The 144,179-nt window shown below is 46.8% G+C and overlaps 1 protein-coding gene and 1 long non-coding RNA gene across 10 annotated transcripts; one reads left to right on the forward strand and one right to left on the reverse strand.

The window, feature by feature from the left end:
• Positions 1 to 9,097: 9,097 nt before the first annotated feature.
• TBX5 (T-box transcription factor 5) lies at positions 9,098 to 98,830 on the reverse strand. Of its 6 annotated transcripts, XM_017673561.3 has the most exons (10): positions 96,328 to 96,423; positions 95,862 to 95,996; positions 94,508 to 94,692; positions 92,810 to 92,904; positions 90,512 to 90,631; positions 89,554 to 89,701; positions 85,824 to 85,976; positions 79,007 to 79,098; positions 64,919 to 65,145; positions 54,144 to 56,096 (listed from the first exon to the last, which is right to left on the reverse strand). In XM_017673561.3, the coding sequence occupies exons 3-10, from the start codon at positions 94,652 to 94,654 to the stop codon at positions 55,519 to 55,521; spliced, it is 1,560 nt and encodes a 519-aa protein (XP_017529050.1). In that variant the 5' UTR covers positions 94,655 to 94,692; positions 95,862 to 95,996; positions 96,328 to 96,423; the 3' UTR covers positions 54,144 to 55,518. The 6 variants fall into 6 exon arrangements, with proteins under 6 accessions (XP_073078726.1, XP_017529050.1, XP_017529049.1 ...); XM_073222625.1 differs by lacking the exons at positions 54,144 to 56,096; positions 96,328 to 96,423 and adding an exon at positions 9,098 to 9,671 and having other exon boundaries at positions 95,862 to 96,321; XM_017673560.3 differs by lacking the exons at positions 95,862 to 95,996; positions 96,328 to 96,423 and adding an exon at positions 98,613 to 98,830.
• LOC108405398 (uncharacterized) lies at positions 96,623 to 109,295 on the forward strand. Of its 4 annotated transcripts, XR_001855168.3 has the most exons (4): positions 96,623 to 96,760; positions 98,826 to 98,964; positions 99,670 to 99,816; positions 102,667 to 103,474. It is a non-coding gene; the product is annotated as an uncharacterized lncRNA (long non-coding RNA). The 4 variants fall into 4 exon arrangements; XR_012125484.1 differs by lacking the exon at positions 98,826 to 98,964 and having other exon boundaries at positions 96,650 to 96,760; XR_001855167.3 differs by lacking the exons at positions 96,623 to 96,760; positions 98,826 to 98,964 and adding an exon at positions 98,971 to 99,462.
• The last annotated feature ends 34,884 nt before the right edge of the window (positions 109,296 to 144,179 follow it).

Here is a 144,179-nt window from a genome sequence, read left to right on the forward strand (position 1 = left end):
GTCTCGGAGATCAAAGTTAGAGGCACAGCCCCTGGGGACCCAGTGGAGAACTTCCAGAAAGATTCATTCACTTCCAGGAGGAACTTGCAGCGACCCCAACTCACACATGCGTCTCTTACTCTCAACAACAGCCAACAAGCACTTCGCAACAGAGCAGGAGAAAGCCCCCAGGCCTTCTTAATTTATTGCCCAAGGAGGCAGGGTTAGAACATCGGAGAGGATTTCTTGCACAAAGCCCATCCGAGAGTCTCAAAGTTCCGAGGAAGGGTCAAACGGCAGCCTTCACTCACAGGCCACTTTCCAAAGTGCGACACCCGATGTGTTTTCATCCTGGAAAGAAAAGAGGCACTGTAAGAAGCCTGCTTCTTTCTAGTGGATTGGTCTAACTGATGACAGGAAGGGATCCCAAAGTGTAGCTGTCACAATTAAATCCTGTCCAGATGAGGAAACTAGTCAGGGAAGAGTAGGTCTAACCTTGCATCTGGTAACTACTCAATTAGGTGGCCTCTCAAGAGTCAGGCATAAATCTTTTGCCAAGCATTTACATAGGACTTCCTGGTGGGATTTTTTTTCTCCCACTCTAAAGTTTTTATATTAGTGAGCATCTTTAACTTTGTTATGTGTTAATATCAAAATATCTGCGTGAATGCAATAGGCACATATCTGTGGGTTAATAGAAATTATAAAACAGAGAAACCCAAAGGATGTTCTCAACATGATCTGGTGTTCTTCAAAAAAATGAAGAAAGAACAAAGAAAAAGGAATAATGTTCATGGTCAATTGAGTTTGAGAAATGCTGCATTATGGCTCACAAAACACATTAGCATAATAAAGGCTCTGAGAAGTCCTGCAGAAAAAGACAACTGTTGCTCTTTGTTTTAACCCAACATTTTCCATGGAATATGACCATGGATATTATTAGCATCTCACAAAACCAGGTCAGTGGAACACACTTAGTAAATCTCATTTTAGAGCAATGCTTCCTGTGGTTTGTAAAAAGAATCAGCCCTCATCAGGATGAACTTGGTCATTTCAAAAGTGAGGAGACATGTTCCCACTTGTTCAGTCATCAGGGCCCATCTCTGTCTGGTGGCTCACATTTGCAAGAAGCCTGGCATCGACTTAGAAACTCAAAGTAGTCAAGGAAAAGAGGCAGACCAACAGGGTCAGAGGATGGCAGCATTACTCTGGCTTCACGACCATGTAGAGCTACCACTTCACTTGCATGGAATCACGTTCTGGCCATTTTCTGCCTGCAACCTCAAAGATCTGGAACTAAGCCACAAACAGACGTTCATCAGAATCACGCTGATGAATGGTATTGCAATGTCTTCCCAGACTCTAGTGGAGGAGAGAACCAAAGACCTTCTTTGCCTTGTTTACTGTTAAATTCCAGTGCCTGGTGCAAAAGAGATGCCCGAAGAATACCTGTTGAAGGAAAAGATGGCCCCTGAAATGCCAGTGTGCATGTCTTGGCAGAAAAGACTTTGTCATGCAGAGAAGGAAGACATCAAACATTCAGGAAAAAAGAGCTGAAATTCAACCTGCTGCAATTTAGGGCCAGTCAGCACAGGTTGTCCCCACCATCAGCCACTTTGAGTGCTGGTCATCCTTTTCCCTCTGAGCGCTGAGCATCAGCAGTATTTTGAAGTCTTGCATTCATGAAGCTTCTCTGCTTACCATCCACGTTCTGTGCCATGCATCCGTTTTACTGAGCTGGCAAGGTGAGTGATGCAGAGAAATGTGCATCTTTCCCTGCACAGGGAGGAGAATCAGCTTGAGGCTGAGATCTCCTGACCTCCCTCATCTAGCAATCAGGGATATTTCAGCTGCACTTCTCATAGGTTACTACCTACCTACGAGAGGCTATAAACATGGATTATCTTAAGATGACCTTGAGTGTGAGCCAAATCGGTGATAGCATCATAGCCCTCCCAGAGAGCTCCTGGATCACTGTCCTCAAATAATGATCTCTGAAGGGATCTTTGGAGGCAGCCAACCAGTAATTAATTAGTAATGATTAAAGTGCCTACTATGTGCTTGTCACTAAAGGGGAGTTCCGCTAGAAAGATAGGCGGTGCCAGGTGAGGTCCCAACCCAGAGGAAGCTCGCTCTTGGCCAAAGCACATGAGCTGGCTAGCAGTTATCCAGTAATGACAGACAATCAGACACACATACAGAGAGACAAGATGCCATGTGCATGTGTCTTTCATTCAGAAAAACATACAGTCCTTTGAAAAATCATCAAACTCACCAGGAAATCAAAGATCCCCAAATTTAAAAACTATGAGATTAGCAACAATTTTTTTAGAGGGAGTACTAAGCAATGGCGACATTGTGAAAGACTGTGACAACTTGATTTATGTTGGTCTCAGTGTAAAATGATGCAGCCTATCTGGAAAGCAACTATCCATGACCTTTGGAAGTCTTTAGAAGCAAACACAGCCAAATGCTCACACATCATCTGCTGGCAGGGATGTCACACATGGAGTCACACTATTGTCACCATTGCACTTTTTCTATGAACCAAAATTTACCCATAAGACATGAATTTCTTTTACAATCAGAAGAAAGAGCAATACATGTGTAGATAGATTAGATGATAAATAGATGATAGATAGATGATAGATAGATGATAGATAGATAGATAGATAGATAGATAGATAGATAGATAGATAGATGCTTACAGTCATTCATCTCAGAACCCATTCTAAGGAAATCATCTGAAGTGTCAAAGCAACTTTATACATAAAATGTTCATCTCTGGGCCACTTATATTACCAGAAAATTTAAAACCTCATGTATTCCCAAAAGCAAAAATGAACAAATAGTACTACATCTAGCTAAAAAGCTTCTGTACAGCAAAGGACACCATTAGCAGAACAAAAAGGCATCCTACAGTATGGGAGACTATATTTGTTAACGACATATCTGGCAAGGGGTTAACATCCAAAATAAATAAAGAATTCACATACCTCAACACCCAAAAAGCAAATAACCTGATTAGAAAATGGATAGAGGATATGAACAGACAATTCTCCAAAGAAGAAATTCAGATGGCCAACAGACACATGAAAAGATGCTCCACATCGCTAATTATCAGGGAAATGCAAATTAAAACCACAATGAGATATCACCTCACACCAGGTAGGATGGCCAACATCAAAAAGACAAGGAACAACAAGTGCTGGCGAGGATGCAGAGAAAGGGGAACCTACACTGCTGGTGGGAATGTAGACTAGTTCAACCATTGTGGAAAGCAATATGGAGGTTCCTCAAAAAACTAAAAATAGAAATACCATTTGACCCAGGAATTCCACTCCTAGCAATTTACCCAAAGAAAACAAGTTCTCAGATCCAAAAAGACATATGTACCCCTATGTTTATTGCAGCACTATTTATAATAGCCAAGATATGGAACCTAAGTGTCCATCATAGATGTATGGATAAAGAAGATGTGGTACATACATATACACAATGGAATACTATTCAGTCATAAAAAAGAAACAAATCCTACCATTTGCAACAACATGGATGGAGCTGGAGGATATTATGCTCAGTGAAATAAGTCAGGCAGAGAAAGACAAGTACCAAATGATTTCCCTCATTTGTGGAGTATAGCAATGAAGCAAAACTGAAGGAAAAAATAGCAGCTGACTCACAGACTGCAAGAAGGGACTAGTGGTTACCAAAGGGGAGGGGTGGGGGAAGGTGGGTAGGAAGGGCAGGAGAAGGGGACTGAGGGGTATTATGATTAGTACACATGGTGTGTGGGGATCACAGGGAAGACAGTGTAGCACAGAGAAGACAAGTAGTGACTCTGTGGCATCTTACCACACGGATGGACAGCAACTGTAATGGGGTATTGGGGGGACTCGATAATATGGGTGAATGTAGTGACCACATTGTTTTTCACGTGAAACCTTCATAAGATTGTATATCAATGATACCTTAATAAAAAAAATACCTCATGTATTCCCATGCAAGGGAATATTACTCAGTCATTTAAAAAGACAATGTTAGAGTTTTTAATGATGTAAAAATACCTATGGTATAATGCTAAGTCAAAAATCATGGTACAGAATGATGTATTTTTTCTCAGTTATATAAAAAAAAGTGTGCACTGAGAAAAAATAAGACAGTACAGAGTATTACTTGAGATTATCTCTAGAGAATTGAATTGTGATTGATTTCATGTTTTAGGTGTTCTATAGTAAGTACACATTTAGGGGGAAAAACAAATTTGCAACTTATACAGTTTACAGTTTCATTTAATAGGGAGAGGAAAATATATACACAAGCCAAAAAAAATTAATTATGCTAGAACATTATTGTTACCAAGAATTAAATTGTGATTGTCCTGAGAAGAGGGAGGTAAGGAGGCAAGGTATTCTTCAGAGGTCAGCTCCCAGTCTTCCCAAAATAACAGAAGATAGAGTTATCAGATTTAGCAAATAGAAATATAAAGATCCTCTAGTTATATGAGAATTTTAGATCAGTGATTTTTTTTTTTTTAGTATAACTATGTCCCATGAGATATTTGGGGTATACTACGAAAACTCTTGTTCAAATTCCCATTTGACTGCGCATTCTATTTCTTAGCTAGTGGCCTTAGGTGGGTGGGCACATGGCAACTCTTCAAGGAAAACATCCCAGGTGGGCACTCAGTGGATTTCGGTTCCTGCCTGTTCTATACGTTACAGAGTTGGGTATCAGCTGCATTAAATCAGCCAAGTACGTAGCTCCACCTGGGAAAGTAGGGCTTTTTGTGATTTTGTGATTCAGATCTTAGCCTCTTGTCCATGAATTCGATCAACAAACATTGCAGACCACCTATTCCGTGCTTGGCACAGTAATGGGTGCTGAGGAGGGAGCGTGGATGTGACAAATAGGTTGTCAGTGGTTGTGTTGAAGTGGATTTGACCATTTCAGGGGCAAGTCACCCTTTTGGTATGTTTATACCCCTGTCATATCGAAAGGCTGCCATAGTCCCATTCTCCCTGAGATGATCAGGAAGGAGAGGGACAACACCAGGGAACGCTTTCCTTCTCTGACCACACACACACACACACACACACACACACACACACACACACACCTAATTCTCATTTCCACCACCACACCTATTACCTTGTTGTGCCGTCCATCCCAAATGCTTCCGCATCTCTGTTCCAACCTGTGCCAATCCCTGGTTACCAAGTCATCTCTAAATTCCCAAGTCTCATACATACAAGCACATAAAACAGAATTACTAATATGGGATGCCTCCCCTTGAGCACCACTTCTGCCAGGTAACCCACTAGGTGCTTTATTCACATTATTTCAAATTTTCTAAGAAATCCTGCAATTTAGTCCCATCTTACAGGTGAGAGAGTTGTACCACAGAGACGTAAACTGTAGTATCATCAGGTTGTGCAGATGAACTGAGATGGTGTACTGAAAGCCTCAAGTGGTGCTTCGTATATAATAAGTACTCAATAACTGGTGGTACTCTTTTTCTAAGAGGCAGACACTTAGAGATGAAGATATAGGATGAACAAACATAATAATGACAACAATACCCAAAGTAACGGAGACAAAGTATCGTATCAGGCACCATCCTATTTTATGTTTTACAAATGTCAATTGATCCATTTAATTGTCCACTATTCTAACCTAAGTGGTGCCATCTTCCCTCTTTATAGATAAGGAAACTGAGGCACGCTGCTTTTTAGGTCTGGAGACAACTTTTGATGGGGCTGGAGCAGGAGTAAGGCTGAGGTCCCTGAACTTGAGCTTAGGAAGAATGTTAGAAGGAAGGTGGAAGATATCATGACAAATGTCTGCCACGTCACAGCTTTACTTAGAGTGTGTCCTGTGCTTGGCACTTTCTCCTCTAAGAACCAGGGATCGGGTCTCCTGTGGTTACATGGTCTGAGACCAGGGCTACCAGATGCTAAGCAATACTTCTGGCCTAACAGAGAAGCAGGAAGTAGAGAGGGTGACTTAGCATGGCTGTCATGGAGCTCTTGGGCCAGGACACGCTCCCAGCTAGAACACGACCCATCTACAAAGTGAATGGATTAGTGGCTCACTTTCAATCAGGCTGAGTTATGAGCTCAGCGATTTGTGGGACGTTTACATGAACCAGAAGATGTGTTATCTGATGCAAATTGCTTAATTTAATATCCTGGCTTGACAGGCAAAGAACTGTACCTCTCTGGGCGAATCTGCCAGGGTGGATGATTTTGGTTTTTTTCTTTTTCATCCCTGGAGATGTTTAATAGAGGCAACTGCTATCATCAACTTACTACCCATCAAGGAACAGAAAAACAGTTCTTGGGTCAAGTGGGCAATCTGCCATTGGATTGTGGACCCAGGAGGCCCCAGAATATCTGCTTTCATTGCATGACCCCCAAATAGCCATGTTTAGCCTATACCCTGGGAAGGGGAGCAGTCAGGTTTTGGGCTATTAGAGAGAAATCTGCTCAAGCACAACTCTTCTGGGCTAGAAGCCTGGGTGTTGATGAATTATGATTCAATGCAGGATTAAAATATTTTTAAAGATCATTGAAATAGAGGCCACCACAAGGGTACTGTGTTTCCATAAGTTTGTATTCATTAATTCAACACAAAGCTACTGAGGGTTTAACATGCCATTCTCAAATTTAGCACACACCGGAATCCCCAGGGAGGGTTTGTAAATTGCAGATTGCTGGTCCCCACCTCTGGAGTTTCTGACTCAGTAGGTTTGGGGTGAGTCATTTGCATTTCTAAGTAGCTTCCAAGTGCTGCAGCCACTGGCATAGCAAAACCACACTTTGAGAACCCCTGTGCCCGGCACTGGGAAGCAGAATCACCTGGGATCATCTTGCCTGAAAAGTTCTGTCCAAGCCCAGCTTGCAGCCTCCTTTCTATGCCTTATAGAAATCCAAGGCCCTGTCCAAGATGTCTGGGACTTGCAGGGCACTTGTGATCTCACTGTCATCCTTCACCTTGAATGTCAAGGCTGTTTAAATATGAATTGGCCCTTTTTCTTATTTCAAAGCAAGCAAAAAATAAAAGCAAAAACAGTCTCCTAAGATTTCTGGTTATGCTGAAGCTTTTACTTTAAGACTGAAAGATACCAAGAGAGGTTACATTGCAAAAAAATTTTTAGCTGAAATTAATAATAGAAAGCCTTGCTGTCCAAAGTCTCTGACCACCACCGCCGGTTGGGGGATTTGCCCAGTGGCCCATCACTGCATGAGGCAGCCTGTCCTCATGGCCTTTCCGGGATCCTCACTCCCTCTCTCTGTCACCTCCCATCTCTCCTCGCCCCTCTACACTCCACCTCCTGGAGCTCCAGGCTCTCCACACTCCAGGTAGTGGTGCCATTCCTCCTTCCCTCTACTCCCAGAGTCAGCGCTAGCTCCATTTCTGCATGTCCAGACTTGTGAAAGTTAAGCTAGCCGAGACGAAAGGCCTTTCCTTTCTTTAGCAGGAAGGCTGCAAGAGTCACATACAGGCCACCCTGACCCCACCCCTGAAGTGTATGGAGAAGAATAGTACGGGTCTCAGCCAGGCTGGCACTGTTGGTCATCTAGAGAGATGACATGTCACATTATTACACTATTAGTGTGTATCTTCAAGGACTGTAACCTAAGTAAATAATAATGGCTCTGAGACAAAGGCCAGAACTCTAGCTGTAGAAACTGGGAAGCTTCCTAGAGGGGGCAATGCTTAAGCTGAGTTTTACAGCATAACTGGAGTGCAACACTTGTATCAAGGGGAAAGATAGTCCTGGAAGAGGGAACAGCATGAAGAGAAAGACACAACAGTCTAATAGCCCTAGTGAAGGAAATTCTTGCACTCTGGTGTTTCCTCCACATTTGTCACCTTCTGTTGTGGGTGATAAGAACCAGTTTTAAGCCTCCTGTTGTCAGTCAAGAAATTAGGGTCCAGCCCCTTTGGTTCGACTGTGTGAGCCCTTAACAGGCATGATGATCCTCAGCTTTGAAGTTTGACTCCAATTCCAAGATAGGAAACGTCTTATGTGGATCCCATGACACTGGTGAGCAATCATAGAGCACCTGCTACTGTTTAAGAATCTGTGCAGGCTGAGCCCATAGGAAAGAGAGTTTTGGAGACTTAACAGCTACTCCAGGGGTCTGAGATGTAACTGAGGGGCCAAGACGCCTCCAGGCTCCATGGCCAGGGAGTACTATGTGAAACCATGGTGTCTTCACCCAGGCAACAGACCGCTGTACTACTGTCTTCTGTATCGTGGAGAGAGACTGCTTTGACATGGAAAAAACTGGAGAAAATGATAAGATGTCTATGTATTTATCAGGACTCTTTCAGTTGCACAACATCCCCCTCCCCAAAATATTGTCTCACACAACTATAGGCAGACATCAGGCATGTGTGGGTCAAGGTGATGATCTGATCCCTGAACAGTCAGCACCTAGACTCAGACTCTATTTTGAGTGTGTTTCCCTGTTTTAGTTTCATTCACAACGGAGCTTGTTCGTTTGATTACTCCAAAATGTTAACATTTACTTATGAGTGACCTCAACAAAACAGAGATTTTCTTTTTCCCTATAGCTCCATCAAAAGTCCCTGGTCCTGCTTGGACCATGTACCCACCTCTGAGACCAACCTGCATGGCCAGGGGAATGCCCGCTCCCCCCTCAGCCACGTCCAGAATACACACCTGCCCCCCTAGGAATGTGCAGTTGCAGTGGATTCCGTCTATACAACCTGGACTGAAATGGGGCTGGTGGGTAGGGTGAGGGAGATGGTCAACAAAGGAAGGGCATCAGACAAGCAAAACCAACCCGAATATGTAGAAAGTGAATGTTTAAAATCGAGCACAGCATGTCCTCATTAGTTCCAGAGTGAATTATAATCGAGTCGCTCCCACCAGAGTCCCTGCCAGGCAGTGTGGGGCAGTGGTTAGGGACATGGCCACTGACCTCAGACTCATGGGTTCATGTCTTAGCTCCCCCACTGAGCAGCTGAGCAACCTTGAGTAAATAAACATAATAATAGGATTTACCCCATGGGATTTAATAAGGATTAAATGAGTAAATTTAAGAATTTAGAAGGCCTGTGCTATTTCAAGTTTTACTCATTGTTATTATTGCAACTGCATGTTTTATGCATCCATGTATATACATTGTTTCCTGATTAAAAGATGCGTATCTTTTAAGGTCCAAAGGATTCGTGATGAAAAAAATAATGCATTGTCTTTTGACACACTGGCTCCCTAATTTGGACTGACTCGGACTCCGTAGATGAGGAGTTGTTTGCGTTCTGCCGGTCATCAGCAGCCCTCCTTTCTCCTACAGTTTTTGTAGGCCGGTAAAATGTCACGAAATTATTTGCAAAGCAGGCTTACAGCACAGACCCAAGTTTTGACATAGCCTTTAGGTGTTTCTCGGGGCTGTCTGGGCACCCATTTCACTTCAGTCTCCCTCGGTTGGTTAGTACAAGACTGATGTGTTGGGTCTTCAATTCCAGGGCTTAAGCAAGAGACTGGCTCCAGACCTCTGAAGAAACAGCTTTGCTGGGCATCAATCACTTTGTCAGATTCCTGGGAACATGCAGCACCAGAGCATACTTTGTGGTAGCCCACATTTGAGATCAGACTGTGTAGGCACACAGCTAAACAGGTCTTCAATTTCAATTAGACACCGCGTCCAGATAACCTGGGGAGAGGGAGGGAGAAGCAGGGCGATATTAGGTGGGCGTGTGGAGGCGGCAGCTCACGCAGCCACAGGATCTCTGCAATCTCCCCTGCTCTGCCCTTCGCCCTCCCATCCCTGCCTCCCCCATCTCTCTGACTTCCTCCCCCTGCCACCAGAGACCACCCCCTCCTACCACACGGTGGAGCAGAAGCTGGGGGAGGGAGAGCCCTTGAGCAGCAAAAGCGCTGAACTGGAGGCTTCCAAGGCAGGAAGTCAGCGGTGGGCAGGTGGGGAGCTCTCTTGATGCTGTCTGCTTTCAATCCAGGGCTTTACCAAGAATTACCAGAAGCACCCGGGTCCCTTTGGCCTGTGGGTAGAGTGCATCATTGTGTCCGGTTCTTCACTCCCAGATTTAGAATCATACAGCTGTGCCCTTTGTCACGGGATTTTCCAGGTCCCTGCTTTCTCCGCAGTGCTTAGAATTATGCCCTGCATGTAGTAGGTACACATTAAATATTTGCTGGATAAATGTTATACACCCTTTCCCCCGTAAGAGAGGAAATAGCATCATTGATTTACAGTCACACAGCTAGTATGCAGAGACAATCCAGGTCTGCCTGATTTCAAAATCCATCGTCTTCCTGATAGATCCCACAACCTCTTCTTTAAGCATATATATGTTATCAGAATCCTATCCCTCAAGCCAGGAGCCAACAAAATGAGGAACAGGGCATGTGTGATCAACTGAAATGCAGAAAGAAATTAATAAAACTTCTAGATCAGCTCATCTTTTAAAATGTCTATATATTTCTGTATATGTTTTACAATGTACAACATTCATTGCTACAGTGGTGCACATAATTTATATATAGTGCATGCTCAAAGATGCATCTTCTGATACGGTGCATGACTAAGGAAAGCATAGTTATTCATCAATAATAGAATGGATAAATACATTGCGATATATTCATAAAATGAAATGCCATGAAAATTCATAAATACTGCCACACTCTACAACATGGATGAATCTCAAGCATAATATAAAGTGAAAAGGACCAAACATAAAATGATTCCATTTATAGAAAGCACAAAAACAGGCCAAGTTATAATCTGGTGTTAAAAATCAGAATAATGGTTACCTTTGGGTAGGAGGGTGGATGGATATTGGTGAAGTGAGGCATGTTTGGGGTGCATCTGAGGTGCTGGTAAGGTTTTATTTCTTCATCTTGATGGCAAATGCATGGGTGTGTCCACTTTGTGATCACTCATTGAGCTGTACACTTGTGCCATGTGAACTTTTGTTTATATATGTATGTGTTACGCAGTGATACAGAGTTGATGTACCAGATGGAAGTTGGCTCCGGTATCCCTTTCACTGAATGAGGGGCTCTAGGTCCTCTCCCTTTGGCTGGCCTGAATGTGTCTCGAGTTTGGGTCTCCTGAGAAACAGATGGTGAGATGGAGTTAAGAGGGCAAGGGCTTTGTTGGGAGTGACAAAGCACCCCTGGAAGATGAAGGGAAAGCAAGCAGAGAAAGTGGACAGGCGCAGCCTTCCACTGTCAGGCAGATTGGACGAAGTCTTGGGCAACTCAAGGCGGAGTTCCAGAGCAAAGTCCTCTGATGAGAGGAGTCTGGCACTAGGGAGGAAGCCCTAGAGCCCCCACCACACTCAGTCATTGGCTGAAGGTCCCTCGGGCTGGAAGGCTGCAGTGGCTCCTTTAGGTGCTGCCATTGGAGGCTACAAGGGGAGACACATTCTCAGCTGAATGACACATTCTTTCTTGAAGGGAGTTCCCAGGAGCACATCTCCAGGGCTGCTAAACTTAGGACCTTGGCTGACCTGGGATTTTCAAGGCTGGGCCAAAAAATCCTTGTAGCTTCTGCCTGGGTGTCTTGGAACACGGGCTTTTGGAGAACTCAACCTTCATGTAAGAAGTCTGGCTACCCTGAGACTGCCATGCTATGAGGAAGCCCAAGTTAGCCACGTAGAGGGTCACAGGGAGAGAGAGAGAGATGCATGAGCAGCCCCATCTGTTCCAGGCATCCTCGCTTAGACACGTGATGTGAACAAGCCATCTTGGATTTTCTGGCCCCAGTAGACACCACATGGAGAAGAAACAGGAACCAAGCTGACGTCCAGAGCCAAGGCCCCAGACATACAGCTCCAGGCAAGCTCTTCTAGCCACTCCAGCTGTTTAAGCCACCTCAGCTGAGACCTAAGTCACTACAGAGCACAACTGAGTCTTCCTTACTCTGCCATGAACCAAGTATCCAACCCACAAAATGATGCAAATATGCAAATGGTTGTTTTACTTGACTAAAGTTAGGGGTGGTTTTTATGAAGCAATAGATGACTCGAACCATTTATTTAAAAGAAAAAGAGTTTGGGGACCTTGCTAGGCCAAGTAACGTGGGTACGTAACTGGAGGGAGAGAGGGCGTTCGCATTAGCTAATCAGAACCTTTAGTGCAAAATGTTTCAAAAGAATGCTTGTGATGTTGAATAACAGCAAAGCACAATAGTTGTGCTGTTTACCAGCTGTGTGGCCTTGAGCATGTGGCTTCATTTTGGGGGGCTTCCGTGAACTCATTAGTAAAATGGAAAGAATGAATGGGCATGAAGGAGACAGCGTCTGACGCACTTACTATGGTGCCTGGGACATAGGAAATGCTCAACACACGTTAGTCATCAGCATCATCATGATACCAGAATATATCATGATATATTGATATTTTGATGATATATCAAAATATTGTCATGATATCTGTTTTCTCATGTAATAAAAGGAAATACTAAAGCCTGTTCCACCACCTGTCAGAGTAGAAGGGATCCGGTGGGGTTCAGAACACACAGTCAGCCAGCCCCCCACAGCACCTGTGCTTCTGACTCAGAATGCCAGACTCTTGTCCTTCATCCCCCAGCCCCCAAGGTACTGGTCTAGGTGCCGTCCAAGAGAGGCTTGTGCTGAACCCCAGGCTTAAGAGAGGCAAAGAAGCAATTGAGGAAAGTCGGACACTGGGGGCAGGGCCTCCAGAGTTGGTACATTTTCCAAGCGGAGCCAGAGCGTCTTGGCTGCCAGAAATCTGCCTCCCCGTCTCCCCAGCCCCAGCACCCATCAGGACCCATTAGCACACCCTGAACCAGGGCGGGCGTGCTTGACTCCAAGCCGGGATGTTGATCAGGACCATGTCCCCACACACCAGCCACAGAGCTGGATTGGAGGGCCTCCAGGCCCAAGCTTCTCTGGCCAGATCACCCTTTCTGAAATCCTGAGCACACTTTCAAATGTGGCTTGTGGTGAAGACCCCCTGGTCTGGATCTCTCACTGTTGGGATCTGAGCGGGCAAAGGGAAAAAAACAAACCTGGCTAAAGACGTGGTGGTGAAAAATATGCTCCATATTTTTGAACTGCTTTCTAATCCTTCTTGCCAGTCTCCCCAATCAGGGGCACCACAAGGTTAAATACTGTATTTGGTTATTATTTATCTTGCCTTATTATTCTGGAATTGAAAGATAACTGTCCTAGTTTATCCTCTCTGCAGGAGGAAATGGGATTTGGAATGGCTGTCCATAGGTCATCACATGGCTTATAGATCAAGATGCATTATTCTCCTTGCCTTTAAATTTGCAGAGTAGGGAAGGGAAAATTAGTTCCCTTTGTTGAGGGTGGGGGAATAATAATAGTAATATTAATTACTGAAGCCAGCACTCATGAGGCCAGGCCATGCGTCAGGTGTTTCAACCTGTTCTCTCCCTTAATCCTTCCTACAACTCTGTGACATAGAAATTATCATGAATCTCGTCTTACAGATGAGGAAACTGGGGTTCAGAGAGGGGAAGCAGCTTGCCCACAGTCACACAGCAAGTGGTCAGTGGTCAGGGGATTCCATGATTATCATTACTACGCTGGGACTCAAATGAGTGGGAGCTTGGGGATTGGTTGTATGGCTACATCTGTACAAAATAACATTCAAGGCTGTCACTTATGAAATACCTACTGTGTCCCAGATACTAAGAATGCCACATGTGCTAACTCATTTAATCCTCTCAACCCCTCTCTGTGGTACTTATTACAACAACCCCATTTTACAAATGAGAAACTGAGGAACAGAGAAGCTAAGTTACTTGCCCAGGGCCACACAGCTAACAGGTGGTACCACTGCGAGTCAAACCCACATGATCTGGTTTTAGATGTGGCTCTTAAAAGCCATGTCCTGTTATGCTACTCTAAGCATGCCTGCTTCTTGCTCCAACTGGCTCCACAGCTTATTAATGACATGAATTCAGCAAGTGAGTTAATTTATCTGAGACTAAATGTCCCTGTCTGTGCAATAGGGATAATCATATTTCCCTCATGGAGTTATTGGAAGATGTTATGATATAATGCAGCACCCAACAGCGTTCAATAAATATCTGCTGTTATACTAATTAACTGCTTTATATTTATGCAACTGTTGACTTATAAGAATGTGTTACTTCAATAGAAAATTATTTTATATAAGGGTAGACTATAATTTTTAGTCACATTCTTATTTTGAGTCATCAAATTCCAATGCACACAATAGCTGTCCCCACTGGTGCCACCATTCTCAGGCTGACCCTGCCTCTGCCACTGGATGCCAGTGCTAGGGGCCCAGGCAAGATGGTGACATAAGTGCTTAGCCACTTTGGTCTGATACAGGACGACTGTGAGGTAGTGTTCACTCCAGAGCTGCTCGTCAAATTGGCTAAAGTTTGTCAGGCCTGCAATAAAAATCTTTCCCTCTGTCCAGCGCTGCTTCCACCCATTTTTACAGGTGTTGATCCAATAAACTTCTTGCATCCCAAACTCTGCCTCAGTGTCCACCTCCAGAAAAACCCCACCTGAGACACAGACACAAAGTTCTTCCAATCTCCAACCTACCCCACTTCCATCTACACCAACTCTTGACAAATGAGGTATCAGTATTTCTTTTGACATTAGTATGCATCCCCCATTGTTCACCTGGGAGCTCAATTCCATCTCGCACATGCAATGAAGATTGTCTTTGTCATAAGGCAGTCATCACTTCCTTGGGTCATTTTGGCTAAGAATAGAAATGCTAGCAAGTCCCTATTAATTCAGCACCTTGCATGCCCTATGTCATTTCACCCTCGCAGTTGCCTCCAGCAAGATGAGATTGTCCCCATCCTACAGAGGAAGAAACAGAGGCTCAGAGAAGTGGAATGAATTACCCTCAAGGATCCAAAGTCTAATTTTCTTCTTCCAAAGACTGAGCTGGGTAGCTTGGCTGTCCAACTACATTTCTTCCAGGTACTTCTTGGGGTAGAATCTTGGGAAAGTGAGGTCAGAGGAAGGCAGGGTGACTTAGTGGCCAAGAGCTCAGTATTGATACTAGATGGCCTGTGTTCAAAACCTATCTCTATCACACACAAGCTCTGTGACATTGCTCTGCAGTAAAACCTCTCTGAGCCTCCGTCGTCTCATCTGTAGAATGGGGATGATGGTAGTTCCCACTTCAGTGTACTGTTGTGAGGAGTAGTACATGGAAAGTGCTCAAAACAACGCCTGGTACACAGAAAGCCTTCAGTAAGTGTTGGATGCAGTGATTGGAGAATGATTCTAGGAAACTGACTACTGCTGCAGTTCTCAGCCTGAAGAGTGCTATGAGTCTTGGTTTATGCATCTGTGAAGAGGGACTCCTTACGGGATTCTTATAAAGGTTAAGAAACAGTAAGTGTAAAGGGTCTTAGTCAAAACGCTGCTCAATAAAGCATCAGGAGTATAATGAATGGAGTCCTTGGTCCCTCGTCTGTCTTAGAAAGTACCAAGATTGAGCCTCAATGTTCGTTCTGTATTTCCAGTGGATGAATGGAATTGTTCACTTACCAGTGGGGTCAAAAATGTGTTCATTTCACTTTTGACCAGAATGTTGACTATTGGTGCTGGAAATGTTATGGTCCCTAGATATGAGCAGGAAGAGACCCTCACCCAGGCCCCACACTTTGGTCTAATGTGTTGGAAATTGTCAGTCCCCTCTGATGCCTGGGCCAGGCCAGGGTGGGCTCTGCTGTCTGAGCAGAGCCTCTGAGTCTAGATGGGACTGACATGGGTCCTGATCCCTGTAACACCCCTTTGTGACTCACTCTGACCCTCCAAAGCATGCCTGAGCCCAACCAGATGCCTTGAGGAGCTCTAGGACCTGCACCTCTGGGGTGGTACCAAGCTTCCCCCACACAGCTGGCCCCAGTTCTAGGTGGGCAGCTTGGGGTACAGACCACTCCCACAGGTCTGTATGGTAAATTTTTCATGAAATCATGCCACTGAAAAGGTCCTGATGCTGATTGCAGATAACTCTGATTGTTTACCTAGATGGGGCCCTGCAAAAATATTTGCCCAGGGCCCCCTACGTTCTGGGTGCAGCCCTAGGCAGTCAGAATTTGTGATCATCAGTTGTATATTCTTTTTCATATAAAGATAATTATGTAGTTATCTTTTAATAACAGGGAAGAGAAATAGGTCTTTAAGGAACCTTGATTGCTCGAGAAATAAATTTCAAAACATGAAATAAACACAGCAGAAGTAAAAGAGAGGAAATTGACTTTGGTAGTGAGAAGGGTGGGAACTTCCAATCTGGTCCAGCCCTTCAGAGATGGGGAAACTGAGGCCTAGACTGCAGAGCTGAATTGCCCAGAGTTGCCCACAATTATCTGACCAGATTCTGTGCTTGTAGGATGCTTGAGACTTGCTGACAAGCACAAGTAATTGATTGATAATAAAACCAGTCACCCATGGCCTAAGACCCAGTTTACAACCCTGATGCTAATGGACCCCAGAGAGGCAAAGGGCGCTGGTAACCACTTTCCCCTCATCTCCTGGGGCTAATAGCTTTATGGAGGTCATAAACTACTGAGTATTTCAGTGATGAGAATGACCTCCCTTGGCCAAATGACCCACTCTGCCTTGATTGACACGCAGGCCTGGCATTCCTTAGAGCAGCAAGAACCAGCTTTCCTCTGGGCCTGTGGTCTGAACCACAAGACCCCAGACCCCCTGGGAATTTCCCAGGTGTCTTTGGGAGTTGTAAGCTCTTGCTTGCCCATCCTTATTGAAGGCAGGTATCTTCCAGACCAGCAGCTTCTACAACATATACACAGCTTAGTCCAAACCCAGTTCTCAGATAATTATCCCGTCTCTATGCAGAACCCCTTAGAACTCTAGTTTTGAAGCTATCATTCACTCACTCAATCATGTATTCAGCTCACTTTAATGAGTATGCTGGCCATCCTCCAAGGTGGTCCTCACTGTTCCCCACCACCTGGAATGAATGCCCTGTATAGGACCCTCCTATACCAAGTAGCTAACCTAGGTAATCAGTAAAATATTGTAGAGACAGCAGAGTGTGTCTTTGGAGTCTAGGTCATGAAAGACACTACAGTTTCCACCATGCCCCCTCTTTTGGATCACTTCTCTGGGGGAATCCAGCTACCATGTTGTGAGGACACTCCAGCAGCCTTGTAGGAAATCCATGTAGCAAAGAATGGAGGCCACCTGCCAAAAGCAAGTGTGACTTGCCAGGCCTGTGAGTGAAACACCTTGGGGACAGAGCCTCCAACCCCATCAAGCCTTCGGATGAGACTGCGGCCCTGGCAGACATCTGACCACAATTGCACAGGAGACCCTGAGCCTGAGCCAGCCATCTAAGCCACTTCTGCCTTCCAAACCTGCACAAATGATGTGGGATAATAAATGTTTATTGCTCTAAACTGCTCGATTTGGGGGTAATTTGTTACACGAAAATCAATGGTTAATACAACAGACAAACATTGTGTGCCAGGCCCTGAAACAGGCACAAGCATATAAAACAGGAACCAAGAAAGAACAGCCTCTGCTCACCTAGAGCTTATGGTTCAGAAGCAAATCTTACAAAGAGGGTGAGTTACTCTCGCAGGATCAAGATAAGATGGCAATCGGGATCAGGTATCAGTTCAGTAAAAATATGATCTCTTCTAGGAAGGAAAATTCAAGCAACAGCTTTCACTGTACTTTTCTGTACTGTTTGTCTTTTTACAAGCATATATTGCATTTAACGTAATTTCTATCATGGCATCTTCTCATAAATATTTCTAGTAAGAATTTAATTGATAAACCTTTTCAGAAGGGCTACTTGGCAATGTATATCACAACATCATAAAAGTACCTTTGACCTAGCAATTCCACTTACATGATTATGCAGAAATATATGAAAACAGGAACATACCAAGATGTTCACTGCACTGTTATTCATAAGTGGGAAAAATTGGAAATGGCCCAAATGTCAACAGCAGTAAGTTGGTTAAATTGCTATTTAATCACAGGCCATCCATACATTGGAATCTTATGTAACAATCCAGGATGATGATGTAGCTCTACATTTATTTTTGAGGAAATACGTCTTGACATAATGCTAAGTAAGAAAGGCAGGTCATACAATAGTGTGTATTGTATAACTCCATTTTAATAAAAAGCACATATATTTATGTATAAAACTATTGGAAAGCTAAACCACAACATATTAATGATGTTATGTCTAGGTAGAGGGATTATACATATATATTTTTTGTTTCTTTTGGCTTGTCTGTCCTCTTTCATTTTTATTTTTAAAAAATGCAGATTACTTCAGGAATGTATAGAGTTCCAAATATATGTTCCTTAAGGCCCCATGAATACCCATTAGTTATGATCACCTTTACTACTCTTAGGCTGTTCGTCTTTCCCTAGGCTGCCAGGACAGACCAGCCCTCAAGTCCTGACCGGCCTCTCTTCTCTCCCCTTGACCAACCACTGGAGACTGGAGATGCCCCTGGATCCTGGAACCCAATAAAGGAAACCAACCACCTCAGGGTGCCCCCAAACAACCCCCTCTGCTTTCTGCAAGGAAGGTCCACCTTTCCAGAGAGCCCTTGGCCTGTGGACTGTCTCTGGCAAGCAGCTGCTATCTCTGGCTCCAAGGGCGGAGGGAACCAAGGAGACTGATTTACTGTCCAGCAGGGACCTGTGCAGAAAGCAGACCAATAGCATTCTCCATTCAGGATGGCCCCTGATGGATTTGTGGTTCCAGCAGAGAGGCTTCAAATGACCACAAAGTGAGTTAAGGGATCAGGAATTTTGTCCTACTGAAATGAAAGTCAGAAGGAAGGAGGCTATACCTTCAAATTTGGCCAAGTTCCACCTCACAGTATCGGGAGTGTGATAGGCAGACGGCCTCCCACTGCTTACTTGAAGCAAGGGATGTCCACCTGGACCATTTCCATCTCTTGAGTTCACCAGCATGGTCCCAGGCTCTGGCTGAGATGGGCTTCTCCCTGTGCCCAGACTGGTATGACCCCAGCCAACATCTCAGAGGTTATTTCCATCTCTCCACTTCACCCTCTCCAGATGGATCCACTCATCCCTTCACCAGTAAAAGGTCTGCAGTCAGACACTGTATGTTTGGACTTTATTCTGAAGACCAGGAGGGGTTCATTAATTCCCTCCAGAGTATTGAGTGCTGACTATGGGATGGAGACAGGGCTTGCCCTGGATGCACCTCTGGGTGTAGAGCTGTGAACAGGCCCGCCTGGTCCTACGGTTGAGGAGTTCACCTTCTGGCAGGATGGAGATGCTAAACCAGTAAATGAATAAGGAAGACAATTTCTGATGGTGATAAATGGGAGGAAATAGACCTGTTGAAAATTAATTCAGTCTTTGATTCAATGGTAGGGAAGACCTTTCTGAAGAGTGACATTTGAACCAAGACCTTAATAGAGCTAGAAGCCCATAGACTGCAGAATCTTTTACAATTACCCCAGCTCAGTGGAAAACTTGTGCTGCTGCTGTTCAGCCCACCCAGGCACAGGATGTAGGGGCCTTTCCAGTCCACCATCATCACGGTGACATTTAGGACCCTGCCCTCCATCTCCATCACCCTCCATCGTACAAGTGTCTGGGACAATGAAAGGAGAAAGTCATACTGAGACCCCAGCAAAGTCTCAGGACCCTGTAGACTGGGTGTTCAACATGTGGCAGGCTGGCTGTGCCTGGAAGGAGGTCCCTGCCAGACACCACCAGGAAGTACAGCAAGTGTGGTCCCCAGCACTCTGTAAAGCCAAGAGTGGACAATTTCAAGCTACTCAGATCCTACATGGCTCATGGATACGCCCTCAGGAGGAGGCTGATCCAGCTCCATGTGCCTGTCCCGCCTCTTCAGACCGGGTCCTCTCCCCTTGACCGTCTTGTCTCCCTCCTCAAATTCTCTTCATCTTTTTCCCTCCCTTCTAGCTTCTAGCTTCTAGCCCAGGCATCCTTTTCGAACTCAGGGATGAAAGCTCACCCTTATTCAAAATAAAAACCAAATATATTGTCTACAACTTGAGGTCCCCATCAAAGGGTATACGGATTTCAAAGTTTAAAAACCAGGATAAGACCCCATTTTCCTTCATTTTTTGCTGTATCAACTTTCCCTGAGGCAATGAGCACTAAGAAACTTGCTCACATCAGGGCAGGGAGTGGCCAGAGGGGACAGCGGACACGCTCCAAAGCATAACAGTGTATATCAAAATACCAACAAGATAGTTCACCTCATGTTTTAAAAATAGTACCCCACCACAAACACAGAGCACCTACCAGGCACAGTGTTCCCGACTAGAAGCTCAACGGGATGTGGCCAAGGCCCTGGCCCCCGTGAGGCTAGGGAGAAAGACAAGGAGAGGAAGTAGAATGGCTTCCAGCTACAACTCCAATCGGACAGGGTCTCGGGCAACTCAGGGGACGCTCAGAGCAGAGATCGCTGGACAAAAATGGCCGGACTGTGGTACCTCAGTCATGCTCAGACGTCTGCTGGGCCTTTGTGGATGTGGCCTCAGCTGAAAACCAAGGTGGACCTGGAAGGTGCTGCAAGTGGAGGCGGTGGGCTAGTTCAATCTCACCTGTGCACAGCAAGCTTTGTCCCAAGGGAAATCTGAATGGGGTACCTGGGGACTCTCTCACGCCCTAATGAGGACAATTAAATTAATGGTGCTCAGCCAAACAGAAAAGGACTGAGTCACCTGGCTCTTGAGGCTGAGCACATCCCTGACCAGGAAAATCTAAATACAGACCTGAAGGCACCCGAGGAGTCAGACTAGCATATAGAGTAGTGGTTCCTTCAGATTATCCTACATGGGTTCAGATCAGCTCTGCTACCTACAAGCACAGTGGTATGGGACTTGAGCGCCTCTGAGAATGATGGGAGTAATCATCATACCAACCCTGTATGTATCTTTTTGGAGGGATGAGAGAAGTCACTATTTCAGAAAGAAGTTAATATTTTAGAAAGTGCTTAGAAAATACCTGGCCAGGAAACAGTATTAGATAAATGTTAATAAATGTCCAGGTTAAAAAAAAAATGAGGAGAAACAGTGCTCCAGGCAGAGGGCAGAGGCTGGGTACTAGCCCGGAGGAGAGGAACGTGATGGCACAGAATGTAACCCACATTAGTGGGCTGAATCCAGCCAAATGGCTGGTTAATCAAATTCAACTGAAGCAGTGTTTAATTTATTTTTCAGGCATGACTTTTAAGGAATAACATTCTTTGGTCTTGCCAAACAGCCCACCAAGGTGGACTGTGTGATTTTTCTCTAAAGTCCATCCAGATCTTACCCAGATGGACTCAAAGCCAAAAAACAACAAATGCCACCCTTCCCACATCTCTCTCTAAAGCTGCCATTTCTTCCCAAGCAACAGATGTTGACGCACATTCTTGCTGCCACCCATAAGAAAACTTGGGTGGACTCCTGCAATGCCCCCTCCTCGTGCAGGATTCAGGCCCTCTCTGTCTCTCCTGGTCCTTCCCGAGTGGAGGCTGGTCTGCCTGTCCAGGGCCGGCTGGTCATTCATCAACACACCCTCCCCTCATCCTCCCCGCAAGCCAAGCATTTTGTGGACCCCGCCTGCCCCTCCCTGCCCCAATCGCCAACCCATACGGAATGAGTTGCTCCTTTTTTACCCCTTACCAGAGATGGAAATAGTTCCCCCTCATCTTGGTGGAGTTCTGCATTTGTGAACTGGATGGGTGCTTAAATCTTACAGTTCCAAAGCACTGCTGGGCTTCTGGCTCTCAAACCAAAATCGCTGGGTTCAGAATTGTCAAATCACAACGTGCAAGGGAACATTGGAGGGAGGGGTAGGTTGAGAGGAATTGTTCAAGCACACAAAATTCATGCTGAGAAGAATTCAGTTATCCTTCTGTAACTTTGGAACAAGGTCATTGAAGTAACTTCTCTTCCTTTTTATTAGCCTTGAACCTACCCCTCTAGGATAACACTGATAATAACCAGCACACCTTGGGTGCTTGCTGTAGGCACATTTAATGATTCCAGCAAACCAGTGAAATACATGTCATTATTGTCTCATTTTGCAGATGAAGCTCAGAGAGGTAAAGTAACTTGCCCAAGGCTACACAGCCAATAAGTGGCAGAAATGGTCCATGTGACCAGAGTTCATGCAGCACACTCTAAGCCTGCAGGGGAACATAAGTGACCATGCCCCTGCCTGTCTCTCCAGTGTCATCTCCTCCCTCGGCCTTACTCACTTTGCTCCAACCCACTGCCTTTCATGCCACTATTCAAAACACAACAATTGCATTCCTACCTCAGGGCCTTTGCACTTGCTGTTCCCTCTGCATAGGACATGCCTCCCCCATATCTTCCCATGAATGGTTCTTCTCAGCATTTATGTCTTAGCTCAAACAATGACCATTTCTAGACTAGCATCCTGCCTTTGCTTTGTACCATATTACTCTAGTGTACAATGTGCTTATGGTCTGCTCTTCCCCTGAACCAGAACATAAGCTCCATGAGAACAGAGATGCTCTCTGTACTGTTCATCACTGAATCCCCAGAGCCGAGACCAATGCCTGGCATATAGTAGGACCATAATGTATTTGTTGAAAGCAATAACAGATGAAGGATTAAGAGCTCCTTGAAAATTCTTGTCCTTTGGATCCAAAGAGCACAAAACAGTGCCTAGCACCCAGTCAGTGCCAAATTAGGGCACATTTTCCCCTTTATGGGAACAAAATGAAACAAACACAGATCACTCCAGCTCACAGCCCCCATTAGCCAAGCCAGGACTTAGTCACATGGACACATATAACTGCAAAGGAGTCTGGAAAATGTATTTTTTATGTTGGGTATCACTATCTGTCCAGCTAAAGATTCTATTACTATCATGAAATGAAGAAATTACATAATTAAGACTGTCTGCTATGAGGAGCAATAACCTTTAAAACAATACTTTTAATGATAATAATAGCTAACACATATATAGTTTTTTCATTCTCATAATCCTTTGTGATAGATACCATTCTTATCCCCATTCTACAGAAAAGGAAACTGAGGCTCAGAGAAGTACCTGTGACTCACCTACATTTGCACAGCTGGGAAATGGTGAAATCGGGATTGCACTGATTTGGTAAAGAAGAAAAGCCCAGCTGTTTTTAGGCCCACGATGGAATGCTATCACCCTCTAAGCACTGGGGAACCAATGAAGACTGGTTCTAAACTAGAACTAGACAAACTCTGAATAGTAGTCCCTGAGCTAAGGGTTTTATGTGCATTCTCTCATTTCAACCTTGGTGCTACTTATATCCCGTCTGGGCCATGTCTGTTTTCCTCACTGCTGTATTTCCAGTACCCAGAATGGTGTTTAGCACAAAGAGATGCTCCAAAGACATTTGTTGATTTGCAATTAAATTACTGCATGTATCATTATGGTTTAACGTCTGTCTCCCTCACTAGACTGCAAATCCCATTTAGGAATTCCATTTAGGGCAGGGCATGCATCACACCCATGCTGTATACTGTTTCCCCAGTTATAGCTCAGTGTCTGGACACAGTGAACACTCATTACATGTCTGTTGAATGAATGAGTGATCATCCTTGTCAGGGGAATGGAGAGGTAGAGAAGAACCTCCTCTAAGTATTTTCCAGGGACCAATCCTTCTTTCAGATTGGAAACAAAATTAAAAATGAAGACTACAGCTGCCAACAATTGCCAGGGCTCCTAACTGCTGGGCTCCAAGCTCATTCTGGATTCTGTTCAGAACTGCTGGTACCGCCCTGGCTGGTGAGGCCACAGAGATTGTGATTGGGGATCAGATGATGTGTGGAGTTTGAAAGCAAACAAATCTATTTTGATGAGTCGGGTTCAAATGAGCCTGAATTAAACCAGTTAAAATCCTCTGGAACATGAAATGGCTCTGGAATGAAGGACTCAGTTGGAATAGCTGCTGTGTCCTTGGAATAAATCATTTTTTTAACTACTGTAAGGCATGTTCTCCAGCTCAGCCAGCACTTCAGCCTGCCCTGACAGCAGGCACTTTTTGGTGACCAGTTCAGATAGGTTTTTGGCAACATGCAGTAGGCCACAGGACAGCCTCTTACCATCTGAAAAAGCCTCTTGGATAACTGACATTCCGGTGCAGTCACAATTAAGCAAACAGTCTAGATCACCAAAGCTTTGAGAACAAAACCCCATGAAGACAAGTCAAACCCACTGAGCCAGGAAGGCAAAACTCTGCACTTGGCAAAATAACGTTTTAAAGTGGGTTTCATGACTTTGTCAGGCTGGGAAATTATCACTTCTTGATAGGAATAATGGAAATCAGTAGCGTGACCACTGTCATCAATGGTTAGCCATTCATACCCCATCCCCATGTTATTCTAGATACAAGAATTATTTGCGATAAAATACTCCAGAAATTCCATGCTTCTTCCTTTAGCTCCAAATAAATAGAAAATAAAGAACAGCTGGAGAGTCTTCCTCATGCACAACTACTTCTACATATGCTGTTCCCATCACATTTGCTTCTTGTGTTTCTTTGAAGCCAGGCAATTCTTTCTAGCTCTGAACTCTTAGCATCCACTGTTCCCTCTACCACCAATGCTTTTCACGCCAGTCTTGCACAAGACCTGGGAGTCCTTCAAGTATCCACCCAGAGGCCACTTCCTCTGGGGAGTACCTCTCTCTATCCCTTCCCTCCTCTACTCTGATGTTTTCCAGCATAACATTCACCAATATTTGTAATGCTGCATTTGTCCTTTTTCCCTGTTTACCATCTCACTCTCTCACTTGTCAATAAGCTCCTTGGGGAGTGGGTTTGTGTGTTTTGGTGTTTTTTTCATCACTTTAGACCACTCTACCTCATCCACTCACCTTTCATTAGAAGCCCAGACTCTGCGGGCCTTTGGAGGAAGATACAGAGACCCAGCCAGTGCTAGCAGAGTCACGAGCCATCCATCACTCCCTCATCCATGAAAGCTGGATGGCTTAATAATCCTGGCTGCCCTGAAACTAACTGGTCAACACACTGACTTTCCCTCTGCTTATGAATTACTGTGGTGACACAGACTGTAGTTTGTCTTCTCATCCTTCAAGCCCCACTCAAACCCCACCTGCTCCAACATACCCCTCCTGTCCCCAGGACAAAGTATTTGCTCCCACCTCAAGTTTCCCAACTTGAGCCCTGTCTATTCCCTACATTTGGCAATGAATCGTGTATGGGCTTGTAGCGACCCTTCCAATCTTGTCTTGAACTCTTCCTCAGATCTTTTTTAACTTTCAATATCCATTTATCCTTTTATCTTCTTCTTAGAAGGTACTCATTCTCTGACCGATACAGGGTTAATAGATGTAAAGAATAATGATCTTGTCTTGCTCACCACCACAGTCTGTTCTCCACACAGCAGCCAGTGATCTGATCGAAAACAAACCTGGTCCCATTCCTCTTCTACTCAAAACCCCCAAGGGCTCCCAGCACACTCAGAGTAAACCCCAGAGTCCCAGCCATGTCCCTCAGCCTGTACAGGAACACTTGGCTCCTTCACTCCACTCCAGGAATGCTGGGCACTGCTGCTCCTCCAACATGCAAATCATGCTCCTACCCCAGGGCCTTTGCATTTGCTGTTTGCTCTGCCTGGTACACTCTGCTCCAGATATCTGCATGGCTCATTCACTTAATTCATTCAAGACTTTGCTCAAAGTCACCCTCTTAGAAAGACTGCCCTTGAAGGCTCCTTGTCACTCTCTACATCCTTACCCTGCTCCTTTTCTCTCTACTCTAGATAAATATTGATTTCTTGTAGACTTGCTTGTTTCCTTACTGTGGAAGAAGAAGAGAACAGACACTGGAGGTAAACCAGCAGTCTAACCACAGATTTTATCCAACCAAGGTGTTGCTATCTGAAGTTGGTAGGCATCCAAATCAACAGTCTACTAAAAGCACCTACCGTGTTCAAGGTACTCTGCAGAGGTTTGTAGTTTCATGTAGGGACCTCCCCTCCTTAGTAAATTGATTAATGGAGCTGCTATGGATGAAATATGTCCCCTCAAAATTACACTGTTTCCTAACTAGTACACACTCCTGTGTCAGTTAGCAGTTTTGGTGGGACTGTCAATCAAGATGCCCCATGCTTTCTGGTCGTAAGACCCATAGGCCACTGGGTCAGTGGTCATAGGACCCAAGGTAAGACCATTAGTGCCTCTCTCTTCTAAGAAATGAATCATGAGCACCATGAAACATGTATGGAAAGCATTTGGAGCTGATTCATCTCAAAAGTTGTATCCTAAGGAGCTGCCTTCTTTGTTCTTGCTGCCTAGTTATTGGAAGCTTCCTGCTTCCTATTTGTTCTGGGTCTGTGGCTCAGGTTTTCTTTCAAACTACTGGAATAGCCTGTGTCTTTCTGAAAATTGTTTATGTTAGCCTGAGTCATCGACTGCTGGAGCATTCTCTAAACACTTACTTCATCTGATGTCATTCAAGCTGCTGCTGCCGAGTCTAAACACTTAACAGCCAATCTCTAGTCTGCATGACAAAGCCACCCAGTCAGGTAGTTCAAGAGAAAGGACTTACTACACGTCATTAGTTACAAAGGTGTTGGAAGAACTAAACAAGCAAACAGGGTATGGGAGACAAGTCAGGGAATAGCAGAAGCCAGAAGCCACCAGTCCTCTCAGAGAGGAGCAGCCAAGGGATGAAGTGGCGTTACTGGAGCTCAGGAACCTGGTGGGAGCTGGAGCCATGGGGGTACGCAGAGGTATACAAGCACTACAGCTACTGCTGGAGTCACCACTGTGCCCAGAAAGGCCCCTCAAATCAAAGAGTGTGGAGTCTGGGTAAAGGACCTTAGTATCTCTCACCATCCCACCCTCCAATGCCCCAGGAGGCTCCCGTTGGCTGAGCCCAACCAGAGGCAAGGGACACTGGGAATTGTAGTTTTCAGTAGGCAGCCATCTACTCTGCAGAGGAGAGCCCAGGAAGGGCAGGAAGTGGATTTGGAGGTAAAGGGATGAGAGGACCCTCTCTATAACTGTCTCCCTTAACACCCTTGTTGGCTTCCAACATGGTGGCCAAAGGGGCAAAATCGGGCAGAGAAAGAAGCAGGCACATGCTGCTGCTGTACTGCCCAGCACATCCAGCCCTCACCAGAGAGTCTCCATGTGTCCCTTTGACAGTCTTCAGTTTGGGCCATTGGCCTGGCCACTGCTCCCCTGTTCTCCCTTGCACACCCATAAAGTCCACTGGGCCTGCTGGTAACCTAAGGCCTGGCTTTGGCAGTGTCCCAAATAACTGGGGGAGACTCAACTCCGCTCAGAGCACTGGGCAGTGCCAGGGCAGCAGAAACCAAGCCCTTTTCCTGTCTAGAGTTTGATGAATTCTCTAACAGTTACTTCTACCCTCAGAATTAAAAATAATGTTTGTGCAACCTGGCCCATTAGCATGTTTCCCTGGTGACAGAGCCCCTCCACCTCTCTGCCACAAGCCTGCCTCCCCAAGGTCCAGCCAGAGCCCTTTGCTAATATGTTCACTGAAAGTCATTTTTGGACCCGAAATGAGGAAGGTAGGCCAAAGCTCACTTTGTGGAAAGATTTTATTTCCATCTGAGTCCACTTCAAGAAGCAGGGAGGGATTCGTTTTGTTAGCTTTTTTACCTCCAAAAAAATTGCAGGGACTTTCCGAAGCAGATTTATGGAATTGCTCGGCAATCACGTTTCAAACGACGGAGGCTAGGAGCCCTTTCTTTGGCAATGTCTCCAAATTGGCTGGCACCACTACATATAGGGAAAATGAAAAACATTCAGCAAGCTTGGCTTGGGGCGGTCTATTCCAAGGCAGGTTTACAGAACTTGGTGCAATGCCACAGACGTCCAGCTAATTCCCCGCATGCTGGTCGAACTGAAGACAGTAAGAGGAACTCATTCAAGCAGTAAGGAGAAGGTACAAGACAGATAAAGAAACTGAGAATTGAGGGTTTCTCCCAATTATGTTCTGGAGACCAGTGGCTCCCAAACTTCATAGTGGGCTCAATCCCCTGGGGATCCTGGGGAACTAGAGATTCTGACTCGGCAGGCCTGGGGTGTGGTCTGACATTCTGCATTTCTAACAAGCTCCAAGGGATGTGGGTGCTACTCATCCAGGAACCACAGTTTGAATAACAAGGACCTAGACTCGGGTATAAAAAGAGGGGTGCATAGAATAATCCATTGGGATTCTAGGGGGAAATTCATTTTGTAGCTCATCCCTCTCATTTCTAAGTTTGCATATGAGTTATATTATTTATAATTTATTATAATAAATAAACCTGATGTTCATGAATATATGTATATGTATATATATGATATATATGTGTATGTATATATATATATACATATATAGTATATAGATATGTATGTATATGATCCATCCTTATTGATTTAGACTAATGGGAATGCATAATTTAAAAAGTTTAGAGACCTCTGACAAACTCCACCTAGAATGTATGTACTTCTTCAGATTTCCAGAGAAAATCTTCATGATGTAGAAAGATCTTCTCCAAGTTTTCTCTCTAATCCAAAACCACCTTTATATGAATGGGAACTAATCATTGACTGCCTATTATGTGCCAGACACTGTGCTAGGCATTTTCACCTTTACCCTGTCAGGTAAATAGTATTATGCCCATTTTATAGATGAAGACGCTGAAGTACAGATAGGGAAAGTAACTTACCTAAGTTCCTTCATCTAACCACCGTACAGTATCCAACCTAAGTTTGATGCAAACAGAGAAGGGCATATGTTGTGGACCCCAATTGACCATTGCTAAGAAACAAGGAGCTTTTAAATCGTGGTGGCTGAGCATTTACCCATTTACCTGTATCATTACAATTAAACAGCTGGTATGACCTGTCCTTTACACACCTGTGGCAGCTTCTCAGAGGCAAATTCACGGAATTCAAAAAGCAGCCTCGCTCTGAGATTTGCACACTTTCCTATTGGTATCTCACAGCCTGGGAAAGCATAAAGCAGTGTGCAGTCTGTGCTCAGGACTTTGAGTTTTTCCCCTTGTCTATTTTCTTTTAGAAAGAAATTCCCCCTTTTCCCTAAGAACTAACTATGGGGCCGACACTGGGCGTGACTTTCATGTGAATTATCTCTATTAATTCTCACAGAAGCCATAGATGTGATTACTATTCCCGTGAAATTGATCCGGAGATTGACACTTTACCTAGATGAGTGACATGCCTGGGCTGCCCAATTTTAGTGCTGGAGTTGCTTCTGGGTGGATCGGGCTCCAAAGCCCAGGTTTTGAAGCAGCATGCACTCTGTCTTGCCCATTGGATTCTCAGCCTTTCCTTAGCCCCACACGATGTTGTTGATGCTAATGGTTTATTACTCTGACACCAAACCAGTCTGAGAAAATAGAAATAACCTGTCACACCTTAACTCTGCTTACCTGGGACTTAGGCAGGTGCCAGCCAAGGCCTCAGACACAACGTTTCCAATGGGACATATTGAGGGATGTCTCCATTGGCCCCATAGTTGACAAAGCAGGTGTTCTGGCTTCCCAGGGCCCTGGTGAAGTTGTCAGTGGAACCCATCAGAGCATGAACCTTGGGGGTAACCAACAGAGCCAAGATGCCTAAAGCCAGTGGGTTTATTCTTAAGTCAAAAGCCAAAAAGAACCTTGAGCAGCAATGTTCTCACCTGCTGCAGAACTGTGCCTTTTTCTAAAAACCTTCCTGGGGCCCCTCAGTCATGGAGAGGTGTGTGTGTATGAATATGAGTGTGTGAGTGTATATGTGGGAGAGTGTGTGAATATGTGTGAGTGTGTAAGTGTGTGTATATATGAGTGTTTGTGCTTAAATGTGAGTGGGTTGGGGCATTAACATTCACAGTTTGGGGCAAAATAAGCACCAGGTCTCCTCTGCACACTTAGGAGATGTTATTGGTCTCCTTGCACGCTTGAACATCTGACCCCCTCCTCTGGGAATGTCCTATTGTATGCAAAGCTAACCACAACAACTATGGCCAGAGTTATATTTATATTCAAACCAGGGACAAGACAGAATCATGCTTAGCATTAACATCAGCATTAGAGTTGGTCAACCCTGGGTTCAAGCCCCAGCTATCCCACTGCCCCCGCTGTGTGGCCTTGGGCAAGTCACTTGGCCTGGGGGGACTTGCTTTCCTCATCTGTGAAATGGGCATAAGACCTACTTTACTGGAATTAAACAAGATAATGTACACAAAGTGCTTTATATGGTCCCTGGAATGTAGTAAATGCTCGATACATGGTGGTGTATTAAATAATAATCATGAATTTGGGCAGTGTATAGGAGTAGAAAAGGTTCAAGGACAATAGCGGAAGGGAACATAGAGAAGCAAGCATCTGGAGAGAGAAGCTGTGATAAAGAATGGAAAGACAAGTCCCAGCCAGGATGCGTCAAGAAACTGTATCAGTCAGGGTTCAAGTGACATTCCCAGGCATGAAATAGATGGCCGCTCCAATGGGATATCTGGGAGAGTCAGCAAAGTGAGCCCAAAGTAAGCCACCTGGCCAAGCTTGTAGGCACTGGGACAAGGAAGTGTATCCCTGACACAGGAAACCTTGGCAAGGGTAGAAAAGGAAGAAAGAATACTAAACAAAAAATACCATCTCCAACCATTGTCTAATGCCCTATCTCATTTAATTCTCATGACAGCTGTATGCAACACTCATACCATTTGACAGGTTAAACAACAATAAAAAGAAAAGAATTGAAGCTCAGAGCTTCAGCAACTTGTTGGAGGCCACACAGTCCTAAGTGTCAGACCTAGGACTCGAACTATCTGAATCCTGCACCCAGGCTCTTCACCTCTAGGCTAGTTATAGAAATCTCATTTTATTTTAATGTTCCTTAAGTTTACATTTCCTCCAGTTCTCCTGCCCCATGTACACTTATTTTCAGTGCCATGAAGTGTTTTATGATGCTTCAGCCCAGAAGCTCATCTATAAGCTTGCCGCATTTATGTAAATACTTTATTGTTAATGTTACATGAGCCCTGTTCCTAATTTACTACACAAAATCCAAGTTTGTCATCTGCAGAGCTGTTTCTCCCGTAAGTAGAAATCGCACTTGGCGCTGAAACAAGTACATGTGAATTTATGGGTGTAGTAGAGACCATGGGGAGCTCTCCCACATGTTCTCAGCACACACCCTTCCCACACATGCAGATGGCTTCCTAGTGCAGGCATCTGAAATTCTACCTGAGAGCTTCCCCTGGCCGTAGCTCAGGCCATAGCTCAGCTTGTCCCTCATGTGGGATGACACCATGGTATGTGGGCTATCATCTCTCAGAGGTCCCCAGCAGGACTGAGCCTCAGTTTCCCAAGGAGTAACCTGCTTATCAGCACATTCTGTGTTGGCTGTCTTCTTTCAAACCTTTCTACACCTTCACTAGCATTTCCTAGAATTACCAAGAAAAGCAAAACAAAAATTACAGTCACTCAGATCCTTGCCTCAGGGTCTACTTCTGGGGAAACGTGACCTAAGACAAGAGATGAATATTGTTCACAACAGTACAGGAAGTTGGCATTCCCTACCAGCTTGGTTACTGCTTGCATTTTTTTTCCCATTCATTTCTTCCAAAAAATCTTACTTCTGGAGAGATCACAGAGGCTCTGATACAAGCTACGGATACTCTCGGGAGAAAAAAGCACGTTCACACAAAATGCATCTTCCAGGGCTCTGTGGGCCCCAGGGTGATTTACTCAATAAGGAAAGGAAGAGCGAGGTCGCCACGGCAAGTCGGCCACAGGGACGAGCGCGCCCAGCGCGCCAAGGAAGGCTTGTGGATGGCTCTGCTTCGGGCTTAGCAGAGTTCGGGAACATCATCCTTCATAGCTCTAAAAACCAGACTAAGCAAAACCCAGGCGAGGACCCGCTGTCGGCAATTCCTCACCCTGCAACGGGGAAGGCCCTTACGGTTGTTTAGGTTGCTTATCTGCTGGCCCCGTGTTCACCTCTTCCACGGTTCCCTGACGCCTTTGCCTTCCACGGCGTCACCACTGACTTCAAAGGCTTCTCCACCCTTGGAATTGACTCGTGGGCGTGTGGGTGGTGGGAGGAGGGAGAGGCAAGCAATCCTCCAGGCTCTAGGCTCTTGGCAAGTAAGGAGGGCTATGGCAGGGGCCCGAGCTTGTCCGGCTAGCCAAGGACCAACACGTCAGGAGCAGTCAAACACGCACTGTCCCCCAGGCCTCCCTTTCCTTGGGGGAGATCTCTGTGCTCCACATTCATTATCCTGGCTTAGCAATTTGATAGCAGGGAAAAGAAACTGGCTGTGCAAGCAGCCAGCCAGGCTTCAATTGGAATCCGGGACTCAATAGACAATCATTTCACTTCCCCAGTCCTCATCTGCTCATCTGTAAAATAAGAAATTGCTCTCTTTCTTGCCAGGATTTTTAAGGATCGAATGGGAGAACTAAAATCAAGTACCAGGAGAGCATAGCACATAGTAGGTGCTCCGTAATTGCCAAGTTTATGTTGTCCATGTTATTACTACATCCACCAAAGACCCTTGGCTGATTTCCCTCACTAACCTTAATTCCATTTTTACATTTCCTCTCCTCTCCTTGCAAACCAGAGTAAGTAATTCATCTTACTCCCCTCCCAAATCCTTCCTCCCTTGAAATATTCTCCTGGGCTTTTCCATAGCCATGCTGCCACCTGGAATTCTCCCAGCAGCCTCTCTGTGAGGCAATCAGATCTTTCTTTATGAAAAAGACAGCCCCAGAAAAACACCAGAAGTGTGTTAGATGTGCCCTCTCGGTCCACCCAGAACAATACCCCTCTATTGAGGCTGCATCGTAAATATCTTACTTGCTTATCCTAGGCTAGGAAGTCGTTTCCAGGGCCAAGAGATTGCTTTCTTCCCATTTATTTATGGGGAAGACTTTTAAAATCCCACTCTTTGGGCCTGCAAAGCCCATTATTGGCCTGGAGGATGGGAGGGTTTGACGAGATCAAGTCACCTTATCACTTGGCGCCTCAGTTTTCTCAGCAGGGAATGTGGCATGACCTACTGTCACTAATCACAGGTACTAATAAGACTGTTGCTACCACCGATGATCATTCTATGAAGAGCAACAGCTCCCAGTTACTGAGGGTTTAGAATGTTCCAGGCATTGTGCCACGTGTATTGCTTCGGTCCCACCTCCTTTGAGATGCAGGTCATCACTATGGTCCCCACTTCTCAAATGAGAAAACCTAGGTTGAGGCAGCTTGCATAAACCTAATCAAGGGTAGATGGTAGTAAGAGGTGGAGCCAGGATTGGAACCTAGGCCAGTGGGACTCAAAACCTTAATCACGCCCTCAAACCGTCACTCAGAACTGTTCCCATAGTGATGGAGGAACCCGTAAGAAAAACCCGCATGGCCACTGGATGGGGAGGGTGGGGGTTTGTATTTTCCTTCTATTATTTTTATTATAGGATAGGGTTGCCCTAGTAACTACCAGCCCCCGCAACCCAAACAGGCAGTAACCAGGACTCGATGGTGTTATCATCAGCCTCACCCAAGGACAAATAATGCAGCATCTGTGCCTTTCCGTGACCTTCCAGTCCCTTGGAGCTATGAGCAAGCTCATTCCCCTATAAAAATGGAGAAGCCAAATTGGTTTTTAAGCAGCTGTCTTCATTATCTGGAGGCAAGGAAAAGCTTACGGTAGCCCTCCTGGGATCTGGCCTGGTTTAGCTGTCTCTCTCTGAGAGACCCCAGGGCAAGTGACTGGTGAGTTAATTCTCTCAGCCCTGGTGGAGGCTGGGCACGGGCTGCCTACAGCCTTGGCTCCAGAACTGATGTGTCCCCAAGGTCCTCTGGGAAGCTGGGCTGGCCTCTGGAAGAGTTCCCCAGTGCTCCTAATGGGCAGACCTGATGCTCTGTGCTCTTGGGCTGGTCATTAAAGTCTCTGCCCTTAGTCTGCTCAGCTTGAGGCTAGAGGCCTGATTCCTTTCTCTTTCCCTCTACAAGGAACACATGGCAAATGGGTGGTTCTGTAGCCAGCAGGCTCCACCAAACCTTCCCATAGGTATCTCCTTTTAAACCATCAAATCTCAATCCAGTTGTCACCTCCTCTGAGGAGCCTTCCCTGACCACCCAACCTAGAATAAACTCCACCAGGTATACTCTATTAAATCACCCAGTTTATTTCCTTTTCAATATGATAAATTACCTTCTTTGTTTATTTTTGAGTGGCTTTTTATTGCCAGTGTCCCCCCACTAGAATATAAGTCACAAGAGGGCAGATTCCTTTCCTCTCTTGTTTACCTCTGTTTCCAGAATCTAGAGCAATACTTGGCTTGTAAACAACACTTGTAAACAAGATCTGTTGAATGCACGAACTCAACAAATGAATAACGGAGCGAATGAGAGATGGAAGCTGAGTACTCACTGTCATTAAGCTGTTCGAGAAGAGGGAAGACTGGTGAATGCAAAGCCCAATAGACAAAGCCGGGCAATCCTGTGAGCAGCCAGAATGACCCCTGCTTTCTCACACCCCACCCCTGCCCTTTCCTCTGTCTTTACTGGGCAGGCAGTCTTCCAGACACCAAATTTCGGGAAAGAAGGCATCGTTGCATTTGTTTTTTATCCCCAAGGCCAGCACAGGGCTGGGTTTCTCATGGGGTAGAACAGGGCCAGACAGACCTTCTTGGTTTAAATCCCACTTAGGGGGGTATAGTCAGTAATATTGTAATAACTTGGTATGGCGATAGATGGCACCTACACTTCTCATGGTGAGCATATTGGAATGTATACAAACATCACATCACAATGCTGTACACCTGAAAGTATTATAATATTATATCAATTATTCTTCAATTTAAAAAAATTTCATTGACGTGTGTGATTTTTGATGATTTGCGCTCTCTAAAGCTCAGCTTCCTCATTATTAAACATGGATCATGATAGAACTTTCTAAATAGAATTAACATGAAGATTAAATGAGACAGCTGGGCATAGTCTAGGCCAAGTTCAGTAATTACTATTATCATGAAATGTTTTAACATCTTAGTGTTTTATTACCAGAAAATGATTTTCTGATCACTCTTCTCCGGGTTACTTCCCTGCCCCCCATTGTAGTGACTCCATGATGTGCCCTCATTTGTTTGTTTAGTTAAATGTCTCCCCCACTGACCTATGAAGATATACACGATGGAGATTTCCAGAGCAATGTTCTCCAAACAATAGAAACTAAATATGGATTTATTCAGGCTCAGTTCTCCAACTGGCTGCTAGGAGTTTGACCAAGATGTGCAAAGCCTGCTGTGAGTAGCTTTACAAAACCTTGTGGGGATCCTAGAACTTCCCTATCTGACCGAACTGGGCATGATTCCTGGCTATGTGATCAGTGGTAACAATTGCTTTTGTTTGTAAACACTTTCTTGTGCAGGCCCTTTATCCATCCTAATATTATTGTTATCAGTAGTCATTATCTCATGTCTCTCTTGTTGAGTTCATGCTGTGTGCCAGCCCCTAAAGTGTGCTCCTTAGCTATGTCATCATATTAATCCTTTATGACATTAAGAGGTAGTTATCACTTATTTTGACATTAAGAGGTAGTTATCACTTATTTCATTGGTGAGTAAGCTAAGAATGTCTTTCTGAGAAGTTAAGTAACTTGCTCAAGTCTCCACAGTTAGCAGGGAATGGAACCAGGGCTCTAACCCATGTCTGTTTGGCTCCAAAACCCCTGATCTTAAGCATTAAACTAATATTATGCTTGCATTCTTGCAAGTGAGGCAAGCAAAGAAGACCTTCTTATCCCCACATTACAGTTGGGAACCTCGGGTATAGACAGTTAACAGGAAATTCACAAAAAGCCACATGTCCAAAAGGGCACAAGGATCGGCTAAGATCCCCGAAGAGAATGTTCTTATTAATTCCGAAAAAAAAAAAAGAGTGAGTTTCCGAAGGCAGCAAGCCCAAGGAACACTCACTCTCCCAGAGATGTCTGAGTTCAGACACGTGTGTGAATTAAGCACTTGGCACCAAGTAGACACTGGATGGACGTGAGCTGAAGCTGAAGCGATGGACGCCAGCAAGTGCAGAGGGCTCCTGACAGATGTGATATTTCATGTGGGACCATTCATCCACATGATGAATGTGAGGTGGCAAGGCTGAGCCCTGGGTCCCACCAAGGCCTGCATCCCCGAGAGAAGTGCTCGGCATCCCGTGGCTCCCTCCGCACACGGATCTGGAGCCAGCTCTGTCTGGCCCTTCCTCCGCCTCCCTCCACAGTGAGTTCCACTATGGAGCTTTATCAAGTGTTTCCTGACCCAGCCCTAAGTGCCTACCATCGCCTGAACTCACCCTACCCACCCCCCGCCCCACGAACCTTGGCTACAATATCTCCTCCTCATAAATCACACAGCCATATTAACTGTCTCTCAATCAATCTCTTCCAGGTGTTGGCTCAGACAGTCTCTCAAGGCAAGTGTCTCTCCCCTTGAGGCTTAGGCGCTAAGAGCCCCCTCGTCTGGGAACAGTTTTAAGCTAGATACTTCTCTTCCTTCGTGGGGTCTCTTGGTTCAAATTTGAGACCCCCAGAATCCAGACTGCAAAGAAATTTGAGAAGTGCAGAAGAGGGTCAAACAGACCCTGGAGCATGTGACGATTATCTTCATCAATGCCCAAAGGTTGGTAAGTATGGCCCATCGATTTTTCCACCAGCAAATACTCCACATGGGGGATCTAAGCCCTAAAGCTGGGGCTTGAGGCTGAGCCTTCCAAACACAACTGTAAATATTAGTTAGTTTGACAGAGTTGTCATTCCACATTGTCTGCCCCACTTTTTGAACATATTGGTGGATGCGACAGAGATAAAGCTGTATGTCCATAAAATTCCATTTCAGTCCTTTACTTCCCAGGATCCTTTGTTAGGCTGAAGACATGTGACTTCCTGGCCAATGCATAGTAGATATAAATCCATTACTTCCACTTTAAGTCATGAGACTCCCTGCGCACCATCTACAACCTTCTGCTCTTTCCTTGATGACCCAGGAGGCTCTGTGTTTAAGATGGAAGGATACTTGATCCCTAAATCACCACTTGAAGAACAGTCAAAGATGGCTGTCCAACCCATATTAGACTGTGACAGAAGTGAGAATGTTAAGCCACTAAGTTTTCAGGGTTGGTTACTGCAGCATTACCCAGTCTATCCTAACTAATAAAATTAGATTCAGAAAAGTCTATCAGCTTGTGAGCTATGACTGCAACCCACTTACATTATCACCTTCAATAATTCATCTTTCTTTGTAAATGCCACCGCAGCTGTGATTAGCAATGTATCTGGCAGCCAGGAACATGAACCACTGGGTTTATACCTAGTTTATTGCAAATCCAGCTATCGGTTTGCCCCATATTAGACTTTAAATTCCATCAGGGAATCGTAAGGCAGTGGTTAAGCATAAACGCCCTGGAGTCAGGCGACTGGGGCTGGACTACGGCTTAATCCCATACTAATGTGTGGACTTGGGCAAGGCTTAGTTTTCACTTCCTCATCTGTAAATAGGGCTAATATTTGTAGCGGATTCTGTTGGCTGTGAAACACTGCTGTGGCTCCCAGGTCCCCAGTTCAGCACTGAAGGATGGACTCACCACCGAAAAGCTTCTCAGCTGATAGAAATTGCCACATCAGCAGAAAACCTCTTCATTCAAGGTCAAAACCCTTTCCTGGGTCAACCCACATCCAATGATGGGTCAACGGGAAGACATGAAGGCCAGAGCCCCGTGACCCAACTTGGAACAACTCTGAAAAGGGCCATCCCAGCTCAAGAGTTTGTGGTGGTAGGACTCTAAGGTGATCGCCAATTATCCCTGCCTGTAGATCTCATGTCCTTGTATAATCGCCTCCCCATGACAGTGGGTCCAACCCTTGACTTGCCTCTAACAATAGAACATGGCAAAAGTGACAGAGTGTCACTTCTCAATTGTAATGTCTGTCTTGCTAGCAGAATCTCTCCTTTGCTGCCTTTGATGAAGCAAGTGGCCATGTTGGGGAGGCCCACATGGCTAACAACCAAAGGTGGCCTCCTGCCAACAGCCGGCAAGAAATTGAGACCGTCAGTCCTACAACCCATAAGAAACCGAATTCTGCCAACAGCCACGTGGACTTAGAAATAGATCCTTTCCTCACTGAGCCATGAGATGAGACCCCAGCTCTGTCCAGCCCCTTGATAAAGCCATGTGAGAGACCCTAAAACAGAGGACAAGTGCCTGGACTCCTGACCCACTGAAACTGAGATGCTAAATGTGTGTATTTTAAGCTACAAGTGTGTAATTAACACCAGGTTCTCTGTGGGGTTGGCTAAAACCTTCCCTAAGACTGCATGACAGCCCAGCTCCTCTCTTGTCCATCCACTCCCTTTCTTTCCCTTCCACACTCACCGATCCCAAGAGCACTCCCCATTAAACCTCTTGCACACTAACCTCCATCTTGGGGTCCACTTCTTAGAGAACCCCAACTTATGACACTTATCCAGTACCCACTTGTTCCCTTTTCCACTTGGCTGACAAAACCCTGATTTTGTCAACTTGATCCTCCTCGAAGGGACACCGTGCTTCCCCACAGGCAGGCCCAGCCCCAGAGCTGAATTCTGGTCAGATTAAGACTATTACAAAGATCCCATTCTTCTTGCAGTGATCCTTTCAGGGAGAGGACCCTGAGCCAATTCAACCGAGCAGATTTGAGAAGATACATGTCTCACATTTGGGGAAATACCCGTCCCTCCGCAACCCCTGGACACTGTTAAATCTGACTGTAGGAACTGGAACTGTGGAAGTCAGTTGATACCCATGCAAAGCTAAACAGAAGGCTCAGGACAGCAGAGCAAGAAATTGGAAGGAGGCTGAATCCTTAGTTGGCATCATACAGTTAACCAGCCCTGGTACTGCTCTGCCTTGACACTGCTCTGGGACGCAGGCTTTCTTTAGGACAGCTGAATGCATTCTAACTGAATCAATTTAGGTTGCCACTCCATAGGGCAGATTGGAGAATTGAATGAAATAATACTGCGGTAGCCATGAAATGTACCTTGCAGACCCCCAACCAGAGGAGGGATAATTGACCAATGGCTCCACTTGCTGTGTTTTGAAACCCATGGCCAGATTCTCACCAAGGCTACACTTCTCTTGGGCTGCTTCTGCCAAGGACTTAGCACAGCAGGGATACTAAGGTAGGCATGTTCTGGGAGACATGGGATTCCTCTGATGGATAACTTTGACTCAAGGATTCCCTGTTGGCCTCGCTGAACCTTCCTTACAACTGCACTGCAGTCTGAGGCTCTTCCTAGCCAAACTTCCTTCACCCTCTTCTTCACAGGGGCCAGACAGATCTAACGGCTCTCCCAGCCTCCTCTGACTCCCTCCCATTTGGGCTTCAAGATGTTTCCCTCAGTAAAGCTCTTGAAGGTCCTGTCTCATCCTAAGGTCTTCTCAAAGCCAGAACTGAATCACATAGCCACTTCTTGCTGCAAAGGAACCTGGGAAAGCAAGTACTTGACCAAAAGAAGAATGGGATTGCCATGGGCATATTGCTATCTTGACTGGGGCAAGGAAAAGGGATATGTCTGTGAGGGAAGAAACTGACAATGTCTGCCCAAGAGGCTTCAAAGTGGGGATCCAGTCATTTGCATCCCAAACTACTTGGAGAGACAAGATGGCCATGCATGTAACAATTTGAGGCCACATGTGGGCACATAGCAGAAACCAGGGCCAAACAGAGCACATGAGTGCTGAGCAGGGAGGGATATTTAGGCTGCAGTTGGGGAATCTCAGAGGTGTCAACTAGGAGGATATGAACATGAAGACAAAGGGGATCCTGACCTCTCGCTTTCTCTTGAGTTGAGTCCCCTCCTTCTGTCCCCACCTTTGCATTTACTGTACCAAAATCCCCCATGCCCCTCCCATTGCAGCCAGAGTGAGCTTGTCACAATGCCCTCTTGCTGAAAATCTGCCATGGTTCTCTATGTTCTGAAGAGTAAAAACCAAATTTTTACCCCAGTCTCTATGGTCCCTGTGACCTGGGCCTTGCCAGTGTCTCTAGCCTTCTCATGTCCTGCCCTAGATCTTCTGTGCTCCAGCCATACTGACTTTTCCTTCCTCTTCCAAGAGTTGGTTAACCTCAGTCCAACCTCAGGACCTTTGCACGTGCTACTCCTAGAGAACCATTGCTCTCCTACTTTTGCTAGTTAACTTCTATTTACCTTTCAAATTGCAGCTTAAAGAATACTTCCTTGGAGCAGCCTTCACTAAGTCCCCACACCAAGACAAAATCAACCATATTTACAGGTTAATCTGAGTCTGTCCCTACTCCCCCACTTCCCAACAGACAAACACTTGCCTTTTAGCTCCAAGAGGGTAGGGATGGTGTCTGTGTTCCTTACAACAAGCATAATGGAGTAAGTGGAGGCAATAGAGACAAGCTGCATGGATTTAAATCTCCACTATGTGACATACTAGCTGAGTGGCTTTGAGCAAGTTCCTTAACCTCTCTGTGCCTCAATTTCTTCATGTGTATAGTGGTAAGAATAAAATCTACTTCCTAAGGTTGTTTTAAAGATGAAATGAATTAACATATATTAAAATATGCTTAGCACAATGCCTACAGAGTATGTGTTATGGAAGTATCTAATACACTACTATTACTAATAATAATACTGTTACTATTAATTAATGAATAATACTGTATTGTTATTATTGTTGTCTCCCCAACCCTGTACCTAGCAAATGCTGGCACATAGTAGGTACACAACAAATACTTGTGGAATAAAGGAATGAATGTCTATTTGTCTCACTGAAGGCAGAGATAATTCCATGCCTTTCATTTCTTTATCTTTGTCACTAGACACAGGGCCTGGCACATAGTTGGTGTGCAAAAAAATGGTGAATGGCTGAATGCATGAAGGTGGGAATGACTCTCTAGAGAGTCCCCTGCCCATCCTGCCTGAGCCGCCAGAACCCTCAGGGTTGCTGTCTGCTGCCAGCCTTACCCTTCTTCCTTCTTGAATCCAGGTGGGGTCTTCAATGCCTTGAGATGGGACAGCCTCCTGGGCCCCCTCTGTTCCCCACTCCCTGCCCAGATACACAGAATAATTTTGATCACTAACAGGAGGCTTCTTGGAAGAAAGAAAGAAAGAGAAATCTGGCAATGTAAGCTCCCTGGACATGACACTGATTAATAAAACAAGCATCTGTGAGCCTCTGCTCTGATCAGCTGTCCACTTGTTTGGGACACACATGGAGGCTCTGGAGGCCGCTACGCTGAGGGTGTGGTGGGGGAGTGAGTGAGAAGTTCCTGCCTCCCGATCTGAAATACATAAATAAGCCTGAGCCTCAGCTGAGAAAGTCCTGGTGTCCCTGGCAATGTCCAACCTCACTGGGTTTTAAGTGACTATATTCCCCATTACCTCTTGTTTTCCTACTGTAATTGCATTTTACTTATACAGTCATGAATACATTCTCCTTGCTTAAAAAATTTTACCTTGAAGACAAGGTCACAAAGCCCCCACCCCCATCTTGGTCTCTTCAGTACCATTTGAGAGCATTTTGAGATATTTGTATCTTCCCAGAACCCATTGTATGCTTGACATGCTCTGTACTCATACAATCGGTAGTCCAGTTTTGCATGTGTGTCTATTGGTATGTAGACTTTTCTAATGGGGTGGGTTGATTTGTTTTATTTCCAAATGGCACCACCTTAAACATATGATTCTGCAACTGGCTTCTTTCCTTCAATGATATGTCTGGGAGTGTTGCCCTATATGATGCATACAGAGCCACCTTGTTCTTTTCCACTGCTGAGTAGCATTCCTGAAGGTAGATAGAACCTAGGTTATGCAACTGGCTGCATATTAAAACACCAAGGTGTGTTTGTAGCAGGGGTGTCCTTTATAACCTTTATAAATATTGATGCCAGGGGCCCTCCCCAAATAAAATGAATGGGATCTCTGAGGGCAGAGCCTGGGTATCTGAATGTTATGATTCCTGGTGCACCCAGGGTCAAGACTTATCCATAGAGTCAGGCTCCCATTAATGCATATTTAAGCTGTTTCCAAGTCTTTACTATTCAAAAAATGTTTTTTCACTTACAGTGGAATTTAAAAAACAAAACAAACAAACAAACCAGAAACAGACCCATAAACACAGAGAAGAGACTGTTGGTTGCCATAGGGGAGAGGGGTGCAGGGGGCAGGTGAGGCAGGTAAAAGGATAAAGAGGCACAAACTTCAATTTATTTTAGAATTTGCCATGGGAATGGGAGTGCAGGACAGGGAATATAACCAATAACATTGTAATTTCTTTGTATGGTGACAGATGGTAACTACGCTTATGGCGGTGAGCATTTAGAAATGTATATAATTGTCAAATCACTGTTGTACATCAGACACCAATTTGATATTATATATTAACTATATTTCAATTAAAAATATTTACCTAATAAAGTCTGCTGAGTACAGCTCTGTACATTCTCCAGTGTGCGTGTGGGCTGGTATTTCTCTACGGGTGGGGCTCTCGACCTTGGCACTGTTGACTTTTGGGCTGGATAATTCCTGTCCCATGCCCTGCAGGAAGTTGAGCATCATCCCACTAGATGCCAGGAGCACCCTCCCCCACACACACACATCATGAAGACCAAAAATGTCTCTGGACATTGCTAAGTAACCCCTGGGGGGCAAAACCACCCCTTGGTTGAGAACAACTATTCTGGCGTAGGAACCCAGAGGGAAAGTGGCTGGATTACAGGGACGCACACTTTTTCTTGAAGTCAATAGCGCTCCAAAGTGTCTGCCCTGATTCAGTCCCTAATTTTCTAGGAATATCCTGCTAGCCTTCCTTTGTTCCTGCATTTCTGGGCCGGAAACCTGGGCGCCCCCACTTTTCACACTGTGCCCTGCAGCCCCAAAGCCCAGGAAAACTACCATGCTTTGCAACCCAATACCAGAATCTAGAAAGTGAGTCAGAGGTCTGGAGTCGAAGGGACACTCAAATAAAGATAGTATGTATCTATTGATATTTATAGTGTATTGATATTACTTAGAGCTGATTTCTTTCTTTTTTGTGGATTTCTTCTTTCTTTTTTTTTTTTTTTTCTGTCTTTTAGCAATTCTGCTGAGGGGACGGGGGCATACTTCCTTCATCCTGCCCCCACCTCAAATATTCAGAATCTACTCTCAGTAGGGCTACATTCTGTGCCCTGGCTGCTGTCTTGAGTTTTTTAAGTGATAAGAATTGTGGGCAATTCTGAGAAACAGAAAGAAGCTTCCCAGGGTCTGTGTGCATGTGGGCTTGCATGTGTGTGTGTGTGTGTGTGTGTGTATGTGTGTGTGTGAAAGAAAATTAAATTCACAGGCTGGGAAGGAAGAGGAGGGGGAGAAGCAACAGGCCCAGCCAGCCGTGTCTCTTTACGTAAGATAAGCCGCCTGTCCCATCCATCTCTTTGACACTATCGGCCTGTTGTCTAAAGTACTTACAGTTCCCTCCTCGAGAGGAGAGGGCCTGACATGGGGAGGCTGGGGGAGGGGAGGAAGCGAGGCATTTAGGACAGGGCACCCTGGCTGGCCTGCTTCCCCGAAGAGCCCCGGACGTTTGCAGAGCCCAGAGGTCACCCCCACCCTCCCCCGCACCCGGGGCTTGGCCTGTTTTTAGACCAGCCTTGAGTGCCGGGGAGATGGTCCTGCCCTGACGCTCTACCTGGGGCCCCGTTCCCAGGGGAACCACTTGAAACCAAAGCTTGTCGTTCTCAAGTGGCTGGGGGAGAGTGTGAAACCCAGGAAAGAGAGAGTGAGCGAAAGAGAAAAGCCTCTGCAGCTGCTCACACTGCCGTCAGCCCTGCACGTGACCCTTTAAAAACTCACCATTGTTCTTGCAATACTATATACTATGAAAAGAGTGCTACTATTTCTCCATCTTGGAGATAAGGAAGCCAGGCCCAGACAAGTTAAGTAACTCACCTACGGCCACACAGCTCATCAGAAACATCTGTGGGATTTGAATCTGGATTCCTCTCAATTCCAAAGCTCATTGATTTCTCACCTCTCTAACTGGGGTATTTCTTACACTCTTCGTGTTATGAGAAATTGTGTCCATAAAGGATTGTCTGAACTAATACAGCCATTTATTTTTATTCATTCAACAAATACCTTTGGAGCATTGCCTCTGTGCCAGGACCCGCTGTGTGGTGGTCATAAAGGCCTGGCCTCAGTTGCTTTCTGATTTCTATGCAACTGATTGAGCCAGACTTGCAGAGACCTTAGTAAGCAGATTTTATCATTTGGGTCTCTGGACTACTTGATTTTACCAAATTGTGATTTGGGGGTTTGTGGCACATGGAGGGAACCTGGGAGAAACAGTCCCATAAGATTTGTTATTGGGCTTACCATGGTGGTACCCTCAAGACCATCACCAAAAAATTACAGAGCAATACAGCCTCCTTTACAAGAACCCAAGGGAACATTCCCTCCTGGTTTTTAGCAAACAGTTACATTTGTTTGCCTTTTATGAAATCTTGTGCTATAGTAACTAACCATAATTCTTTCCTTGTTTCGGCAGAAAGGAAGGTCAGAGCCGAATATACTTCCAACCAGTACACAGGACATTCTAGTTCTGAAAGCTGAGAAGCAGAGAGTACCCTGAACTTAGTGGTGTAAAACAACCCTTTCTCATGCTCCTGGATTCTGGGGGGTCAGCAATTCAGGCAGGGACGGCAGGGTCAGTGGGTCTCGACACCACAATGTCAAGAACAGGAGGAGGCAGAAGGGTCTGAAGGGTCTTCATCCGCATGTCTAGACGCAGATGCCTGCTCTAGACCGGGGGCTTCAGCTGCCCTCCGGGTGAGTCTCTCCTCCTCGGCTCTCCCCGTGGGCTCCTTCCTCACAGCGTGACAGTTTCTGGAGTGGGTGTCCCCGGGCAAGTCAGCAGAAGTGGTATCACCTTTTATGACCAAGCCGTGGGAGGAGGTTTTCCAAGTGAGGAAGTCACTCCTGCCCCCCACCCTGGGCCTGGCCCTTACCTCAGCCCTTAGTGCTGGGGAGTATGCCTCCTGCCACATTCTCTTTGCCAGAACTGAGCCACGAGGTCCAACTCAGAATCAAGTGGAAAAGCAGACTCCACCTCCTGATGGGAGAAACATGGCAGTTCTAGAAGAGAACAAGCGACAAAAATAGTGCTGGGGCTCCTTTTGGAAAATATAGTCTGCCCCACAAGACCAAATGGAATGCATTGATTTGTGCTCATTATTCTCAGCTTTATTGTTTTAGTCACTGTCGTTTGTGGATCGCACGTATTTTTGCAGCCAAAGATTCTTTATGGAAATTGGCAGGAGAGAGACAATAACTTTAATCAATGCTTTTTCCAGAGTGTTCTGTGTTTGGCTCTGTGCAGATCCTTCTTTATGTTTTCACTGGTTTCATTCACAATCTTCTTATCAATATTTTATAAGGAAAGAAACTGGAGCCCAAGATGTTGACGTTTACCAGGTTTGGCATCACGGAGAAGTGAGAGCTATGGGGCTCCATTCCAGGCAGCCTGCTTCAGCTCTGTCACAGGCAGGGTCACCCCCCATGCCTCCCTCCTGGTCCTCAGAGCCTCGCTCCACACCAGCACCCTGACTCGAGACTGTGACCCTCAGGCTATACAAGATTTAGCCCTCTCTTCCCCCGAGATCTCTGAACCCCCCGTTCTTGAGTGCAACTTTCTCTGAGAAATAAGAGTATTCATTGACCCCTCCATACATATCAAGATTAACATTCTCTCCAACTTAGATCACCAGCCTGTCAGGAATTTGGGAATCTGGCAGAAAGTCTCTGAGCACCCACTTCCTGCCAGGCCCCTAGCTAACTCAGAAATCCAGACACAAGACATGTAATGTCATACTGGACTGAGGCCTCTCTGAGGGCAGGGAGCTTGCTGTTTTGGCTTTGTACTGGGGCACGCTGCAAGTGCCTAGCATCGTGGATGGAGAGAGTGACAGTGACAGTGTTTGTCTATTCCAGCAATGAAACCTCCGGCAAGTGATGACCCCTCTTAGCCTCCATTTGCTCACCTGTAAAATGAGGATTCGAATGGCTCCTGCCAAGCTCACAGGGCTGCATTGGGAATCTCGTAACTGAGTAGCTCTTCATTTTTGCATTTCCTTCTAAAAATCTCAAAGGCATGTTTGGGGCCTATGAATGATAATCTGTATAAAATGCTTAGCATATAATCCACCTCCAACAGACAGGGCTGTAGAAGCCCTGTGGGTCTTGGACTCCAAACTCCACCGAAGTTGGTGGCAAAAGAGAGGAAAAGAGTGACTAAGTCATGAGGCTTCTCCCTCCCCACCTCTGGAAGTGGCCACCTCGGTGCAAAGGGATGGAAGTCGGGGACCCTGGTGTTTCAAGACCAAATGGAAATCTTCTAAAACCTTTCCATGGAAACCCTTGATCCTCCAGAGCTTCTGGCAAGTGTCTGAGTCAGCGGACCTAACCAAATGCCGTCAGTGACCCTCAGACATTGCAGCTTCACTGGGGGTGCCTGGTTGAGGGGAGTTGGGTGAGAGGGGGCAGCAGAAGTCTGTTTGAAGAATATAAGAATTCGCTCAACTGACCAGGTGTTACTTTATCTCTCTTGGCCCAATTAGTGCCGACATCTATTTTTAATTCTGATGTAGGATGTGGCTGGTGAGTCAGAAAGGGGAGCTTCATTATTTGTGCTTTTCTAGCTCTTGGAAATATCAGGAATATTTGGCCCTCAAGACAAACCCCAGCTCCGGGCCTAAAAGCTAAGGTCCAGCTATGTTATATATTTATTCAAGGCAGCAATTGGCCAGGAAACGACTATAAAACACACATTTTGAATAAAAGAGGGAGATTTATGGTGCATTTGTGAATCTGAGTCATATCTCTCTGCCTCCCCCAGGCCAGGATCCCTTAATCACTAACATACCCCCGGCTTGTACACTCGGTGGGCACAGAATTGCTTCCTTCTGGTCCTGTCCAGCCAAAGATGTGATGGGGATTGTGCTACTTTATCTGACAGTCGGCAAATGAATTGCCAATTCATTCTGAGCATAGATGGGGGCTGTTTTTTCCTTGGGAAGGAAAAAAGTGGGGTCCTTTCATATGTATCTTTGATCAGTCGGGGTTTGACAAATTATTTTCCTAGGAATTCCTCCAGCCTTAATGCCACAGGGGAAAAAAAAGGATTTACTCTAAAAGAATAGCTTTTATGTTTCAAAAATTAGAGCAATGTAGAAGCTTTTCTTGTGTTCTTCTTTCTCTGTGTGTGTGTCTCTCTGCCCCTCTCTCTCTCTCCCCCTACCCCTTCTTTCCCTTCAACTGTATCTTTCCCTAGGAAAAGGAGGCAGGTAGCAGATACAGTTGGGAAAGGCCAGTGGCAATGGCTGGGCTTCTGTCTGGTCATTTCAAGAGTATAAAAGTAATGAGAAAATAAGGCTCACCCCCTATATATAAATGATATCCAGAAAGCAAAGTCAGATCTTCCCCCCCAAGTTGCCTTTGTGATAGCTGGATTTTTCTCCTCTGGATTTTTGCTTTAGGGATAAACTTTAACCTAAAGGATACCTGAATTGAGTTTCAGCAGGATTCAACTATACTGCAACTATCTCATGCCCATAATTTAGACATTCACTTATCTGGAGGGCTAGAACAGAAGATCTCTAAGTCATTTCTATATTAAGGTTTTCATCAACTATGGTACAACCTTACAGAAAAGAATGTATTTCATTAATCATCAGGGAAATGCAAATCAAAACCACAATGAGATATCACCTTGCATCAGTCAGAATGGCTAATAATAACAAGATAAGAAACAACAAATATTGGCAAGGATGTGGAGAAAAGGGAAGCCTTGTACACTGCTGGTGGGATTGTAGATTGGTGCAGCCACTATGGAATTGGTATAGAAGTTCCTCAAAAAACTAAAAATAGAAATACCGTGTGACCCAGCAATTCTACTTCGGGGAATTCACCTGAAGAAAACAAAATCACTAACCAAAAGATACATGCATGCCTATGTTTATTGCCATATTATTTACAATAGCCAAGATATGGAAACAACCTAAACATCCATCAATAGATGAATGGATAAAGAAGATGTGGTATATATACACAGTGGAATATTACTAAGTCATAAAAAGAATGAAATCTTGCCATTTCCAGCAACATGGATGGACCTAGAGGATATTATGCTCAGTGAAATAAGTCATACAGAGAAAGACAAATATCATATGATTTCACTTATATGCAGAATCTAAATAAAGCAAATGAATAAACAAACAAAACAGAAATAGACTTATAGACATAGAGAACAGACTGCTGGTTGCCATGGGGAGGACAGTAGAGGAATGGGTGAAATAGGTGAAGGGGGAAAAGAAAAAGAAAAAATTTGTGAAAATGTTTGCTATCTTGATCTGGATGATGGATACATGGATGTATACATGTATCAAAATTCATCAAGCTGTAGAGTAAGATAAATGCATTTTATTGTATGTACCTCCATATAAAAAATTAAAAAACAAATAATTGCCAAAATAAAAGAATGTATTGAAAGTATCAATGGTATAGGGCTGCCATGAACAGTTGGGCAGGCTGTGCACTGTACAACTCCAAGAGGCACCATTCAGATAGACTATGAATGTGAATGATATTCTCTGAGGATTGTACCATGCTCTACAACCTCTACAACTGTGCTTGGCAGCTTTGAGAGGGAACTCACAGAGGTGAAGGGATGACTAGAGAACCATAATTATAATAAATGGACAGTCTTAGGGATCTGGGTGGAAGGAACTTAAAAAGCATTTAATTGGGGATGAGCCTGAATGAGCACTAGCAGTTTCAGTCTGTTTATTTCTCCTCTCAAGATTCTCTCTTGGGAAGAGAGAGATAGACAAGAACATAACAGAGTCAATAAGCTTTTCTTGGGTCAAGTATTCCCACCCTTTTGTCATAGGCATGAAAAGTTTTGGATTAATAACTTCATTCTCTTAGTTTAAGTTTCTGTCAAAGCAGACCCTGAAACAAGGGCTTGGGTGCAGTGATTTCCATAGGTGAGGGGTTGAGGAATGAGACGAGAAACAGAAGGAAACCAGTGAGGGGTGTGGTCACCTCTGTAGGCCACTGGGACAGTCATTCAGTTTGTTCATTCATGCAGCCATTCAATCTGTCTGGGATCCCTCTAAGAGACTGTGTCAAACACACTCAAAATTGTCCAACCAAGAAGACAGGAAGATGGGGCATTTATAGCTACTGTCCCTCATTACTTAATTCCCTGGCCAATTATTTAACCTCTGAGGCCAGAGAAAGACTTAAAGCAGAAAGCCAGAGATGCTAGAAGTAGCAGGTCATTGGTATATGTGCAAACTACCACCAAAGCTGCAGGTGACCTGGAGGATGGACCCAGGAGATAAGACGTGGCATTGACAGTGTCTGCTGTACCCACAGAGGCCACACACAATGAGGGAAAGACAACTCTCCCCCACAAAAATCAGAGGGCCATCTCCAAAAGAAGGAGCAACGGATGCAGAGAAGTCACAAAATACCGAATACCCCTTATACCAGGAATCCAGGATAAATGCAGTTTCATCCAAACGCTTTGCCCATTCTGCCACGAAATAATCCATGGCCTTGAGCAAGTCATTGCCTTTACTTTAGAGGTATGGAGGTATCCATTTCCTCTTCTTGAAAATCTGTGGAGGATTAAGATCCAACATTCCCAAAGGCCTAGACCTCAGGGAGGGCGGGTAGAGGATACAAAGTCACGTGGGACAAAGCAAAGACATTCTAGACCAACCTGCCCGCAGCCGGGCCCAGCAGCTGGTCACCAGCACGTAAGTCTAGCCGAGACCAGCTGAGCTTAGCTATGATCAACAGAATCATCTGGCTGTTCGTAGCTATGATCAACAGAATCATCTGGCTGTTCGTTTTGCCCCTGAGCAAAAACAAGTGTTTATGAGCATGTGCGTCTGAGGCTTCATGGCTGATTGTTATGTGGCCCTTGCTGCGGCTCCTTGACGTGGCGTGCTGTCAGTATGCACCATCCCCTCTAACTACCTCTGAAATTTGAGGTGGGCAGCAAGGATGTGAGACAGGGTAGAACAGTCATCTGCCACAGAGTCCTCGTCCTACTTCTAGAGTCCTGTCCCCCAGTGAGCACATCTATTGAGTCATTTATTCATTCATTCATTCAGGCCGGAGTTGGAGAACAGCTTCTAAATGAAAACACAGGGAGACAAGACAGGAAGGCTCCTGCCCTCAGCAAGCTCTCCTCACCCTGGGAGAGAAGAGCTGCAGTTAACAAAGTAACAGGACTGGGGGGAGCGGTTAGGACAGAAGCTTCTCCCAGCAATTCTTGGGGACGGTGAAGCCCGCTGAGGTTGGTCAGGGTTGAGCTCAGATCTCTTGTAAGCTTCTGTTTGTTTCTGGGCCCTGCTGGACATACTCCCTCAGCTCTCTTGCTTAATCACTACCCCAGGCCTGCCAGGAAGATCTTATCACCCCATTTTATAGAGTGGGGAGCTGAGGCTTCGGGAAGTGAATAACTCGCTTACACTCTAGCAGGTTAGCTGGGCATCTGAGACCCGGAAACCCAAAGGCCTCACCCTTTTGAGGCAGTGAGCTTTCAGCCACAGTCACAAAACCTCCTTCACCTGTCCTGAGGCTGAAGGCCCCAGGGACATGCCATCTGAGGGCCCAAAGCCCTGCTTTGGCACACCCCAGTCCCCGTCTCCCTGCTCCTCCCTCCTCCCCTGGGCCCATGGGAAAGGGAGTCTGCCAGCATGCAACGGTCCTAAGCAGAATGACCCTGGGCACGTCCCCAGAACTCTCTGCTTCTGGGCTCCCTCTCCTGCACAATAGAGATCAGATTGGCCCCCACCTCCCAATGATGGGACCACATAGGCCTGCTGCTTAGTATACAGACCAGCAACTAATATATGATCAATACATGAAAGCTATTATTACTATTTCTGCTGCTAATATCAATAGTTGGGGGACATCAGTCAAACAGTAAAACTCTGCCAGGAATGAGTTCAATCTGCACTCCAGGCTATCTCCTGCCCTCAACATTCACAGTCCCAAGAACAGGGACCGAGTGTTCTTAAATTGATATATTCAGCAGAACTGACATGCATACCTGCTTTTTTAAAGGGCATAAGGATGCATTCTGAGGTCAGAAAAGGTGCTGGCTTATCACCTTTGGGGATGTAGAAACTTCTGCTCCTTCTTTGTTGCCATAGAGGACTCAGGGTTAATGGTCTCTTACAAAACTGGCTAATTAAATCATCTTCGAGATGGTGCCTGTGCAGGGAAGCTGTGTTTTAATGATTGTTGAAGGCGATGGTGATGGTGATGTTTTCCTAACCCCCACCAAACTTAAATCTCTTATAAAAATAATAGATCATAGGGGTGCATCTCCCAGAGAAGGAGGAAGAGAGGGGTTAATAATCCTAATCTTACTCCTAACCAATACACACCAATCTTTTTATTAGCTAACAGCTATTGAGTGTTTCCTCTGTACCAAACACTGTGCTCGGCACTTGATACTCAAGAGCTCATTGACTGCTCATTAGAATGACTCCCTGGGGTAAGTATTCTTAGTACCCTTATTTCATAGATGATTAAATGGAGGGTCAAAGAGGTTAAGTGACTTGCCCAAGGTCACAGAAGCAGTAAGCGGCAAAGTGAATTTTATAAGCCTAGTCTGTCAGAGGACAAAGATGAGAGTTTTAGAACTGCCTGATGCAACACGTGTGGGTGTGTATGTATGTGTGTTTGTTTGTATATGTGTAGATTGTATGTTTGTGTGTTTGCATATAAGTCTCTGTGTGTTTGCATATATGTATATTGTGCATGGGTAAATTTGTGTGTGTTTGTGTGTCTGTGTATATTACATGTATGTGTGTTTGTATATGTGTATATTGTTCGTGTATGTGTGTGTTATATTTATTAACAACAGAATAATGGTTTCCCCCAGGACAATAGCCTTATCTACTAAAAGGAACAAGACAGCAAGCAGCAATCCCAGAAAGTGGAGACAGAAAAGCACCCAGGTGTCTCCCTGTTTCTGAGGTAGAACATCTGTGTCAGCAGTCAGCTGACTGGTATTGGTACCCAGCTCTGTCACCAATCAGGCCAATGTCACTACTTACTGGAGCTCCATCCCTTCATCCTCAAAGTAGATGTAGGGTGCCCTACCTTCCTCACAATTTGATCAAGGACCAAAAAATAAACTAGATTTCTTTTTACTAATTCTATTCCTAAGTATAAAGATAAGGTTCCGGTGATCCTTCTGCCCCATAACTGAGTCCCACGCTCGAGTGTCCAGAGTTGGACCAGAAAGCCGAGAGAGTGCTGTGATGCTCCCCTCCCAAGTACAAAGGAGCCCACCAGCTCACAAATCCAGCTGGTCCTATACAGCTGCGGAAACTAACTGGAAAAGAGCCCAACACAATTAGGAGGTCTTCTGGAAGTAAGGGTGTCTACCACTCAGGGTGAGACCCTAACATAAGCTTGCTGAAAGAGATGAATGAATGCAGACTAGGTGATCACTCCCCATTCATGAACCTACATCTCATGCTCCACCACTCTTTCCGCCCTAGGAGGACCCTTGCACAAGCTCTTCTACCTAAAATGCTTCTCCCTCCAACTTTTTATTTGGTTAATTTCTGCTCATCATTCAGAGCTCAGGTTAAAAGTCACCTCCAGACCAGATTAGGACTTCTTGTCTTATCCATTTATGACATCATGCATGCTGCCTTCAGTGTTCTTCCCACCTATGTAACCATTGATTGTGCAGATGATTACCTAAGAGCTGTTTCTCTCACTTAACCATAGCTCCAGGAGGACACAACCTCTATCACCTTGTTCACTACTGTGTCCTCAGTACTTATCATATGTCCAGTTCACAAAAGCATCCACTAACTATATTTAGGACTATTGTGATTTGTGCTGGAGAACCCAAAGACTTTAACCTGCATCTGTTATGAAATGAAAGTGTCCTTTTCCTGATTTGTGAAACTTGCAAGGAATATGTTTTAATGATTTTCCAATGCTGGCAACCATTTGAGTGCTGCAGACAGGGGGTGTTAATTCAGTATTCTGGTGATGTTCTTATAAAAAATAAGACTGACTATCTTGTATAGTTGGTAAATTAGTTTAGGAGGTAATTTTTTTAAAGGCAACCATTCTTTTATTGAACTCATCAGAATAAATAGAGTACAGTCAAAATTTATTCAGTGAAACTTCACTAATTCATTCTCTGTGGGGACAGGAAGGTCATGGACTTAGATTCTCCATTGTACTTGAAAGAAGCTGAATTGTCATTTCTTTATAATTAATTTACACTTCTTGGGAGTTCTTTGCCTAAGAGAGGTTCCAGAGGGACCTGATTAAATGAATAATTTGTAATCAGCCAACTAGTTGTTCCTGTTTCAAGGGAATGTGGCATATTTGATGGTTCTTGATAATCTGAAAGGTGTGGGCACTGAAATTATAAAAAAAGAAAACAATTGCAGCACTAATTTACTCAGCAATTTGCTGCTCTGTTCTGCCCTATACGTGTTGTATAGGACAAACTCACAAATCCTAAAGTTAAGTATATATCCACTGAAGGTCTATAAATTTGCTTTGGGACCTCCAAAACACTTGGTTTCAGTAATTAATGCAAAGAAAGAGACCCTTCAGAAAACCAAGTAGTGGGTGTTACATATATTATGACTGATATTTTTTGATCAGTTGGAATACCAGATGATTTTTCTTTCCTGACATAAATTCAATTAAGTAAGTCCATTCCAGGGAGGTAATCCAGTGGGTAAACGTATTCAGCTCCATCACACTCAAGTACACAAGTCCAAATTCCCTGGAGACCAGCAGAAGAAAACAGGTGAGGTGAAAAATTCACTTGCAAGACAATTCCTTCCTATTTCCTCCACCTAATTGTGCCTCTATTCAGTCAGTAGAAAGAAAAGGGGAAAAAAGGGTGTTCAAGTCCCTTGTACTTTTTTAAGCACATGGTATTTATTAGGCATTAACTGGCACACAAATATACGGAATGAGTACTTAATTCTGCCCCCCACCCTTAGCAACATAAAAAGACATAATCGCATAAAGACAATCACATACAAATGCACTCACACACTCTCACGTACATGGACATACTCAGTCTCAGTATTACCCTGTTCTCTTTATTAGGGTCAGTTAAAAAACAATTTTTTTTTTAATCAAGAAAGCAAAGCACATTCGAAAGAAAAAAAATGCAAACTTGGTTTTGAGTATCAATAAAATTAAAAGCTCTTGGCCAGCTCCCATGCTGGATCTCATTTCATGTTATTACTTAATTAGAACTCCTATTTATAAATAAATAGTACCAGTAAAATATTACATCTGAAGAACCCTGCAGTAACGTTTTACTTACACATTTTTTTTTTAATACTGCTTTCTGCTTTCAATAACCACAGTTTTGTGCCAGCGTTGGGTGTCGTTGTGATTTCTTTGGAGAGAAATAATCGGTGAGCACGTCTTGTCTCCTCTTCACGGGTTGTGGATTTTGCTTTGCATCCAGATTGGGTCAGGTCAGCAGAGGAGGTTTGGAAGCTTGGGGCTGGCTTTGTTTTTTATCAAGACGAGTATTTATTTTGGCATTTTCATGACTCTTGTCAGCGCAGCGCTTGCTCCTCGCTTATCACAGTTCTGCCCGCATGTAAACCAGGGCTTTTTAAGTTTTTCAAAGCAAGCTTTCCGGACGGGAAGCTATAGGCCACATTTTAGCGACAGACGGCTGGAAAGACAGAGCTGGGAAGACGGCACTGAGGCAGATAGGACATCAGATGGAGCCTAGCGTCATCCTGACTCCCCTGGTAAGCAGAAAGCCCAACCGGCTCCATGACGATGGGGACAGTAGGACAAAAGCGGAGAAAAGCCGGGACACAGGGAACCTTTTCAGAAATATCACACGGCAGAGGTAGGTGATTTCATAGTCAAGGGGAGGGCGGTGAATTTAGGTTTCAGGGGTGGCGTATTTGAGGGGAACCCCACAAGTACATATTTTGAAACATACCTGCCTCAGACTTCCCCCCAAATAAGGGACTGGGTCCCGTTAAGAAAATCGGAAGAAAAAAATATATTATTATTTATTATATAACAATGTCAACATAAACACCAAGACAGGAAACGCCTCTGACTACACATTAGGATAAAACACTCAATGAGACAGAACTTTCTGGAGACCAAAAAAAGGGAATCCGGGAGGACGTCTGGAGGCAGGGTCAACGTGGCCAGCTGATGAGCATGGTGACCTTGGTGGCAGGGACTCATCTTTGCGTTTGCTTTTTAAGTTTGGAGACAAAACGACAAAGTCACATTTTCTGAATTGTCAAGCTGCTGATCTGATGGGTGTCCAGGGGTCTCAAGTGCAGATGTGAACACTGGCTGAAAAGAAAAATCTTGTCCGTGGGGTTCTCTCTGCTCCTGTCTCTCTCCGTCCCTCCTGTTTCTCTCTCTTCTCTCCCTGACAAACGTCTGTTACAAACCAGGCCTGCCTTTAGCTGTTCTCGCTCCACTCTGGCACCATGCCAACCCCATGCACAGAATGGTACTGGTGTGGAGACAGGGTCCTTGGCACGCCGTGAGAGTAGAGGAAGTCAGAGGCTTGCAGGCTGCCAGGGGACTGGAGGCCAGTCTGAGGCCCACACTGCCTGACCACAGGCTGGTGGGCCACTGAGGTCTGGTGCTGGAACATTCCCTCTCCAAGCTGTGGGGAGCCATGGTTGGCCATGCCAGCCAGCCGGGGGACCAGGGGCCCCGAGGTGAAATGAGCAGAGAAGTGCTGGTAGGGGAGCCTGTCCATGGGCTGCACAGTGGTTACGGTGCAGCTGCTGTAGGAAGGCATGCTGGGCCACGTGTTGCAGCTGATGTCCTCCAGGCTGGGCACAGGCTCACTGGGAGGTGCCGAGCTGGCATACATGCAGGCCTGCCGCTGGGCTGACTCTGTCCTGTAGGAGGCACTCAGGCCCTGCTGCTGGGGGTAGCCGGAGCGGTAGAAGGGGTCTTCTTCACTGGGCGATGTCTCCATGTAGGGCTTCTTATAGGGATGGTCTGTGGTGGAACATTCTTCATCTGCTAAGACAGGAGGAGAGAGACCAGTGAGGCCAGGACAGCCACCCTACAGCTAAAGGCAGACACAGCCCTTCGGCCAAAGGACGGAAGAATGAAGTCTGGGAGACCGTTAGCGCCAACCTCCATTCAGGTGTGCCATAATGGCCGTGACCTTGCGCTACGGTATTCTCAGCAAGCAGCTGGACCCTTTCTGAGCTCAGTTTCTTCATCTGTAAAGGGGAAAAGTAACAATAGCACTTTTCTACAAAGGGAAGTGTTGAGAATGAAACGGGAAAATGTAGATTAAGCTCTTAGTCTGGAGCTTGGTGCAAGGAACCACTCAGTAAATAATTATCATCATCATCATTATCATCTTCCCTTCTCCCTGCATGTCAATTTCACAAAGGCAGGACATTATCTGTATCACCCATCATTGCATTCCCAGACTCGGGTACATATCTAGTGACCAAAATAAGAGCAGCATCAACAATGACAGTAAGAAGAGACATAAATAGTGTTTACTCCACCTGGGCTATTCTAAGCACTCCATAAGGTGCCCACTTAATCTTCACAGCAGCGTATGACATGGGCTCTAGCATTATTCCCATTTTGCAGTGACAGGAAGGAGACACAGAGAGGTTAGGAAACTCACCCAAGGTCTTATATGGCTGATAAACACTGGAGCCAGGATTAGAAGCCAAGCCATCTAATGAGAAGGCCTCGGCTCCTCAGCATCATGCTGTGCAGAAAGGCATACACTACACATTCACACAGTGGATGCAAGGGTAGATGGACAAATGGACAAATGGATGGGAACTCGAGTGAATCGCCAAATCCTTTCCTGATGCCTTATATCAGTAAGCAAGTACCCAGTTAAGATCTGGTCTGTTTCCTTGCTGAGCAAGTCCTTCCCCTTCTCCTATTCTCTAGTGTAGGGCAGTGGGGATATTCTGCCTCTGAAAGAGCATCTTCTTTAACCACTTTGAGATCACTGACTCCTCTGGGAACTCCCGGAACTGCTGGGCTGTCTTCTAGAAAAATACACTGAAGCACAGAGTTTTGAAAATTGCACAGGCATACCGAAGTTCTGCACATAACTTCAGGGGGGTCAAGGACTCCCTGAAATACAGATCCATGTTAAGAAGTCTAGAGTGGTCCAAGTTTGAATCTGGCTCTTCTACTTAAGAGCTGTGTGACTACACCAGAGGGGCCTCTGCCAATTCAGAGACTCATCGTTATCATCTCGGAATCAGGGTTAGTAAGACCTACCCTAGAGGGCAATAAGGATTAAATAAAATGCAAGCATGTCAATCTCCTGATGGCCACCCTCAAAAGCAGCTCTTGCAAGGATACTACTACCGGTCAGTCTCCTGGCAGACCGAATCTACAATAACATGCTTCCAGGTGCTTCCTTCAGGGCAAGCAATACTTGGGAATTTCTACCAAGGTGTAAACCTCAACATAGATTAATTACTTGGCTGGATTTTTTCCTCCCAAACTGGAGATTTTCCTCATCTTTCCATCTCCTTCTAATCAATAACTGTTAAGAAATGTGTCTGTCATTCTGGGGTGAAGAAAAAGAAAATGCTAGGGCATCTGGCAACTCACTGTGATGGGCATGGTGTGAGGGCAGGATGTGGGGCTAAATAATGAGGGAAATAATAACTAGAATTAATTGAGCACCTACAAAGTGACCTTATAGTAATTCCTCAAGGTGGCTGCTCTCATTCCTGTCTCACAGAGGCAGAAAGAAGCTCAGAGAAGTTACCTGCCCCCAAGACACGTGGCTAGGAAGGAGCGAAGGCTGGCACTGAGTCCAGGTCTGACCTACTTTGCCCACCACACTTTGCTTCCAGCTCTCTTGATTTCTCGTATCCAGCACCACTCAGCAGTTATCCAACAGATAGCTAGTGAGTCCCGCACCAAGTGCCAGGTGCTGGAATACAGTGGTCAGTAGAGAGTCATGGACCTGCTGGGTGCACACCCTTGGCCCGCTCCATCCCACCTGATCAGTGAGGGCAGTGGGCCAAGATGCCTGAACATGAACCAGGCCTTGGATACCAAGCTCCCAGCCAGTCATTTGCCCACAGTGAGTCCTGTGGCTTTGCACCGGGTTATAAAAGGCTCCACAACCCAGGTACAGCTGGTGGGTTTGGGTTCCACCAAGCACTTCCCTTCGCGCCATGCTCTGATTGACAACCACAGGAGAAGAAAAAATCTTCCCATATCTTCTTTAGGGTCGTGCCCACCTTGAAGCAAGCTAACAAATTTATTTTTACTAGACTCTTTCTGGGACACATCTGGGCCACACAGGATGCCCAAACATTTGTCCAAAAACAGGCAAAACATGCAGTCCCTTTTCCAGGTGTTCTAGCCACATCGTGCCAACCACCCAGATGTCTGAAGACATCCAGATAAGCCAGTGGCCACATTTTTCACCTTGCAACTGGGTGTTGTTTGCAGCATCTTGAAGACATTGCTACACTCAACTTTGTTCGTCCCTGCCACCTCCTCCCTTGATTCCTTCCCTCCATGTTCCCTTCCACACCCCGGATGCATAAATCTGAATGTTTCCATTGTTGCTCTAATCATAAACTTTGGGTTTTCCATTTAGCCAGGGTGTTCCCCTTTTCAATAATAAAGAGTACAGCTGCAGGGTACCCTTGGCAAGAGAAAAAAAAAAAACAAGGAAATCTAACCATTCCCGAGTTTTTGATCTGCTTCCAGGTTTGTTACAAGTAAAAAAAAAGGAAGAATAATATGAAAAAGGCCGGAGCACATTTTGGAAAATCGTAAAATTATACATTCCAGTTTTTAATACCCCAAAGATCTGAAGCAGAATCCTAAGAAAAGTTCAGTGCTGGCTGATTCATGAAAGCAGGTCCTGAGCATTCTCAAATTCCTTTCAGACCACATCATATTGTAAAGAAATTCCAAAGCATGGATAGAAATTTCAGGTCGGTTGTGATAAATGCATTGGATGTAATCTCGGTGTTTATTTTGGTTAGGGTTTGGTGTCTTTCTTTTTATTGGGGGCCCCAATAACTCATCAATAGCAAAGACCTCTTTCCCAGCCAAGTCATGCTTTCCCTCCACAGTGGAGGAATGGGCTGTAGGCAGGTGTCCTGTCTGATGAGATGAGTCCACAGCTCCATTTCAGAAAGTTGTGTATGAAGAGTGGTCACTGATATTCCACCTGTCCTGAATCCACCTGAGTGCCTTGGATACAACTGAGCTCTTCTAGATTCTGACCACTGATCACTACCTCCCAATGTGAAAACCCCGTGCCTTTGCATTTTTTTAGTTGCTTTAGATTCTGGATAAGGTGGCTTTAATGATATCCAGAATACAGATTGGAGGGCACAGAGTTGTGTCTCTCACTCTCCCTGCTGAATGATTCCAGTCTCAGTTCCTGGCTGTATATGGGGATAATACCTAAATATCTTGTGGGAACTTAGATACTAATAAATGCAGTCTAGTGCCTCTCTTCCTTGCACTTAAGAAGTAAGTGTTCAAATGTTATCTATCGAGCAACACAGTCTGCTTTCTTCTCCCTCCTGGAAAACTGGATAGAAGGCTCTGTGAAGGTATCTGGGTGGATTCCAGAGCTGTTTAAATCACTCCTCCCATTGGGCAAATATTCCATTTTTGGTCACCATTCCAAATGGATCATTTTTCTGGCCTATTGAGTGCATTCAGATGAAAGACCACTGTGGTCATTATAGACAAGAGACCCTGGGGCAGAGAGGGGGGCAGCTGCTCCTTAGCTGAGTGACCTTCAGCAAGTGGAACTAGAATTCAGGCCTTCTGACTCACAAAACAGTGCTCTTTCTGATAGATGGTCCCAGCCTTTCAGCTTTCATGAAACTGGGTGCATTCAGAGAATATGCAAAGGTGGTAACCTTGACCCTTGTGAACGGAGGGATGGGTGGCTGGTTTGTGCGTGTGAGACCCCACGCTGTTAGCTCTTAGCTTGAAGTTGGGAGAACTGGGATGGTACTGTGGGAAGATCCTCATTTGGGAATCAAAAGACCCCAGTTCAACTCCCACTTAGCCACTACCTAAAAAAGTCATCCAGTTTATTTACTTTCTTATTATCTGTCTCCCCCAGTAAGAATACAAGCCTCATGAGAGCAGGGACCTTTGCCATCTTGCCCTCCCCAGATCCCATACCCCAAATACACCCAGGAGAGTGGTCAGTACAAAGCAAGTGCTCATTAATACTTATTTGATGGATGCCTCCCAGATCTGCAACTCACCAGTCACACAACCATAGAAATCTACCCCAATCTGTCAGCCCTGCTTCCCCCTGCAAAATGGAGATGGAAGGCACTTACTCAGATTCAAAGACCACAGAGAAGGAAATGATGCGAACCTGCTCTAAAGAGCACACAGCACAGAGAATGCACCCCTGCAGAGCCCATCCCTACATCCAGTTCCCCTTGTCTCCAGTGCTGACTTCCCTTTGAATGTCCAACACAGTACTTGGCTTGGCTGGAACTTGTTTGGGCTGCCTTTGGTTTCTAATGGGCTGGGTTGGAGTCGGCAGGGTGGGAGGGGGCAGGAAAGATAGACAAGTGCTCTCCCAGGCCCCGGGGCCCTGGATTTGATTGAGTAGCATTGATAAAAGACCTTCCCGGCTCTTTTGGCTCCATCCATCGGAAAGATAGTTTGGAGACAGCTGGGTCCAAACACAGGAGCCCTCTGGCCTGCCTGGCCCTTTGACATTTCATTGGGCCTGCCTCCTGGGCTTGTTGGAAAGGAGACAGACAATGAGGGGAAGTCAGATAGTGGGGCAGGCAGGGGCCAGGGGGAAAGCCACCCACGGAGTTATCACTTAACGGGAATCCCAAACTGGAAGGAAACCTCCGCTGATTCCTTATCACTTCACAATGGAGGCTGATGATGAATTGCTTTTTGTTGTCTCTGAGGCATGCAGGACACACAGAACTTGGTTGGAATGCTCCCTGTCCCTGGGAGCTCCCATTTAGGGGTGGAGGGAGGTGAGAAGGGCAGAGGGTTCTGGAAAGATGCGAGGAGCCCTGCAGGGTACACAGACGGTGCTGTGAATTTTGGACGGGGCCACTCACTAGCTGGGTGACCCTGGGCCAGTACCTCCATCTCTCTGAGCCTCAGTTGCCACACTGTGGAAAAGGGGAAATTTTTCACCGTACTATCTCCAGCCAGTCACTATGTCCTGATCCCACCCACATGTCCATCTCCCCTCCCAGCCCCTGGCTGAGCTGCCATCATTTCACACCCCTGCAGTAGCCCCTCAACAGTCCCCTTCTCGCACAGCAATGTGACCACTTCAAAACAAAAACCAGTCATGTCACTCACAGGTTTAAACCTCTCCGATATCTGTCCATCAGCATTAGGATAAATTCTGACATCCTTAAAATGGCTTATGAGGACTGGCTCCATGTGGGCCCCACTTTCTTTGTAGCCTTGTGCCCCACCACTTGCCTTACTCCAGGCTCCAGCCACACTGGCCTTTCGCGGGCTTGCAATGGGGGCAGGCTCCCCCTCTTCCGAGCAGCTGCACCTTGCATTTCTATCTGCCCGGACACCCACCCACTCATCTCCCTCCTCTCCTGCCCATCTACCAGTCTGAGGACCTCAGCTTCAGTGCCTCCCTGACCCCCGACTCTAGTCTGACACCCCTGTTTCATATTATCTCCTTTACGGCACTCGATCACCATTTTAATCGAACAATTGTATAACTAGAGGCATACCTTGGATACAGATATTTTGTGGGTTCGGGTTCCACCACCACAGTAAAGCAAGTCAAATGAATTGTTCAGTTTCCTGGTGCATATAAAAGCATCTTTACACTATACTGTAGTCTATTTTGTGTGCAACAGCCTTATGTCTAAAAACATACATTCCTTAATTTAAAAGTTTGTTGCTAAAAAAAATCATCTGAGCTTTCAGTGAGTTGTAATCGCTGATTACAGATCACCACAACAAATATAATAATAATGAAAAAGTTTGAGATATTGTGAGAATAAGCAAAATGCGACACAGAGATGTGAAGTGAACAAAAATACTGTTGGAAAAATGAGGCCAAAATAGACTTGCTCGATGCAGGTTTGCCACAAACCTTCAATTTGTAAGAAACACAATATCTGCGATGCACAGTACAATGAGGTATGTCTGTATATGCAGTTATACCTCCTGTCCTGATCTCAACAGTGTGGCTTCATAAGGAGAGAATGGTGGCTAGCAAAGGTTCAGTGAGCACCTGTATGCGTCAGGTACGCTTTACATGAATCATTTCATCTCACCTCCTATCCACCCGACAGTGTAGGTGTTATTGTTATCCCCATTATGCAGAAAAGGTAGTTTGAGGGTCAGAAAGCTGAAGCAACTTTCCCATGGCCACACTGCTGGGAAGTCCTGCAGTGGCACAGCCACCACCTCCAGCTTCCCTGGAGTTGACCTTGAGTTCAATCTCATATCCCTCCAAGCACCCTGTGCAGGTCCACTGCTCAGAGAATCTGAAGAGGTTCATCCGTCTTGCATTCAAAGCCTTCCCCCTCATCCTCCAGGAAAGCACAAAGATGCTCTTGTACATATTAAACCTGAAACAGCCTTGATTCTTTTTAACGTCTTCCTCTCCCTTCTTTTGGTCTGGCATTAATTTAATCAACAGAGCTCCCTAATTCAAACCTGGTGAGCTCTTAATCAGTCTTAAGACCCAGTCTCAAGAGCCAATCTCTACGAGAGAATCGAACTTTGAGATTGTAGCTGATAAGCAAGGGGAGGGCAGGCAGTATACATTGGTGGTTCAGTGTCCACAGTCTGTTGGGTTCAGATTCCACCAGCCCATGATTTGACCTTTCAGAGTCTCAGTTTCCCCATTTGTAAAGTGGGTGAACAATAGCACCTACTAAATAGTGTTCTTGAAAAAGCTGAGGTCTAGAACCTAAGCAGGGTGCCCTTAAATATAATATGAAACAGAATCTCCATGCAGGGACCCATGCTCTGTGGGACATGCTTAACCCTTGCTCGTGACGAGGCAGACATGTTTGCAGGCATCTGGTCTCCAGTCCACCCAGCAGTAGATGTGCTGGGAGTCGGGCCAGGGGACTTGTTGGGGGTGATATTGTTCAGGTCTCTGAGATCCAGGGAGCTTGGGTGGGCTTCAGGTAAGTCTGGAAATGTCAGCCTCATCCAGGTCAGTTCCCCAGTCCCAGGCTTGCACCTGTGACAGCTCTTCCCTCCTTCAAAACACGAGATTGGTAAATGTCAAATCGTCAGACTCATTAGTTTCCTCACTTAACCCCAGTGTCAAAGAAAGCTGCCAAAGCAACTGTTTCCATCAGTTCCTGTGAGTCAGCATTTTTGCAAGAAGGTCCAGAAGCTGGGCATTGGACTTCCAAGGGCATCGTATCAGTTACTGAGGCTGTGAGGTACAACAGGCCACTCTAAAAGCTAAGGTTCAAGCCTGCTGGAGCAAAATAATGATGGCTTATTGAGTCATCTCGGTGCTAAAAGATGACAAGCATGATTTCAAGACATCTTAATGCAAAGCCTATGAGACTGGTCCGATCATGAGCCCTAATCTGTAGATTTTTTTAAATGAGGCTTATGAGGGTTAAATAAATTGCCCTGTAGTCATAAAAATTCACGAATAGCAAAGGTAGGATTCATCCTAATGTCTGAGTCTGAAGACCACAGGCACACGCACTAGCCTACAAGGACTCCTTCATTTCCTAAAGCCTTACCCAGATGAGCAGCATTCTCTTCACTTCTTCCTGGGACTCTATTTCTGGAACAATACCTGTCCCTTCTGCAATCATAGCTACCACCTACTGGATGCTTAGCAAACATCAGTTTCTCTAGGGAACTTAGCCATGCTTACACAGTGGGAAACCGAGGCACAGAGAGGCCGGGACACCTGCCTGACATCACACAAGAAGCTGGTGGCAGAGTTGAGATTCAGACCTGTGTTTCTCTGGCCCTTCTGCCACCGTGCCTGTCCGTTGCTCACACCAATCAATTGTTCCAGTACACTGAACACTGCCCCCATATCGAACACTTCAATGGTGGCTCAAAAAATGTACCCCTGGGATTTCCTTTTTTAGTATAGCCCCTTTGGACTCAGATGACTTAGGAAAAAGCTATCCATTTCTCATTTGGCAAAGAAAACTATGGCATTTCTCAGACACCAGCCACCATAAGAGGGAATGCAAAGGAGAGAAAATCAGTTCTGGTTTTTTCTTTTCTTTCCTTTTCTTGGTTTGATTTTGATCTGGAAAGGAAAGAAGAGCTCAGAATCCCCCTGAGAGGAACTCTAGCACATAAACCAAAGCACATCCAATTATAAGGAGGTTCCCCACAGCCTAGCTTGTAATGCAACCAGGAACGCGGGAAGCAGCCTTCCTGCCCACGAGAGGGGTTGGCAAAAAAAAAACCCACTTCACCCTTTTGAGGCAATTCTTCCTCTTCAGCAGCTAAATAGAAAGAGCGGCTCTATGTTCATGAGAAGATACCTACAACATATTGTAGTTCAAAAAATGCAAGGTGCAAAATATGGACAGTATGATGAAAGCAAAAACAAACCTTTTTGTGTGTGGCCATGTGCACGGGTGTGAATGAACACAGTAGGTCTGGGCATTTCAGATAAGTTTTCCCAAGGTAGCGGGTAGGACCAGGGCAAGACCTGTCAAGGGGGCCTTTCAGTTTTACTCGTATGATTTGAATGTCTTACACACTCTATGTATTTTTGCATTGCTTACATTTTTTAGATAAATAAATGTAGCTGTGTATTCCTTTATCTTTCAAGGAAAGGAAGGAAAAAGTAGAGAAAGAGCAAGTTGGGCAGAAGCTGTCACACTCACCTTTCCTCTTGGTGCAATGGTAAATCTGGCTGTGCTCCTGGGGCAGTGGGTATGGGTTGGGCGGGGGCAGAAGGTCCTGGGAGGGGCCGGACACACCATTCTCACACTGGTACTGGGACCCCAAGTTGGATGAGGTGGAGAGAGCTCGAGGCTCACTGCTGAAAGGACTGTGGTTAGAGGCCACTTTTTGTCTCACGGTGCTTCTGGGAACCACAGGATATTCTTTACTGAAAGAGAGAAGATGGGACATACCATTGATCAGTGCCCTAGTACAGATCCCCCAACTGGCTGAACTCTGGGGTTAAAGAACCCACCAGAAAAGTCACAAAATAAGAGACAAAAGCAACTTTGATAAGCCAAGTAATCAAAATCACACTCGAGTGCTCAAATGCCATGGACATATATATTTGGGCACTAACTTTTCATGCCTTATATGTGAGGCGAGTAGGTTTGTGAATAGTTCTATGTGTACAGAGAAAGGTAGGAGAGCACCCCCGTTAAAAACCCATCTTAATGATCAATAAACACATAGAATTTTGAAATATTTCAGCCCATTGTATATGTCTTTGAATTCCCTAATTCAAAAGCAAGAAGACCCGAGCAGTCATTTAGACTTAACTTCTGGATTTCCATCTTTAAAATGGTGCTGAGGTCTTTGTCCAACGTAAGTTACAAATGGTATTCAATAATAATATGTATCGCTGTTGACAGAGAGTAACTACACTAGTTGGGGTGAGCATCTAATAATGTAGCTAACTGTTAAATCACTATGTTGTCTAGTTGAAACCGACATAATACTGCACATCAACTATACTTTGATTTTAAAAAAGAGTGGTAATTGACCATCTTAACAATTAGGTATGATCTTAGGTTACCCTAATCTGGGTAGCTTGCTGCTTGTGCCTTAGAATTTCCTTTTGAGCTGCCTTTTGTATTTGGTGTTACCAGCATAATATTTAACTTCTCCATGCCTTGCTTTTCCCATCTATAAAATAGGGATAATAAAAAAGCCCAGTTTAAGGGGTTGTTGAGAGAAGAAATGAGTTAGTACATGTGAATGACTGCATGGTACTTGGCACATAGTGAGTTGGTCAACAAATGGTGACCTTCAGCATCACTGTCATTGTTTTGGGGAAAGTAGAAGGAAAGAGACAGGAGAGGGAAAGAGGAAGGGAAGAGAAGCGAGAAGGAAGATCAAGGACAAGAAACAGAGACCAGAATGTGAGATCTAAGGTTAGGCAGATCCACATTCAGGTCCCATCTCCATCGTTTATGGGCCGGGTGTCCTTCTGAGCCAGAACCTCTGAGCCTCAGCTGTCACACAGAGAAGCCAAGCATAATAAAATTCAATGACATCGTGTGGACAGCATCCTGCAACTCAAAACCCGGTCCCTCACACTCTGAGGATGGGTCCTCCACATTCCTGCGCCTTCAGCTTTCATACCAGGGATTCCTATTTTCTTTCCTCATAGGAGCTCAGGAACGTCAACAGAAATCTCTCCTGAGGAGTGGTGCCAAAGCAGAGCCAGGAGCCCCAGAGGAACCCAGGCAGGTGGGGAGGGAACAGAGAGTTTTCAGAGTTGTTTAGAGGGGGGGCTGCTCCTAGATAAAAGGGAGAATTGAGAGAAACATGTAAGTGTGTAAGTAGAAAAAGGCCTGACCCATAACATTCCCACATTCATCAAAGGCAGGGGGCTGCCAGCATTTGGGATGGGGAGAGGAAATCGTGGACACACACACACAAACTATTCTAGTGCACAGGCTGATGGAAAGGTGATTTGGTCCATCCTGTCTGGAAGGCAATTTGATAGCATCCTATTTTTTTTAACATACAATAACTCAGCAATCCAATTACTATGAATTTTCCTAAGAAGCTGCTCAGGCCAGCGTGCAAAAACTTAAGGATGAGGGTTTTCTCTGCGACATTGTCTACAACAGAGAAAAAACTAGAGATGATGTAAATGTCCTCATTAATGGTTAAGCAAACTTCAATTAGAGCTAAACAATGAAATATTACGCAACCTTAAAAAAGAATGAAGAGGCTGTATATGCACAGATTCAGAAAGCCATGCAAGATCAATTAAGTTAGAAAAGGAGGATACAGAACATGGTCTAAATTGTGAAATGATTACTGGCAGTTCCCTCCAGGAACTGGGGTTATGCAAAAATGTTTAGGTCACTTCCTGCGTTGTGCCTGTCTGCGTTGCTTAGCCTCTTTTACAGTGAGCACTTATGCAGCTTGTACAGGTATTTCCATGTTGGGATAAAACTGGTAACAGTGGGGCAGGAGAACCAGGAGCTTGAGGAAATACACCCACAAATAAAGGAGTGCCATATGGCCCGTCCAGGGTAGTCATTCATCTTTCCGGTGTCCCCCACCCTCCACGCCACCTTGGATGGAAAAGAAAGCAGAAATGTTGCTGAAAGCCACAGGGAAAACCCTGCTTGGATGAAAAGCAAAATAAAAACGAAAAGGAAAGTACTCAAAGCAGCCCCCACCACAGTTCCCCAAGAGGAGGCCCCAGGGGAGGAAGGGACAGAACAGGATTTAGAATGTGACCCAAGTCTTCCATCTGCAGATCCAGAAAAGCTGCTACTTCTGGGGAAATGTCCATTTGTCATCAAATCTCCAGAAATGAGTCCTCCACCCCAACTGTGCCTGTAGCATACTCAACTCAGTGTCTTTGCTAACTCTGTGAACTCAGATAAGAAGATCGCCTAGCTGAGCCTTATTTTTTTCATCTGTGAAATGGGGAAAATACAGAGATGGTTTGGAGAAACCACAGCATACTGCCACGAGCCCCCAGACACCTTCCCTTCCTTGATTAACCCACTGGACTCTGATATCCACAAAGTATCTAAGAATCAGGGTATAGTAGAAAGAAAAAAGGTGTGAGTTAGACTTAGGGAGATGTATCTTCTATAAGAGATCTGCCATCTAATAGCTGTGTGACCTTGGGTGAGGCACTTAACCTCTCTGAGCCTCATGAGATTGTTCAAAATATACCACATGCTCTACAAAAGGCTTGGCATGTAGTAGAAAGTAGAAACTACTGTTATTCCTTTATAAAATGGCTCGTGATTTCAGCTCATAAAATTTCTTAGGAGGAAGTAGTTCTATAAGCCTGTCTCCTTAATTTGGAGGTCTTAATTTGGGTGGGGGGTTCAGGGATATAGACTAGGATTTTAATGTCTTTATTTTCACCAATCATGAGTTGAAATGTGGTATTCCTTTCTGTTATGGGTGTAGGCAAAAAGTCCCTGTTTTATTAATGGCCCTAGTGACTGTCATCAACAGAAATCAAAGTATTTCATATCCTCTACAGTATCCAGGTACAATTTATGCTCATCATGACTTCAAAATTACAGTTGTTTTAGACATGTTACTAGATCCTTCTACTTAGCCCATTTATAAAGAGCATATATTACTATAATTTTTTAAAGATTTTGATATGTATTTCAATATAATTGGTTTTCTTTGCAATCTATATATTTTATTTTATGCATTTAATCATATTATTCTGAGAAATTATCCATAGGCTTCACCAGGCTGCCAGCAGGCCCATGGCACCAGAGTAAGAACTCCTCCCTGAAGGAAATATGTATCAGTAAATCCTAAACTTAGGGTGTTGTGATTTTTGCCACTATTCTTTAACTTCTTATATTTTTAATTAATTTTGTATCCAATAAGTTTAGCCTCACTCTAGCAATAATATCTGTGAAATCATTAGCTTATGGTGTTATTTATCAACCCTTTAATGCTATTGAAATAAATACTTATTAAAGCCAAAGAGTACATCTGAAATCATCTCATGCACAAAGAACCCCACATCTAATACAGAATGCCGTATTAACCCATTTCATCCTTCCCATGACCCTATGAAATAGGTACTGCTTTTGTCCCCATTTTACAAATTTAAAAACTGAGGCCCAGGGAAATGAACCAACTTGCCCACAGTCACAGAGCCAGAAAGAGGTGTAACCACAATTCCAAGCCAACAAACCTTTGATTACTTCTAGACAGTCTCCTACTTCTTTCAGTTTTCAAAACACGATATGCTTTTAGCCGAGCAGGGGTTCAGGGTGCAAGAATCCTGTCCCATTCTCCCACCTCGTGACAAATTCATTTTTCATGGGAAGGCACGTCAGAGTAGCCAGGCAGGGGACACAAAGTGTCTGCCAAGTGTCTGGGAAGCTACAGAACCTTCCCAACACCCAGAGGTCCCCCAGCCAAGCTTTCCTGTGGCATATGCCATCCCACAACCAAAGCTGGAGCTGCCCTGAGCAGCCACATGCTTGGACTCTTCTCCGGGTTTAGCTGGGGCTCGGAGGCTGAAAGGAATGAAATTAGCTTTATATAGTTCTTGCTTTGTGGCTCAAGTTACGTAATGGAAAAAAAAAGAGAGAGAGAGAGAAAGAAAAATCATAAAAGGTATCCAATCTCACTGGCAAGTCTATGTAGCTCTGCTTAGCTCAAGTATTGGGCTGTCAGGGCTCCAATAGGACGGGGGAAATCTTTTTTTGGTTTTATATTCTTAATGGGGACGGTTATTTTCTTTTAATTAAAGATAATAACTCCCAAAAAATGTTGGCTGAGGGAATTTACAAGAGACTGTATCAATAGACTCTGTGGAATTCTCCCGTCCAGTACTGCCAAATTGCAAAATTACTCTCTGGAAGGTCAAATCCTGCTTTTGATTACTAGCACTCACACAAGTGGGAAAGCCATATTATCCCATAATCACTTGCCTCTCACAGCTTGTTTCTCTCCAAGAGCTTCAAACATCATCCCCACTGTCAATGATGAACACCTTTCTTGGTGCCTGAAGTACAGGTTCCCCAACCCCATCTGACAGGTGTCAAAATCGGGGCATGGAACAGTGAAGTGACTTCTTAGTCAGCACGGGATTAGAGAGACAGAGGGAAGAAATGTCCCAATCAAACATCGGGGTAATTTTCACTGGGCTCTTCAGTGACCAATCACAGGGACACAGCTAGCAGCAACATGACAGAAGTCTCTTAAGGCCTTGTGATGGGAAGATAAACAAACCATTTCCCTCTACAGCTTGAGAGCATCGTTGAGGCATCCAGGACAGGAGAGAAATTGAAAGTTGAAAAGTCCTTATGTGTCTGGGAAGAGGGGCAGCAATGAAGAGCTGCTTTATTGTCACCGTCACTGGCCACGGCCCTCCTTAGCACCCACGTGGTCCTGCACCTGCTTCCTCGTCTTCCAGGCACTGCGCTAGTTGACTTACATGCTTTCCCTCACTGATCCTGGCGATAACCCCACATCTGCGCTATGATTAGAGTTACTCTCAAAGTAAAGAAATTGAGGCTCAGAGAGGTTAAGCAACTTGCTCCAGATCACACAGCAAAAAGGAGGTAAAGCAGAGCTTCACCCCAGGTCGGGGCTCTCCCAAAGCTAACGTATACTTGATAATGCAGAATTGTTGCCTCCACACCAACTGCTTGAGTGACATAACCTTCCTGTTAAATAAAGCATCCTGGTGATTCCAGAGTTGGGTACTGGCTACACTAGGCAATGTCAAGTTCTACGGGCCAATCTAGCAATCCCGCAGTCTGAGAAACCTTTAGTTCGCCGAGTGTCAGATCCTGCTGCTTTCTGCTGTATCAACCGAGCTGTACCCACATCCTGCGGACATGCTCTGCTCAGCCTGGGCTCACCCGACTGAAGCAGGGGTCCTGGGTAACTCAGCTTACCCTGGGCATTGGCACCCGCAGACCAGGTTCTCCCTGGCTGGGCCCCTCTCACATGCTGTTCCATGTGAGCGAGTGCAATGAATGATCCCATTGTCACCGGGTTCTGGGTTGTAAAACATTACAAGGGAATATTGAAACCCACGGCCAAACTGCATTTGCCGCCCGCCGCCAGCTAACGAACGCCCCTGAGAACGTTTTCCACTGCAGCCGCCTGAATCGGCCTTTTCACGGAGCAGGTGGCAGCGGTGCTGGTGTGCTGGGGGGCTTCTTGTTGTTTTCCCCTGGTGATGCTTACTCAGTTCCTGGCAGCCTTTCTCCAATAGCTAAACAACCGCACCAGGGCAAGGCTGGGGACTGTAAATTCCCTGTGCTCGGGGAACAAATTCCTCCCCTCGCTAGCTCTTAACCTGTGATTAAAATTAAAAAGGGGGCCCCACAATCCTGAGAGAGCTTTCACAATTTATTAACTTTCCAGTACACTTGGGGAAGCTATTCTGATCTAACATGGACACACGAGAGGGTAGGGGTGGCTCACCCCAGACCAGGTTTAGCTGGGTACAAATAATAATCACTCTCTCCCTGGTGTCTACAAAGTGCTTTACAATCATTTTATTACTCAGGTCGCACCACACCAGAGAGCTGGAAGAGGGCATGGTGAATGCCGGCGGATCCATCTCGTGGGGCTCCCTTGTTAAAAATCTAGATAAATGAGAACCAGGGTGGTCATTCTGAGTTTGGGCTCTGAAATCAGGCTGTGTGAATGTGTCATATTTTAGGACCCAGCTGCTAACTTGGCCACTTGGTGCTGGCTAGGTTCTTCCTTTCTTTAAGCCTCTGTCTTTTGTCTGTGAAATGGGAATAATGACTCATTATGTCTTGGGGATATAAAATGATTCGCTGCATGGCATGTGTATTGTTCAATAAACACCAGCTTATAAATCACACATTATTATATTTTGAAGTAGAAGTTCTTACCTTGCAAGGGCTTTGAATGGTCTGTGAACCCTCCCCCCAAATGCCAGATATTTAAAACTTGTTAGTATTTCTAGGAAGAGGGAGGTACTTACATCAGCTACTCAAAAGGGGTCTGTGATTTGGAAAAAAAAAAAAAAAGATTTCAAGCAACTCTACAGAGGCAGCTCTGGAATCATGGGGAAAGTCCTGACCAATATAGACCATTCATGACATTTCTCCTTGCCTCAGTTTCTCCATTTGCAGAAAGAGAATAATAAAGCCCACGTCACCTGTCATAATTGCAGGCCTTCAAAGTAAAAGCTGGATGTGAAGCTCCAGATACGAGAGGCCAATGCAAACTAAACTTTTGATGGGCTCACAGTAACAGTAAGACAAACAGTGCTGCCAGCTATCTAGCACTGAATTAAAGAGCTTGCTGTTTTGGTTCAGTTGGTTAAAATTAACAGTTTTAACAAGACAAACTATGTCTTAGTCTTAGTAGGTTTTTTTGGGAGGGAGGGGTTGTTTTGTTTTATTGTTATGATTTTGGAGGGAGGGTGGAAAGGTGGAGAGAAGCTTTCTGAGGCTGGACCTTAGTCCTTCTGGAAGTCTGGAAGGGCCGGAACTCCCTGACCCTTCTCAAACTACTTCCCACACTCAGAGGGGTAGTCTTGAGGCCTTTGGTCTGAGGGGAATCACTTGCGGGCCCCTGGGTCCTGCAGAAGTAAGCTGAGGACGTCCTGGTCACCTTCAGGTCAAATGTTGGCCTTGGCAAAGTCAGCCTCAGACACCTGCTTGAGCATGTGCTCTATTTCCAAAAAATAAGGTCATGTAAATGTTCTGTGCAGTGGTATAAAAACGCCTCTCCCCCTAACCAAGACAAACAAATCAAAAACAAAACACCTATGGCGAATGTAAAGCAAATTTCAAATATGAGAACATCCCTAGGATGGGGTAATGGAGAGACAGGGTGGGGATGGGGAGGGAGGGGGCAATCTCTCTAGGGGCATGGAGCCAAACTTGGCTGCATACTGTAATTCCTCGGGGTGTTAAAGTCCTTGTGATGGGTTCCACAAGTTTGAGAAATGCTGCCTAAAAGTGTTTGAGTGAGTGATCTGCCCTGAGACCCTGTCCCTCAAGGGCAGGGGTGTGGGGAGACCGCTGATGAACAGGAAAATGGGAGGGCGACTATTCTGAGCATCTACATCCTTAGACACCCATGAGGCACCATGGGAGCTCCTTGGGACAACCCTCCATTTCACAACTTGACACCACCCCTCTTGTTTTACATAAAATCTCACTTCCCCGAGGCAGCCATGCAGCCAGCCAACAGCACAAGAAGAAGCAGGGAATTGATGCCACCTCCAGAATGTCCTCTTGGAAAGCATGCCTCATTCATTGAGCACTCTGATCACCTTTAACCACAAGCATGAGAATACAAGAGCATTAAATCATTTTTTAAAATGACTAATTGATGTTAGGAGCTAAACATCAATTTCAAATCAGGAAGCAAGGGCTGGAGACAGAGAGAAGGCTCCAGTGGAAGGATTTTAACCCTTCAGGGGCCCCAGACCCCCTGCATCCCTTGAAATTGTTTGAAGACATTTTTCTCTTTATATATTGTGACTTTTTAGAGTGTCCCTTGCTTTGCATTAATTGGATTTTCAAAAGGGGTCTTAGGAGCCCCACCCTAGAGGAAGAAGAGGGAGAGGGGGTTATAAGCACACAGAGCAGGTAAGACTGGTCAGTGTCCACCTGACTAGGACTGAGAAAATTAACCTGTTGGGTCTAGCTGGGACCTCCTGGGCTCTAAGCTTTCCTATCTATCTGCTCTGTGACTGGGGGTGCTCAAAATCCAGGCCAGCCAAAGCAGAGCCCGGCGTACCCCAGCTGTGGAGACCACATCCCACAGTGCACCAGCAGCCCAGTAAAAGACAAAGGAACAACCTAAAATCGATCCAGCATCACCTGAGCCAGATGCCGTGCCACACTCTTCCATGCGCACCTGGGCAGTGTTACAAAGTGCAGGCATGTTATTTGGCTCTCCTACCCAGAGGAGGGGTCCCTGCTCCTCCTCCTTAAATCTGGGCCCACCTTAGTGAGTCCTTTCCAACCAACAGAAAGCAGCAAAAGTGACACTACATACTTGCAAGGTGTGGAGAGCCAAGACCACATGGCGTCCACCTGGTCCTCTTGGGGCTGGCCAGCTAGCCATGGAAGGAGTCTGACTGCCGTGAGTCCACCACGCTGGGCAGACCACCTGCACGTGTGCCAGCGGACAGCCGGCTGCAAGTCATGGGGAGGTGCCCTCCTAGCCACCCGGCTTCTCTGTGCCTTCAGACGCCTGCTGCCCCCAACACCTGACTGCAGGCAAAAGATGCCCAAGTGAGTCCTTCCCAATCCTCCTACCCACAGTCATGAACAAAATAGAGGCTCTGCCCTCTCACCTCCTGCTTCACCTCCCTCATGGTGGCAGCAAGAAATGCCTGGTCCTTCCCACAGAGGTAATATTTGGGGGCATTGCTGAAGGCCAAGAACCCACTGGAAGAAGCCCGGAGCACTCTGATGGCCTCTGAGCTCTTCATGGAAGGACTGAGGCTGTCAATTTCCTTGTCTCTTTGTTGAGCTGTGGATGCATTGGGGTGCATGTGGTCCCTGAAACTGTGGCTGGCCTGGAATAACTGACACACAGATTGCTGATGGCATCACTCAAAGCCCAGGGCTTCCCAGCCGTCCAGGAGAAGTTTGGGAACACTTTGTTCCCCTTTTCAGTGACAATAATCAGCAGACATGAATTACCTTGTTTCATCCATGCAACAGCCCCAGAGGCAGGCTCTATAATTATCTCCCGTTTTACAGATAAGGAAATGGAGGCTCAGTGGAGCAGGGGAGAGTTGGAGCCACTGAGTGTGGTAGCTGGGTCTCCAACTCCAGAGATGGCTTTTCCATCTGTGAACCCTGATCCTGTGTGTGCTGATTCACCTTGCATCCCCGGCACTTGGCATATGGTAAGCACTTAATAAATGTGTGTTAGCTGAATAATAAATCAACAGATCAAAAACTGAATAAATAAATGAGTCTCTGGTCCTCAGTTTCCCCTTCCGCAAATGGGGGACAGCTGGCCCAGAAGCTGTCTCCCGTGGTCCTTCAGTCAACAAGTCCAGCCGGCTTTCAGGCCTTCAGTACCTGAGCCCTAGTATGTGTAGACCCTAATATAGGTAGGTCCTCATTCAGCAGGAAGAACCTATTCTTCCTACCAATCCCATTCTTCCTACGGGCCTAGCTCCCATGCGTTCTATGAAGGTGCCCCCCACCCCCACAGCCTGTGTCCCCCACACCCAGTAGCCCTAGTCTTGGCAGTGAAATTCCCACACCTTTCTTTTTAGGCTGAGCATTTAGGTGTACATTTGACTCTTGAACAACGCAGGGGCTAGGAGTGCCAGCCCCCTATGCAATAAAAAATGTATAGCTTTCAACTCCCCAAAAACTTTATTAATAGCCTACTGTTGCCCGAAAGCCTTCCCAATAACATAAGTTGCTGACTAACCTATATTCTGTATATTACATGTATTATACACTATACTCTTACAACATTCTAGAGAAAAGAAAATGTTAAGAAAATCACAAGGAAGAGAAAAATACACGTATAATACCATCAAATACACTTATTTATTGAAAAATTCCACAAATAGGTGGACCTATGCATGTTAAACCCATGTTGTTCAAGGGTCAACTGTACTTCCCAAACTGTTGTTTGCATATCACCTTGACAATGTTCACCACGTCTTTATACAAGCTCTACTGTTATTTAGTTAATATTGTTTCCTTAAATAATCAGCCTTAACTCCCCTCCCTCCCTTCCTTCTTGCCTTTCTTCCTTTCCTTCCTTCCTTAGAACCCAGACCAATTCTAAGTCTGAAATCCATCTGATGTGCCTGGGTGTCTGTGCACCCTCTAAAAGCATCTCACTTACCACCAGGGGAGGGATACTACCATTTGGGAAATATTGGTTTTTAGGACAAGATGTTTTGTAAACCTCAGATTAACCTTTCAAAACAACCTTAGCACACAGTTCCATCAGTCTGCAAGAGACAGGATTTTTAAATGAATTTTTGTCTACTTCGTGCTTTCGCATAGCTCCCCCATTTGTACAATGAGCACCTATTGCTTCTATAACTAAAAACCATAAATTAATGTTGAAAAATAATGAAGACACCAGTTGCATTTTCCAAAGAGAGATGGGTGAAGAGAGATAGTGAAGTGAGTGCCCAGCCATTTGTCAAGCTAATCCAAAAGCTATTTATGGGGGATAACTTTATGTTAATGCTCAACCCTCTCCCTTCTTCTGATTCTTGGAATAGAAAAGTTCATCTCTCCTGCCTTTCTCCCAGAGCCAGCTGTCACCGGGTATGTGGGGGACAGGAAACAGGATTACAAGATTAACAGTGAGCCTGTCATTCCAGCCTGGTTGTTATCACTGCCAACTCCAGAGAGCCATCTTCCCCGCGTGTCACTACCTACTGCAACCTGGGAGTTGGCACCAAAGCCTAGAATAAATTCTGAACAAGAGCAAAACTGGGAGTCATGGGGAGTGTTCCCCCAAATCAGAAACATTGCATTGAGCATGGACGAGGATCCAAGCCCTCTATGGGCATTTGCTCATATAATTCTTACAGAAACAGAAAGTGGAAGCTATATTTATTTATGCCCATTTTAGAAATGAAAATACTGAAGCTCTCTGCAGTTAAATCACTTGCTCAAGGTCATATGCTAAGAGATGCAGAGCAAGGATTGAACCCAGATCTGTGTGACTCCAAAGTTTGTCTGACTCCAAAGCCTTCTATTGGAGCCACTGTGCTTCACACTCTCTCCTTCCCGGGGGCCATCTCCAGGGACCTGGGCGGGTGACCCTTGCCCCTCTCCCAACCTGCTCAGTGGCTAGTTCAGCCCTCTTATTGCCCTGGGCAACTCTTAACATGGCCACAAAGACACACATGGTTCCTAGGCTGAGAGTTTTGACCCAGCATGTCAATCAGTGAGGCCTACTGATTACCTGCCTCCCACCTACAAGTGCCTACCCACGAAGGACACCTGGTCAAAACTTCAGCCAACCTGCAGTAATGAGGGATGGTCAGGACAGCCAATGCAGACCGAAAGTAGGCATCTGCCTAAATAGCTAACCAGCTGTGTTTAGAACAGTTGCAGAGTCCCCAGGATCTCTGACATTTGACCTCTCAAATACCTGGACTCCCCCTACCTGCCTCTCCTTTGATATCTATCATCTGTTCAGCAGCTCCCAAAGTGCAGGACCCTGACCTGAGACAGGAAAGTAGTGGGGGTCCTGGGGATAGACACATCATGATTACACAGTCTGTGGCCAGGGGAACATCTTGGAGGAAGAAATAGCCACAAGGAGACCTCCATGGCAAGCAGGAAAAGAGACAATCTGAGGCAGCACAAACATGCTGTTCAAAGAGCCAAAAATAATGGAAAGAATACAGGCTTGGAGCACCTCCCTCAACATGATCGAAATAGAGAGGGGGCAGTAACAGGGGGCAGCAGCAGGGGACCGAGCTGGGGGAGTGGCCAGGCCCAGTGGTAAGAGTGTGGTCAGCCACCCAAAGGAGTCTGGACCTTATATGGCTGGTGAAGGGGGTTAGGGGGAACTGAGAAGGTCCCAGGCCGTGGGGTAACCTTGTCAGTTTTGTGTTTGGCTGTCTTTGGCAGCCACCTGGAGAATGTCCGGAAAGGGAACAGGACAAAAGACAGGTCCAAATAAGTTAGGAAGCTGCAGCGTGCCCATGAGAATGGTGGTGGCTGGGACAGGGGGTGTGGACGGAGAAAGCCGGTAAATTCTGAGGTATGTTAGGAAGATAGAATCAACAGGAAGGTGACTGGTTAAGTGAGAGGGGTGATTCGTAACCCCTTAAGTCCATTACCCCACCTGCTCTTGACCTCGTCGGGGGGAGGGAAGATACAGGAGATGGAAAAAACCTTCAACTGCACCTGAGAGAGATGTCTTCTCTCCTGCCCTGCCCAGCCTAGACCTTACCTGAAGGGGCACTGAGACAAAGCCATCAATGGCTAAGCTGCCTGAATGACAGACAATGGGCAGGTCAGGATGGGAGTCTGAACTCGCGGAAATAAAAGCTTGGCTCTCTGAGCCCAGGGCCACCAGTGGTTCAGCCGCTCTCAGCTTTACGTGATATTTGTCGTGACCATGTCCACTAACTATAGACTAAAGCCAATGCCAATTTCACAAGGTAGACACTTGAGGCCAAAATTCCTTAAAAATAATAACTTCAGATCTTGGCTGTTTTAGCCACAAAAAGCATCTTACTAATCCACAATCACAAAGGAAACCAATTATGAACGCAGGAACACATAGGAGTGTAATACATTGTGCACGCCTGGAGATAATGGCATATTTATTTTTGAAATGCATGCTAAGCCCGCTATCTGAAAATCATTCCCATGGCATGTATTCCTAAGCCCAGTATTAACACCACAAAGCTGCAGCCTTTTCTCTTTCTCTTTCTTAGGTATATTGTCTTCCTTTGAATGAGTCTGTCAGCCCATCTGCCCAACTTTCCCTTTTCATGTCTTCCAGAAAGAATAAGGAAAAGCTTCCTAAATGACCTCATTTTATTTTGAAATACTAAACCCAGCAAAACGGGAAGAAAAAAAAAAAACTTTCTTGGTCAAAGTGATCAAGATGGATGGCTAATTTTCTTGCCATATGGTAAGTTATTTTGGAAGCATATCAAGAGGTAGAGAGAATGTTCAACAAAATTGGCAATGCTTGTACAATCCTTTCAAATCAGACCAAATTCCCACTCTGTACATTTGCTACAGCCCCCTTCTATTCATCATATCAGCGACTGTGACCACAGGATATGTAAAAATACTGAGCAATTTTTATCACCAGCTTCCAATCCCCCAGTGCCCTGGACCACCACATGGTGTCAAGTTTGTCTGTATTTCACCCCCAGGAAATCAAGTCATTAACTTCCCTTTCATTTACCAAGAGCTGTTGCCAAAAAAGAAAATCATTCATCGGCTATGACTTATGGGAAGAGAGAGAGAGAGGACCTCACTAGAGAGAGAGAGAGAGACAGCAAAGAAAGAGAAGAAAGGTGTAGCTTTTGTTCCCAGGCAAATGGAGAATGCAAATTCCCTGGAATATTCTCCCGGCCCACCAGGTTGCCTGATCAAGTAAACTATGTATGACGGTTATCAGAAAGTAGGATGGAAGGAGGTTCGCTGTCCTCTGACTTAGTAGCTAAGAGTGCCCAATTCTCTAAGCTTGGTCTTCTGCAGGCAGGGAGGTTCTTGGAGGGAGGCTGCCGCTAGCTCACCTGGATTATCGGGAGGTAAGTGGAGGCAAGGGTGTCAAGGAATCCACTCTCTTACCTTTGCATCCTCGACATTCTATGCAACTCCATGTCATCGCTGCCCCGGAATCCTTTGGCGAAGGGATTATTCTCGATCTTTAATTGGGTGATCTGAATGGGAGAAAGAGTTGGTTTTCACTTGATTGCTACATGACTACCTTGGGACAGGAGCTAATAAGTGTCATGGAAATGCAGCCTAGCCTCTGGCAAGCCCAAGAAGCAAATGAAGCCAGTCACATCAACTGGACCCACCACTTCCTTCAAGGGGAGATTTTGAAAAAATTATCCTGAATCAGACTGCTTTTAAAAGGGGAAAAAACCTGGTTTCGGTTTGTCCATTAATTGGAGTCATACTCTGCATCATTCAAGCTGGGTTGGGCTTTTTTTTTTTTTTTTAATCTTAGCATTTTGTGTTTCAAATGCAATCTAGGCCTCAATACTTTCCCCCTTGCACCCCATTTGGAAAGCTGTATGTGTTGACTTCCTTCACTGTGGCAATCTCTATGGGGATGGAGTTGCTGGTTGCTGATAAAATCCTACCATGCTAATTTCATGTTCATTTCACAGTTTCACAGACAGAGTCTGCTAGCTCAGGTGGAAACTGGTATCTAAAACACCAACATAGAGAATCATAACATATCTGGTAGCTATCAGACAGCTCCACACCCCTCTAATTTTCCAGGTAGGAAGAGAGAGCCCTCACTCTCATTTCTGTTGCAATGTCTAAACTTAGTAACAAAGAAGGATCTTTGGTTCAAGACCCAGAACTTTCATGTAAAGCATCAACACGTAGTCTACTGGCATGATTGTGCAGTAGTAGCAGGTACTGGTGAGAGTGCATCCATGTAGAAGTTGCAAGAAGTGTTTCCTAAAAGCTGTGTGTGAATCAAACTTTTGTAGACCAAACCACTTTATAGACACCAGGGCAGCATTCAGCACAGTCCACCCATTCGAGGTTCACTTTTACCATCATCAGCACATCTCTATAGGACCTGTGCACGGGCCTGCTTAACATTTTTATTTAAATCACTCATCTTTTATTTTAAATTATTTTATAAAAAATATCACTTCTTTATGTCTAACTAGAATCACTTGCTAACTGGTAGAAAGAAACCCATTACCTTGGTTTGTCTCTGCTGGTACCCACAGAAAGCTCTAGATCCAAGGCTTTCATCCCTTTGTTGCACAGGGAAATTAGACACTTTTTGAGACACATTCAACACAGTTACTGACCTAAGACTCACTCCTCCTTGACAGACAGATAGAAGGACCATAGGAATGAGAACGATTTTCTCTCTATGATTCCATCACACCCAAGTACCCGCAAAAACCATCTCATCTACCTCTGGGTCGTTTGTTTGAGAAATGAGGAATATAATGAATGCCCCCATGATGTGTGCATTTGGAGGCATGCATCCTGGTATGTCCTGTGTTCTGGAAGAGACAGCCATATAGGGTTCCTTCTAACCCCAAGATTCCATAATGAATTGATTTGATATGAAAACCATATGTATGCATGTATATGTATGTGTATTCACAATAAAAATATATGTAAAACTAACATTAAAAAAATACGTGCTATGATGCTAATCATACGACATTTGGAATCATACGACATTTGGACATTTGCAGAGTATGACTCCAATTAATGGACATTCCAGAACTATGGAAACTACAAAGATCAGTGATTGCCAGGGGTTGGGGGGAAGGAGTGGGGGAACCCAGAGGACTCTGATGCCAGGAAAACCACTCTGTGTGATGTTATAATGATGGACACATGTCATATACGTTTACGCAAACCCACAGAATACACACCAAGAGTGAACCCCAATGTAAACTGTGGACTCTGGGTGATTATAATGTGTCACTGTAGGGTCATCAATTGCAATAAATGCCCCACTCTGGTGGGGGCTGTTGATAGTGGGGGAGGTTGTGCATATGTGTGGAAAGGGGGTGTATGGGAACTCTCTGTACTTCCCTCTCAACTTTACTGTGAACCTAAAACTGATCTAAAAAATAAAACCTACTTTAAAACTTTTAAAAATATGTGTGGGTGTTTATGTATAGATTCCCTCCTCCCTTATTTTATAACTGTCTCCATTCCTGTAACTTACTGATTTTGACTGGACTCTTCAGAGTAAGTAGAAAATCTATAACATACTTTTGGAAAACAGTCTTTAAAATATGCACTCCTGAATCCAGTTCTATTTTGAGTCCAAAAGGCTACCACATAGTAGGGCTCTTTCCACACAGATTTTGTCACAATAAAAATACAACACAGTTGACCATAAATCTTTCTTTTTAAAAAGGGGGTACTTTTAAAAAGTTAAGTAAAACTTAGATCATTAAAAAAGAGGTGGAGAGAAATCTTGCCCCACTCCCCGGGCCCCCCTCCTACCCAGTCCCTGAAACCAGTCCCTGAAAATAGTGAAGACAAGAAGGGTGTGTCATCAAGGCTGAATTAATGCCTAGTCCATGATGTCACTGCTCCACTAAGCGCTCAGGAGAAAAAAAGACCCTGAGAAGAAAATGAAAAACGTGAGTTTGGGAATTTTATCAGCAAAAATCTTCTGTTCAAAGCCATTTCTTGCACTTCAAACAGTTATACTTGTGCTTATCACCACCGTGTGCAAAAATACGATTCCATAGGATAAGCACAATTACAACTTGCTCTCTATATACTTAGTTATGTTGATCTTACATATGTCTTGCTTTGTAGACTGAATATAGATGTCTATAGGATCTAAGAATTATCTTGGGAACTGTTAACATACAAGCTTAGCTACAGGTGAAAATGTCCATGTTATTTCATATATGTCACTAACATGCCATAACCTTGTCCTTGTGATTCCCTCCCTGATACGCTGCATGTCAGCTAAATCACTCACGGGCACACAGTCTGACCCACTTGGATGTCTGAGTTCTACTAAAAGGTTCCACAGAAACAGACTTCCATTAGTCATACAAATGTAGTCCCTCCAAAATCAGCATTAAACCGGATATCCGGGGGAGGGGAAGGGGTGAGAGCAAAACAAATACCAATGCAAGCTCCAACCAGTGAGACAGAGGTTGTAAAAATTAATGAGAATAATTGTTGTGAATTTTTGCTTTTGGGGGAAAAAAAACCCTCACGAGGGCCAAAAATCTTAATTATGTCTCTCTATTAGGGGTTCATTTCCTGGTCCCAACCAGAAAGCTCATACCTCATAAATACAGGCTCCTTACACAATGATTTAAGCAGAAGGAAAATGCCTTTTAATGGCAAAGTAAGTTAATATCAGGGTATAGACATACTTGCATACACAGCCATTGTTGCAAGAGCAGAGAAATGAAATGCCCATGTGACCTTTTTTTAACACCTAGATATTTCTGGGGATTGCTCTGGGAGCCGCTGACAGCTGCAGTGAAAACCTTACAAAAACGTGTTTCACAGAGCAAATGTCACGGGGGAAGATTCGAGTTTTTAAATATCTTTTTCAAGCTGTCAACCATCTGGGGAAATAACTCCCAAATCCAGCTTGGGATCACAGCTGGGCTGTGGAAATACATCGTGTCATTAGGAGCCCTATGGTCTATGGGTATGTGACTGAAGCATAAGAAATGAACTGTGCCACATACCTGCAGTCCAAGCGGAGTGATCCTTCTAAAGGCACTGAGCCCTCTTGACCAAAAATTAGTGGCTCATATTGTCCCAAATTGTCCTGGTCCCTTAACCACATGGGTGGCTTTTCTCTCCCTGCTCATTTATACCAAACCTAATTCTGGGCAAACAGTCCTTGAATTGACACCATGATCAGGGGATGAACTCACTAAACCACAAAGACTAACATTTGTAGTTGGTTATAAACCACAGGAATAAGAACTTATTAAAAATATCAACTTTTTAGAGTCTTAAGCAGGGCAGGTGAGTTTCCCAGAGCCTGCATGTTGCATAGAGTTGCCATGATAATAAACTGATCAGTTAAGTAGCTCATCAATGGAATCATCACTAACAGTGTGCTTCATCTGTGCCTTTACACACGTTCACAGATTAACTCATTTAAGCCTCACCAATGGTAACAACAAATAAGGAGCATATTGTATTACCATTTTACAGATGAGGAAACTTAGCTAAGTAACTCATGAGAGTCAAATGCACTTGGAATCCAGACTCTCACCTTAACCCTTTGTGAAGGTAAGAGCTCAGGTAACTTCTACCCACGAAGTCAGGAGCCTTAACAACCCGTCCAGGTGGACAATAAAGTAGCGAGACCGAGTCCACAAATCACATTCAGCCCGGCCCGCTGATTTAAGTCACACATCATATATCCACACAGGGAACGTTTGCAGGAGCCCTGGATTTGACTGAAAAAGTGGACTAAGAGACTAAATGCGTTCAGCACTCCAGAGCTAAAAGTGGGGGGAAACCTCATATAGGGGGAGTAACTGAAAGCCGTCTCCTATGAAATGCCTCTCCTGGATGTCAGGTGGGCTAAAAAGACCTCTCTGTGCAGCTCAGCTGGGCTCCCTGGCCCAATCAGCAAAGAAAAGAAACAATTACTGTGCACAAACTCTTTGTGTGGCCATCAGATAAGACATACGTCCGAATGCATATCTGGAGACGTACATTTGCAGAACCATGAGCATTTCGACCCACATTCTCTTAGACTGTGTGCAAAACTCACATGTACACACCCCACTGGGCAGACATTCCTTCACACACATAGATTGCTAAATATATTCATTGGGAAAGACTTTTCTTTTAGGTAGAAATTTGGGGAGTATTGAGTATATTCACATGTGGTTTCAGGGATGGTTTCATGAGAATATACATGCATCAAACTTATCAAGTTGTATACTTCAAATAGTGCACTTTATTTTATGATGATTATGTCTCATTAAAGCTATAAGCAAAGAGAGAGAGAGTGCTCCCCCAGATCCACCCATGGAGCCTAAGATCATAGCTACACAGAGCTCAGGAATTTCCCCAAAAGGACCTGAACATCCACATGTTAATGTCCTTTCCTTATGAACTGGGCTTTCTGGGTGATTTTTTTAAAGTGGCATATTTTTGGACCTTCTGTTAGGTCTGGGAGCCTCTGCACCTATGTATACCAGGAACTGAGTGTCCTTGTTGCTATTTTTTCCATTTTATCCCCCTGTAACCGTCACCACAAAGTTAAACACAGGTTTACAGCAGCCATAGAGGAAACAGGCTTCTAGCAGCCAAACTCAAATTCCCCTGAAATAGATTTGAAACTTTCAGGGCATTTGGCCTTAATGTTTTTGCTCTTGTTGGTTCTAGTCAGGTGAAACTCAGAAAAATCCTTCTTCCCCTTTAAAAAGTAGTTGCATTGTGGGGAGTTTGTCTTCTTCTGGAGGGAAACTCTTTCAAGACCTGGGTTCCCGGACAGGCCTGTGGCCTGGAAGGGACCATCCATCACAGCTCGGCCTGGTCACCGACCATCTGAATTGGGAGATTACCCACAGCATTTTGTAACTGTACTGGCTTCCCTGTGGGGCAGGGGCGGGGGTGGGGAGGGTGGATTATCTGACACCCAGCCTGCACTGGAATGACCTTTCCAGGGTGACTGGAGGCTTTAGGGAGCTGATCCATCTCCCACCCTTCCTGGCCTCTCCTGCCTTACTCCACAGCCCCTGAAACCTTCCTCTACCCTGCCCTTATCTTGCAGGTGTGGACAGGAGCTGTGGAGGGGGAGGGGCGTCACCACGATGTCCCAGGTCCACCACCTTATGTCAATCCCATATCGATCCCCTTTCTTTTCCCCACAACAGCCTCAAAACTCAGATCACTGCCTGATACTCCAGTCTATAACCTTACCCCTATATCTTGCCTTTCCAGATCTTTTTATAACAAGGCTTAGGAATCATTCGACCCTGTTTCTTCCTCCCCACCTAAATAAAATGAATCCACGCACACTCAGGTTTTTAAAGACCAGACGTGAACGTGAACCATGACAAGTCAAGATAAGCCTTTTCTCCTGACTAACAAAAGATGTTCCCCCAACCTGCAGTTATGGGATGCCCCCTTCCAATACCATTGTCAAGCTTTGAAATGCCCAAATCATTTCTATTTCATACAGCGTGAGGTCAGACGTTGACACCATTCATCTGCCCATCCCACCTCTATACCACAGGGCGGCCACCTTCGCCCAAGTGACACATTGGCCCAGCACCGCATCCCCTCACCAGGCTGTGGTTTTGCAGGATCCTGTCTAAGTCCCAGGAGCTGTGATCTAGGCTGCTAGGGGCACAGGGTGCTGGGATTGGGGTTTTAACAATGCCAACCTTGTTACAGAATATGGTCTGCAGTCAGTAATCACTGAAACAATTAGAGAAGCATCTGGGAAATCCAAGTCCAAGGTTAATAGTAACTTTGCCACCTGCCTGGATTCAAGTCGAAATGCCTCCACAATGCAGAGTGGAGGAGAGGAAACTGACCCCAACAGAAAAGGCGGCTTAGGAAGGGAAGCAGCAGATCCCTCACCCCAGACCCCAGAACCACGCAACAAAGCGACTTCTCATTGACCATGAGTGCAGTGGGAGTGCGTGGTCATCTGCAGCTGTACAGGTTTGTTTCTAACTGGCGGTGGGTGGGGAGAGAAAGAAAGAGAGGAAGAGAGAGAGAGTCCTGCCATATCGGTCAATATGATACAAAAGGCTGCAACCCTTAGGCTGCAGGTCAGCCCCAGCCCCAGCGCCCTGGGGTAGAGGCCACTGTGAAGAGGAATGAAGCCACCTGCCCTTAAAGCTTAAAGTTTCAGCAGGAGAACCCTGCAGATTCATGCAAATGAGCAGGCAGGCCCAGTGCGGTAGTTCCTGGGTATTAGGCTTACCTTGTGGTTCTGGTAGGAAGTCACAGCGATAAATGCGGTCTCGGGAAAGACGTGGGTGCAAAAGGCAGTATTTTTTGAGCCAAATCCATTATTTTCATCTGCTTTCACGATGTGTAATCTGGGCTGGTATTTGTGCATGGAATTTAGAATAATCTAAAAGTAATACAGACAATTAGATTGGAAGAAAAATAAAAAACCCTTTGTTTCCAGGTAAAACCCTTCGCTTTACTCCCCAAATTCCCCTCCTTCCATAGGCTCTTGAAAAATAGCCCGATTTTTTTCCTCCTGTTTTGAAAAGGAGCCAGTGATTTCATTAAAAAGAAACATTTCAAAAACGACAATTTCCAACCAAAAAAGCCAGGGTAACATTCCAGGAATCTACCCAAAGCACACAGGGCAGTAAATCAGAATTCTTAATAAAGTTTGTTTAATAAATTAACTCCTTGTATAGGGTACTTCCCGCCCCCACCCGGGGCAAAGCAAGTCTGCAGCAAGGAACGGGTGCCCTTTGGGAAGTCTGGGCGATGATTTTGGAATGAAAGAGAAGAAACAAATAAACAAACATATAAATAACTCCCTCCCACCGCCCCCCAAAAAAATACCATGAGAGATGCAAAGGAAGTGACCAAGCGTCAAAAAAACTGGAATAGAAATCACAGACTTGGCCTTTAGAATGTGCAAAGTGGAGTCAATGAGAAAAAGAGGCTAATGGGGTGGAGGGACCTTTAAGGATGCTGAGATGGGGGAGAACGCACCCAGCACTCTACCTCCATCAAAGGAGGGCCTGGCTGCCCTTGAAGTTCCCTTTTTCTAACTTTATCAACATTTCAGAATCCACAAATGGAATTATCTCCAGACTTGGCCCCAGACAGAACTGCTGCATCTGCTTGTGGGGGAATATATTTTCTTTCTCCTTCCTTCCTATCTTCTCCTCTGTTGGGGTGCTCTCAGGGACAAGCAGGGTCTTACTTCTGCAGCTGTATTGTTATTATCACCACTATCACCAATGTTAGGAGGGGGCCTGCAGGCCCCAGCCCCTTGCTGGAGCAACACTGTCCACACAGGGGAGTAAACGCGCTAATAAATCTGAGTGTGTTGTTTTGATGACGCCTGGGTTCTGATGCTCCGAGTGGCTGTTCACGCTAATACTTATCAAAACGCCCTGATCGGTCCCCACCGAATGGGCGAGATGGCCGCGTTTAACGGGCTGAAAATCTGGCCTGCTTTTTCCCCAGGACTGCAAACCGGAGCGGGGGAGGTTGTCTCGGCGTCTTTGATTGTTTGCACTGATGACCTTGGGGCGTGGTTCTTGGGGCGACCCCGGAGACCCTCCCGGAGGCGGGGGAGGGGCGAGCAGCTCGGGGGCCCGCAGCTCCCCGACCCGGACCGCGAGCTCTAATCTCGGGCCGCCGGGCCCGGCCGCCTCCCTGGCCGATAGCGACGCCGGCTTGGGCGGCGTGGCGACACAGAGACGCAGCGGGGCCCCGCCGGTGGCCACAGCCCAGGGCCGGCGCGGCCATCGTCCCAGATTAGCCAAATTTGCTTTGACGGCCGGGGACAGTGTAGAGACATCAGCGCGAGGACGATCTAATGGTCCCTAATTTCATTAGGAAGGCTCTGGACTCCCAGTCCGGAGTTTGGGGTGGGAATGCGTGGCATCTGGGGAAGCCGGCGCAGTTCGGGGCACTGCTGCGTCCTCCGCAGGCTCGGAGGACCTGAGATTCACAGGGGCGCCCGGATCACGGCTGTGGGGCTGTGCGCCTTCCCGAGCATCCACACCTGCGCGACCCCAAACGCACACCCAGACCCGCAGAGTCAGCTAAGAGCCACAGTGGGGCTGGAGGACAGTCCTGCTTCCTGGCACTAGGGTTCCAAGGAGGCCCCACAAAAGTGCCCCAGCATCCAGGAAGGATGTCAGGCCAGCTGGAGATGCGCACCGGACCTAGACCGAACCATCCCAGCTCTCCCCAGCGCTTAACCCAAAGTACCCTCCAGTACCCGCAGGTACACAGCGCTACAGGCCGGCCACCGACTGGCCAGCTGGGGGTCATCTGTGCGCTGGTATGAACCAGCAAGCAGAACACTGCAGGCCCATCACCCGGGGCTTAAATCGAAAAGAGCCCGTGTTTTGCATAGAAATGCCCACCCCCCCTTCACCCTTCTGTATTTCCCAGCAGCGTGCAAAGCAAACAGCCTCCTTCTCCTCTTTGGGCGGCTGGCCTGACATTCAACCTCACACCAACCACGTGTGGAGAGAGCATTAAGCGCCTCAGCGGAGGGCCCTGCAGAACGCCTTCCACCCAAGACCTCCAGATCAAAGGCCCCACAGGAGCAAATTTCTCATTTGGACCTTTGTAAACTGTCCTCTCTCTCTACCAAACCCATTCACTCCCAGGCCTCTCATGCCCCCAAATTGTGGACCATGTGTTTGTCGATATTCTAGACATAACAGCAGAAGGGCCACTTTTGGAATTACACAGACCAGTCTCATATCCCTGTTCCCAGATACAAAATGTATGACCTTGTTCAAGTCACCCCCCCTCCCCTGGACTCCCATTTACAAAAGCTGCATATTTCCACCCTCTCCAGGCTGCTATGAGGATCAAATGCCCTCAGAGGCACGAGCCCACTTGTGTAGTAGAATCATCAAGCTCTGGGTTCTAAACACTAAATTTAGAGACTGTGTTCTGTCTTGGTGATTAATTATTTCCAATGAAGAAATTTAGGGCCATTAAAAAAACTATTCCTTTGTTCTTTCCTTGTTTTTCTTTGGGGAAAAGGGTGATGCCCTACAGAGAATCTACACATTCTCTTGGAGGGTGGGGGGCTGCACACTCAATATCCTGTATGCAGTTTCCAGGAGTTTACTAGGCCCCCCTCTCAGGGCCTCTCCAGACCCCAGGTTTAGGGCTCTGGCTTAGGTTTGCCTGTTCTGGGCATGGTGGGGGGAGGGGAGAAGCTGGAAGTTGGGAAAAACAGATAAACACAAGAGTATCAAACTAAAGGAGCAAGGGTACTAGAGCTCATCTCTGGTGGGTTGGCTTCCCCTGTAAAGAAGGGCAGGTGGCCTAGGCTCTCCCTGTCACCTGAGCATTCCAATAAGGCAGTATTTGGAAGGGGGTAAGGAAGGCACATGCAGCTGCCACCATGGTCCAGCCTCTGTGCAGTCTGGGCTGAGAATCCACAGGGCTAGGGCACCATGTTTTCTGAAGGACTGAAACCCAACCGCCCCCATCCCATCACAGAGGGGGCTGAAGTGCAGTCTGGGTTCACCAGCCTCAGTGTCCCAGTGGGGTGTGCAGCTTTAGTCTCCCCATGACCCACGAACCACAGCAAAGGCAGTGTTGGGTGTGAGTGGCCAGGATGCAGTGTGAACCCCAGGGCAGATCTCCAGCCACCCAGGGGAGACAGACCCAGAGCTTCAGGATGTGAACAACAGAGCGTTAGAGAGACGAAGACAGAGAGGAGGAAGAGGAAATGGAAAACTGATTAGAAGGTGAGAAAAAGAAGAAAAAAGGAAAAGGGGAAGAGAAAGGAAGGCTAGATCAAGAAGGTAGGGAGAGAGAAAGACTACGGGAGGGGAAACGGAGTGAGGAGAGAAGTGTGGCTGTGAGACTCCCAGGAGAGCCCAGCTCCTTCAGCAAGACGGAGGGAGGAAAGAGGGCAGGAGAGACAGGCAGGCAGGAGGTGTGGAGCAGAGGTCCAAGGCTGGGCTGCGCAAGCTACTTACATGCCCAAATGGGTCCAGGTGGTTGTTGGTAAGCTTGAGTTTCTGGAAGGAAACCAGCTGCCGCATCCAGTGAGCACCGGTGGCCGGCGAGTCCGGGTGCACGTAGAGGCGGCCCGGCATGGCAGGCTCTGCTTTGCCCGTCACAGACCTAGACCGAGGAGAGGCGAAACCCACCCAGACTTAGCACACTATAGTGCTGGCGGCTTCGTGCACCAGGAAGAGCTGCTGAATAGGAGAATGATCTAGAAACGATGCTCAGGGCTCACATGGGCATGTGCAATCCCAAGTGCCCAGAATGCCTGCTGCCAGTGTCCCAGGAAGCCCCCTCAACCCTTGTGCAGCCCTTCCTTTTTCCTCTCCATTCCTCTTCCAGCACCAGGAGCACCGCCGGGTCAGGCGGCCTCTCACTCCCCAAGAACGATCAGTGGGTTCTGGAAACTTGGGCAAAAAAGTCTCAGAAAACTCCTTGAGGGCTTTCAGAAGCGGCTTCCTCTTCGAGCCTCCACACTCTTGGCAGCGGTGGGGGCAATCCACGCAAGGAATGGTTCTCTCCTCTCTTGCCTGTTTAACTCGAATACCAAGGCCTGAGTTTGCAATTTCATAAAAAGGCATGCTCGAAGCCAGTAACTCATAAAAAATAACTGTAAATGGTTTTATGCCCCCAGAAATACCTCCAGCACCAGGTAACAATACCCTTTTTAAAAATCCATGAGCCACGGGTGCAGCAATAGATTACAGGCACTTTACTCTCTCCGAGCCTCAGTTTTTTTGTCTATAAAATGGGGGCTAATGGCCGTTATTTCTTCCTCACAGGCTGGTCAGGAGGGTACAGTGGAATGGGCAGCCAAAACCTCTAGTGCACAGTAGGAGTTGAAGGCGCATTTATTGGTTCAGCACAGGAAGGGAGTTGGGTGTTCACTTTGCTCCGTGCCCTCCCACCTGCCCCGCTGGTGCCTACCATTTATTATCTGCGAACTTGTATCTGTGGTCGTCGGCAGGAACGATGTCCATGAGGAGTATGTATTTCGTTTTGGGATTAAGGCCAGTCACCTTCACTTTGTAACTGGGAAACATCCGCCTAAGGAGGAGAGAAGAAGGAAAAAGGGAGGGAGGGAAACAAAATTAATGCCAATATTCTGCAGAGCACATCTACAAATATTTTTTTTGGTATCATTAATGTACAATTACATGAGCAACATTATGGTTACCAGACTCCCCCCATTATCGAGTCACATCGACAGATTTTAATGGAAGAAGCAATTGCTTGGAAAAACGTGGAAGAGTAAAGGGCCCCCGCATCCACTTTTGCCAAGATCCCGGGTTTCTCTGGGAGTTTTGGGGAGGAGAAAGGCCCAGAGAAGAAGAGGCTCTTGGAGGCTGGGAGGAAAATAGAAACGGAGAAGAGGGCTTCTAGGGAACTGGTTTTGGAGCAGGCCTGAAAGGAACCCTCATTTCAACTCTTGCTAAATGCTCTTTTAAAAGCCAGACGCATACTTTTTTATTCGGGGGCAGGAGGGGGCTTATTAGGTGAAGCACTGGCCGCCTCCGCTCAGCCAGGTGCTTTGGCCCATCCGCGGCGGCCGCCGTGTCACGTGGATACTAAGGGGCTTGCGCCCTGGGAACTGCCCAGGCCTGGGTGCCCACAAGCCGCCGGTCCTGGCCTCAGTCCTCTGTCCGCAGAGGGTAGCTCTGCTGGTGATCTCTCACGCGCGTTCCCAGCAGGAATTTATTCCTAAATGCCTCGCAGCTTCTCCAGGGCGCCTGGCACCCTTCCTCGGAGAGTCTAAACCCTCTGCCCTCGCATAGAAATTCAAAACCCATCGGGATTTGGAGTCAGAAAGAGCAGGGGCCTTAATAAGGAGCGGGTCGTCGGGAAGGGAAGCCGGAGCCGCCGCACCGCGCGCGCTGGGCCCGCTCTGGCTCCGCGCTCCGGCGCGCTCCAAACTCCCGGGCGCCCGGTGGGGAGTGCGCCCCGGAGAGCGAGCATTCTCTAGGCCGGCCCGGCCAAAGGGCGACTTGCTGGATCCTGGCTCGCTCAGGGCGGGAAGGGGTGAGTGGAGGGAGGCCTCTCCCATCCAGCCTTGGAGCCGAGGCCTCGCGGTGTTTATCTGCCTGAGAGCCTGGAGGCGGAGGCGCGGGAGGCTTCGCAGGCCTTTTATAGTTAAATCCCCTCGGCTGAGGCTGTGTCTTTCCTTCCTCGGCAGAATGGGAAGAAGACCTTAGTTCTTTGGTATAAACAGAACGCGCCTCCTAGTTCACTCAGGCTGAGCGGGGGAGCAGAAATTGTTTAATTTCAAATAATAATAAATGTCACTGTTGTCAGTTTATTGCAGGAGGCTTCGGCTGGAGAACCAGGGGTGTCTGGTGAGGCGGCTCCACCTTCCCCCTTCACACACTCGGTGGCTTGGGCCTACCGGCCCCTCTGGCCTCATACCCCTGTTCTGGGTAGACTGGGGGCTATCCGTCCTTCGAGATGCGGAAGGCCTGTCCAGCACCAGTAAGGATGTGGCAAGGATGTCCCGGCTATGGGCACACAGTGAGATACAGAGCTGCACGGCCCTCCCACCCCCTCCCCCCAGAAGTCTAGTATTTCTAGCTCAAACTCTGCGAGCTTTTAAGAGGAACTCCAGGGTGAGCGTCTTTGCAAAAGGGCCGTGTTTATCGGTGTCTGTATATAGAGCCCGGCCGAGCCCTGGTTCAATTTCAAAGGCTTCGCCTGCCTTCTATAAACAATGAAAGAGGTAGCGAATACATTCAAAGATTCAGAGTTTGGCCATCGGGTGGGACTCTGGAACCACTCCAAGGTCAGGAATGGTGGGGAGGAGGGTGGGGGCCAGGAGTCAAGTCTGAGACCCAGTTTCATCTCTGTGCTGTCTTGCACCTCTCCGTTTTCCCCTTCTTTCTCCCCCCTCATCCTTCTTTCTCTCATTACTAATCGGTTCGCACAGCACAGCCTCCCCAGCCGTTGATTCTTCTAATATGCAAAGTGGATGAAACGCCCTATTTCTGGACTTGAATCTTTCAGGTATTTCCCCACCTTGATGGACTGGGAATTCTCCACGCCTCTTTAACCAGAATGGGGGCAAAAAAATACGTTCATTCTCTCTCTCTCTCTCTCTCCTCTATTCTATTCTATTCTTTCTCTGCCTCTCTCCTTTCTCCCCACATCCCTCCCTCAGGTCTCCCAAGCCACCTTGTCTTCTTGAGTCTCTCCCACAATTTCCCTGTGCCCCCTCCACAGAAGTAACTGTCTCACCTTCCAGCTTTGGTTATGATCATTTCCGTGCCCACTTCATGAAATTTCAGCCACAGTTCTCTTTCATGTAGAAACACCTTGATCCCTTCCATCCCCTATAGGAAGGAGAGAAAAGTCATACAGACCAGCACTGGTGGCAATGGTCTTTCCTCCCCAAATTTCCCCCAAACACAGACGACTCATAGCCTTCCCTCCAGAGCCTGTGCGCTCAGAGGCTGAAAACTGCCCACTGCCGAGCTGTCTGGGCTCTGGAGCACCGGCAGCCTTCCCAGGAGTCCCTATGTGTGCTCCGTCCAGAGAAGATTTGATCCGCCCAGTGCAATGCCCTCTCTTTCTAATGCCACCAAGACAAGGGCTAGAGAAAAATCCCCAGCCATCAAGGTACTTCAAAACGTCCGTGGGAAGGACGGGCAAGAGAAAATGGAACCAGTCCCATTCCACGTTAGCCAAGATACAACTAAAGAAAAAAAACCCACCTAGGTCTTGAAAAACCCACTCAGGATATTCTCATGTAAACTACAGACATGCAAATACTGGACATAGCTGTGTTTATTCTCACCATGGCAGTGCAAATATACACATAGGTGAAATTCAAAATTTAAAAATATCTATATATCATAATAGGTTCCCACAGTCCAAAACAAAAATTAATTCTCATATGTCTATATTAATAAGCCATCTAGGCTCTCGCATTCAACTTTGTTCACTTCACGTTTTGATTGCGGGCACAGCCAAAGCCATTTAACATTTCTGCTTTCAACTAAAAGTTATTTTACAAAACCGATTCAAAAAAATTACATACAAAGTCTTTATTTTGCAATACTCCAAAACTCTATTAAGTGGGTTTGCCTTTCCGCAAAAGAAAAAAAAATACGTTTCTGAAACTTCATGCCCACAGCTCTTTGCTTCTCTGCAAATACACACACATTTTCCTGAGACGTCAAGGGCAAAGTAGAGAGGCGATTTAAATATCCAGGAAGGACATTCAAATCCCAAAGAAGGGTTTTAGCTACTTCCAGGAATCTCTTCTTGTCAGGTCACTCCGTTTTGCGCCATCAAATACATTATTGAAAATCATCAAGGTCTACAGGGGCCGCCTTAAGCACCCAGCGCGCCGGGTGAAGGGCACAGAGCTCGAGGTGAGGCTTCGGCTCTGCTCGGGCCCAGCTCCCAGCCCGGCGAGCCCGCGCCCTCCCAGACCAGCCCTGCACGCTCCCCGCCGCCAGCCAGGGTGCGCCAGCCAGTCAGGCCCCTATCGCCAGACAAACCTTGCGCCATGCGGGGCTCGGCGGTGGCGCGGAGGAAGCCGGCGGAGGCAAAGGCTGGGAAGATCTGAAGAGGGGTCAAGCCATCGCTCATGCCCGCCTGAAGCGGCCCTGACCTGGCTCTTAATGAGGCCCTCAGGGCCGAGTCTACACCTAGGGCAGTAGGAAAGGAATGATCTGGGCCATTTTTAGCTGGTCCCAAATAGCCAGATAAATAAGCCTTCTCCAACAATTTAAATGCACTTTTAAAATCTGGCCATAACGATAATCGTCACAATAAAGTGAATTGGAATATAGTGGTATTTGGGAAAGCAAGACAAAGAAAGGTGGAATGAGTGGAGGTAATAGGGAAAAGGGGACACTTATGGGCAATGCCCCTGGCAGCAGGGGCTCTGATTTCTGCAAAGGGCCTCTTGGCTATAAGTCTTCTTACCTGCTGGGTGAAGGCGGCCTGCGGAGAGGACGGGGACTTGCTGGGGGCCCCTAGCGCGTTCTCCGCTTTTGAGTCGCAGGGTAGGTCCTTTGAGTCTGGCTCCAGGGGTGTGTGCCCCAGGCCAAAGCCCTCGTCTGCGTCGGCCATGGTGTGCCCGGCGCCCAGTGCCCGCGCGGGGTCCTGCTCTGAGGACAGGAAGCAAAGGCAGAGAGAAAGGAGAAGGTTGGAGGCGCAGTTCTAAGGACAGGAGGGGGTTTCCAGCCCCGAGAGCCTCCGTTCCCAGCTGAAGGAGGCTATGGAAGGTTCTGTCATTATCATCGTTACTATTACTTTATGACCACGCACAACCTCTTGCGAAAGGCCCGCGTCAGACCGGGAAGAGGCGAGGCCCGCATCGCCCCTGCGCAGGCTCCCCGCGATAAGCCAGCTGCCCGTCAAATTTGTCTGGACTTCTGGAAGAGCCAATAAAGATAAGGCCTGGGTATTTTTGGAAGCCATTGGGTACGAACCAAAAACAAAACAAAAACCTAGTGTCCTTTTGAGAGGTTTTTTTTCTTTCGTCAAATTACAGGCGGCCCGCAGAACTGTGTTTATTAAAACTTGCAAGAGGAATATTTTTCTGCAGCAGGCAAAATGTCTGAAATAACCCGCCTCTTACAAAACCATAAGCAGAGGGGAAAGATCTGCAGATTAAGAGACCAGGTCCGGAGCAGAATTCGTGTTCATTTTTTAATCAGTTACAGGCCTTAAAATTAAAAGTCCCCTAGCATTAAGAGTCCTCCGCTTTCCCCTCACCTCAAGTAGCGTTTAAAATAAAAAGTAGCCAAACAGAAAGGGCAGGCAAGCAGCCGCACAGCAATTCAGACAAGGCGCGCTACTGGCCGCCCCCGCGCTCCCCACCCCCACCACCGCCCCCGCGACCAGCGCTCGGTCTCCCGCCTGGGTGCGCGTTCTCCTCGCTTTCTTGGCTCTCCAGCCCGGGACGGGCATTTTGTGGAGCTGCTCTGAGCTTCAGCTGGGCCTGGCTCGCTGGAAGGGAAGGGCCAAGCTCGGGGTTGACGAGGACTACAAAATGGGTCCCAGATCAATCCTGGGCGCATGAATCCGCCGCGTGGGTCCGAAGCAATGCGTAGAATGGCCAGGATCGCAGGCATGTGAGGTTAGAAAGCGCGAAGGAACAGCTACAGAGCTGCTCAAGCCCGATGAGCCTGCCTCCTGCTCTGATCTCCCTCCAATCTTCTCTACGATCCCCAGTAGGGACTTCCTCCCTCAAAACCCGGGAAGCCTGGGAAGGGGACGCAAGGGGTGGCCCACCAAATCTTAGTAGCCGCTTAAGCAAAAAGCTGGATCTCACCGTGGTCTGCAGTGGCCGGAGACCCAGAAGTGGGGCCGCGGAAAAGGACAGCTTCTGAGGCCCGACTCCCAAGCAGCTTCCCTCCCCACGCCCCTGGGTTTTGGGGGAGGCGGCGATGGAAGCCCCGCAGCCTGCCTACAACAAAAGAAAGTGGGGCTAGCGTCCCCCACGTGCGTTCCCATTCACCGCCGACCTCTGGGACAATCCCACCGCGCGCCCTTCTCCGGTCCGGGGGAGTCGGTGGGGCCGAACGAAATGAGGATTGACAGAACCAGGCCGCGCATCCTGCAAACCTCAACGCCGCGCGCCGGGGAGCTCCAGCCCGCCAAGATCTCTGCACGCCGGCTCGGCAGCACCCTAGGCAAGCCTGGAGTCCCGCCATTCTAGCCTCCCGGAGCCAGCTCGCCGGCGGACTCTGCCGGCGGGCTCCCTCCCAAGCCTTCCCAGCCAGCGGCAGGACCGTTACCTCGCTCGGTGAAGTCGGTGCATTCACCACATCCCGTCTTGCTCCTAGCAGGGAAGCCGGAGGCGAGGTGGGGGCGCAGGCATGATGGTTCCGGGCTTAGGCGGGGGGCTGCCTGCCCAGACTAGCGACAACTGCTGCCTACAAAGGAGCACCCACCGCTGGAGCCTGGGCCGCGACTGCCCACGCCCCGCACACACCTCCTCCACTTTGCGCTCGCTTCCCCTGAAGATTTCCAAGTTGTCAGGCGCCAGAAGGGCTCCAAAGAACGCAAAACAGCAGCAGCCTCCGGGAGCACCCTCAATAGCCTAATCTCAGCGTCCGGCTCCTCCCTTGCACCCCCAGGGAGGGCAAGTTGGGAGAGCAGAGGGCGTCGTGGGCATGGTCGCAGTCTTTTCTGAGCGCCACTTTCAGGGTTAAAGTTCCGGAATCCGAGGTAAGAGTCAGTCTCTCTCTCTCTCTCTCTCTCTCTCTCTCTCTCTCTCTCTCTCTCTCTCTCTCTCTCTCTCTCTCTCAAATACAGGCCAACTCAGCTGTGCTCAGTGACGTTGGGCTGCCTTGATGCTTACCAAGTACTGAAATTGCTTCTCCAACTAGCTCCCACTGCACGCTGCCTGCCTCTCTCTCTCTCCCTTCTCTCCCACTCCCCCTCCCTCTCCCTTCTCATTCCCTCCCCCAAAGACCTTTTCCATTAGATTTCCCGAACACACTCAAATCACAACACAACTCTTAAACCCAGACCTCGAGCTCACCCGCTCCTCTCCCCCCACTTCCCAACTTCCATCCATCTCTGCTTCTCCGAGTGCAGCTCGGTGGCTGCAAAAAAATCCTGCACAAATCATCGCAAACCAGGGCGACTTCTGCCCGGGAAGTAATCTCGGTGACACAGGCGTGCAGAGAACGGAGTCTGAAGGTGCTATGCTGCACACACGTGCCCTGCGCCTCCTCTGCAGCCTCCCCAAGTTCTCTCCAACGCTGACCTCAAGACAGAGATCTGCATGACCCTGCTGGCCCAACCGGCCGCCGCTAGCTGCCCTGACATCTCTCCCCTCCCCACTCATCACCCCGACTCTCAGTGACTCCGGGGTGAAGGTGCATTGGGATGGGGGCTGAGATCAAAGGTGCCAAGGAATGGCCGTTGGTTCCCACCCCCCAGGGCCGCCAGACCTCCCTGGCTGGAGGTGTACACAAGGCAGTACCCAGTTTTATTAAAATAATCAAACAGTCATTGGGGGATGGCTGGAGTTTTCATCTCCACTAGGCTCCTCTCCCTGCCCTCCCTTTCTCTGAAATGTATTATTTTGAGGGTCGAGTTGAAGAGGTCAATAGAAGCATAAACAGAGTCTCAATAGGTCTTCGCCTGAGCAGACTCAGTTTGGAATACCAAGTACTGGCGCTTAGAATAAAAGTCAGGGTTCCTGTCCTGTTTCCCACCCTCATCTCCTGTAGCCCCTCGCCCTGTCCTTTTCTGGGGCTATCATTAAGAGACCAGGCCCTCCTAGCCAGGGTTTGGGAAGAGGGATGGAAGTAAGGAGAAATGCCCTGGCATCCCAGCTACCTCCACGTAACCTTCTTAGCTGCTTGGATGAAAATCCCAGCGCAGGCCTGACACATCCTTGCAAAATTCCGAAGTGGATTGTCCAACCCCAAACGTGCAGCAACCAGAGAGGAAACTAGCTCCAACATTCATTACACTTCCCACTCCATCTTCCAGGTTTGTTTTCAAACAGCCTTTCGCCAAGGCGGTTTATTTATTTGTGAAAACACCCTCACCCTTACAAAATGTCAGTTCAGAGGGCTTTAGGCTTGCTATGGAGGTGAGCCCCAGCCAAAGAGAAAACAAACACGGCTTCAGGATGAGCCTGACTCTCCACATCTCTGGAAAAAGGAAGGGGAAATCCAGAAAGACCTCGTCAATCCCTTTAAATTCTCAGAGATTTGCAGATAAAATAAATTCCCATAAATAACCTGCAGGCCCCTCCTGAGAGGGAAAATCTGGACTCCCCCAAGTAACTGCGCAGCCAGATTCACTTAGTTTGTGGAGCTCAGATTGTGTTGGCCACCAAGCGAAAGTGGGATTTTGAAAACTCTAACTGGAATCTATTCTTGCCAGGTGACACTGAAAAGCAATATGCAATAGAACGCATTCTTGTTTCGTTGGTGAAAAGTGGCAGCGCCAGGAAGGGGAATGCAGCAGGATTGAGCTGGGGCGGGTAAACTCGGGAACCCCAGGCAAAAGATGTGCTAAGAACCCCATCCACCCAATAGCTCTTCAGGGCGACACTCACCTCCAAAAATCCCACCTCTTCTTTTCAGCACAGAAACCAGAAGTGGAGGCTCGCGGGGGAGGCGGGGTCCAGGTGAAGAGTTTGGAAAGGACCCCAAAAGAGACCCCTTTTAAGCCAAGCCTTCTTTCAGCGTCTGTCAAGGGTAGTATGTACCTCCCAGCTCGAAGTTGGTTTGTGGTCTTCGACAAATTAAATATTACTGTTTATTACCAGGCATACCCCAATAAAATAAAGAGGCAACCAGGCGATACCGACTATCTCACCAGCCTCTGCACCTATAGGACTTGGAGACGTCACGAGTCACGCAACCGGCCCGCGCGCTGTCACGCTCGACTGGGGGCAGCGGCAGGAGGTTAATTTCTTCGTCTTCGCCTATCAGTCTCGAGTCTGAGCGGCCACAAGTCCCAGACTCCTCGGACGCGGAAATAAATAAAGAAATAAACAAACGCTCTCTGGGGGAAATGGGGGTGGCAAACATCAGACACAAATAGAGCCAAGATCGATTTTCTTCGGGAGGGAAAGGTGGTGGGAGCCCACCGCAGCCCACAATTGGAAAGAAAAGTTGTTCCGGGGATCAATGAGGTTTCTTGCAGGAGGCAAGACAGTCGTCTTCTTGTCTAAAAATTATTTTTTTCCGCGGAGGAGGTCTCTGCAAACGAATATTGAGGCGCCTCTAGCTGGTTCTGTTCGGGACACGGTAACTCAGTGCCCGCTTGCAGACCTGCAAAGAACTAATTACCAGGTTATCACGGAGGGGAAATGAGACAGAGACGTTAGGAGGAAGAAAGAGAGGCGTCTGCAATGTTTCCTGCAGGGAAAAAGTCCATTCTGCGAATGCTCCTTTAGCCAGGTCCGAGGATACAACTTGTCCTAGCGTGGCCCCGCGGGGGCGGGGTGACAGTGGGTGGTGAGTGGGGGTGGAGAGGGGTGATTTCTATGCAGAGAAGAATTGTAGCAACTGGGCCTGCAGAGGGACGAGGAAGTCTATTTTGTTTGGTAAATAACGATTTTTTATTTTTATTTTTTGGTTTCATCAATTGGCATAACTTCTAAGCAGCACCTTGGCGGATGCGCGCGAGCTTTTGCGCGCAGCTGGAAATGCGCTAGGTTCCGTTGAGAGCAGCGTACTGCGTAGACCGCCCCGGCCGCGCGGAGGGAAGAGCTATGCCTGCCCAGCGCAGTTCGAAACTGGCCTGACGAACGGGTAAGTTCCCCGCCAACTGGCCGCGAGGGAGCCGAACTTCGGAATCTGGACTTGCCCGCAGCTTCGAGGATCGATCCCGGGTTTCGCCCGCCCCCAGCCCCCAGGGCTTTCCGAATCATGGCCTGGCTCCTGGCCCGGCCCGTCTGGGGCTGGAGCGGCAGAGAAAAGGGCAGGAACACAGTCGACCGAGCAGCCTCAGGAGCTAAGGTCAGGCCCGCGGGGAGAGCGGGCAGTGGTTTCCAGCGCCGGACGCCGGGCCGCAGACTCTGCTGCTTCCAGCAAGCAGAACCCACGTCTGTCCTCTCAGCCAGGCCGCAGTGACTACCCCGAGGTTCGCTTTCCTTTCCCAAGTTATTAATAAGTATCTTTTCCCTAATCGGAGGCCTGTTGGGTGTAGCGTTTACTCGCAGATGCCAAGAGCGCAACCCGAAATCCTTAACGCAGTCTGGAGATGAGTTCCTATTTGACCCCTGGGCCGAGATGGGCCGGAAACGAAGGCCTGGCCGGCCGGGGCTTAAAAAATGAAGGCGAAATCCCGAGCAGGGCAAGTTCGTTAACATTTGGCTCCCTTCTGCATCCCTGGGGGGCTCTGCAACCACCCAGACCAGTTCACAAAGGAGTCAGTCTGCAGGGTCAGCTTCCCTGACCGGCTGTCCCAGACGCTCCCGAGGCCGCCCCATGGATGGAATAAACTAAAGACTTCCACTAGATATGGGAATATCCATTCTTTTCCCCAAACATTGGGCAGTGAACTGCAAAGACAGGCTGCAACACGCAGCCTCTCTTCTTTGGGAGGACTGAAGCTTTCCTCCACCTGTGCCAACTCAGTTTTCTCCCAGAGTCTATCTTCCTCATTTTTGCAAAATTCCTGCCCTAATTTTAATCCTGCAGTAGATAGAAGAGCAGACGTTCCTATATGAAAAGTCAAAAATAAAACAAAACCAAGCGGTGACCGCTGCTGGTCTTTTTTCATTCTTGTGTTTTTAAGAAAGTAGCATCCAAATCCATATTTCTTTCAAAGGAGAACTCTCTTAACCATACACCCACTTTGCCGTTGCTATAATGCTGGGTCCCTGCCTGACTTAGGTCTCTACTAAAAGCGAAAGGGAGAAGGGCAGATACGACTGGGAAAATTAGTAAGAATTATAACAACAATCGAAATGATGTCAAAACTAAACTTTGACCAACTCATTTTGCAAAAGGGAGGGTCAGAGGGAGGGTGGGAACTTCCCTGATTTCTCAGGGGTCACTTCCCCACTGCCGACTTAAATCTGCCTTTATTATATTCTTTCCAGGACTGCGATATCTCCCTTCCCAATGTTTTATACAGTTCCTAGTTCCCTCCTTTCTGGCCGGAAGTGTCTGGCAAGAATACTAACTATTGTTATTGTTCTTTTAATATACAATATTCTCCTCCCTTATTTCCACCAGGAATTATTGTTATGAGTGTCCTTACTCATGTTGGTGGTGTTTCCTGGGCTTTGGAAATATTTTTCCCACTCCCCCAAGTTTGGAGAATGAGATCCGCCACCCCAACCCCGTCAGGGTAATGAAATGAGAAATGGCAATGGAAACATCGGTGTGGAGGCCCAGCTGAGATAGTTAAACTGGAGATTTGCAAGCTCTAAAGAGCAGAGAAGGCTTGGGATGCAAAGAAGCTTCTATTCTTGCCTTCTCCAGTTTGGGAGTCTCAAAGTGGAGAAGCTTGAGGGTCCTGAGCTGAGCAAACCTAGATCCACCTCCAAACTGAGAACTTCAGTCTGAGAACTCCAACCTGTAGAAAGGCTTCCGGGTGTGGTCACCATGTCTGCATGGTCAGCATGCCCCACGGTCCCAAAAGATGGGGGTGGGGTGGGGAATATACTGAATTCCAGGGCTCTGACTGGGTGAGATAGAGACTCAGGCTAATACCTCCGGTCTGGGATGTAGGCAGGGGGCCTGTCTGGACACCTCTTCCCTTGAATGGAGGGTGCAATGGAAACTTGGGAGCCCATGCTCTCCAGAGCTCTGGAAAGACAAATTTTCTTTGGCAAAAGGAACCGTGTCGCGCTGTCGACACAGCAGACTATTTTTCTTGTTCCCTCACAAGGAGGGAGGGGGGATAAAGAAAAGAAAGTGAGAAAGAAAGGGAAATTAAATCCACACGTGTTAAGCTTGCTCAAAGGGACAGATTCAAAAACTGCAACCCAGTTCTGGCTGCCCGTGGGCCTTTTTCCAGCCAGCCCCGGCCTCACAGAGCAAGGCATCCCCACAGGGGAGAATTCTATCTCACATTTCATAAAGTGCTTTATTTAAGAGGGAAGGGGCATGGTTCCTCTGTGTCTACACTGCAGAGTCAGAACTCACTGTGGCAAAGAAAACAAAGATGTTAGCAATTGTAGAATAATTACCTCCTTTGAGAACGCTCAGCTTGGTATCTCCCAATCAATCCGATGATTCAGGTAACATTCCCCCTGTGGCCAAAATGAGCCAGGCCAGTGTTTTAGGGAATTCCTAAGGTCTGAGCAGGCTTTCAGATTTGGGCCTACCTGGGACAAGAGAACCTAAACTCTGTTTTATTGACGCTGGAATAACCATCTCAGTCTGCAGGGCTAAGCCCCACATCCCTTGCTCCTGTCTTTCAGCGAGGAGGCTGCAGGCCCTTCCGCGGGATCAGGGCATGTAGGTGGGTGGAGGATGGAGGTGGCCACCCCGCTTGGACCTGCGAGTGAAAACTCTAGTAATGACCTTGAGGAAGTGAAGGGAGGCAGGTGGGGGTGCGGGTGACGAGGGTGGCCAAACCCTAAACTAGAAGGATCCATCACCAAAACGATTGCTTGGTCGAGACCTCTAATTTTTCTTGCCTTTCAGCCCGGGGCCGCGAGGGCGGTAGCGAGTCTCCCCTGGCCTCCTGGTGCTGCAAGCCTGGCTTCGGGGGACAGCCCCGGCAGAAGGGTCCGGAAGCGGGGACCCCTGGAGCCTCCCTCCCCGGCACGGTCACACACGGAAAACTCCGGGGTCAAACTGACAGGCTCTTTGCGGGGTGCGACTGACATAGGTTCCCAGTGGAAAAGTTCCTGGCGATTGTTTCCGCCGGGGCCCTTCGTTCCCTGGTCACCATAGCAACCCCAGAGCCCCGTGGAACGCTCTCAACAATGGGGCGCGCGCAGAGGACAATCGCGCACTCTGCGGAGCGCTCAGAGGCCTGCAGGGCGCTTCCGCCCATCGCTCCTGGCTTTCCGGAGCCTCTGCAGTGAGTTCAACACCGCCGGGCTTGAAAAACTATCCCCTTTTCTTAACTGTAGTAAAAATGAGATTTCGTAGAATCTCTATGGGGTAGGTTCCCGTCTTGTGCAAAAGCAATCACCTTGGCTTGAAAGAGGTGACCTCGAAGATGGGTGCGCCGGCGGTAGGCTGAATACTTTCATCGAAGGCCGAATACTTTCACTGAAGCCTGCACCCCGAACACAGCCAGGGACCTGGGATCCGGAGTCCCTTCACATATACTACCTACCCCCGTCGCACGCGAGGCTCGCCCCATCCGTCCAAAAAAACCTTTCTCCTGCCTGGAATACCTACCTTCTCCTAAAAGCATGGGCGAAAATCGGCATTGTGGCGTTCATGTTTCTGCAAGGTCTTATTGAGGCAAAGAATAAATCTTAGTCATTTTCCTTTTAGAGGAAAACGTTTCTTCGATTGGGGAATGTAAGCTACGTAGCATTAAGATAATATTTTGGGGTTGTGTTGCTTTCTTTCTGGCAGGGTAGAAATGCCCCTTTTTCTTTTGGGAGTGGACAGTGGGCCAACACAGGCCGACTTTTCGGTTTCCATTTCAGAGGCAGCAAGATCTAAGAAAGGAGCAGAACACTGGCCAGCTTGGACTCTGCAGTGGACCCCATCATCTCCAGGCCGATCAGGAAAGAGAAAACTTCTCTTCCTCTACAGATGGGACATCTAATGTCCCCAACAGCTCCTGGCTGGTGTAGTACCCCCACCCACTCCTTCCCAGTCTGTATCCAGGCAGCCTGAGGAGGTTTCTCCCCATCACCCAATCTTTTCTCCCCAGAAAGAGATTTTGCATTAATATTTTTAGAAAAGTCTTGCATGAGTGCATAGCCATAAAGAGAAATGCAGCTATTAGAGGCTGAAAATTTTGTTAGCATTTGAACAGCAATAATAGCTAACATTTAAGGCAGGCCAGGAGCTGTTGTAACATCGTTGCATTTGCTCATTTAGCTCTAAGTAGCTCTGTGAGAAAGTGGCTTTGGGGCTCTGGCCAGTCACACTCCCGTGAGATTTGAACCCAAGTAGTCTGACTCCAGAAGTTGGGAGCCCCTCTTTTACACGAGACCAAGACCGGTGTCTCCACCAAGCCAGGGACAGGAAGGGGAGTGGGGAGAGGGGGAGAGGTCTGATGGATTGGGTGAGTGCAAAGGGCAGTTTTTATGCATCTGAAAGTCCATTCCATCGGAAATGGAAGGCAATTGCTCCATGAGTGGAGGGGTAAAGGCTTGGATCTCTGTTTCTGTCCCCTCTCCCCACTCCACTAAGGACACTTAAGAGGGCTTGTGGGCATAGAGCCCCTGACTCTGGAGAACTTAGCAGGATGGGAGGGAGGACACAGGGACACAGACTTTTCTTCTCCAAAGCTCAGTGTCCCCAGTCCTGTCCTGTTCCCAAAGTTCAGTGTCCCCAGTCCTGTCCCAGCCCTTATTTATCACATCCTCAAGCCAGTACACACTGTCCCCTGGAGGGAGTGAAGTAGGTCGAGTGGGATACAGTGGGGAGAGGAGATGTACCTGGCTCTATATTTTTAAACAAACAATTAAGCCCAGAGAGGGTGAAGGCTTGATCTTGTCATGCAGTCTCTGCTGGAAATGCACCCACTCCTTGCCGTTCCCTAGGCTTGGCACCTTCAGGTAGAGCTTGAAAGGAACCATACCCACTTCCCCAGGGGACCCGAAGCTGTGCTCGGAAGTGTGCTGGCAGCTGTGGGCTCAGCCTGCCCAGCATGCCCCATGTTGGTGTGGATGCTGCCACCCCACATGGCTGTGGGGCCCTTGGGTTCTGGCGGCCTCTCCCAGCCCCTGGGATCTCAAGGTGAGGAGAGGGTGCCAGGCCTGTACAGCGTTTCTGCCTTTGTACCACTCTGGACAACTGAATGGCGTCTGGGGGTCTCTGGAGTCCTGCTTCTTCAAGATCACAGTGGTGGGTCTCAGGAAGGACCCAGACCTCTTAGGATTTCCAGACCTGGGACCCAGAGGCCCACAAATGGCACCGGTCCTGTGGCCTCCCCAGCCATAGCGCCTCTCCTCCCCGCTTCCAGACATCTTTCCCTGTGGTCTGTTTGGCCCTGCACACACTGATACTGGTACAGTGGCTGCCACAAGTCCATGTTAGGAAGGGAGGGACTTCCTTAGAAGGTGGGCATTCTGAGGCCCCAACCCTGGGAGGAGCACCCCAAAGGGGGACACATGGGGTCCCTTCTCTCCAACTTCCTCCCTTCTGTTGTCTTCCTGGAGACCTATAAGCCTCACAGCCTGCCTGATTCTTACTGCCCCCAGCAAAACATGCTCCCTGGGAGGCTGCCCCAAGGCTGGAAGTCGGGGGTGCCTCCCAGCCCCTCCCCACGATGCTGGCACACAGATACCCACTCAGTTGTGTGGGGGCTTCTCCCTGACCTCACAGGCCAGTTCCTCACCAACTACAGCTTCCCCCTAGGGCCCGATTCATGCATTCCTGATGTATCCTGAGAGCCCAGGATACGGCGTAGATGTCTGGCCCCAGAACACCTGAATTGGAGCACCTAAATTTGCTGCATTTCCCAGTCCCCTGCCCGGTCACCATCCTGTAACAAGGCTCCACATTCTGCTACCCACCAGGAGAGTGGGCTGCATGTCTCATTCTGTGTGGTTGAGTATGACCTTTTCTTTGAGTCTCTATGGACAACAGTTTGTCATTTGAGGTGTCTCTGCTGGTGTGTGTGTGTGTGTGTGTGTGTGTGTGTGTGTGTGTGTGTGTGTGTGTGTGTGTGTGTGTGTGTGTGTGTGTGTGTGTGTGTGTGTGTGTGGTGTGTTCTTTCTTGAGAAAGGGCATTTAAAAATATATATGTATTTTTTTCTGTGACCTCTTTATGTGAAAACACTTTAGAGTCCATGGTGGGCAGGCCCAGAATGTGTGTGGGGTGAGCTTGGGTGGATGTTTGTCGTTGTGGATGTGTGTGTATAGCCTGTAGAGCAGCCACCACCCAACATCACCATGGGTCAAATGGTGTCCTGAGCTTAGAAGCCAGTGTTCAACTTCCTCCATTTTTATTAGCCACTTTTATGATTAGTGTTTGTACCAACAGCTCCAAGTGGAGACCTGCAGGTCAGGGCCTTCTCGAAGGCAGTAGTAGTAGGTCTGCAGTTCAGCAAGGAAGCCAAAGGGACTGACCACAGGAGGCCAGAGGGGCTCTTCATAGGTGCCTACACCACTAGAGTCTATATTTAGAGATAAATTCCACAGTCACTTCCTGGGAACTGGGAGAAGGTGCCTGGGCGTGGAGGGGACAGTGTGGTAAATAAACCCCCACCCGCACCCCCTAGTGCTCACGGGAGGCCCCGACAGCCCTGGCAGGTTGGAAATGACAGGTGCAAGAAATGCGCCCTGCTGTACACCTTGACGGTGGGCAGAGCGCAGGTACCTCCTCTGCAGGCAGGTTTGATGCGAGGTAGTTAGTACACAAGCTCGCCCCACCCACTGGCCCAGGGCCTTCCACCAGTTGAGCAGTGCTCTCCTTAAGTGCCTCCAGACCTTTCCCCCGTCCCAGAAGGACAGAGAAGTTGACTCTAAATCCTAAGCATGTTTACTTCTTGGAAGTTAGTCGAAGGGGTCGGGTGTGGAGCCTGCCTGCCTCCAAGGGGCTCATCCTCAGACACCTCTGACCTTGTCCCCAAGTCCAGGGGCCTGGTGGCTCACTCCCTGGTGGCTCTGCTCCCTGCAGCCCAGGAGACACCCCCATGACAGGCTGAAGGGATGGCAGAGCAGCTTGCAGCAAATCCTGGAGCCGGGCCAGGGCCCTGCACTGGGCTGGGAGCTACTGAGCCTGTGCCCCCACCAGCTCCTCGCCCAAAGCAGCCCTGTTCTGACCTCTGGCACTTCTGCTCCATGGCACTGGGAGGAAGCTGACTTTCCTTAGCCCTCACTGATGCTGCCATCCCCACTCTCTGTCCCCAAGGGGTCCAGCAACAAGATGCCCCAGACCAAGCCACTTGGAAGTCACTTAAAGAACACACAGCCATGCACAGCCACCTACCGCTTGTACAGGTGTGGGAATTTTGTCACACACACACACAATCCCACAACCACAATCATGCCAGACACAGTCATCTCCCACATACAGCGATTTGCTTCCACACAGCACTAGCCACACTTATCACACCTCATACCCAGCCTCACTGACTCCATCACACACACAAATGCACACACCCACTCTCCCACTCAGGCATACAACCTCACACAAGCAAATATCCACACTACACAGCTGTTCCATCACATACATGTACTCTCATACTCACTGTCCACAGACACACACCCACATACACACACCGAGTCAGACACACACAGACACACAATCCACCTGCAGGTTCACACCTGCACAGATGTGGACATTAACTCAGTCACACACACAATCACAAGCAACCACACTTGCCCATGGGTCATGCAGAAAGACACATGCACAATTATAGTCCTTCACCCTGAGTTGCACACACTAGCCCATGTGCTAGGGCATGTGCACATATGCTCCCAAGCATGGTTGTTCATATCCATTCATTCATAATTCACACTCAGTCCTTGCATCCATGGCCCTCTATGCATCCCCTGAGCCTCAGCCCCTCATATCTCCTTTCCTGCGGTCTCACACATGGGTGCCCTGAGTGGCCTGGCCCTTCCCAGCCTGCAGAAGTAGTTAGGTGGACACTGTCAGGGACTATTCACCAAGTCATGATGAGGTTCCTCTAGAGGTAACTGCTTGGTTCAACAGCCCCACCCCAACTGGGAGTCACCAATTCAGGAGGAGGGAGACCATGTGGGATTTTGTAGCAGGCGAGGGAGAAGCCCACCTCCAGATACACCCTCAATGTGCAGCCCACCTCTCCTAGGAATCTCAACCTCACAACAGAGGCCCTAGGGCTTTGACCACAGACCCATCCCAGAAGGTAGGACCCTAACAGGCCCTTAGCAATAGTTACTCCAGCTCTTTAATTTTACAAATGGGGAAACTGAGGTCTAGAGATGCAGAGGTAGGGAAGGGAATTGCCCAAGTTCCCCAAAGCAGTGACTGGGATCCCATCTTCTGTGCCCGGCACAGACCAGCTGCAAGATTGCTGAACACTCTCCATCTCCCTGAACCCCCACCATTACCACCTTTCCACTGGTCTGGTACAGCCACCGAGGATGCCTGGGCTACCTGCTCCTAAGCAAAAAAGAGGCATCGGGTGCTCACAGACCTATAAAGGGATCTCGAAAGTCTTAGGATAAAATGCCAACTCTTCCCATAGGTTTATGGTCTTGCATGAGCTGGCCTTGCCCACCCCTCTCACCTCATCTCCTGTTCTCTTTCTGCCTCCTCATTCCATCCACCCTCTCTGTTGCTCATCTGCACCAACCTTTGCTCCTACCTCAGGGCCTTTACACATGCCATTCCTTCAGCCCCCAGCTTTTCCCATGGCTACTGCCTCCCATCATTTTTGTTATGTGCTTGATTATTATCTGTCTCTACCTCAGACTCTAAGCTGCTGAGGAGAGAGATCATGGCTGCCTTATACAACACAGATCCTATCCCTTCCACATAGTGCTAGATAAATATTTGTTGAATAAAATCAATGAAGGTGTTATAACAGATGGACTCAGAGCCATCGATGGAGACATAAACAAAACATATATAAGAAATCAATGAAGTATACAGGACTCTAGTATCCTCTCTGCTCCACAAAATAAAATAAGAATAGATGTCTGAATGGTAGTAAGCTTGGAGGGAAAGAAACCTTACAGCACATTTTTTATTTTCTGCGCCGTGAAGCCCTGCGCCTTTCTCTCACCCTGCCCCAAATATCTTCCACCCCAGATCATCCCTCCCTTGTCCTCAGCCTTCTTCTGTCCACCCTTCCATCTGTTCCCAGGAGCCTGGAGGAGCCAGCAGATAAGTGAAAGTGGTATTTTTATAGGCTGATAAAGGCCCTGCTTATCTAGAAAGCTCTGTCCCACCTCCCCAAGTGTCCCTAATTGGTCATTTGCCCATTGCCCTCTCCATCGGGGCTGCAGACAACCCCCCGCCTTCTTGCCTCTGTTCCACCCCTTCTGCCCTTCCCCTCAGCAAGGGCTGCCCCGCAGACCTCGGCCAGGCGGGTTTGTAGGATCAGAAGGGAGGGAAAGGACACGGGGAAGCTCGGTGGTTGTGAGGGAGGGGCCTGGACTTCTCCAAGTGGGTTTGCTATGCCACTATTTAATGATGCCAAGTATATTACATCCTATATGCTGTAGCCTCTTAAATCTGTTTATGGCCCATGCCAGACCGTGGGCTATAATAATAATAAAAATAAAAAAAGGATTTATGTGCCCAGGGTGTGGGCCTGTCATTGGTGAAAAGAAAGAACTGTTTCTAGCTGATCTTGCTGGCCTGCCGCCCGCCCCCTGACTCCCTGTCTTCCCAGGGCGGAGACTCCTAGGAGCAGGAAGGAGATCCAGGTTCCTAGTGAGAGTGGGGATTTAAGGAGCAGCGAGAAACATCAACTTGAAAGGAGCATTTTTCTGGGCTTTCCTTAAACCAATTTTTCCAGACTAGTTCCTCCATTTCTCTCTTGGGCCCATGGAGAAGGACTTTGTTGTGTGATAGTATGTGTAGCTCTCCATGAGGACTGTGGCCTGGAATTGAGGAGAGAGCAAAGATCCAGGGTGGAAAAGGCTGGAGTGGAAGACCAGCATGGTGGTGCAGCAGCTAGACATTGCCTGCCATGGGTTCAGACCCCGACCCTTCCCTTCCTACTTGTCTGCTAAGAGCCTAAGTTATAACTGTTGACTTCCAGGCCTGGTTTCCATAGGAGACGGCCCACCTGGGCCAGGAACCATGCACTTGTCATCTCCTAGCTCCCAGACCATCAAGAAATGCTCTCCAATGGATTGGCCCTAAGACTGTTTGGAGCTTGAGACCTCTAGCTTTGCAGTCCTGGCACTGGGTGTCCTTGATGCCAGGGGCTAGAGGACAACATTCCTTTTTCTGCTAGCTGTGGAACAATTCTCACTTACTAATTACCCTTCATAAAGATATGAAAAGAAGATTTGGGGCCTTTGGAAGATTGATTACATTTAATGACCTGATTTTACACACCACCTTATTCTCAACCCCTTTAGATAACTCACACATACACACTGACCCCTTGGCGTCTATGACTTGCTTTGGGCTGTGGGACAGTAACAAACTTGACACCTTGTGCATTTCCACTCTCGTGTCCCTCTGCCTTCTCCATGAGAAGCCATGGCTAGCCTGCTAGAAGATGAGACACAGAGCTGAGCCAACCCTGCCATCCCAGCCCAGGCCCTAGATAGGGAAGAAAGCCCAGCCAAGACCAGTAAACCTAGCTGACTGTGGACAACCCACAGCTGATCACAAACGTCTGTGTAAGCTCCAGTTGGGGACCTGTCCAGCTACATTATTGCTGTAAGTCACTGGTGGTGGTGGTTATTTGTTTCACAGCATTATTGCGGCTGATAGATAACTGATGCACAGCTTCAAGCTGAATCCAGCTCTGACTATCCCCATGTTCCAGTTTTTCCAAAGAAAGGAGTTTTAAGGTTCCAGTTGCAAAATTCCAGGCCTTGGCTTTCATTTTGAGTGTTGGTTATTTAAAGCATCCAAGATAGATTGGTGCTTCTGGCTTCAAACCATGGAAACTAGATCTAGCAAACAAGGAGTAAAGGAGAGTTCCTGTAAGGCCAGGTCTACATGGAACTAATTTCCTGGGTAATTTAAAATACAAAGACATGGGTTTAGTGAGGCAGCATGATAAACTCCTTCTGCAAAAAAAAACTGGCAGTTTTTCGGGAGCACAAGTTGCCGTTACAGAGGACAGCACCCATTTCCTCCTCTGTTTACAGCACCCTGGTTTTCTCTGGGAAATAACTTCTTTCTCATCCACATCACCCAATAGATGGCAAATTAGCACATTCCAATCCCCCAGTCACAGTGATTCATTCAACAGTAGGCATGTGTCCAAATTCTAGCCAATGAGAGGTGATGGTGAGGCTTCTGCCAGAAATGTTGGGAAGAGAAGGACTCTCTCTTCTTCTGGACTTTGAATTTTAAGGATGGGAAGCCTAGTGCTGCCGATCACCATTGTGTTATCCCAGGGAACAGCCTGCCTGAGTGGGCAAGTGGCCTGACATCTCTAGGATTCGGTTTCTCCCGTGTAAGAAGAGGACAGTAATAGTGCCCCTCCTATAATTGTTGGGAGGGCTTAAATGAGATAATAAGTGAAAAGTACCAGGTGATTGATCCATAAGTGTTAGCAGTTGTGATTAATTTGGTGCAGTCATTGGCTTATAATAGTACCTGATATTTAACCTGTAACTACAAATGAGCAGATACATGCAAGCATCTCTGTGATGCTTTCCATGTGCATGTGGATGTCAGCACACATCTTGTATGGTTTATATTCCCAGAGGCACTGGTAAAAATTCAAGCTGGCCTCTCCAAGCAAAAGGGACCCTGACCTTAACCAGGCCTGCCTTTGGCATTCCTCTAGTGAAGGGGAGTTTGAAATGAGCCACTCTGAACTCTTCCTCGTTGCGAAAGGCACACCTACGGCCCCTGCAGAAGCTCCTGCCAACAGCGAGGATGGGTTGAGTTTGGATTCAGTTCGTTCTCAGCGCCGTCCTCAGCATCTCCTTCCCTTCCAGGCCTGGATTAGCTTCCTACGGCTGCTGTAACAAAGGACCTCAGACTGAGTGACTCAAACAACAGAAACAGTATCTCACAGTCTAGAGGCTAGTCTGAAAGCAAGGTGTCAGCAGGGTCAGTTCCTTCTGAGGACTGTCTCCTTGCATGCTTCTCGCCTAGCTTCCGACGGTTTGGTGGCAATCTTTGGCATTCCTTAGCTTGTAGATGCACCACCACTGTCTCTGCTCACGGGCTGTTCTCCCTGGGTGGTGTGTCTGTATCCCAATGTCCCCTTTTCATAAAGACATGTTTGATTAGGGCCACCCTAATGACCTCATTTTAACCTAAGTACAGCTGTAAAGACCCATCTCCAAATAAGGTCACATTCTGAGGTACAGGGATTTAGGACTCTGGCATATGAATTTGGAGGGGGCACAGTTCAACCCATAACAAGGACATTGTACCATCTATGCTCGCCTTCAGAGCATGCCCTGACCTGGAGGCACATTACCAGCATGAACAATGAACCATGAGGTGTGGTTTGGAGTCCATAGCATTCAAGTCCCAACACTGACAATTATAGACTGTGTGGCTTTGGTAGGTTAATAAATTCTCTGAGCCTCAGTTTCTTCACATCTAAAATGAAGATAATTTCAGGACTCACCTCACTGTATTAGGGAGCTAGTGAAATGACAATAATATAAGTTGGGTCCATTCTTGCAACCTACTGAATACTAAGTAACTGTTAGTGACTTTCCTCCCATCTTCTCCCTTGATACTTGTTTTATTTCCAGTTTTGAAGAACAGATGAGTTCCACATACACTACCACGTACATTTTTGGAGCTGAGACTTGTTGAGCAAGACAAATCACGCCAAATTTCTGCTGCACATCAGTTGACTCAAGTTGCTTGGGAGGGAAGCGCTTTGCTCTAGTGAAGACGAGTTTGAAATGAGCCACTCTGAACTCTTCCTGGTTGCGAAAGGCACAGATAAATGTCATATTATATAACTCTTTCTTGGAAAGAGGAAACTTCCAGATGAGACATCAGCTCATGAAGCATTGTCAAGGAGGTGTCTCCAAAATAGCAGTGAGTGAGACTGAGATTGTAAAATGTCTTCGGGAACACAAACCCCGAAAGCAAGACGATGTTGGTTCCAACGCTTGGAGATATCTAGGCACTGTTTTATGACAACACGGCTGAGCCCCTCCAGTTTTTCCACCACCCACTCACCCCAACCCCCATGGCTCATAAAGCAGCCATGCCTCAATTTATATGAAGAGACAATGAGTGAATGTGTGTAGATCCATCTCCTGTGAGACCCTAGTAATTGATCTGGAACAACTTAGGTTTCATGAAAGATGTTTACACACCCTGCATGGAGCGTGGGGACAACATCCCCCCTTCCCAGGAATATTAGTCTCTGTTTATTTATATCAAAGCCTTATTTCCCCTTCCATACCCCTAAAAAGAAAGCAAACAGTAGGGGGATGCAATATACCAAGAGGTCATTAAGCAATAATAGGGGGGTGGTCTTGCTTGGAGCTGACTTGTATTTCCTCTCCCGCTGGATTATGAAGGCAGTTCAAAGGGTGACCCAAAAGTCAAGGCAGCTTGCTTAAGGGTTGGGAAATCTGAAACAGGGCCTTTCATCTCTGTGTCCATATTCTGGCTGAAAGTCATTGCTGTCTTCTTGGAGCCAGGTGGCTAGAGGGTGGAGCTGGTGGTCACACACACTACCTACAGCCCAATCTCCTTGAGACAAGAGCTCAGGACAGTTTCTTGGGAGTGTGCATTCACATATCCACTCTTGGACTCAGTGAACATTTCTTTAGACTCCAATATTGCAACATCTCCTGGCCCATATACTATTTTATAACTCATTTCATTGACAGGTAGGACAAAGAATGGTGAGAGCTTTTAGCAGGCTTTCATGTGATGTGAAAACAACCCAATACCCCTCGGCCAAGGGCTTGTTGAGAGGTAGCAGGGGTGGCAAAGAGATTCTCCATGCCAGAGCACATGTGCAGTGGAGTTCAGTCATTGGACCTCCTGTGAAGGGTACTAGTGTGTCAGGTTCAGAGCACAGACAGGAAGGCTTGGGTGGCCATGGGTAAATTGCTAAACTTTTCTGAGCTTCAGTCTCTTCTTCTGCAAAATGGACATACTAGTCCCTCCCTTCTAGGATTGCCAAAAGGATTAAGTAAGATATTCATGTATAACACTTAACACATCACTGACAGAGGGCCACCAGATGTGGTAAGATTACCACCACTCTTCCTCTCTGTGGTCCATGAGCAGAATTGAAAAAACTTGCTTTCCTGAACTAATAATGTGTTCAGGCCTTTTAATGGAAAATCAAAGTCAATCCTGAATAGGCTGTTTCTCAGATCCAGTGACATTATCTGAAAAGATGAAATGGAACTTTCATCTTGTAGGGCCACAGGGATTATAGGTAAGGCTTGCACAGTGCCTGGCACAATGGAGAAACATAATAGCTGGAAACTAAGTATGACTGCAATTTTAGGTGGCAAATCAAAGCAAGGAGCCCATAGAACTGAATTTATTCAGCCTTGGTTCAGTGCTATTCCCTTAACATTCCCCTTCAGTTCAAATATAGGCACTTTAATGTCCCATGGGTCTAAGGCTGAGAGCATCTTTTCAACCTGTTTCTCTGAACCAGGTAAAAGAGATTTAATAGACATAGATCTGAACTGTACCTGGACTTCATTTAATGCTCTAACTCCATCTTATTCCAAAATCAGCCTCCAGGGCTATGAAGCAGAGGGTTGTAATTTAAATAAATATTGACTGTCTATGGTGTGCCCAAAACTACTTTTAGTGCTGAAGTTAACAGCAGTGACCAAGATCAATAAACATCTCTGCCCTCCAGAAGCTCATATTCTAATGTCACACTGCTTAACCACAAATAAATAAGGGGCTTGCACAACTCAGTGTCAACCACATCATCCCTAGCTTTCCCTCAAATGCTGTTCTGGAAAGGACCATGCGCATCTTAACTTGCAAGGTCAGAGGTGGGATCTAACCCTATGGAGAAGTAAATAGAGAAACGTATACACATATAAATACATAGCTCAAAAAACAGAAAACTATTTGTGCACTGACACACTGTAGAGGTCCTTGATCCAAATATGCCTGAGGCCAACATGCCCTTAGACTTCCCAATTTAATGAGTCAATGAAATCCTCCCCTATGCATATATATGTATTTTTTGCTTAAGCCACTTTGAGTTGTGTTTCTGTCAACTGAGTGAAGTAAGGTAAGAACTCCATGATGGTTATTGCCATATTATATGACCACTATGTTGTAGGCATTATGCTAGGCAACATGTGTACAAAGATGAATAAGAGTGGTCCTTAATCTGAGTGGTCTCAGCGTGGTCTGATAAGGAAATGGACATATAACAAATTATTACAATATGATGCCATCAGATTTTTCTCAACCTTTTCTCATTGTTTAAAACAGCCTCTCCTCTTTTTTTCCACCTATCCAAATTCTCATTCACTCCGCCCTGGAAGAGCTAGCCTAAGTTCCACCCTCCTTCATGAGCCTTCAGAATTGACCACTGTTTCCATAGGGATCAAGCCATCAAACATCCACTGATGTGAAGAGTGGTATGTGACACTGCATGCCCTACCATGCCAACAGCATTTACAGCATGTTGGGAATGAAGTACACAGAGACCGGTATGTAGTAATAATCAAGAAAGGATTTTGGAATTCATTAAGACACATAGACAGTCTAGCTGGTGATTGGGAGGGCATGTGGTAGTGTGAGGGATGGGGTACTAATGGCATTTGCCAAGAGAGTAGCTGAAAACAGATTCTTAGATGAGCATTAAATTCTCAAGCCTAAGAGGCCATTAGAAGAAACATCTGACAACATTAATTGTATCTTGAACCATGAATCTGGGCCAGAAGCTCTTCAGAATATTTCAGCCTGCATTTCACAGAGTTCTAGAATCTTTACCTAAACATTACAATGTGTTAGAATCACTGGGGATCAGACACCCTTCTTGTGTGATAACCACATTCCTGTATGACAACATATCTGTGAATTTTCCAAGAGGGCACTGTTTCAGTTCAGTTTCCACTATTATTTTCTGTGGTTTGTGTCATCATCTTGGATCTAAATAGAGCCTGAGCCCATATGTACATGGCTTGTCACCAGGACTCTCAACTACAGCTTCCCTGGGATACAAACTCTAATTGTTTTATATCGGAAAACCTGCCATAACAAAGCACCATGGACTGGGGGCTTAACAGAAAATTATTTTCTCACAGTTCTGGAGGCTGGACATCCAAGATCAAGGTGTGGGCAGGGCTGGTTTCTTCTGAGTCCTCTCTCCTTGGCTTGTGGATGGACGGTTTCTCCCTGTGTCTTCACATGATCTCTTCTCTGTCTGTGTTTTTGTCTGTGTCCTGATTTCTCCTTCTATGAGGACACCAGTTATATGGATTAGTGTCCAGCTGTATGACCTCGTTTTACCTTCATTACTCTTAAAAGACTTATCTTCAAATATTGTCACATTCTGAGGTACCAGAGGTTAAAAACTCAACACATGAATTTTAGGAAGATACATTCTATCCATAGCATGTGTTTATTTATTTATTGGAAAACATTATATGTCAGGCACTGTGGAAAACTTTACATGCCCCATCTTATTTAAGTCTAACAATAATCCTGTAAGGATGACTCTATCATCTCCATTTTACTGATGGGGAAACTGAGGCTCAAACTGGCCGTGTCATATGAACAACGCTACATAGCTGCTCAGCATTAGAGCTGAGATTTAAATCACATCTCACTGATACCAAACCCTATGTTTTTAACCATCATCTAAAGTAACCAATACTCCAGATGATTTTCAGGGTGGCAAGACAAAATTTTTAAAAAAGGTTAATATTTACATATGCATTTTAATATATGCTTTTTAAAAAAAGATTAACCCATCAAATTCATGATTATTTAGGTTGAGCCCAAAGTGACATTTAGGTTTAGAAAAGTGAATTAGAAAGAAAATAGACTAGATAGGGCTTGGATTATGGCAAAAAGCATGAAGTGAGTTTGACAATGACTGAATTTGAGGAAGGAATGAGTTCCATGATATACAAGTTCTTACAAACTTATTACAAAGCCACCACAGCCACTCCTTGCCAGCTTAACACCCATATATATCTCCCTAAACCACATTTAATCTCCAACTAAGGACAATAGCAAAGCCGTACTTCTGCCTAACATGACACAACTACCCCACATATGATAACATGTTAACCGTTTCCCCACCAGAGCATACAAACCCTCTTTTTGTGTCTGAGTAATGCCCACTCTCCATTTTTCTCCTAGCTGATCTGTACCAATAAAAAACATCTATTTCATCCTTTGACTGCCTTTCAATCTTTCTCTCCTATTCTCTCTCTCCCACACCATCAGCCTTTGGAAAAGTAAGCCAGCCAGGATACCGTTAAGACTTGGCTGAAAAAGCAGGTTTGGACCACTGGCTAGGTTGACTTCTGCTTTTCTCCCCTTCCCCAGAGGGCATGTTGCATTGTTTCCTGCAAATAGCAGCAGCCAGCAACTTTCATCAGTTCTTCACCATGGATTCTGGGGCTTTATTAGCAAAAGAAAATGGCCCAACTCCAACTGACATCAATGAGGTCTCAGCTAGGAGCAGGACCCGAGCACTTCCTGTGGCCCCAAGCCTCAGACAAACCAGCTTGAAGAGAAGCCAGTTGGCTTTACTCAAGCTACCAGTGAGCTATTTTTGACATTAAAAGAAGCTGAATTTAGCTGATAACTGATTGAAGAAATTTTAAACACAACTGGTTTCAGCTTTAACATCTTGGCAGTGGTAGCAGATAGACAAAGGAAAGATACTGAATTTGGTCAAGCAAGATGATTTGAAAACAACAAATCGAATTCCATCAAGCAGTCAGTTGTTTGTAAAACAACTGCTTGATTGAGATGCATCTGTGTATTTTCCTCTCCCATCTTTCTACTACCTAAATAGGTTTATGTAGGAAAACAAAGTCTTAATATTTTCATGACTCAGAAGTGGCACAGCAGTAAGAAAAAAATCCATAACACTATTATACTGTGTTCCCTTTATCTCCTAAGGAAAACCAATTTCAAAAGTTAAGATAAAATTTTCTTTAATGTTTTGGATATCTGTGCAACAGAAAAATGGTTTCTGGATAGCCCACCAAATCTGAGGTACAGAAAATAAAGTCTTTAAATATTCTTCACATATTTTATTTCAATAATTCTGAAAGGATTCACCCAATCTCCCTATCCCCACCTGCCCTGTTTCTTCACAGCAGCCTTGTGCTGCAAGGCAAGAAAGTATAATTATTTTTCCTTAACGTCTGGAGACCTAGACACCCAGAAAGCTTATACAGCAGTCATCCGCTGGCCGGGAATGGCCCAGTTCTGTATTTCAAACTGCGCTTCATTTTGCCCACTCTGGGTTGTTTGGTGTGGTTTGATACAAACATTTGACAGAAGGTCCTGTTGCTTATTTCCAAACAACAGCTAAGAATTGTTCAGGTCAGTCCTAAAGAGCATTTTTCAACTTGGGAATGTGGACCCTTGATTATCCAGTGTGGCCAACCCTGCCACAAGATGATGCAACGGCAATATTCTTATTACTAGCTCCAACAGCTAACTAGCTATTGAGTGTTTACCATGTACAGCTCCTTTAATCTCTGCCTCAACCATTATGAGCTAGCCCTTATGTCCCCATTTTGTAAAGGAAGGAGCAGGGTCAGCAGGTGAAGCTACCCACAATCACACATGCAAAGGTGACATTGAAACCATTTGGTAAAGTCAGCAGTGCATTTACTCAAAGACCCAGCAAGTCTTGTAGGTTCCTACTCTTTAGAGACTCCTGCACATAGAACAGTAACTGGCATATATGAAGCAGGTACAAAAATGTTCACCGTATCATTGTTTAGAGTGGTGAAAAAAAAGAAACAATCTAAATACCTATCAACAGACAAAGTTGCTTTGGACTGTTTATGCAGCTCGGTATACCTCAGTTTTCTTACCTGGAGAATGAGGTGACAAAACAGTTATCTCATAGGTGTGATGTGAGAGTTCAGTGAATTCATTATATAAGCTGATTACAGCTGTGCGCGGCACGTGGAAGGACTATGCACATGTTAGCTACAATTATTATATAATAAACTGCCATGTAGCAATTAAAATGAAGGAAATATTTTCACATAATATAATATTTGCAGTTACATACTGCATTTGTCAATACAAATTAAATTCATAAATACAATGTTGAGTGAAAAAACAAATTATAGAGCCATGTACATAGCATGAGATTCATGCAAATGACAAAAATACAAACCACATTTGTGTATTAGTTTTGGAGAGGTGCATATGTTACAAAAGTATAAAAATCTGGACTGCAGATATTTACCAAAATTATGATAGTGCTTAGAGGAAGAGATACTGGGATGAGATCAGAAAAGGGAAAGTGCCTCAACTTTATAGTATTTTACTTCCGTTACTAGAAAAAGGTTTGAAGTGGCTATGACCACATGTTAATGTGTGTTTTCTTTCTGGGTTTAATTAAGTACATAGGCAGTAGATATATTAATTACGTACTTCTCTGTATTTAAAGAATTTTTTCCAAGTGTAAAGAAAAAGCCCCCAGTTTTTGTTTATGTTGTTATGAGAAGCTCACATGGCATATCTGTGATCTTGCTTTCTCTCCTCCTATTTTTTTGGCTTATTTTCAGGCAAGGAGGAGGGATAGATTTTACTTGCTAATGATCAGAAAAGCAAAGCATCATTTGTCATCCAACTGTACCATGATTTTTGCAAAGAATGATGAACTTTGTTTCAATACACATCTCCAGGGAAGAACCCAGCATTTATTTGTTGTTGTTTCATACGGTACAGAGATCTTCAGCCACACTTTAAGCTACAGACCCTGGCTGGAGAACCTCCATGGCCAACCTGCAAGCTCTCTCAAAGGAATGCAGAGGAAATACCTTCCCCCGGTGGCCACACCAATATTTTACACAAAATGGGGTTCATTTTAAGTCAACAGTGCATAAGCTGTTGACTTATTAAAGGGAAAGAATTTTTATCCAGAAGAATTCATTTCAAAAGTCCATAGACAGTTGATAGTTCAGCAGCCTTGAATTTGTAAATGCCACCCAGCATTTTAACAGGACCACAAGCATTTTCAAGTTTAATGCAAATTTCCTTCCTTATGGAGATCTATCCACATTGAAAGTGTAAGAGTCTAGGTTCAGGGACTTGTGTCAACACACACAGAGCAGTAACAAAATGCCTATTCTGCTTTGCACAATGTCAACCCCATCTCTCTTTTAGGAAGAAGCTGGGATGATAGAATTTTTGCATCTTCCTCCTTTTTTAAATGTTGCAAATTGTAAGATACTTTTCTGATGGTAGAAACTTAATTACTCCATTATTTTACGAGCAATGGTCTAAGACCCTATGACATACGTCAGGAAGAAACCCAATGAAGGAGATTGGTGCAGGAATACAGAGTAAAAAGAGCACAATTATTTATTGTTCACTTCAGTATTAATAGCAAGCACTGAAAGTTAACATTCATTGCATATGTTCTTTGTGCCAGGCAAAATCCCAGAAACCAAATGCTTCCCACATTTCATAACATTTAATCCTCGTGCCAAACCTTTGAGGCGGGTCCTAGTATCAATGCCATTTTACAGGTGAGAAAACAAAGGCAGAGAAGTTGAGGAATTTACCCAGGGTCACAGAGCTAAAATGTCATGGCCCAGGATGTGGAACCACACACCTGGGTTCTCATCCACCAGGCCATGCCTATATGTTGAGTCTAAAAGGTTACCGTTCAAATAGGAAATTAATCAGGCATACATTATATCCAGAAAATAGACAAGAAAGGGGCCATAGTTGGAATTCCCTGGGAACAAGGAACCGAGGGCTGTGGAAAGGGGCTGAGACGAGGACATATTTTCACTGTGGAGCTTTTCAAATAGAGTTTGGATTTAATTTCTATTAAATAAATTTAATTGATTTAAAGCCAACACACATTTTACATTTATTATGAAGCTAACACATATTTCAGCATCTTAGATGTGCCCTGTCGTGGGCATCCTAGGCGCTCAAGACCTGTTCACTGACTTGTTCTTGAGTTAGTCCCATCTGCTGAAAAATAGGATTCCTTGTATCTTCCCGGCCTGTTGCTCTGGTAGCAAGGAATGCATTTGAAGTTTGAGGGCATCACATGCAGAAGCCCAGTCTTCAGATAAGAGGAAATTTGGTAGCAGCCCCAGCCCCTATGTTTAAGGGCTCCCCACAGGAATCTTTGCCCCACATCCGGATCTTAACGGAGCAATTTTCCAAAGCCATATTCTCACACCCCATTACCTTTCAGGACTTAGCACTGGCTCTGGGACTGAAGACCTGCTAGGATTTATGGGAAGTGCCAGAGCAGCTGGAGAAAAGGACGGGACTCAGGACCAAATCCTCCTGAAGCTCTGGGTGCAGGAGTGGGTTTCCCGTGAACAACTGAGGGGCATGCCTGACTGACTTCTGTCTCCATCCTCAAGCCCACCTCTCAGTGTCATCTGTGTCCATGTGTCCTGGCAAACTGTCTTTGGATTTGCGTTAGAACCAGTTGAACTGAAGGCAAACAACTGAAAAAGCACAAAAGACTACACAATGAAAACACACTTTTCTCCTTCAACCACTCAGTTAGCCTCTGGAAGTAACTGTGATGATGGGTGTCTTGGCTACTCCACTCTGTCAAGTCCATACATTCACACACACAGTTGTATTTCTTCTTGCAAAAGGGAGCATGCTACACAAACTGTTTTGCCCTTGGCTTTTAAATGCATCTTTTTTTTTTTTTAACTTATCTGCACATACAGAAAGCCCTCAGTCTTTTCTACAGCTGCTCCTTTCACTGTAATTTATTTGGCCAGATCCCCATATCAAGCCATTTTGCATACATATGATTACATCTGTAGGATCAACATCTCAGAGGAAAACTGCTGAGTCAAAAGGTTGTGCTCTCATGTTTTTGATAGAGATGCTAAATTACCCCTCACCCCCATAGTGGCTTTAATCCTCTACTATCCTCTCCCAGCCCATGCTTGAGAGTGACTGCTTCCCACACCCTCACAGCACTAGGTGTTAATTACGCATTTTCAGATTTACCAATCTTACAGGTTTACCAGCTTCAGGAGAGCTAGGCAATCAATGGCTTAGAACACAGGGCTTATCATCCAGCTGCTTGCATCATTCCAGAAGGCCGGACATAAAGAGAATGTGCTCTGGAAAATGAACTGTAATGCTGCTACCAGTGCTGTTTCGTTTTTGTTTTTGTTTCTGAAGTCACCTCCTTGATCTCCACATGGGAGCACCTGTTTCTCTACTTCCCTAAAAGCACAAGTCCCCAGCAAGGGTCCGCATAGAGCGTCTCCCTGCAAGAGGCTATGGACGCCCTGGTGGTGCCACAGGCTCTGATACGTCAACATTTTCTCCCTGTCTGGTCTGAATTGCAGGCTGAGTTTAAGGCCTGGGAGGAAATGACCTGTTATTAGTAAGGAAGCTTTGGAGAGGTAGATGGGGTAGAGGCTACTTATGGGGGCAGGGTGGTCAGATGTTAATATTCTCATCACTTAGGAGAAGGGGCAAGAGTGTAGACTTCCCATACTCTTTGTCAAACCACAGAGGTGAATGGGTAGGAAGATGAATGTTGGTGGCTCTGAACAGCATGTTATGGAAAATGAAGCTTTTCATTCAGGTGTATTTATGGGGTTTATATTTACCTAATAAATATAACAATGGATGAACAGCTGTTGAGAAGGGGGACTGGGCTTAGGGAGGGGTGGGGGGAATAGAAATCTGTCATCCAAGAAGGGAGCTAGGTGGTCTCAGAAGGATTTTAACTTTGGGTGGTTTGTTTGTCTTCTTGAAATTCTTGCCAACTCTTGGCAAGAGTTCCTCCTGGGCTCAGAACAAAGATGGGAATCAAACAGACAGCAGGCATGCACAGCCCCTAGTGTGCTCGTGAGGATGGTGACACACAGGTAGTCTGCTGAGAGCTAGATACACCTGATCCACACGGGCAGGGCCCTTTATGCAACCTCTGAGCTCCTACTGATTTTCCAGCCTCTCTCCTCTCTGGTCTCTCCTACACCTGGTCCTGGGCAGGCTCGTACTGACCCAAACGCAGGACTCCTGGAAGCTGTTATTAAAGGGTTCTCCCCGTTCATGCTTTTCTCCAGGCCAATGTGACCTACTTTAGTTGGAGTTTCCATAGTCAAGAAAGGTTCAGTTCAACTGCTGCACAGTCTAGGCTAAGAAGAAGTAAAGGAGAAAGGAAAATGGAAGGAGAAAAAAAATAACGAAGGAAGGGGGTTTGTGAGGGGACCTGGGGAAATGTAACAAAAAAAAGAATGTAAATCAGGAAGAAGATGCCAGAAGGGGGGGGTTGAAATACGGACAATGGGAGGGGAAAAAGAAGGGAAATAAAGAAAATTGAGCATATAAATAATGAGAAAGAGGGGATCCAAAAGGAAGGAGAAAGAAGGAAGGAGGAATGGAAGAGATGGAGGGAGGGAGGAGGGAAGGATGGGTGGTCGGAGGGAGGGGAAGGAAGCGAAGGTAGGAAAAACAATGATGACAAAGAGAGAAAAGAAGTCATGGAGGAGAAAAGAAGGCAGAGGACACCCAGGAAAAGCTACACGCTGAGAAATGAAGTCAAGGGAGCTCTGAACTGTCATGGTTCCCAGGTTCTTTCCAGCGCTGCCCCGCGCACCCCCTCCCGTGGCAGCGCGACGTCCACCCTCCTGAAGGTGCTTCTCGCTCCGCTTGCCGTTTTCGGTTGAGCCTCACTAGCGGGTGGGAGCCGAACGGCCACCGCGGCCGCAGCGGGACAGGGGCAGGGCGGCCCCAGCGCCCGCCGTCCTGGCTGCTCGTCTGTCGGCCTCGCGCGCCGGAAGCCAGGACCTCGGCCGGGTCCCTTTCTCTCCGGCTGGTGAGGCCACCCGGTTCGGAACAGAGTCCCAGGCCGGGGTCGCAGCCGTCTTCCCCCGGCGCCGCGGCGCCCAGGCCGCCCGCGCCCGGGGCTGCAGCCCGCAAACGCCCAGGGCGCCCTGGCACCCCCGCCAGGCTCCGAGTTTGCTCGGAACTCAAAACCCGCCTTTTCTCGAGCGGCCGCGCTTAGGCCTTACAACACGAACCTATAATTTACACATTTTGATTTCGCCTGTAATTTCGCCCTCGGAGCTCCGATGCCATAAAACTCGTGGAGCCTGGCAAAGGGTCCCCCACCCGACTCCCAAGGCCCCAGTTCTGCCTGAAGCTGCGCTGCTACAAATAATCGCGTGGAAGGCGGCCAAGAATAACTAGAAAATAAACACAGCTCCTTGGTGCTCTGAGCACAAGCCATGGATCCCGCCAGGTCCCACCTGGCCCTTGGGCCCCGGGGAGGCAAGGAGGCCAGCCTAGAGCTCCGCGCTCCCAGCAGTGCCCATAACCCTTGAACCGCGCCCTGACCGCTATTCAAAACCGCTGACCCCCTGGCTGGCCTTTGTCCCCGCTGTCTTGCCAACTGGAAAATTGTCTGGCTTCCGACCTCATTCCGAAAAAAGAACGACAGCAAAGAACAAACAAGGGCTACAGAGTTTTCTCCTCTGAAGTCCGCGACTTTCCCAAAGATAAGAGACGTCGATCTCTTGTTCCTCTGAACACCCTAAGGTCTGCGCGTATGCGTGCGTGCCAAGGGCTGGGCAGAAGTGCACTGGCCACCAGCGTGCCCTAATTTGCGTGTACATACTGAAGTGTATATGCGCTGACGCGCGTGCAAATTATTGTGTACGCGAAAAGATTATCCTGTCTACAGATAATTGTGCATAAACAATCCGTGGTTCGGAAAGTGCAAACAACATATGCAAACGATTATCGATGTGCAAATAATACCCTGTCCACGTGCCGATGGTTTGGGGTGCACAAAGATCTCTAAGTACTTTTAATTCTTTGGGCAAATTGTTCCGTGTGCAAGCGATTTGGTGTTCGCACCAGTAATTTTACCTCTACAAACTGTTGTGTAAATGTGAGATGCCTTTACAGGGCCAAAGAAAGGGCTCCAAAAAAATCGTTTTTCGATATATGGGTGGAGTGCACATCTGCGGGACTGGCTAAGTCGGAATTTAGCAGCAGCGCCTAGAAGAAAAATCGCCTTGCTTCCAACCGTGCCGTCTCCAAGCGGGCTCTGCTTGCTCGCACTCTTAAGGGAAAGCGGAGGGTGGAAAGAGCTAGTAGGTGTTTTGGAAGCCTTTCTTTGCCTCCCCTAAGCTTCCTGTTCCGCGCGGGACCCAGCTCCTTGGGGCCCCGGCTTCCGTTTGCATAACACTGTGCGGCGCTCAGTCGCGTTCCCTCCGACGCAAGGTTTCTAGCTTGCCGCACGGTGGGCTGCTGGCTGCCTCAACAGAACGGCCAAATTCCGCCAAGGTTTCCCATTGCCCGGAAGCCTCCTAAATTAGCCTTCCCCGGCAGGCCGGGTGCAACCTGCCCAGAGAAGCGACCCCGGAAGAAAGCGAAAGTTCTTGCGTTTTCCTAAGCGCTCGCGCGCGCTGCGAAACCCCAGTCGACAGCCGCTGGGGAAAAGGTGGGATAGCATACCCATGTGTCCCCCACGGGCACTGGGAAGCACGTTCTGGCCAAGGCAGGCAGTCCCTCCCAGTGCGCACACGTGTGCCCAGAATTATAATACAATATAACACATCGTAATATGGGATATTATACCGCGTTTACCTTCCTTCAGGATGTGTATATTGTGTTAGGCTGTGCTTATGTGTTTGTTACGACGTGCTGTGATATCGTAGCCCTCAGTCTCACTACCATGTGCCATGCACCTATTCGCTTATTTGATACGCACAAAGACGCTGGGGGCAGGCCACATGTCTACCTCCGCGCACAGGAGGCACAGAGAGGGGAAGCACTTGCCCAAAGTCACCCAGTTAGAAAGGGGCAGGGTTGGATTGGAAGCCACAGCCTGGGGACCCGCAGTAGAGGTACGAAGCAGACATCCACCCAACACAGCTCTGGTAGGGAGATATCCTATACCACACACTGCTGTTTCTTGAATAGCCCAAGAATATATATTGGTTTTATTATGTTTGCACCACCTGGCTAAGATGATCTGCTGCCAGCCTGTGCTCAGCAACCCTCTGGCTGAGAACTCAGCACGGACAGAGCTTGCTTCTCCTAAAAAACCTTATGAGGGAAGTACTGTTATCACCGCGGTTCTCAGAGGAGAACAAGGTTCAGAGAGGTTAAATAGCTTGCCCAGTGTCACTCAGCAAATGAGAAGAGAGGTTCAGCTCAGACGTTCGGACTTCAGAGCCCTTGATTCTGATAACTACATTCACAATCCCACCTCAAGGTGTCCTGGTTTAAACTGGAGTCTAAAGGTAGGTGGGAGACCACTGGTGGGAAACAAGTTCTAGTGAGAGTATTCTTAACATTTGGGGGTTAGGACATCAGTGGGACACAACAAAAATCTCTGAATCTCCTCGCCAAGGGGGATTCAAGTCTTTGGTTGAACACAGCTGTGGCTCAGGGTCTCACCAGTGACTTGTTAGAGCTCCCCTGGCTTCCTCACGGGCAGTAGTGCAGAGGGTGGAGCCTTCACATTTACCTAACCCCCTCCTTGTGTGCTGCTGGGGGGAGGAGCACGCACTGGGATACAGGTTCATCCCCTTGCTCCAATTGTAAAAGTGGAGGGGCCACTGTGCCCTCAGAAATGGCCCCCTACAACTGGAGGGCAATAACTGGCCATAATCTTGAAGGAGCCCCCAGAAGATGGGACTTCCTGGGCTTGCCTTTCAGACTTCCCTGCTTCCAACCAGAGATCTACACCTGGAAAGGAAAGACTAGGGAAGTATCAGGACACCCAGCCGGCCTGGTCTGCCGGGTCCCCTCTCCCCAGAGCCCTGGTGGGTCACACATTTTCCTTTCCAAATACTCAAACTGTTGGGGAAACTTTGTGGATGAACTCACTGGGCTCTGGTAGTGCAGAACCGGCCTCTGTCTTTGGGTTTCGTCAGAGGTACAGGTGCCAAAGAAGCCCTCTCCCCCAGTAGGTATGGGCCCTCCAGGAAACGAAAGGGTCAGAAATTGGCACCTCTGCAGCAGAATGATATCCGCTCTGGGGTGAGATGACAGTTGTTTCCGAAACTGAAAAAGTGAACAAAATCATCCCAAAGCCTGGCCGGTCTCTCCTTACTGCCCAGTTACCTCTGCTAGCTTTGAGGGGCACTCAGCGGCTAAGTGCAGGGAGGGAGTTGTTTAAAACACAGGGGTTTATTTTGTACTTTGCCTTTCAAGTTAAAACATGTGTGCCTACACCTTCCTTGAGAGAATGGAGATGAAAGAAAATTAGGAAATTATCTGGACATTTTGACCTTAGCTTCCCCTCTCTTCCATAGGCTTACTTATCTGGATATTTGGGGAAAGTTCAAAGCTCTAGGGTCTGGATGACTAGAAGGAACACTTAATTTTCTATTTCTTTTTTTATGTGGGGGAGTTGTGTGCAAGTGAATACACCCATTTGGAAAGCCTAGTGCCACTCTGAGGTCCCTCCCTAGGCCATGAAAACACCTTGAAACTTACAAAACTCTGAGAAGAGGCCAGGTGACCGGCTCCCTTACTATATCAATTTCTCCCTTCCTCCATCCCGACCTGCGGGACATCAGGAAAACTGGGAAAGGAAAAACCTCCTAAGTATCTGGAAAACTCATGAGACTGGGTGTCCTCCAAAGTTATCGCTGGAGGGTGAAAACATTTAACTCTGACTAATACAATGTGGACAGTTGTCCCTATAAGAGTAGATTTTTGACTGCCTGCTGAATCCAGGAAATTCTGGATAATTCACGATCACATCTGTCTAGTTGGCAGTTTTGCTCGGATAATTCAAGGCAGGTATGATAGAGGAATTTGTAACTAGGAAGCGATTTCAAGCCTCCATCAAAAACGTAGTTGAGTTTTTCGTTTTCATTAAAATGCGGCCCGTTTGTCTGATATTTCACCACCACCATCCCACCAGGGCCACGCTCAGGAGGCACGAGAACAGCATCGTGGTGGCCACATTTCTCAGCAGCCCGGCCCCCTGGAGCAAATATCTGGCTCGGCGGGGCCAAAGTGGGGGCGACTCCAAGGGGAGGGTAGCTCTGCGCGCACAAATTTGCCCGGGTGCACCCAGAAAACATGAGCTAAGTGGCGCTGACGAACGCTGCCTGAAACACGCCTAAAGAAAGGGTCCGCCGGCAGCGTGGGCCAGAGGGATTGCCTCACACTCCGGAATCGGGCCCAGACACGTTTAGAAATGTTTTGTTGGACGCCTGCCCCATGAGGGCGACAGCGGCAGCCGGCTGCCTCGGCGAAGCTGCGCTGCTGGTCACAGGCTGGCGCTAAGCGGCGGCCACGGTGGCGTCGCCGATGGAGGCGTTCTCCTGCCTTGGCCTGCTGGCGAGCGTGAGCCCTCATTTGTGTGCCCCTTTGACCAGGGCTCGTCTGCAGCTCCCCAGCTGTGACCAGAAAGGGGTTAAGGAAGTGCTCAGGCAAGCATTTGGCACCGAATGAAATACTACAGGTTTCAACGAGGGTCTCATCCAGTGATCTGCGGGTTGCGCCAGGCAGAGACTATCACAGCTGGGTCCCCCGCGGCTAGAACAGAGCCTGAAACTAGGAATATTTATTGAATCCAGAAATGAATAAATGACTTCAGAAATCAGGCTTTCAGTCCTAACTTTATCATAATCCTCTCTGGGACGTTGATTGTCTCTCTCTGGCCCTCCTCCCCTGTGTAGAATAACAGGGCAGTCTTGTGGCCCCTGACAGGCTCTCGCAACTCATTCGTAATAAGTGATAACCACAAAACATCTGACACTCACTGACCACCTATGCTTTTCACGGAGCTTTATATTCATTTAATCCCCCAACAACCATTAGGGGTAGGTACCATTGTTTTCCCATTTTACAGACCAGCAAACCGGTACTCAAACAGGCTAATTAACTCAGACCGCCTCGGTCGCTCGCGGATTTGCCGACCGTGAGCCTGTGCCCCGAACGCCATCGTCGCTCTGCAGTAGGATGTGTGCTGAGCCCGTGGCCCCCCATTTCTCCTGACTTAAGACAATTTCACACAAGTCCTCCCGGCAGTACGAGAGTCTGCTTCTCTCCTACTTGTATACCTGGAGCCAGACAGTTCAGCCAGACTAAACCCAGACTCTTGGAGGAGACTGGAACCAGCTCTAAACTTACAGATCAGGGCTGGGACCCCTAACTCCTTGGGCATCCTTGGGCATCTGTGTTCGCGCTCCCTTCTCTTGGACTAAAAGCAAAAGTCTACCCTGACCAAGGCCATGCTTAGAAATACCGCTTGTAATCCCTAAAGTCCCTAGGAACTCAGAGTATCTGCAGGTTAGGGCAAAAAGTGCCCTGAGACAGGTCAATCCAGAGGCAGATGTGACCCATCTAAGCCCCTGCGCCTTCGCTCCATGCGCCCCACCTTTACGCACGACCGCAATTGCTTCCAGGCTCCTGGGCGCAAACCAGGGTCCTGCCCAGGGGTCTCCAGTCTCACCAGGCTTTGGCCACTGCTCTCTAGTCAGTGTAATGAATGGAGAGAGAAAACAAGGGCCGGGGAGGGAAGGGAGTATTGTGACGGGGGTGAAATATCTTGGAAATAATACACCGAGAGAAGGAAATATGGACAACAGTTTATCAGCACCCCCGCCCCCATTGCCGGCATGTTTAAAACCCCTAAGTAATTTTAGATTGTGTCTTCAGTTAATATATCTCTCTCCCTTTCCCGAGGGCTGACAGGGAAGCGCCGTTGCTGCAAGATGTCTGCAGAAAAGGGTCTTTAAGAGTTTCCACATTGTTTAGCTATACAAACGTGTTTGTGGTTCCTGAGGTCCTTCCCCTCCCCCACCCGCCTCCGAATCTCATTTTACTTTATGACTCCAATTGTTTGAGGATACCCGCGCCACATAAATCCTGCTTCAAGATTAATCTCTGCTCGCTCGCGCTGGGCGCAGTGATTTTTTTTTTAAGCTCTTTAAAAGAGGGCGCCGGGCGGAGATTTATTAACAAGGAAAAATAGTTTATTTTTATAGTTGACCTCCGAAAAGTGGGGGTGGGAGTAGGCCATGGAGGGGGAGTTGTTCAGATGGATAAACAATGAGACTGAAGGGGCTGGGGTGTTAAAGACCACTTCAGCTAAGCGTGGGTTGGAGACTTGAACTTTTCTGCTGGCTACCCGCAGCTCGGCTGTGGATGCACAGCCAGGTGTCTGTGGGACCAGGTGTGGCTGTAGGGTCCGCTGATGTGTGTGTGTGTGTGTGTGTGTGTGTGTGTGTGCGCGCGCGCGCACGCGTGAATAGGGAACTCACAAATCCCTGGCACAAGCCTCTTCAGCCACAGGGTATCCAGAGGGAGTCCCCCAAACCCACCTCTCCCTGGAGCTCTGATCTTCAGGTTAAAGTCACTTTATCTTGACAGCATGGATGTCCATCAAAAGTGTGCAGAGTACTGGATACTTCTCTCAAAATTGTAAACATTGGTATGGTTTTCTGAAGGAAATTCACAGTTTTCATTGGCTTCTCCGTGGATACCTTGGCATCCAAAAGGTTAAAAACCCACTAAGAAGAAGAGAGCTAAGCTGGGCCATGTACCTTCCCAACTGCTGGCAGCTGCACACCACCCAAGTTTTGGTCCTTCAAACCAGTTTAGCATGTGCCGTTGAAGAGTAATAGTGACCAGAAGCCACCTTCATCTAGAGCTTTCTGGAGGTTGATTTTGGCCACACTCATGATACTCTTAGGATTCTTAGGAGCATTAGACTAGGAGCCAAGGAGCCTGAGCATTGCTCTTACCCTCCAACTGGCTGTCTGACCTTAAGGCAGCAGCAATTTCTCACTGGGCCTCAGTTTCCCTTTAGGCTTTTGGAAGAGACATTTTTGAGAGTGTAAGCATGCCTGGCACCTGGAGTGTGGCTCTGAGGTCCTAGTGGGGAAGGCTGGTTCTTAACCTTTGGGGAATGTGGACTCTACTAATAAGCAGATGAAAAAAAAATGGGTCTTATATGCAACAAGGAAGGGGGGAAAGCACTGAAACAGGCGATTTTACATACAATTTTCCTGGGTCCCTGGACAGGTGAAGACCCCCTACTGGAAACGAAGATACGGAGTGTAAACCCTGATGGGTGCCTTAGCAAAGGACGCCAGGAAGCCTTGGGGCTCCGGCCATGTGAGCTGACTGCCCAGAGTACCCCCTCCCACCCCCGGGCGGGCAGAGCAGGGTGAGAGGTGAGAGAAGTACGCCCCTCCTTTGATTCGCAGGCCCGTGTACAGCCGGAGACCGCCCGGCACCGCGGCGTCTGTCTGTCTGCGCGGCTGCCCGCGGGTCCCCGGCTGTCCCGACTGAACTCGAAGCTCGCCGGTCGCGTGCGGCTGGATCAGCACGAGGGCGCGCGGTGAGCCGGGGTGCGCCTTGGAGAGGACGCGCTGGGGGCCAGGAGCTGGCCGCGATCTCCCAGGTGCCCGTTCCTGAACGGCTTGCTTGGGGTACTGGAGTTAAAAGGCCTTGGAAACTCACTTTGCTGACGTCTGCAATTTTTGTTTGCAGATCATTGACTCCTGCCGCTATTCCTCCCACAGGTCTCTCCCTGAGACTGGGGACACCTGCTCCGAGCAGAAGCCTGCAGTGTTTCAACCTGTTTGTTCCCACCCTGCCCCGCTTCCGGGGGAACAAACAGGCTAGTCAGCTGGGCTGCTGGTTGACTCTCTAGGCAGTGTCAAAATTGTCTAATAATAGACCACCCCAAACGATCTTTCAAATCATCGACTTACTAAGCCCCAACAGCCCATTTAGTTGCTATTAGAAAATTCCTTCTTCCAAGATGAAGAAGTTGGGCCCAGAGAGGTTAAGCAACTGGCCTAAGAATGCACAGTATTTTAAAAAAACGAGTCTGGACTCAAACTCAGGGCTTTAGACTCCAAATCTTCGCCATTTTCTAATGCACTATAGTCAGCTTCTTACTGCTGGTCCTCCAATCCCAAGATAAAGGTACCTCAATGCACATGTTGGCGCCACAGCGGGACAGAGCTCACACAGCATTGCTGCCTGAGCCCGGAGACTCACGCCCAGCTGCGGGAACGTGACAACGTGCACCTGAGGTCAGGCACACCCGCAGGCGCACCCTTACCGAAAACTTGGAGCGCACAGCCCGCTTCCAGCACCTCCTTTCCTCTCCCTTCATTCTTGCCCCAAAGCTCTCAGGTTGGGCGGTTGTACTGACCCCTGGCATCCCTGCTTTCGCTACCCCCTCCACACCCTTCCCCCTCCAATGCCCATAAAATACCGCTCTTTTACCGGCTAGGGCAAACAGTCCCCTGAGGGTAGAGGCGCGTCACCCGCTCCCCACCCACCTGATGCCTTACCTGGTGGCGGGTGGGTGGACCGAGGCCTGCACCAGGAGCCTAAGCGCGGGCGCGCGCGCACCAAGGCGTACAGCGCTCCATCGGGCATCCACGGGCCTCCAGCACCGTTTCCGGTTGTAGCCCTGGGCGGCCCCCGAGTGGGCCCGATAAGTTATCGGGGCTGGCCGGGTCCAGGAGGGGTGGTCAGCGGCGAGACAGGGCACCTCTGGCCTGCTCCCGGCTCCTCCGGGCCCGGCTGCCTGCCAGCGCCGCTCAAGACAGCAGCGAGATGCCTGCCGAGGTGTTTCTGGTTACAATCACCTCACACACAGGCCTGCATTCCGCCCCCACCCCCCCATCCTTACCATTATGTCTGAAGTCACACCTTCCCCGGCCTGGGGAGCTTTGCTGGTGGGGCGATGAGTGCCTGAGTGCCCGGCCAAAGTTGTTAATCTATAGAGCTCCAGCAGGTCTGTAAAAAGGAATATTTTTGGTGGTCAGAAAATCAACATTGAGTAGATATATCGCCTTCTACCCACCAGAGTTTTCTACCAACTTATCCAGGACTTCTGGGTGTTCCTGATTATTTTGAAGGGCTGAGGCATACAGTTGAAGGGATTTGATTTGTTTTCTCCCTCAGAAAATGGAGGACTCAGGAGATAGGACAGGAATCTCTGGAGAAAACTAACCTTGAGTGTCTTATGTAGTCCAAAAAATAATCACCATCATCATAATAATTTAATAGCTAGCTACCGTTTATTGAGCGCTTCTGTGTTTTCATCCTTCAAAAAATGCTACGAGGTGGGAGCTATTATCTCCCCCATTTTGCAGATGAATAACTGGAGGCTTGAGAAGGTGAAGTGATGTTCTAGAGAGACAGGGCTGCCACCTGGAGTCACACGGCCTCAGCCTGCACAGCCTCTCGCAGGGGCACCGTGAGTCTGCGGTAAAGGTTTGTAAGGTGTGTGAAAAGTCTGAACGTTGACGATGGAGGGAAAGGACACCCTCCCTGGCATTTCTTGGGGAGCAGTCTGCCACCTCAAGGCCAAGCAGCCAGACCCCAAAAGGCCGTGTACCATTCCTTCCCCACCCCATGAAATGATCCTTGCCAGAGAATTCCAGACAGAATGGCCCTGGATGCGCCCAGGGAGCAGGGCTCAGAGGAATCCAGCCAGCATTGCTCGGAATAGGATGGAGCCTTCTGGTGCTTTCTCTAGCTTTGCAAGGGAACCATTCAGGTTTCCCTGCTAGCCCAGGGTCCCAAGGGTGGAAGCTTCCATGCCAGCCACCCCTCTCCAGGTTGAGAGTCTTGTTTCTCTGTTTGGTCAGGCCTCAGGCCCTGGGGCCTTCCTCCTGCCTTTGGGGTCACTCCGGCCTCTGCTGAACCTCCCCCCATCTGAAGAACAGGGCCGCCCAGGCTCCATAGAGCAATTAACCTCACCCACCCTCTCCCTACCAGTTTCCTTAAAATAAATGTGACAAACGTGAGCCTAATGATCTTCGGGGGAAGATCTATATGCTTCAGGACCATAACACATGGCTCCCTCCCTCCCTCCCCGTGGGGCAGGCAGCTCTACTTCAAAGAACTGCCGGTTGGTGAACTTATAGAGGTTTCCTGGCTTTCAGGAAACAAACAAACAATCAAGAGGGGCAGAAGAACAGCCACAGACACTAACACTAAAGATGATGATGATGATGATGATGATGGAGGCCAATATTTATTGACCACACGTGCCAGATTTGGTGCTAAGAGATTTACACGCTTTAACTCATCTGGTTCTTGGTAACAGCCCTTGGAGGCAGACTACTGATCGCCCCATTTTACAGCTCTGGGCTACTGAAGTCACATGCCCACACTCCCTCAGCTAGCCGGTAGTAGGGCAGGATTTGAACCAGATCCACCAGGCTTTAAAATAATAACGGCAATGATAATGACAATAGTTTTTTTCAAGGCACAGGATAAAACAAAATAAAAAAGGGATAGAGTATGATATCCAGTGAGCCCAGACCAATATTCCTCCTCAGCCCAACCACTGATATCCAAGGTGGTGTTTTGTCTATCTTTTAAAATTCTGCCTGCTTTTAAATTGCAAGTGGAGCTCATGATATAAACTGCTCTGCACTTTGCAGTTCTATTATTTGGTTAACTTGATGATGCATTTTTTAAGTACAGGCTTTTAATCATCAGTCACTTTACATTAAAGGAGATTTTGCTAAACACACAAAAATGGGTGTTGGTGGGACTGGTTTCCTGGGGAGTAGAGCATGGTCAAGTTCTGTTTGGGGTCATTTGAGCTGCTTGGGGACAGAAGTGGAGGGAGGGAGAGAGACAGAGGGGAGAGGCTATGGAAAGCTCAGACATCTCTTGCATTCCAATAGGAGATAGCAGATGTCCCCGGAACAAAACATGCTCATCCGCCCTCGGCACAGGCACGGGGTGTCACTAGACTTGCATTTCAGAGCAGGAGATTTTCAAAGCCTTAAATGGTCTCTCAGAGACGGGGCAGAGCTGTGTTCCCTCTCTGTCTTGTGTGGAAGGGCAAGCTTTCTGGGTGGAGGGCTGAGCAACATCAGACCCACAGGACAACAGCAACTGGAGGATGAGCCTTGCCTATTTTGGTCCTGGCTTCGCAGGCGACCTTCCCTGCCAGCGTGCAGTCAAGTTCAAGGAATCATCTGTTCATTCCATTCCTCACACCTACCCGCAACACAGTCATCACTTCATTGTTATGAATTTCCCTTTTATATGTTTGTTTAGAATAAAGTGACCAGTGGCTTTGTCTGCCTCTCACTCTCCTGTCCCATGAGCATCTAGCTCTCCAGCAAAGAATAATGATCTCCCTTTTCTCTTGGTCTTTTCCATTTCCCCCCTTCTCTTTTTCTATGCTCTTGTGTGATCTTCCCTCCCCCTCCCTCCCTTCCTCCCTCCCCCTCCCTTCACCCCTTCCTCCCTCCCTTCCTCCTCCCCCTCCCTTCCCCCTCCCTTCCCCCCTCCCTCCCCCCTCCCTCCCTCCCTCCATCCCTTTCTTCCTCCAGCTGTCATCCTCTCTTCCCACTAGCCATCTCCCTATCTCATCCCTCTTTTCCTCTCTCCTCCGACGACCTCTTTTATTTGGGGAGGGAGAATCATGAGAAGTGCATGCCCGGTCTCTGGGGCCTTCCAATTCAAGGGCTTTAGGGAACTGATCTTAACTGGAACAGCAAGTCTCTTTGCTATACTGGGGGACTGTAAATTGGAGCAACCCTACCTGAGGCGCTTTAGAAGTTTGCATGTTATTTTAAAAGCACCTGCAGGACTGTTTTACTTCTAGAAAAGGTTTTAAAGAAATAACCAGAAATGTGGACAAATATTTATCTATAAGGGTGTCCATAGCAGTGAAATATGCCAAACATAAAAAGTTAAGAGCCTAGATTGGGCAAAAATAGGAGATTGGTAAAATCGTTTATAGATGGAGTACCGTGTAGCCACTAAAAATCCAATTTTAAGAAGAAAGGTAGATTTAAATTATTATTCTTTTTATGGTTCTATTTTCTTAATGTGTGTGAATCTGGGTGTGTATACTACACATATATTACAAAGATGGTGTATGATTTTACTTATATGTGGAATCCAAAAACTAAACTAAACAAAACTCATAGATATGGAGAAGAGATTGGTGGTTGCCAGTTTGGTTGGGCAAAACAGGTGAAGAGATCAAGAGGTACAAACTTCCACTTATAAAATAAACAAGACCCTGGGGTGTCACGCACAGCATGGTTATTGTCTTCAATAATACGGTACTGCGTATTTGAATGTTGCTAAGAGAGTAGATCTTGAAAATTCTCATCCTTAGAGAAAAATGTTTTGTAGGTCTGTATGGTGGTGAATGGTAGCCAGACTTATCATGGTAATCATTTCACAATGTGTACAAATATCATATCATTATGCTGTACACCTGAAACTAATATAATGTTATATGTCAGTTATACCTCAACTGAAGAAAAAAAGATGGTATGTGAATATCAAGGTGTTAACCCTGGGAGGAAGCACAACAGAGATTTTGGGGGGCTTACCCTTTTCCAGCTCCCTCTTCCTAACGTCTGTGTTGGAAGCTGGGTCATGAAACTGTGGTGGTTTGAGATTGTCCTTTCTACTTCTGTATATGTTTGAAAGTTTTCCATAAGAAAATATTTTCATTGTTGACAGAGATGTGCTGTTCTTTCATAAGCGTCAAAGTCAAAAGGAGTTCATTTTCTCTTTGGGGCTCTTGTTTGGGGGCTTTTTCAAAGCTTTTTTTTTTTTGCCCTTGAAGCCGGGAATAGGGATTCTGAGGGTTCATCAACCCAGATTACACCCTACTAACCTGACCAGGAGCCCCGGTGGCAAGAGGCAGGTGCAGCCTGCTCAGACATCCACTTCCAATAATGAGTTGGCCAGGGAGACCCAGAGAGGAGTGGAAAGGGGACACAGTCTGGTGAAGTCAATTAGATGGGTTTGCAATAAATGGTTATTCTGAGAGGCCAAGAGTTAACATGGAGAAGTTTGTCGCCAGGGGTTGGAAGAAGGAGAGCCTTTTAGGCCTGGGGGACATTTGGTTGCTATTATGAATGAACAAACTCTGCGAAGCTGAAACAGGAAAATGGCAAAGTTGGGCATCTCAGTGGGCTGGAAAGGCCCATGACCCTGAGGCTAAGTAATTCCAAATGGTCTTTGAAACCTTCTGACAGTGGGGCCACTCAGACCAAGAAGGTGGGGGGCGGGGTTCAGTGGGAAAGGTGGGGGCAGGGGTCCCATTACAAAGGGACTGAGGTTCTAGGCACTGAGCCATTTTAGAGAAGGTTAATTATTGCCCTCCCTTGCCGAAATCTTTAAAGGAACCACCAGAAGTAGATGTTCTCACCTACTAGTCTGCCAGAAACCTGTGTGCCGGCTTTTGAGAGAAGGGCGACGTGGCAAGTTTTCACAGCTGGAATCAGAACCTATTGGCCCAGCTGCCAGAAGGCAGCCTATAAACTCCTGGGACGGGTCCTCTGCTGGTTCTGCATGGCTGATTCCTCTGCAGTGGCTGGAACAGAGTAGGCACCAGTAATGACTTGATATATAAAAAACTGATCAATTAGTTAATTAATATTTTTTTGGCTTTAGGCAAAATGGCCACACCCTTCTTGCAAGAATTCAGAGTGTGTCTAGAACCACCTGTTACTCTGTGACCTGAAGAAGGGTTACAAACCCTGATTCCTGAAGAGGTACAAACTTCCACTTATAAAATAAACAAGACCCTGGGGTGTCACGCACAGCATGGTTATTCCTGATCTTAGCACCCAGAATTCCTGATCGGCAGCCTCTGCAGTTTTAACATGCACCCCAGGCCATTCTCTGCCTACTGCAATTTGAGCTCTGCTATAGGAGTCATTGTCACTCACTTCTAGAAGATTCTGAGTCTTAGAGAAGAAAATAAGTCATGCAAAGTCAGGTCATCATAAATATTATTGAGGACTGTGTATATATTATCTCATTTAATCCTCAACCTTTCCAGCAAATATGTGCCCATTTTACAGGAGGGAACTGTACAGAGAGGTGAAGTGCCTTGCCCAACGTCACGAACCTTTCATCAACAATGACAATGGCAACTACAGTAGGAATAGGTGCCATTTATTGAGGGCATCCTGGGAGTCAGGCACGGTGCATAGATTTTTTTTTTAATTGTCATTTGATCCAGGTAATTTAACTTGACATGGATTATTTAATTTCACAGCTTGATAGGGTAAGTATCATTATTATCCCCATTTTATAGATGAGGAACCTGAGGTCTTAGGAGATTCACTTCCCATGGCCACAGAGCTGAGAAACAGCGATGGCAGGATTTGACCCAAAGTCACCACTCCTAAAACCTCCAAGATGTGATGTGGGTTCAAGCTGACATCTAGGGACAGCCGAGAACTCTCTAACTGCTCCCTTAGGTAGCTAGATACTTTTAAACCTTAGACCAGCATTTAGTCTAGTAGAATATGGAAATGAGCTCCAAAGTTTCTGAGGAACAGATGATGTAGAACAAAAATTAGGCACCCCGGATGTCAGCCTTGAAGTTTTATGGGGTCATCTCTTTCCCAGTTTATTCACCTGTTAAGTGGAAAGATGGGTCACTGGGAGTGGTCCAGCAAGGGTTAAATAGGAGAGTCAAGGAACCATTAAGGGGAAGAGCAATGGACCAAGAGTAAAGAAACCCAGGTCGTGATCCCAGAACTGGCCCTAACTCATCATTGCCCAGCAAGATGGTGCCCCAGGCCAGGGCCTTGGTTTTCATGACTGCACCCTCCCTCTGACACCCAGTGTTCCTGAACCTTACCTTTCCTGACCTTGCAATTCAGGTCTCCTGTGAGGGCTTTTTGCTAGCTCAGAAGCTCAGTTCTTAAAGAAAAAAATATATATTATTATTATTATTATTATTAAATAATATTTAAGATTCTGGGGACAAAATGTCCCAAAGTACAAGTAGACTTGGGGAGATTTCCCAGTCATCAGAAAGGGAAAATCAGCCTCCCTAAAAAAAACAAATTCTCCCCTCACTGTAAGTGCGGGTTATCAATTGGAATTCTGATGACTTTGGGGCTGACAATTTTAACAACCACTTAAGTCTCACCCTGCGCCTTTTATCTGAGTGCTACACAAACATTGTTAAACACACAAGCCGAGGCCAGGGAAAATGGTATCGTCTTGGAGGGGAGAAGACCCAGGGAACTGAAGTGTCCATGCCACTCCCTCCCTCTCTCCCCTCACAGAGCTAATCAATGGCCTGGCTAGGCTTAGAATTAATAAGTCTGGACTCTTGCACTTTTGACCTAGCTGTTAGATAACAATTCCTTTAGCTAGGCCCTAGATATGAGACGTGAAGAGTCAATTTGATAAATAGATGACATTTTATTTATCTAAATTTCTGGAGAAATGGTGTTTATTTTAAAAGAGTGGAATGTAATTTATAAATAATTTATTTGCACAGTATGAATTAAGACATTGATTCTCTATTGGAGAAAAAAATAACTAGAAAGGATCTCTTATACTTTATCAATTAAAAAAACAAAATGAAACAAAACAAAAAAACCCACACCTGACTCTTTACCCCTGGATTTTTCTCAGCCTTTTCTGTCTCCTTAATGCCTAATTATGTGGTATTTGGATTCATTGTTCTCTGTTTTGCATTGACTCTCTGTTGAAATGGTTTCCCCATTTGCCACAGTGCAGTTGTAATTTTGCAATGATTTTTAATTCTGCGGAAGTGGAAACGGACTAACCATTCCCAAACTGAGGTTCAGTTAATATAAACAATAATGTATCTGCAACATGAAATAAGCTTGGCATTTTCTTCAAAATATCCAAATGTTCTATCAAAGTAACAAGGGTACATGTTCTCTGACCCAGCAATTTCACTTCCAGGTGTACTTGCAAATTTGCACACCGATGTATCTACAAGGGTAGTCATCGCAACACTGTTTGGAATAATATTAGATTGGAAACATTTTAAATACCCGGCCATAGGGACCTGGGTTGATCAATCATGGTTTAATCCCCACAGTGGAATACTATATAGCTGTTAAAAGAGAAGGGGAACCATCTCTGAGACACACTGCTAAAGATACACTCATACTAGATGCATAACTATGCATCTAGTATGAGCCAACATGTGTCCAAAAGGAGAAAGATACCCAAGGAAGGGATGACAGTGGTTGCTCTGGGCTGGGGATAGAGTTACAGGGGATAAAGGGTAGGAGGCAGATTTATCACTCTATGCTTTTGTGGCTTTGGAAATGGGAACCACGTGAATGTTCTCCTACTAAAAAGAAGTGGAAGTATAAATAGTCAACACCTGTGAATTTCTGTGCATGAGAAGAATGTTTCAAAAGACATACACAGAGTTGGCTACTCTGGGTGCCTGGGTCTGTGGATGTTTTTATGCTTTTCCTCTTCGGATTCTCTGCATTCTCCGATACTTCTGAAATGCTAATAAAAAGAGTTCTTTTGCAGATTTTTTTTTTAAAGGAAGGAAGGAAGGAAGGAAAGAAGGAAGGAAGGAAATGACTTTCCCTTCTTCACTCTCAATGGCATGGATTCCATTATATGTGTATTAAGTATCTCTGCAGTTATCAAGTAAAATGATTGGAGGTGGTGGGAGACAGGGAAAAAGACAAATAAAAGAGGTTTATGGGTATTTGGGTGAGATGAGAAGGACTTCCAGATGCATGAAAGCCAAAATTTGAGGAGAGTGGGGGCCTTGTACCAGGATGGAGGAACATGCGCTTCTGAGGTTTATAACTGCCCTGGGCCTCCTGACCGTACATGCCCAGCACTCATGACAACTGCCCAGGGGGAAAATGGAGAGGGGAGAAGCAGTCAGGATCCCCTTTCAAGGATAAAGAAACTCAGAAGCCTGTCAGAGGTCACCTAGGACCAGGGAGAAGAGATGCTGAGTTTCCCTTCCTGGTGAGAGCTCCTTCCTTTGCAGGGATAATAATGGTGAGAAGAATGTCTAATCACAATCAAAGGCTTCCTCTGCGCCAGACATGGGGCAAAATGCTCTTAGCATAGGTTGCTGTGAGGATGAAACAAGATAATACCCCTCGGGCAGTAGACAATCTTTGGAACTGACCATGGCCACACTCTCCATACTGTCTTGTCGGTAGGTTGATCTAAGAGGTGTCATCTACTTATAGAGAGGCTGTGGGTGCCTGTTCTTCTCTGTTCACATTTTCATTCTCAACATGCTGTTTGAACTTCCAGCCACCAGCACCTGAAATTCTTCGCCTGAGGACTTTCTCTAGCCACTGGAGCCTGCTCTGCACAAGCAAAATGGAATTGCCATGGGTTTAATGTCCCACCTCTGACCCTAGGGCAGCCCTCAGTCAATGACCAATGGAACATGGTATTATATACTGCACTTTGTCCCTAGGGTGATTTACTCCAGGGTGTATGGTCTACACTGATTCCCACATTCCCCGGTGAGTTTAAGCTCCAGAGCCTGTGGGGTAGCTTGCTTGACTATGACTTCCTCCCTTCCCTGCCCCCTAGTTTTTCCTGGTATCACCTCCCAAATCTACTACTTGTCCTCGAAACCTTGTCTCAAGTTATGCTTCTGGGCACCCAACCAGACATCTACTGTAACCTCACCCTATGCCCTTTAAAATAAATCTGCTTCTCTCTCTTGCTGCCTCTTTCATGATGACTTCCATCCATCGAGCATTTACTGGGTTTGAAATTTCATTCATATCTCTTATCTCAATTGAACTTCCCCCAGTTCTGGGAGACAGATCTGCAGGCATTACCAGCACCCCCCTCCTTTTACAGATAAGGAAATTGAGAATTAGAGAGATGGTGTCATTTCCCCAGGAATACACACAGCGAGGAAGGACTAGGGCCCAAATCCTGGGCTTCTGATCCCATACCTCACCCACAGGCCACTCTGTTATTCTGCCTTTATCTGCTCTCCTAAGAATATCTTGTATTTATATACCGCTGCATATTTTTGCTGGATAAGATCTCATTCAAAATTTCAACAACTCTGTACTTTAGCATTATTATCATCATTTATAGGAGAAGAATCCAAGATGCCTAGAGGTTAAGCCATTTGTCTAAGATCACCTGGCTAATAAGAGGTCTTTTGACTTCTGGGCCAGTTCTCATTCTGAGACCCCATACTACGTTTCTCTTTCTTTCACTCACCTATTTTATGGCTCATGCAGAGTCAACTGTGGACACAGGAGAATTTCATAGGAGCCCAGAAGCTAAATAAATTATTGGAATAGTCTTTGACAGACCGCTTAGAGGACAAATCGAACTTTAAAAAAAAAATATCTAAGAGAACCTTGCTTTAGCTTTTGTGTATTTTACGGCAGGGGATTGGCAACAGTTCAGCAATGGGTTATCTTCAGCTCTTGATTCTCCGGTCTGTTTTGGGGGAGATAAGGAGGTGTTTGGACCTGGGGGAAGAGATCATCATAAGAACCAACCACAGTGAGCTCTCTTGACAATGTGGAGGAAGAGGTCAGTCTGCCCGGAGAGTTTCCGTAATACAATAATGGTGAGCCCTTATCATGGCGCACCCATCTGCGTGAGGGCCAGTTCTCCCAAGCCCATGGAACTTGCACTGATTGGTTTCAGAATGGACCTGAGACACAATTCTGGCCAATGACACATAAGGAAAGGTTTGCTTAGAGGAAGGTGGCTAGTTTCCAAAGGCACCCACTCCACCCCAAAACCAGACTCCCAATAGTCGTACTTTAGTGATGCCTCCTCCACCTGAAACTGAGCTGGACTTGGGACTTAACTTTAGCTCATAGGATGTGGTAACAGAGGCCATAAGAAGCCTGGCAGCTTCCAACGAGATGGCCTATTCTGGGGGAAGCCGGCTGCCATATGAGAAGTCTGCACACCCTGAGGCTGCCAGGCTGTGAGGAAGCCCAAGTTAGTCACACGGAGAGGCTGCATGGGGAGTCAGGCCTGGCCATTCTCCGGCTGTTTAGTAATCCCAGTTGACTCACTAGACAAAAAGCCATCTTGGACACATAGCTCCAGTTGTCATTTGACTGCGATCTCACAAGAGACCCCAGATGAGGCCTGCCCAGCTAACCCCAGTCAATGCAAAGAACGATGGAAGAGAAGCTTCTGGGAACAGTTTCCTTGCTCTAAGAAAGAGACACAGAGAAGGATGGACCCTTCCCCACTTCCTTCTCCTGGGCATGTCAGATCTAGATACAGCCAACTTGGCAACATGAGAGATCTAGTTTTGGAAGGCAAGGTCCACACAGTGAGGAAAAGGAAGTAATCTGAGTTCCTGATGACACTGGACACTGTTGAATCAGCCAGCCTTAAAACTCACCCTACCTCGGATTTCCTTTTGGGTGAAATAATGCCTCCACTGTTAGTACCAGTTTGGTGTTTTGTGCTGAAAGCTTCCTAATTCATCCCTAGAATAGGGATGCTGACCTGGGCTCGAGGCAGTAGAACAGGCAGGTTAGGTCAAGTGAACATAGGTTTTAGTATGGACTCTGCTACTTCCTAGCTGCATAACCTTGGTAAACCACTTAACGTCCCTCTGAGCCTCAGCTTCTGCATCTGGAACGTGGGGAGAATAATTCTGCCTACATCATAGGATTGCTATGAGGAGTCAACGCAGAAATGTATATAAATGACATTCCAAATACCCGGCCCATAGTGGGCACATGGGTTCAGTGAATGTGACTATCACCGAGGCACCATTCAGATAATTTCCTTAGTCTGCTGGACCTCCATCTGACACCTCCTCACAAACAGAGTAGCTTGGGAGATCACCGGAAATCACCAGATGAAAGGTCTCACCAGAACACAATGTGTCCCCGACACTGTCCTGGGGTTTCCAGGAGTCCAGGGTCCTCTAGGCACACTGGGACTCCAGCTGCCTCCCCAAAGCACCCCTGGCTCTTCGTCAGCTTGGGGGCAGCATTCCCTTTGAGGTTGGCCTGTCCCACCACCTGCTCCTAACTGGCTTGACATTGAAGTTTAAAACTAAACAAAGTTCCCTCTTCTTCTCTCTGTTCTGTTTAACCTTTCTCAATAAACGGAGGCTCACATACATTCAGACGGCAGAGGAGCAGGCGCAAAGGGAGACTTGGAGCTGTTCGCCAGACAGTGTTCAGTCAGAACCACCGACAGCTTTCCTGCATGCACAACATGCTACACTGCTTTAACAAGGTGGATGCGGCATCCATACTGAGGCGGGAACACCTGAGGCAGGGCTTACCCATCTCTGGTCGCCTTATGGGGGGACTGGAAAAATGAGTCACCATTTGAGAATATCCCAGGCGTTTTGTGTATGAGAGCAGGCATGCCAGATGCAATTGAATCCTAGGATTAAAAAATTGAGAACAGAAGAGGGAAAACCCAGGACTGAATATTAAATTTGGCATGTGCCAATCCTATTGTATCTCTCTTTATGGCCAGAATCTGAATTCATTGATGTCCTTGATATATCTGTTAA

This window comes from Manis javanica, chromosome 15 (genome assembly GCF_040802235.1).
Source record: "Manis javanica isolate MJ-LG chromosome 15, MJ_LKY, whole genome shotgun sequence".
NCBI classification, from domain to species: Eukaryota; Metazoa; Chordata; class Mammalia; order Pholidota; family Manidae; genus Manis; species Manis javanica.

Coding starts and splice junctions, on each gene's coding strand:
- TBX5 (XM_017673557.3), bottom strand. CDS start 96,243: ATGGCGGGACTCCAGGCTTGCCTAGGGTGCTGCCGAGCCGGCGTGCAG. Junction 94,693..95,861: donor TCCGGCCACTGCAGACCACG/GTGAGATCCAGC, acceptor TCCTGTCCTCAG/AGCAGGACCCCGCGCGGGCA. Junction 85,977..89,553: donor ACCTGGACCCATTTGGGCAT/GTAAGTAGCTTG, acceptor TATTACTTTTAG/ATTATTCTAAATTCCATGCA.